Source organism: Hyalella azteca, unplaced genomic scaffold (assembly GCF_000764305.2).
Source record: "Hyalella azteca isolate HAZT.00-mixed unplaced genomic scaffold, Hazt_2.0.2 contig12860, whole genome shotgun sequence".
Lineage (NCBI taxonomy): Eukaryota > Metazoa > Arthropoda > Malacostraca > Amphipoda > Hyalellidae > Hyalella > Hyalella azteca.
In genome coordinates this window covers 253,379-370,662 of record NW_025942804.1, presented here as the reverse complement: position 1 = coordinate 370,662, position 117,284 = coordinate 253,379, and the positions used below count along the sequence as shown (strand labels likewise).

Here is a 117,284-nt window from a genome sequence, read left to right as displayed (position 1 = left end):
CAATCTATATTCTATCAACTACAGGGTTAGTCTTGATCAACTTAGCTTATTGTCCATCAATCAATCTATATTCTATCTGCTACAGTGTTAGTCTTGATCAACGTAGCTTATGTCCATCAATCAATCTAGAATCTATCAATTACAAAGTTAGTCTTGATCAACTTAGCTTATTGTTCATCAATCAATCTAGAAACTATCAACTACAGGGTTAGTCTTGATCAATTTAGCTTATTAGCTTACAGTACGTATTGACCATCAATAAATCCAGAATCTATCAACTACAGGGTTAGTCTTGATCAACTTAGCTTATTGTCCATCAATCAATCTATATTCTATCTATATAGAATTCTATATTATACTATCTATATAGAATTCTATATTCTATTTCTATAGATATATCTATATCTTGAAGGTTTATGTGCTTGGTGCAATTAGAAACATGTGTATGGTGCTTCTACTGTGATGTTACTCCTCATTCCTTGCCACGCTCAAGACAAACAATTGCACCAGCTCAAAAAATATTTCTAGCGCGGATTATAAGTCGAGATGCTGTCTCGACTGCCAAGTCTTAGTATTCCTGTACTGTGTAGTCTGGAGGATGGCTTTGTGGTAAGCGGTTGGCCGAACAACCGACCGTGAAAAACCGACGGAGGAAAAACCGACGGTGCAACAAATGTTCGACTCTCACTGGCAGGTCTTCTTCTCCCGGATAACGAGAGATTTGTCAATGAATAGATTCGTTGGAGGATTCAGCCCTAAGTAAAATAACCAAAATATGCATTCTAACGCAATGCAATTACACTTCTAGGAACAGGTCGATTGCTTAGTATAGTTACTTAATTTCTACGTCGTGCTATAACGTCGTATCTACGGCAGGCGTTTCCTTTAACTTTATTTTGCTTCAGAGACGTCGTCTGTTATACTCATTTACTTTACTTAGTTTTGTTTAAGACCTACTTGCTCTTTCGTGCTGAGTGTATATATAGATATAGGAATTAGGAATTATGTTGCACAACATTCTGGATCTCATGATGATTTTGTGGCAGGGCGTACGAGCAGATGGAGGTGACCTGCAACCCTAACCTGCGCGAGGCCGACAACACCTGGAACATCGAGGACAACGTCTACCCTAAACGTGAGGAAATATATTCCTTACTTCTTAGTTGTTAGTTCTTCTGACCCTATATTATGCATATATTTATTAAATTCCCATGGTCCGTGATTATTCTCTGTGAGTCCACTTTCTGTGTACCGAATATTTTTATTACGTCTACCCTAAGCGTGAGGGCCTCTAGTGCTGCCACAACCTTCACTTGTGTTGCCACCACTCGTTGCCATACACGTATTTGTGCTGTTGTTTGCTGTACTAACTATTTAGAGTTCATGTACTACATTCGTTGCTTCTTTGTTAGTTATTCTTTGTTATATTCTGATATTGTATGTATATTATATTCTCGTCTGTGATTATTCACTGCGAGTTCACTTTTTGTATAGTATACCGTTTACCATATTTTTTTAATTTCACTGTTCTCTGTGTTTTTCTGCCTAAAATGATTATTGGTATTGTGGCTGCTGTCTAATTATCGGTGAGGAAAACGATAACTAAAGACTTCACTCCAATTTTCACGAGTATTTTTTTCAGTGCCGAACAGCTCGTTCGAAATCTATGCGCCGTCGTTCCTGTCGAAGTTCCTGGAGGCCCACACGGTGATGTTCCAGGGCAACGCTGGACTCAAGCCCAAGGAGGGCGAGGTCACGTCACAACCCTGGCAGTGGCCCATCAACTACAGGGTTAGTCAGAGTATTGAGTCAGTCTCTCAGTCTGACTAGAGAGTATAGAGTCAGTCTCTCGGTCTGACTAGAGAGTATAGGGTACATCTTGCAGTCTGACTAGAGAGTGTAGAGTTTATTTTGCAGCCTGATTACAGAGTATTTAGTATGTCTCCATGCCTGATTTTTGGGTGTTTGTAACACAGGGGCTTCACCACCACGTAACTCTCTTGAGGATCGTTATTGTCGAGCTGGTTTCTGGTACGGTCAAACTTGTTTGTCACCTTTACTACTAACATTTGGGTCAGTTGAGTTGAGATAAAGCCACTTCTACCATGACTAGCTTACATCTATTCAGTGTATAGTTTTCATTCTTTGTAAACTTGCTGTCAATTAACGGCTAGTACGCAGTACATTTCTCGCTACCCATGGTCTTTGCTCGTCTGGTTCAACCATTCAACCAATGTACGAACTTAGATACCAATACCACTATTGTAGTTTTTACCGCATGAATTTATTAGCACGAGCATCTTTAGTATGGAATCTTTGGTGCTTAAATACAAGTGGTATCTACCCTCATATCTCGTAGTTCCTTATTTCCAGACGGCACCTAGTTATTTTTTATCTATAATTTAATCAGTAGCTGGTTGTAACTTATTTAAAAGTTAGTTCTAATCTTTTACTGAAAAGGTTATATCTCCTGCTGTTATTGTCACCGTTTCATATTATATACCTAAGTTCTGAATGTGAATATATTCGAAATCGTAACCTAGCATGATTACTGTTGAGCTCAACATTTCCTTGATTTCTTTTCCGCAAATGGAGTTTTTCCCTGCAGTTACCAAGTTATTTTTTTTCTCCTAAGTAATTTCTCTGCGTCTAACTTGTCCTTCGATCATACGTTGCTGCTAATAAAAGTAAAACCTTGCGTTTATTGAGAGTCGAGTTGGTGTTTATGTCACGACAGGGCCAGGCGTTCAGCAGAGATCCCGTGACGGTTTACCTGCTAAGCAACCCTGTCATTACCCTCCTTAACTTGCTGGCTCTGGCTCTGATGCTGCCAACCTGCCTAGTGAAGGCTTTTCTAGTAAAGCGAGGGCGCGCTCCTCTGTACGCATCAGGTTTGTGTGGCCACCACATTTGTTATCTGCCTCTTGTGTGTGCTTACATGCCGGCATTTCTTTTTGGGGCAATCCACGCTGGGTGGACTTGACGCAACAGGTCCACCGTGCAAACAATGATCGTTGGGCCTGAGAACTTGTGTAGTCTATTCGGCACGCTAAAAATTGTTAAGTGTTGTGTGGCTGGCAAAACTGTGTGGGTTGAGATGAGTTCTGTGTCCCCGACATTCAATATGACTTGAATTATTTACTTGCCAAACGAAAGCGTGCTGTTTGGTGCCTCCGGCAGTCCGGCTTGTTTATTATTTTCGTCCATACTTCTTTTCCACAGTTTCACAGAAAATTTTTGAGCGATTTGGTTAAGAATTTTCTTGAGAATTGTGCTTTTGTGACGTAATTGAGTTATAGACTGTTGTGATAATTGCATGATGTTGGCTCACAGTTCCTATTTCACTTGTGATGAAATTGCACTTTCTTCTCTCTTAGCTTCTGTTCAATATTAAATTCTAATATTTTCAGATATGCTCTGATTGTTCTTTTCATTTGGGATTTTCATGCGCTTTTTCTTGCACCTGATCTCACATAGTGTTATAAGATTCTTGTTTATGTGCACGAATATGTTTTGTGTGGTACAGTCTATGTGTCAAGGTTTGTTTTCATACTAGGGTGCATTGTTATGTTTTGTATGCCGACAAATAAAACTTTTTATTTTTCTTTATTTGTGAGATTTACTGAAACATTATTTAATTTTCTCACTATCCCCTTATATGAATATTCCTCCTCAGTATTATTTTGCAGCATTTTTGTCCCAGAAATTTTCACATTTATCGAGTATTTATGATTTGATCGTAATTGCTTTTGCTGCAATCTAGATTATCCCGCTTTATGATTTGGTGCGTGAAACTGTCCGTGTCTCAGTGGGTGATTTGTCTTAGTGTGCACGCTGTTGTACAGGGCCAGTGGTTCTCAGCCATCGATGGCTACAAGGTCTACTTGCTGGGTAACCCCGTCATCTGGTGGGGCAACATCGTCATCATGGCCGCCTTCATCGGCGTCTATGGCATCAACAAATTCCTCGAGAAGAGAGGAAAACTTAGTCTCAGCCAGCAGGGTATCAGTCTTCTGAAAAAATTATTATTATTGTTTGTGCATCATTCAGCCCTGAAACTGGCTCACTTTTACCAAAGCAGAAGCTTGCCATCAGAAGTTCTTATTGGAAAGCCTTTAAGCTTAAATTCAGATTGCTATGCTCTCCTAGCCGCAAACCTTATATTGAGATTTGTTTTCAATTAATATAAAATAGTTTAATATCGGCCACATAGTCCACGTAGAATATCTCTAGAATAGAATAGATCTACAGTGAGACGTTCATGAAGTATCGAAGCGGGAAAGTGAGCCCACGAAACCTCATTCTTAGTAGTTCGTTTTTCGTATTCCTGTGTTTGCTTCAAGTATTTTTTTCGATTTCAAGTGTAACGTCTTTTTTACAAGTTTTGTTTATGTTTTTCTGCCTGGTGCATATATGTTTTTTCCTTCATTGGATTTGAATTGACACGTGATTTTATATTGGAATTGCTAACCACCCATATGAACTTTGAATGCGTCATGAACGTTCAGCACTACATACAATGAAATTAGTTGCGTTGTTTTCTACTGCAATAGTACGGTGGTTTCATCTAAGCGTACGACTTTTTGTCTTTTTGGTTTTCGTAACGCTATTCTCCTCCTATGTCTATGTACTTGAAACATAAATTTCACATCGTAAGTCTTGCGCCTTCGTGCATCTTTCATACGAGTGCGCATATATGATCTGTCAGCTTATAGACTTCAGCCTTTAGCAATAACAGTCTTTGTCAGTACTACACTAAATAGATCATCATTAAATAGTATAATTATGATGGTACTGAAATTGAGTTATTGTTGACAGACCGTCGGACCGTAGCTCTGCAATCGTGTTGCTGGCTGCTGCTGGCGTGGGCCCTACACTACCTACCCTTCTACTTCATGGGGCGCATCCTTTACTACCATCACTACTTCCCGGCACTGCTCTTCTCCTCCATGCTAACTGGTAAGACTACTTCATGCATCCTCTACTACCACCACTACTTCCCAGCACTGCTTTTTTTATGAAATAACTGAATGTAACATGTTTTTCGTTGGTAATCATTGATTCATTCACGCATTTCGTATCAAACCCTTGAGGAAATCCAAATAAAAAAAATTGACTTATGTAGGAGTATTGTGAGTTATTTGGATTCTTCTACTACGCTTGTTTTTGTTATTGTGCACACCTCAAACAAAGGAACAAGCATACTTCCGCTCACAGCGGTCTTAGCCTGCTTGTACTATCGCTTCACCTCCAACTACTTCCAGCCTAATCTGTGCCGTCAGTTTCCTTTTCGAGTATTTCTGTCGATAATAACAAATTTCTATCTTACTGCTTGATTTTTTTTCTAACTCACAATCTTGAAATTTTTCTTAACGCATAATCAAGGGTAATAGATTAGGTTATATTCTTTGAATTTACTTGCAGTCAAGGGCGTAAATAAGAAGATAAGGCTAAATGGTCTTATTGCATTCAAGTCTCGTTTTCTTCGCGATCAATAAATTAAAAATAAAAAACAATTTATTTTATGACTGATGTATTTATTTTCACTTTCAGCTTCTACTTGTTCGCGCCGCTGAGCTACGGCATGCACGAGGTCAACGTGGATCGTAGCAACTCCAGCCTCCAGCACCTCCGTTGGGTCAACTCCTGGGAGTTCTAAGCCAGCGAACGTTCTTAGTTTCTAATTAAATTGATATGCTTATTTGCTTCGTATGGACGAATTTTCTTGCTCCTGTATCAGGCATGTGGTAGGGAAAATCACTGAATAGCGCTGCCACTTACATAGCATGTGCTAACATTCTACGTGAGTCAAGAGTAAAGCCGAACACATATCGTTGTTTCAGACCAAGAAAGCATCCACAATGACGCCCAATATATTATCCAGGTTTTGATGGCTCATTCAGTGTTTCTTCGTTCTCGCGACGAGATTGACGAGCGCTGCGAACAAAACGTTTTGTGTAGAAAGACTGCATCCGACCACTCCTGTCTTGCATCTGTTACATAATTCCAATAACAATTAACTATGAAGAAGGTCGAGGAATTATTGAGTCGCAATCGAGAAGATAAATCGTCGCAGTTTCATTCGTCGTTGCTGATGGATCCTCTTTGAATATATTACTTGAGCTTGACAACCATTGGCCCTTTGTCTCGAGTATTTGTCCTGGCCCAGGCAGTGCGATGTATGCTAACCATCAAGGAAATATTCTTGTGAGTCATGCCAGTAATTGACGCCATTCTGTGGAGACCCGAATGAAGATAAGATATATTCTGTTGTGTCACGAACATAGGCTGCGGCTGGAGTGCCTGGGCTCATGTTACGTTACGAGCTCATGTAGATTTCATAGAGTGATCTCTTTGTTACTTCGGACTACTGTTCTCATTTTAAGTTGGTCACTATCATAATGTATGTTGTCAATACATTCAGTAGAATACGTACTACTGCAATGAAATGTTGCTGACGTGTCTAAAATGCGTATTATTCGCCTCACTTGAGCCTCTGACGTCCATCTTCTTAGCACCGGAATTCATGTTCATGCATCTCCTGAATTACCCCTCTCGCTACATCTCTGTTTTTCTCAATCATTGCGTATTCTTGTTTGTATTGCCTGCACTTTTGTTGAATTGATTGACACTGCGATTTATTTATTTGTAAGGAACAGCTCTGCTGAACACTTGCACTGTAGATCTTAGTTGCAAGGGGCCCACATCGATGATGTTAGCCCACACATAATCGATCGCATCTGTCCTTGCTTGCAATTCCTGACCTATTGGCCTATCAATGCTGAGGCAATCACCGATTATTTGAAACCTTGAATCTCGATGCTCGTTTAGTTTTAATGTTTCGCGCTTCTTGTTTGTGCACTTAACTTCAAGTATGAAAAAAATTCTTTATGTATTATCATTGAATGTGATATGTATGCCCGAGTGATATGGCAGCGATTACAACTGTATTCGGGCTACGTTAGTGGCTTAATATTTATGAAACTGCCCGGGTGAAGGAGAGTGTGTGTTATTTACTCTGATGTTCTTGTTACGCAGCATTTGTGGCTGTCGGTTGACATGTGTGTTGTTCCTAGTGGTCTTCCTCTGTATAATTCAGCTGCTTACTATGACCTAAACTTTGATAATCTATTTTTTGAGAAGTTATTTATAATAAAATGTTTTCCCATAATTTGTTGGTATGTTCTTTAAACCCATTGATTGTATTTCGTCCGAATAAGGGTGTCTTGGAAAACAATTATATTTCGAATTCAACCTTTCGGCATCAGAATTGCGATTTATATTGGCCATGAACCTCAATAGAAAACTAGTGAAAAGTTATGTCAATTAAGTCTTTCACACGTGTTGCTTATGTTTTGAAAAAAAAAACTTATTGACGATTTACTGCCAATTATGACATTAATAGTGGATCTGGTTACGTGATTGGGTTGCCACCTAGGAATTATTCAAAGTGTAGCCCCAATCGCGCTCACGGGAAAAATCTGTTTTGATGGGACCGGAACAATGAAAGAATTCGTTGCGTAATCGACTAAATGAAAAGGAATTCGAGTAATCGGTTCCGTGCGACAAGTCTTGCAGAGATCAGCTTGTGCACGAAGCTACCCGAGCATTTAGTTGATTTTTCCGACATCTTCACCAGCCACGATCGAATTAGTAGACGATTATCCAATGTGATCTACTGCACATTGGTGAATATCGAGAAAGACCGTCATCGGCACATCATCGCCGGCCGGTAAGGAGTTTTCAAGTACTAAAACAATCGTTCAAGTACAGCTACCTATCCATTCGGCCATAAAAGGTGCCGTAAGCCCTCACCGGAGAGAGACTTCTTATGACATCGACTAGACTAGACGGTTACATCAGTAACTCGACTAAGAAATTCGAATTCCTATATCTAGAAGCATAGACAACAAGCCAGACCCCAGGCTACCGGTGTGTTAAGTATTTGTGAATGAATTATCGAGCGTTTATTCCATTCGAAAGTGGATTTCATTAGCCTTCATGGCATCAGGGTTGTGTCATCTAAATAAACTTCATCAATGCGTCATATTTTCGATCACCTTCAACCTATGCTACCAGTTAGCGATTAATTGAAGTGCAGGCTGAAGTAGAGGATTGATAATCAGGAAAGTTAAGCATAAAAGCTGTTTACATGTCATATATTCAATATTTACTAAAAATAAAGAAACTTACTAATGTTTTCAATGCATGGCATCCAAAACTGTAGTGGGCGTACCACTAATGATACACAAGAGCCTACCAAGTGGTACGTGAACACTTTCAGGGTCATGGTTGATTTATAGTTACGTATTTTTTACTTCGTAAAATTGTTTACTAGACTAACACTCGATAATCAGGCAAGGACTTTTAACTGTTGACACACGGCACCCACCATGCATGTCCCAGCAGTCCGCCATTAAATTAAGACAATAAACTTTACTCAGAGTGATTATTATAATTTGCTCATTTAATATGATAAAAGGTTACTGATGTTACATATTAATGGAGATATTACAGTTTACTGATGTTACATATCACAAATATCAATGTTATGTTGTGGACCGTGGTTCCTGCACGCAGTTTCCGAAATCGTAGAAAATCAGGACGTAATCGTTGAAAATCAAGACGTAATCGTTGAAAATCAAGACTTAATCGTAGAAAATCAAGACGTAATCGTTGAAAATCAAGACGTAATCGTAGAAAATCAAGACGTAATCGTTGAAAATCAAGACGTAATCGTTGAAAATCAAGAAAGCTCATCTTGGACTTGCTTCTCTGAACCGTCGTCCGATAAATTTAATTGATGCCTGATGACGCTAAGGCTACGACATCGAGCGTCTGTCACTCATACTCAAGATAATAGCACTTTAAAATCAACAAGATTTTGTTATACAGCTCAACATGAAACAATTGCTTCATTCGCTCATTACACTGGACAACAAATTTTAAGTTAATGTTCGTGCTTGAACAGAAATAATAATTTTCTTGTGCAGTTTTTCACACTAAATTTAAATATCATTTAAAATTGCTGTACCTATTACGCTATATGCTCTAGTTTTATACAGCCCACTGATGTAGCTTGTTAAATACGAGTTTTTGATATCCATCTATTATTCATAGCTTGTACTTACATGATCTGAGCAAGGTACTATGCTGATATACCATTTGGTAACATAATCAGTTGGTTCCCTCGAAATAATGGTTCACAGCGAATGGCACGGCTTGTCTGTTGACATGTTAATGGTCAGAAAGCTTTTCATTACCAGAATTAATAAAATAAGAGGATTGCAAGGATGTATTTAATCTCCAAATTCACAACCATAACACATACATTGAGCTTTCTCAATCACTGCTTGTGATAGTGCATACGTTCATACGAAACAAATTGACTGACTTTTATGACATGCTTGATTAGAATTGATGTATCCGCATTTATTGATACAAATTTAAGACAAACAGACAATAAAGTTAAAAAGAATTAAAGCCATATTAAATTAACAACTAGATTGCAGAAGAAATCAATACATTATCTGCAAAAATTTTCATTAAATGAAAGTTACATCAAGCGAAAAAAACCTCTAACAACACGTCTCGGACAAATTTGCGGCCAGACTCGCGGCCGGTCTCCAATATCAAATTGGGATTCAGCGCTCTAGAACCAGTATACTTACGCTAATTTCGTATTAGACAAAACTTCTCTGATGTCGAGTGCTATAATTACATTGCTACCTACGGTGTAAATAGGTTAGGCGATACATTTCAACTTTTGTTGAAGAAAGACAACAGCCACCATTCTGCTGCAAACTTGTGAGTTGCGCTCTTTGTGTCCATAATAACAGACTACCGCACCGCTCAAATTTAGCTGTCATTCTGTAAGTAATTTCTATCGATGAATATGGGGTTTTACGTCATATCCTGTGCCCTACTTGAATACATGCATAATATCAGAAAAAACAGGGACAGTATTTCTCATTTACAGGCTTCCAAAATATTAATGGAAGTGTTATGCACCTTCTAGCTATATACTGGGAAAAGTATACCCGTCACTGAGCACTTGAATTTTTGCGAATACATTCAAATTAGCGAGTTGTTTTGTTCACGTTGGGTGGTTATTTAGCACACAGGGTGAAATAAGTCGGCTTTAATGAAGTTATTCTTAATTCACAAATCGAACGCCTGTCTCAATTTACAGTGTTAGATCTTACGCCCACTTCGTGTTCATTCGCAGACTAAATTCTTTCTGACAAGGCCAAGACATTTATTTGATTTCACTCTAATTTATGTTGTTGAAACTCGTGCCTTTAACATCAGAAAGTTCGTCTTTCGTATATACGCGTTTTGATTTTATTATTTGTCTGGGTTTACTAAGTTCATTATATTTGGTGGAGCTTGGTTTTCAAAATCTGCAATTTGTATCCTTTGCATGTAAGAAATATAACACTCAAGTCTCGAAGTTTTGAAGGCACTCCAGTTGATTACTTGGAACAATCGATTGCCTCAAACAAATTAAAGGAGCTCTTGTTCCTTTGTTGGTATAAAGTTCGCATGCAAGAGACCCTCCAGGATATTGACTGTTGAGAAACGGTGACTTAAGCATCTAAAGTCAGCTTTCTGTTGGATTATAATGAAAGATCTTTAGTTTAATCGGTTTGGTAGAATACAGCGTTCGAATTGACAACTACTCTACATATAACAGCGATTAAGATTCAAATTAAATTAGCGATTAACGTAACAAGAATCACTGGACTTGTGTTTTTCGGAAGTTTAAGAAGCCATCGAAGTGGTTGCTGATCGGTCACAGACTGGATTTTTCCTGAGAATCAAGAACGGCCATTTTAATTTCACACAGTACGAAAAGACGTGAATTATAACCACACAGAGAGGTCAATAGACAGAAATTTGAGGATCCAGCCATACTAAACATGAAATATTTTTAAACAGTAGAATGATTGCCGCGTAATGTGACTCGTTATGTTTTTTTATTAACAGAATTTTACTTCCATCATTATTGACCGGAAACAAGATATCGAAGGAATTAATATTACTAAAACTCAGATTCTTTGAGTGAATTAATCCCAATATTCCTTTCTTAAATTTTCTTTGAATGTTTTAAGTCTTTTTGATAAATCCATCTTGCCTATCAAGATGTTTTCCCTTTCACTACTCTTCCTCTTCTTCATCAATTCAGGTGAGTCGAAAGTCAATCTCAATGAACAAACAACCTCGATCTAATATTGTTTTTTATTATTCCTTGTTCCTTATTATTCCTTATTGGTAGTCGTGTGAAATAACTCTTGGTTGCACAATGCATGGCAGTTAATGGATTTCGAACAATTTTGTTTACTGGTAGAGCATATCGAAACATTTGTGAATGGCTCCGGCTTCATATATCCGAAATACCAGCAAATTATTTTTCACATGTAAAATTAATTAATAATTAAGAAATAATTGCAAATAAACTCGCTAATATTTGGATCTCAAGAACCAAAAATAGTAAAATTAAAGTCACTCATTTCTATAGTCACTGAGTATTAATAGTTGTAATTAAAATGTCGGATTTCTAAAATTTTATGTTGATTTATGTCGTTCCGATGGAACAGCAGCAAATGCCTCGCCCGTCTCTTTCGACATCAGCCGCGCGGGAACGGTTGACAACTGCACCTACCTAATCTATTGGGATCTTCAAACTGCTCTCGACGAAAAAATCCTGCTTGCTTCTAATAGCCAGTAATTCATGTAGTAGTTCTTTATTTCACTGATAATTTCAACTAAAATTATTGACGCAATATAACTGTAATCCTAAAATATCTTTCGATGATTTTATCCCGTGATTTTTAGCATTATAAATAATGCTATTGAATTCACTTTTTAAGTGTCGCAGAGGAAATCCAAACCATGTTATGTATTTTTTACTTAATTTTCTAATCAGGCTGCAAGACTTTGGGCTCACCCGAACTGCTTCTCATGTATTATTGGAATTTTACTGAGGGGAATTAAATAACATCGGTCCCGTCTTACTGCATAAACCTTTATTAACTTAGAACCACGTTCAAAAAATTATGTTGCTCGATCAATGAGTAGTTTCCACTCTTACTTGATCTTTTTTCCATCATCATCCTACACAGTTTTTTATCTGACAGTTGTTATTCAGTTTCCTTTACTTTATAACCTTTTATCATGCAGGTGTTGAGGATGGTGGCCTGTTCTTTGCTTTCCACGAACGTGAAGCAAGAGTGCAAAGACCGATGGAGCCAGCTCGGTGGTACCATGTCTGCCTCAGCCAACGCGATAGCAACTTCAGCGTCATACTCGACGGTGAAATAGTTTACTCTGTCCGCTGGGCGATGCCTTCTTCAGTGCCCCTGAACGGATCACTCGTCATTGGTCAAGATCAAGACGTTATGGGTGGTCGCTTCAACCCTCTACAAGCGTTTGTCGGCAAGATTTACGGCCTCAATATTTGGACCACCAATGAATCGCTTTCTCCCAGTGAGATGGCTGATTGTACCAACATATCAACTGTTGGAAATGCCATCATTAAGTACGAGACAATCAAATTTCAAAAGTTTGGTAAAATTAGCAACGATACAGATGTTCCTTGCCTGGGCTATGATGAGCCCGTACACATAATATGGCCCGTGAAAATGACTTACAGTGAATCAGTAGGTCTATGCAAATTTCTCTCTTTGAAGGTGCCTAAAGTATTAAGCAGTGAAACAAATGAGAAACTCGTGCATAAGCTTGAGGGTACCTCAGCCATGTGTTTTGGCTTTCTATCAAGCGTGAAGTACGCCTGGATTTCCAATATTGTGGCTGAAGTCCATGATGCGGAGGAAGATGTTCATTCTTCAGGGATGATTGATCCTGTATTTGATACAGTCGATTTAAGCTCGAACAGAAACAATTCCTTTAGTAACGTAATGATGATATCGTCAGGAAAATGGCTATTGTCGGACCCAAGCGAGAAGGCGTGTGCTATTTGCGAAGGAAAAGCTTTCGTTGGCTTTTATTTCTTGCATGGAATTTGCCCGGGTGTTGAAACTATCAAATTTTACCCTCGTGAGAAAGCTACTACGATTTACTTTCATGGAAATTTAAATTTCATGATGCTGTTAGAGGGGCAGAATTGGGTCATTAGAACCACTGAAGATGAGCTCATCGCAAAGCTCATCGAGGATACCAACCCATTTGGCAAACGATCTTGGTATTTAACGCATAGCCTCAGCAGTTGCCTGTACGTATCAAATATTTCTCATTTGAAGAAACTCGAAACGCCGGTAGAAATGCCGTTAATGTTTAGCGTGTGCGACCATACGAAATTTTCATGCAGTGATGGATCTTGTCAACCAAGGGAAGCGCGGTGTTCGCAGCTGAAAGAGTGCACCGATGGCTCGGACGAAGTCAACTGCCGATTCATTAGGCTTCCACCAGGATACGCCCAAAACATCGCACCACCTCAGAATCCTATTGATCTCAACGTATCTCTCTCCCTATCTCAGGTTTGTGCTTTAGTTTCTAGCACACATTAGAAAAGCGTGAAGCTCTCTGTAAAGACATACATAGTTCTGTAGTGTAGGTGTTGAAGAATATGCCTGGTTTGGCCTGTCAGGCTGTCACCGATTCTTGCACTTTTCGTAAATAGTTCACAGATCATGTAAATTATTTTAGTGAGCAATCAATCTTCAATATTTGTTTTTTTTTCTCTCTCTCGAGGTTACGTCGATAAACATTCTAAAGCAACTGGCACGAATGAAGATGAAAATGGTCGTCATTTGGAAAGACACTCGTTTGGAATTTCTGAACCTTCGTCCTCGCCTAAACGGAAACTTGGTCACCAACGCTACCGATCTCATTTGGCTGCCCATCGTGCAGGTTCGAATGACCCTGAGCTATAAAAAACACGCTGTACCGTTCTCAAAATTTTCTGTTTATTTACAAAAATTTTTGTTCTAGTTAAAATATTTTTTTTCTAGGTTGACAATGAGGATCGTTTGGAAGGAACTGTACCTTCAAGAGATTCTATTCACCTCTTTGCCGACGGCTTCTCTACATTCGACGGTGAAGGTAGGGCTACTTGTAATTTTCAGAGAACGATGAAACTGTCAAACTGGATAATTTAAAATGATTCATACGTCATTCGGTTGTTGGTTAATCTACATATAATAATTCTCCTGCTATACTTTTAAGCTCAATGGCCCGGATGATAAAAAGGGCACTAGCACTACGAAGTAGCACTACGCACTACATGCCGTATAGTGCGACATCTAACACCACGGTTGGCATGCTAAATAGGGCACTAGCACTATGAAGTAGCACTACGCGCTACAAGCCATAGTGCGGCATGGAACACTACGGTTGGTATGCTAAATAGGGCCAAAAGCATAACGCGCACTACAAAAATCTGAAGTGTCCTACACACCGCACTTCACGACGACACTACTGTATATTTCACGGATTTTCACCTTGTTTACTTCGTCAGCTATGGATCTGTTTGGCTTACAGCAGAGGCACCATCGCGTAAAAACCTCAGGAACTACATGCCATGAATATAAAAAAGTATACCGCTTCAGTGAACAACATGTTATTCTTATGGCTAACATTTTCCTCGGCGGTTTGTTACCTGTAACGGAAGTAGAAAATACTTTTCTTGTTTTTGATACCATGTTTTGAATCTTCTTTTTTTTTCTGGAGTCATTTTGAATTCTTCTGCAAGAACTTTCCATGCTTCTCTCTTTTCTTCGATGTCTTTGGGAAGTGTGGAATTTGAATATATGATGGGAAAGGTGCGCAAACGCATTGCGAATTTCAGCTCACCATCACAATTGTCACTAGTACCAATACCATCACAATTAGACATTTTACATCAATCGTCTGCAAAGAATGAGAATTACTTAGGGAATAATTAAATATTTGAGCACTTAACTACCATTCTTCAATATACTCATAGCGTAGTGCTGCACTATAAAGGACTCTGACAGCGAAGCAGCACTTCAAAGTCTTTCTGTATACGAATCAGTAGTGCGACACTAATCATTGTAGAGCTACTTCGAAGTGCTTAGTGTCTGTGACGTATTTAGCAATACCAACAGGACACTTCGTAGTGCATAGTGCTACCTCGTAGTGCTAGTGCCCTGTTTAGCATACGGGCCTATGTTTTGTATTTGATTTTTAAAGACGTCAAACGTACATGTGTTCTTGCTTTCAAATACTCTTAGCTCTTCCATTTTTTCCAGAAAATGTCTTCAAAGGATCGGATGTATACATTGCCTACACACTGGAGTTATCAAAGAATATAAATTGCTTCTTTTTATTTCACTATTATCCGTTCGACACCCAGCAATGTGAAGTTATATTTTCATTTGTAAATATTCCTGAAACTTCTTTGAATCCAATTTTGCACGACGTCTCCGAAAACATCAAGACCCCTGAACAACTTCCATCAGAGTACGTTTTGGTAAAGTACTGCACCAATTTTGAGGAAGGGCGTCTCGTCTACTCATTCTGGATGAGGAGGAACATACATTATCCTGTATTCTCAATTTATTTTCCCACGGCTTTGATGCACCTGATAAGTTACGGTACTCTTTGGATACCCGTGATGGACTTCCCAGATCGTGGAACGATGAGCCTAACCACTCTGTTGGTTCTAATAGCCCTCTACAGCGACATCTTGAGTCAACTTCCAGTAACATCCTACCTAAAGTTCCTGGACGTGTGGTTCATATTTAGCATCACCTACATTTCGGTCATTATATTCGTGCATCTATTAACAAGCAACACAGGACGTGTAGAAAAAATCAATCAACGTTTTCGATGGTTTTCGAACTCGGTGGTTTTGAACCACGCCCGGAAATGGATGGGGGTGGGATATCTTGCTTTTCACTGTGCGTACTGGGGCTTCTTGTACCACGCTTCCCAGTTTCTCCCAAAGTGAAAAAAGTTTGCAAACCATTAAACAGTTTCGAAGAGCTAAAATTACCACATAGATACAGAAAAAATGTTTGAAATTTTTGAGCCCTGTTAATGCTGAGTGCCCTTGAGGTGCGCAATTCGCTTCATTTGGACTAGGCGGATCTCTACACGCCTCAGACGATAGTTGCTAACGCTGAAAATCTTGAGGTACATCAAGGATTTTCAAGTAAAATAGGACTAAATATATAATGCATAATTGACAAATTGTCGCAGCGATAGAATAGAAGTGTCAGCACTGAAAAAATAGGCCCATGACCTGTTGCCGAGCATGTAGTTATATCTAACTTCGTATACATACGTTTGAATAAGTTTGTAAGGTACAAATAGCATGCAGAGAATACAGTCACATATATGACTTGATTATTTTCCATGATAAACATTAGATGTAGATGTCAGAAGAAAAACGTCAGATTTCTATCGCTGCCCACAAGGGATCATTAAATTTACCTTGCTCGGCAAGAGTCTTGGGTCATCATCCAGAGAATCTTCATTCACACGCTAGTCAGAACGAATACTTCACATAGAAAGTAAATAAAATGATTATTCTAAGATTGACTCGTTCAAAGGAACTTGAATGATGAACTTGTAGTTATCTAGTAGATTATCTTTAAAAAAATCATGCATACACTTCTAGGTGAGGTTTCAATAAAATATTGTATCGAAAGACATCTAGAATACTTGAACAAGATAATATTATTAGGCTGCTCTTTTTGAGTTATTATTTTGTAGGTGCCCCTTTGCTATTGTTACCTGTACGCAGGTAAAGGCGCATTCACCATCGTCGTCAGCAGCACCTCTCACTCAATGACTCGACACGCGACCCCAACTCAGTTTCAAACATGAAGTGGCTCCGTGTGGGTGCGTACAGCTCTGCCCAGATCATTTTGTGAAATAGCTCGTCTTGTTAGATATACACGCCTCACCACTTTGTCTTAAGCTTATTGTGTAATGAAAGTGTCTTTATAGTCATTATGCTACGATTCTTTAGTAAACGTGTAGGGCGCAATGCCCAGAAATACAAAAATGTTGCCGTTGATGGGAAGACTACGAGTACGAACACCTCTGTTCCTGCCCGACCAGTTGGGAAGCCTAACAAGAACATTTTACCTTGCACTGTTACACTCCTTGACTCTACGGATGTCTCTTTCGAATTGCCCGTGAGTAATTTTGTTTATTATTTCCTGTTATTTCTAGTACATGGGAATTATCATTTGGCAGGTCAGCCTTGTTTTTATCATTTTATGCGGCATAGCTATAAAAGCTCCACACAATTTTAATCTATAGTAGGTATAGCCATCTCCGATAATTATGACGATATATCATTGTTATTGTATGTACAATGGAACGTACAATGAGTTAGTATGGCGAACTAATTGAAGTTCAATTGTGTTCTACGCTTATTTTTTTATGCATTGTTGTGTAGTTAGGCTATATCTTGCTGTACTACGTATCAGATGTACTAGATGAAGACTTCTATCAGAAGACATCCTCAGAACTCAGAGCTACCAAATTGGAACTTCGCTTCAAAAATTAAGTGTTTTCTACTAAAATCAATGAGGTTTCTTGAAAATCTTGTTCAAATTTTTATGCTTTTTTCTAGCCAAGTGGTAATGTTCATAAAAAATATAGGTAACATTAGTCTTGACTTCAAAGTTATTCGAGTCTACAGGTAACAGGCGACTAGTATCTTTTTATTCGGCCAATAAATAAACAATGTTTCCCATGGTCTTATTTACTTTAGCTAGCCGTCTGACACCAATTCATGAAGCTAATATTTACATCGACGTCAAAAACGTGGCCGTTGTGCAATGGCTGCTAACGAAAGAAAAAAAGTCGACACATTTTACTTTCGAAACGTAGTTGTGTCAGTGTTCTGTAAATGCGATGATGTGCACTCGAATAGTTTATATACCTATAACCTTTTTCTCGATAACAGAATGTTCCTAACGTGAATATGTACCTACCTATCTTTGTCCTTTATCTTTAGTCTGCTTAAATAGCAAGTTTTCTGAGAATATAATACTGCAAAGAAAACGTCAATTAAATTCACCCTATCTTCATTGAGGACTCTTGAAATATGATGGGGCTGATCCCCGAAACTTTTTAACTAAATGTGAATATGGTGAATTTACTTAGCGTTGTCCTTGCTTTAAAATTCTTGTTAGCCCTGTTTGCAATCCCAGTTTTCTATTACTCATTCTAGTCTAACTCAGCTTATTCACACGATTTGTTTATATATTAATTATTAGTACGAAATGAATTTGTCAAACCAATTGTTCTGTTTTGTTAATCGTTTTGTGCGGCACACAAGCGGTTCGCTGATATCTCAGAATCGAGCGCAATTGTTCACGCTGTTTAATGACTAACGAAATAATATAGAATAATCAAAAGCTTACTTAATAACTTTTATTTATTCACTTCGCAAAGTTCTTATCGCGGCTATTATACGGTAATACCATCGATGGTATCAAAGTATTGGGGAGAATTGAATTTCTTGCATATTCTTGCCGCATTTAATGATGGAACTGTCTAACGGAACATGGCAATGTTAAAGCCTCGAAACCATTTTGAGACGAAACGATTAGGTAAACCAAGGTTGTGTTTCCCATAATTTTAGTTTAGTATTTTCAAAATTCTACAGCGAGTCTTCTCAACAAATAATTTTGGTGACATATATAAGTGTCCAAATGCACGGTAAATTTGCTAATAACAGCTGCTTGGGATATTTACTGACATCTGCGTGCATCTGCGCTACGAGCCACACCGCAGCTGTAGGTGCACTCAAAGATATGCGAGATTTTGTCCAAATATTGATGGATATTTTGCGATTATATGGGTTATCCTAACGCAATTTGGCGCGGCAAAGGGGTATTCATGAACTCGAGGAGTGCAGACATGAGCCGTAATTTGGGAGTGTGGTGCAGACATGAACTCGAGGAGTGCAGACATGAGCCGTAATTTGGGAGTGCGGTGCAGATGTGAACTCGAGGAGTGCAGACATGAGCCGTAATTTGGGAGTGTGGTGCAGACATGAACTCGAGGAGTGCAGAAATGAGCCGTAATTTGGGAGCGCGGTGCAGACATGAGCCGTAATTTGGGAGTGTGGTGCAGACATGAACTCGAGGAGTGCAGAAATGAGCCGTAATTTGGGAGCGCGGTGCAGACATAAGCCGTAATTTGGGTGTGCGGTACAGACACGAACTCGAGGAGTGCAGACACGAAATTGAGGAGTGGTGCTTTAAGGGATTTTGAGGAAGAAGGAAAAAGAAAACAGAATTGCGATGGACGAAGTAAGGAAGTGAGGTGGATGTAACAGATGGACAGATAGAAGTTACGATGCCAGGATGAGGTAAAGTAGGAAAAAAGTGATGAAGTATGATAATGACGACTTTAATTGTAAGTACGATAAAAATGTTGATCATTTGGTTTTTTGGAGACGGGATTGCGAACGACTCCGATGGGCCGGGAATTTAACTCGCCGCAAAACATTCGAGTATTTCAAGATTAGCCTTAATTTTTCTAAAAAGCCGTACATAACTAAAACATATTAAGTTGAGATAGTTCACGTTTTGTTTTTAATGTTCAATTCTACTTTACATCCCATGGAAAGCCTTTTTGCAGTATAAATTTGAGAACCGTTTTTTGCGATGCTGTTGTGAACCGTTCGAGCTAATGGCTTTGATAACCGTTCAACAAATAAAAGTTCGATGTTATTGAGTTGCCGAGACATGCACATACGGAGCTCGGCTCTGCAGCGCCGAAGTTGTTGACCAAAGCTCACCGTTAGTCGCCCTCCGGCTGCTCCGTCGGACCTGCTTCACGATCATTGGCCGTGACCGTCCGTCTTCTGGTACTCCAATGTTCAGTTTATATCATACGTGTATAAATGCTATTTAATCGATGGCCAGCGTCTTNGAGCGACATGTGCGCCGTGCCGGGGTGAGCGACATGTGCGCCGTGCCGGGGTGAGCGACATGTGCGCCGTGCCGGGGTGAGCGACATGTGCGCCGTGCCGGGGTGAGCGACATGTGCGCCGTGCCGGGGTGAGCGACATGTGCGCCGTGCCGGGGTGAGCGACATGTGCGCCGTGCCGGGGTGAGCGACATGTGCGCCGTGCCGGGGTGAGCGACATGTGCGCCGTGCCGGGGTGAGCGACATGTGCGCCGTGCCGGGGTGAGCGACATGTGCGCCGTGCCGGGGTGAGCGACATGTGCGCCGTGCCGGGGTGAGCGACATGTGCGCCGTGCCGGGGTGAGCGACATGTGCGCCGTGCCGGGGTGAGCGACATGTGCGCCGTGCCGGGGTGAGCGACATGTGCGCCGTGCCGGGGTGAGCGACATGTGCGCCGTGCCGGGGTGAGCGACATGTGCGCCGTGCCGGGGTGAGCGACATGTGCGCCGTGCCGGGGTGAGCGACATGTGCGCCGTGCCGGGGTGAGCGACATGTGCGCCGTGCCGGGGTGAGCGACATGTGCGCCGTGCCGGGGTGAGCGACATGTGCGCCGTGCCGGGGTGAGCGACATGTGCGCCGTGCCGGGGTGAGCGACATGTGCGCCGTGCCGGGGTGAGCGACATGTGCGCCGTGCCGGGGTGAGCGACATGTGCGCCGTGCCGGGGTGAGCGACATGTGCGCCGTGCCGGGGTGAGCGACATGTGCGCCGTGCCGGGGTGAGCGACATGTGCGCCGTGCCGGGGTGAGCGACATGTGCGCCGTGCCGGGGTGAGCGACATGTGCGCCGTGCCGGGGTGAGCGACATGTGCGCCGTGCCGGGGTGAGCGACATGTGCGCCGTGCCGGGGTGAGCGACATGTGCGCCGTGCCGGGGTGAGCGACATGTGCGCCGTGCCGGGGTGAGCGACATGTGCGCCGTGCCGGGGTGAGCGACATGTGCGCCGTGCCGGGGTGAGCGACATGTGCGTCGTGCCGGGGTGAGCGACATGTGCGTCGTGCCGGGGTGAGCGACATGTGCGTCGTGCCGGGGTGAGCGACATGTGCGTCGCACTAAAAACTTCTTCTGTTGACTGCCTTGACTGTCACCACGAGACGCGTCCCGTGGTTTAAATTAACTCCGTTTGCCAGTATATTTTGATGATGATAATAGTTCGTTCGATATGTGATTGGCTGGTGCTGATGCGGTCTTGATTTTATAGAAATTTATCATATAAATGTCATTGAAATCTAATTATGATGTGCATAGTTGGCGCGCCTGGTATGGGTTAAAATTTAAGGCGAAATTTTGAGTCGAGCTACAATAATCGATGTTATGAGATTGTATCATTTACATTGGCATTTGCTTTGTCTCATGGTATTGACTTTAGCGTAATCGAGGTCTCGATATTTTATTGCTTTCTTTCACTTACAATTGTCTTGAATATTTGATCAAAAATTCAAGACAAAATAAAATTATTTAACCATATTTTACTATCAATCAATACATATTTTACAATCATCTTATTTACGAGGCAAGAACACAGAACGTCGCCCAGCGCTAACCCAAATAGCATAATTTTTTCTTTCGAACTTTGTTCGTTTATTTAGTAGGTATTTCTTATCTGCATAAGTTGCTACAAATTAGAGGACTTTTTGGGGGTATGATGTGCACTCGAATAGTTTATATACCTATAACCTTTTTCTCGATAACAGAATGTTCCTAACGTGAATATGTACCTACCTATCTTTGTCCTTTATCTTTAGTCTGCTTAAATAGCAAGTTTTCTGAGAATATAATACTGCAAAGAAAACGTCAATTAAATTCACCCTATCTTCATTGAGGACTCTTGAAATATGATGGGGCTGATCCCCGAAACTTTTTAACTAAATGTGAATATGGTGAATTTACTTAGCGTTGTCCTTGCTTTAAAATTCTTGTTAGCCCTGTTTGCAATCCCAGTTTTCTATTACTCATTCTAGTCTAACTCGACTTATTCACACGATTTATTTATATATTAATCATTAGTACGAAATGAATTTGTCAAACCAATTGTTCTGTTTTGTTAATCGTTTTGTGCGGCACACAAGCGGTTCGCTGATATCTCAGGATCGAGCGCAATTGTTCACGCTGTTTAATGACTAACGAAATAATATAGAATAATCAAAAGCTTACTTAATAACTTTTATTTATTCACTTCGCAAAGTTCTTATCGCGGCTATTATACGGTAATACCATCGATGGTATCAAAGTATTGGGGAGAATTGAATTTCTTGCATATTCTTGCCGCATTTAATGATGGAACTGTCTAACGGAACATGGCAATGTTAAAGCCTCGAAACCATTTTGAGACGAAACGATTAGGTAAACCAAGGTTGTGTTTCCCATAATTTTAGTTTAGTATTTTCAAAATTCTACAGCGAGTCTTCTCAACAAATAATTTTGGTGACATATATAAGTGTCCAAATGCACGGTAAATTTGCTAATAACAGCTGCTTGGGATATTTACTGACATCTGCGTGCATCTGCGCTACGAGCCACACCGCAGCTGTAGGTGCACTCAAAGATATGCGAGATTTTGTCCAAATATTGATGGATATTTTGCGATTATATGGGTTATCCTAACGCAATTTGGCGCGGCAAAGGGGTATATATGTGTGCTATGTCCGCTGTATGCTTGTACTGCGTGTCTGAAAGTACGTCACTAATTAGACAATATTACCTATCAAATTTTGTGAGTAGGTATAGGATCACAGCTGGCGCGGAAGTCCCGAAACGATCAATAGAGAGAGACTGGTCTGGCAGATTACAGTAAGATCGCGTGAGCCAGAAAGAAAAGTTTTGCTTGCCGTTGTTGTTACGTTAATGTAAGACCAGAACGAATTAATTACTTTGTCCTGGCGTTGAGTCCAGTGCAGAAATTCAACCGCTTGGACGTTTCTACGAAAGTTTCAACGGAATAGTTTCTAATCTGATAATACATTTTCATGGAAGTAATTATTCTTGAAATAATCTAACTGTGGACTGATAAGTATTTATGTTCCTAGAAGGTATACTCATAGTATGCTGACATTTTTGCCCCCAACATCAACTGTTTATTATGGAATTCTGCCAAGTTGTCAGCCCCGGCATTGAGGAGGTAACCCTTCCATTGACGCAGAAAAAGCATGCATTTACCCTCCGGGGAATCCATTCAGCCGTCTTAATGGAATGCTGAACACATTATTTGAGCAAAAATACTGTGATGAAAAATTTGTAACCTACGCCAGCATGGGCAACTTCTGCACTAGTTTTCCTGGGCATGCACTTTTTCGACATTCCAGTATGAGTTCCATCGTTTATCATTGTGTTCTTTTTTTGGTGTAAACCAATTAGTGAAGTATTATCGACATATTTCTATTGAATAAATTGGTGCATTTTGTATGATCGAGATTTTTCCGGAGTTTCAGTAGAGAAATTCAATGGTCGCTAAGTTGCTTCTCCTGGAAGTTGACGTTAATCCGTTATGAGGACTGTTGGTAACGTGGATTCCGAAACGATAGACTTCAGAGCCACGATTTTCCCAAAATCTGTATGGATTTCGTGGATGTTGACTACCGCGGTTATCCTGCAATTTGTTCTAATCCGATCAAGACGCAAGTGAATATCGTTGTATAGAGTATACATACTAACTAAGGTCTAAGGTACAATTAAAGTTTATGTGTCCAAGTGTGTTTTTTCGAACTTCAAGCATAATAAAGTTACATCGGTTCTGACATTCATTATTCGACTCAAAACAGGCGCACGACTCATCTATTTGACTTTCGTTACCAGGGACTATTGGCCAACCTCCTCATGCGGATCAATGACAGGCGTCATGTCACTCATGGGTCATTACGTCGCTCACATTTGTATCCAATGAAGCGGAATTTTTCCCGGTCTTGAATTCGTGGCTTCTCGTCAAGATTTCATTGCATCGTATAACTTCGTCACGCTGCTTGAAGTTCTCAGTAGCACGGAGGGCGTCGCCAACGGAAGTCCCGTCGTGTTTTTCGTATAATTATTCAACTTTGTGGACGGTTTTCTGCGACCGACGTGGAGGACCGAATCAAATGAAGTGTAATTGCTTAGAAATATTGCTCNTCCGCCTCATTCATCCTTCAAATCTCTAGCATGTATAAACGTCACACTCCCGTCTATAGATATTATGAATAGATTATATCAGTCATACTTCACAGTAATATCAATAATGTAACAGCAATTCCCTTCTTCCACCTATGGATCCACGATAAAAAGTACAACAACGTCATGCGTCGTTTGATTCTTCCGAGACGCGACAAGCGATTTGTCTGTTCGAACTGCCGGTATCATTTCAAATGTCAAACATAATTCTCATAAGAGAGTAAACTCTCCCTAATTCTATATTGTGTCTGACTACAAGCATAAATGATTTTACAACGTTATCATCGTACCGAGTTGAGGTACAGTTGAACATTAGCAGGCCCATTAGCATAAAAGATCACTGTAGAACTGACAACCGTCGAATGACGTTTTGAGAAGCCTGAAATAGACGGTAGAATTGTATTGTACATAAAAGTAACGCCCCTAGGCTAAAAGTGTTTTGACAAATCACATGTGGGCAATTACCCATCATCTTCTAATTTTAATCACTGTAACCATTATTATGATGAGCACGTGGGTGTGTCTTCGCTCCTCACCAGCGTGCTGAGTTTCGGAGGTAAACGACCGTCGCGGTTACGTGGCGAGGCACCTGAACATGCAGCCGTAATTTGGGAGTGCGGTGCAGACATGAGCCGTAATTTGGGAGTGCGGTGCAGACATGAGCCGTAATTTGGGAGTGCGGTGCAGACATGAGCCGTAATTTGGGAGTGCGGTGCAGACCTGGGTCCATACCTTCAAAACTCGCTAAGTGAACGTAAGTACTTACGCTCTATTTTCTTGTCTATGATTGGTGGATTTTGCTTGAAAGGCCGTCAATGATTGGCTGATGAACTTACGATCTCTTGACTTTTTTTGAAAGTATAGGCCCCGAGCCGTAATTTAGAAGTGCGGTGCAGGCATGAACTCGAGGAGTGCAGTCATGAGCCGTAATTTGGGAGTGCGGTGTAGACACGAAATTGAGGAGTGAGGCTATAAGTGATTGTGAGGAAGAAGGAAAAAACCAAAATTACAATAGACGAAGGAAGGAAGGGAGGTGGATGTAACAGAGGGACAGATAGAAGCTACGATGCCAGGTTGCGATAAAGTGGGAAAGAAGTGATGAGGTATGATAATGATGATTATAATTGTAAGTACGATACAAATGTTGATCATTTTGTTGTTTGGAGACGGGATTGCGAACGGCCCGATGGGCCAGGAATTTAACTCGCCGCAAAATTTTCGAGTATTTCAAGATTAGCCCTAATTTTGTAAAAAAGTGGTACCTAACTAAAACCTATTAAGTTGAGATAGTTCACGCTTTGTTTTTAATCTTCAATTCTACTTTACATAGGTACCATATAAAACGTTTTTGCAGTGTAAATTTTAGAACCGTTTTTTGCGATGCTGTTGTGAACCGTTCGAGCTAATGGCTTTGATAACCGTTCAACAAATAAAAGTTCGATGTTATTGAGTTGCCGAGACATGCACATACGGCGCTCGGCTCTGCAGCGCCGAAGTTGTTGACCAAAGCTCACCGTTAGTCGCCCTCCGGCTGCTCGGTCGGACCTGCTTCACGATCATTGGCCGTGACCGTCCGTCTTCTGGTACTCCAATGTTCAGTTTATATCATACGTGTATAAATGCTATATAATCGATGGCCAGCGTCTTTTTCAAAATACAGGATAAGCCGGTAGACCTATCCCTCGATGCTAGCTTGAGCAATCTATCTGAAATTGTCGGTAAAAATGCCTGTAACTACTTATCTTGAAAAGTAAAATTGTGGTATCCTGTTGTTTATTAATTGACTATCTTGTATTCTATCTAGGATTTCATATGCAAAAAATTTTGACTTGAAAAGTTTTTTGTCGCCTCAGGCATATTTTTTCAACTGTCTCAATGAAACTTCCACTGGTGGGTGTGTAATGTATGTATGTATGAATATTATTTTAGTACTCGAATTCTAATTTAAATAATGTACCTACACAATTGACATAATGCTCATGGAAATATCTTGATTTTAGCGTTTACAGCAGAATATATATTCATGCGTCGCTCACTGACGCGAAATAGACAGGAAGCCGCAACTGTGGGAAGCGAATCTGACTGGCCTCTTATGAGAGGCACGGGAGGAACGTGGGAGAAGGAAGCGAATTTAACTGGCCTCTTATGAGGGGCGCGGGAGGAACGTGGGAGAAGGAAGCGAATTTAACTGGCCTCTTATGAGAGGCACGGGAGGAACGTGGGAGAAGGAAGCGAATTTAACTGGCCTCTTATGAGAGGCACGGGAGGAACGTGGGAGAAGGAAGCGAATTTAACTGGCCTCTTATGAGAGGCGCGGGAGGAACGTGGGAGAAGGAAGCGAATATGACTGGCCTCTTATGAGAGGCGCGGGAGGAACGTGGGAAAATCTATAAGCAGTGGTGGTCTGGTATCGCACCACTCAGTGGTGGTCTCCAGCACAACTCTTAACTTTTCTGTCATAATAAGAGAATTGAGAAGTCGGTGCAGGCCGTTTCTTATGTAGTTTGTGTTGATTTTAGCACACCTGATTACTGGTGACGAGTTAAGATCATCTCTTTATTTGGCTGTTGACAAATATTTAAAGGTGAAGTTTTTATAGCATGAAAGATATCTGTTAAGATTTTGTCAAATTAGTTAGAATTGATATTCAGCCAACATGTATATATTGTATAATCAACTTATTATATGTAGTATATGTAGTATATAAACTTTCCGCAATTAATAATGTTGAACAATCACTATACCGTACTTATTAGAATCTGTGATGACCAAATAGACTTGTGGACGTTTACTATATTTTGTTTCCTTTTCTCGTCATCTTCAAGTTACTTCCTGGATGCACATATGGAAAGTCTTTCTTTCCAGAGCCTAAATTCCTAGTTCCAGTGAACGGTTCTGTACAAAAATCCCGCTCTTAACTAGTTAGGTACATGTCTGCTAATTTCAAATTTGTTGTTAGCGAATTTTGTAGAAGATCTTGAAAGTGAGCATCTTCGTGCTAGCGTGCTAGAATAGTGAAAAAGCAACGAGTGTTGTAGAATTTTTTTTGTTGTGGCTTGAGCCAAGATCAGAATTTTCTGCTTCGATTTGCTCGACTTGTTCCAGGGTTTAATTACAGGAGAAAGTTTTTTGATTTCGTTAATTTTTTTCTCATCGACGAATTTGCTGAGGACCGGCGAGGTTGTTCCGTCAGCGATTGCCTGTCACCGTCTCAGTTATTTTTTCCTTTGCATTAGTTAAATACTTTTTTTTATGTTTTGGCGTCGTCTAGTCCTGCAGTTTACGTTTAAAGTTAGGTAACCGACAAACATTGATACTCATGAGCGATATTTGCATTTTTGCATAATTTATATAAAAACTTGTTCTACCAGATAATTTTAATCAAAAAACCATTTCAGCCCATCCTGCAGACCATATATAAGTAAATTGTACAGTAACCGGGGCGGACACTACAGAATACATTGTGCCTCAAGTCCTCAACTAATACAAAATAAAGATATTGTACCTGACTTGAACAATATGAGACACATTGTACCTCGCATAAATTGTACCAGACTTAGAATAATATGAAATACGAGCGCCGATTGTACTGACAGTTTTGTATAGTACCTCACAAAAATACGAGTACACCGGAAATGTGTAATCTTTTCTGCTTGACTCGCAGCTCTTGCCGGCACGCAAGAGACGGTCTCTCTGCCGCCATAAGCACGCGCTTCTTCGGGTGACTTGAATGCGCCGTGCCGGGGTGAGCGACATGTGCGTCGTGCCTCATGTGCGCCGTGCCGGGGTGAGCGACATGTGCGCCGTGCCGGGGTGAGCGACATGTGCGCCGTGCCGGGGTGAGCGACATGTGCGACTGCCTTGACCGTCACCATGAGACGCGTAAATAAAATAATCATAGAAATGTCATTGAAATCATTGATATTATGGTATACATAGTTGGCGTGCCTAGTATGGGTTAAAGTTTAAAACGAAATTCTGAGTCGAGCTACAATAATCGCTGTTATGAGATTATTTTTTAATGAATAATAATAGCGTGATCACTAATATTTACTAATGAGTGGAATCATTTCCACTAGCATTTGCTTTGCCTTCATCATGTCTTTGTCTTCACTTGAGCATGATCGAGGTTTTAATATTTTATTTCTTTCTTTCACTTACAATTATCATGAATATTCGATCAAAATTTCAAGACAATCTAGACTGTTAATGAAATTATATAGCCATATTTTACTATCAATCGGCGTACAATCATCTTATTTACGAGGCTAGAACACAGAACGTCGTCCAGCACTAACCAAAATAGCATAATTTTTTCTTTCGAACTTTGTTCGTTTATTTAGTAGGTATTTCTTATCTGCATAAGTTGCTACAAATTAGAGGACTTTTTGGGGGCCGTTGTCGATGTTTAATCGAAAAACGAGATACCTTTAATCTGAAAAATCTGGGATTTGCTAATTTCTACTAGGACAGTTTTTCTTCTATAAAGTTGGCTGCAATCTAGTTATGGTATTGGTGTATGTCTCTCCAATTAAGCACCCTGGTGAAACAAAGCTGGCATTTTCAGTTTAAATTATTTCCGAAATTTTCCGAAAAAATCATGAATCTTCCCGAATTTTTTGTGAGAAGTAAAGGATTTAAGTCCCTAATGTCTCTCGAATACTTCGTAAGTTCAACATTCAACATGCAATATTTAACAAAACATTATTTATTTAACCGCCTCGTTTTTCGTACATTTGTTGGCCCACCAAAGCATAAAGTTCCCAAAATTTTGAACCCAACATGTTTTTGTATTATTTTGTGTTTCTTAGTTTCTCGGTGCATTCGACCAGGAGAAAGCCCAAGTGTTGTACACGCAATTGCCGCGTCTCTCGATGTGTGCTTTCCCTGTACACTTCTCGGTTTGTTCGACACCAGCACGCGATAATGCGCTCCTCTCGCGATGCCTTCCTTGCATGACACTTTCTCTCTGGCTGTTCTTACTTGCTAGTTCAACAAGACACATGAAGGGTGTCAAATCACAAGATATTGGTGCATTGGTTTCGCACACTCATAAAGGGGTGAAATATATTTTTTTAGGGTTCTGAATATTGTTGGATTGGTACCGCACATTCGTGGAGTGGAGAAATATATTGCATTATATGGCGCTAAACAATTTCGCATTTGTGCCGCACACTCTTGTATGTAGCGCTGAAATATACCTATTGTATTAATGACAGCGAATATTGTTGCATAGGTGCTTTCATTCATCCTGATGGTGCCACAGATTCAACATGTGCGTAAATCTTTTAACCGTTGGTCGCCACATACATTGTAGGTATCGTACAGCTGGCTCAATATGTTGTGTTAATGACAGAGAATATTGTTGCATAGGTGCTTTTATCCATCCTGATGGTGCCACAAATTCGACATGTGCGTAAATCTTTTAACCGTTGGTCGCCACATACATCGGAGGTATCGTACAGCTGGCTCACACAGTAACGGGCGCCTGTAGGTTATGGGTCAACTCCATGACCTGTACCTGCCCTGCGACCGCTCATGACAGCCATTCCCTCCTTGCACCTGCACGCTTCGACCCCTCATTTTCTCAAAACTTCCTTTGTTGCTGAAGTTTCTGTTCGTTTCCTCCATCAATTCTTGCAATTAATGAGCACAATCGCTCAATTAAACGTACCTCTGTACTAACGCAATTGATTTCTCTAACCAGTACCTACCTATTTCACTCACCGTCGCCATTTGTCTAACCTATTTGCGCACTTACCTAATTACATCCCCTAAAACTGATTATATAAATTATAATTATAGGTAGCTTAACGTTAGGAGCAATTGACAGTTCGATAAAGTAAAATTTACAAAAACTGATTTTTAAAATGCGAAAACTGATTTTAATCTTGCAGTTAATTAGTTTTTGAGCATCGCTGCTTTCAGAGAACCACAGGATGAAAATACCACAAATAAATTTTTTAAACGTGGCAAGCGAGTAATGGTAATCTCGCAGCATGGTCGTCAGGAGGCTGAGGTAGCACAGTGCTGCTATACGCTGAGCCCGCTCTCTGTGGCTCGGTCCGCCTGGACCAGTTTTTGACCTGGTGGGTGTTCACTTTCTTGTCCTCTTCCTTCTTTATCAGATCATTCGCCTCTGTAACTAAACTGAGAACAATCGAATTCTCCGAACAATTCTCCAAGCATTTTAGTGGTAAATTTTGATATTGGATTTGATTAACGTAATTACGAGTACCGTAATCTGGTTAACGAAAGTTGCCGTTGCCAAGTTATCACCATCTTTCCATGCAAATGATTTTGGAGGAAAAATTTCGGTGAGCTATTTGATCATATGTTGAATCGATTTCATTGTTTAATTTTCAGTAAGTGTACGACGGCCGGTTACTGTTGATTCACATTATAGCTTTAACTTGGTTTGTATACGCTAGTTCACACCTCTATTCCAAAATGTTTAACAGCTCGTATTCATGGCCGCGTGTTAACCGCTTAGTGTAAGTACAATGGCATGCCTGGAGGAGGTGGTCGCATGTCATGGTTGACTCGTGTCACGGTCCTGTCACATCGCTTGACACTTCATTGTCTCGAGCTTTTGTCCGTCGCTAGCACGACCTTGCACGCAAAAAGTTTACATCTATGTCGCCGTTTATTGCTGGACGACTGTACGTCTTTGCTGGACGTACTGTCGCTGCATTCGTGACTGGCAGGCAGCAATGCGGACCTAAGCCGCGACTGCAGTAGAATAACCATTTACCATATGGGTAAAGCTCAATTCCTTGTGTATTATTCGGCTTGCACAAATACCTAGTCGATGTAATTATCTTCGAGTCTGCAGCATCTGTTGAAACTAATCATGAGTCATATTATACTCTTTCAAATTCGCATGTTAAATCAAATCGTCTTCACTCATCATCATGTAATAAGCGCGCGCTGTAAGAACAACCAAAATTGTTCCACGCGCGGTCATGACATCAGCCGGACCTGACATTCCGACGCCTCCACTGCTCTGTCCCTTACAAATATTGGTAACGACGAGTCCCCGCCTGTCCACACTAACCTCATTGTTTACCAACTGTTGCTCCTCACACGTAATTTCACCAAGTGTAGACCTGTCGTGACGGTGGCTGTCATACTTTTGCAGCCTGAACAAATTCTCGGTGGTAATCCGGCAACCGTTTGTCAACTTTCTCGACATGTTCCTTTTCACTCCTCGTCACGTTTCTGTCGAAAATTGAAGCGGGTTTTTCCCTGGAATGCTAAACGGGGGTAACAATGATGAAGTAATATTAAAATTTAAAAAGTTATTGAAATTATAGTTAATCGGCCGTATGAACATTCGCCATTAACAAATAGCATTTGTTAAACACTTTTGTATTCAAGATCATTTCAACATTTTATTAGTGCCTCTGACGAATTTATAAGAATAAAATTCAAATAGACTTTCTAATCCTACTTTGGTTTCAGTCCTGATAAAATCGGTTCATAATTGGTATTTTATTTTTAGTGTAGGTAACTTTCTCGTTCTTTGAGGGCATGGCAGCTAAAATGCGAATGCCAAAGGGCGTTTGTCTGGCATACCCGCGACGTTTATGTGGCCCAGCCAGCCAGCCAGGCAAGCCAGCCAGCCAGGCAAGCCAGCCAGCCAGGCAAGCCAGTTTGCCGACTTCGTCTGAATTTTTGCCGACATTTGGCACGAGGGGCAAAGTGCCATGCGTCTGGCCGCCACTTGAACGCCCCTTTCTCCTTGAAAATGTGGCTATTAGCTCATTGTGGACTCATATTAACTTAACTTTCAACCCTTATGTGTAGAGTTCAGATGACAGCCTTTCAGATGCGCTATTTCTTTCACCTTGCATTCGTTGAAAAGTTCAACTATTTGTCATAAAATTTACCAATAAACGTTCATTTCTCCCCTGATCTGAGTTGTTTGTTACCTATATGTACATATGTATTTACCTTACCTGTGAATAATGGCTCAAGCCGCGTGCCGTATTTGGCGCGTGGAGTAGAGTGTGGCATATGGGTCATTTTGTTTATTAATTATATCTTACTGCCAATCTGTTTAATGCTCTACCGTCCATAAAACGTATAAATTCGCCTAGCAATTGGATCTGATGTTTAAAAATATTATCCGAAAGGGTTCCGTTGCGAAGTTATCGTGGCATCTTGTAATGCGACCTGTAAAGTAATTCATTAATAGTAATATACTAATAAATAATTAAATTTGTATTGATTGGTTCTGAAATCTGAATACCTAATTAGTTATTTACGGGGCTTCATGCAAATATTCATACGTAACACGATTTTATTAAAATGTTTCTGAATTGTATACTGGGTACTTACATACTACATGTCTCCAATGCTTCTTATGATAATGTTATTATGTTTTTTATTTGGAGCAAAAAGTATAAAATCCTGCGAAAATTTGATTTTTTCTAAAAATTCTACCATTACAGAGTTTTTATGTAATAGCAGATTCTGCTTATTGGATCAATATATATAGATTGTGCATCAATATATTTATTTATAGCATACATGAATACCACTTTAAAAAGTGGTATACGTGTGAATATATGCATGTAAGTTATTATGAATGTGTACGAGCAATATGCATTAGTAAGGTGAAACGGCCACTACGTACGCTCGATCCTACCGCATTTGGTTTGCCTCCCCTCCCCTCCTGTACGACAGATACATCAGCACACACGACCATGTTAGGTCACCAGACACCCCGACCTGCATGCACAGCAATTGTGTGTGTACAAGCGGCTCGCTTAATATGTCGCTACGAATTAAAAAATATAACTCAGTACTCACTGCAGTAAGTGACAGAGAGCGCATTTTCTCGTCGACGAAAATTTGAGGTCACGGACGGACAGACAGACAGACGGACATGGCGAGCAGAATAGTGCATTTTTCCATAAATGAGAAAATGCGCAAAAAATACACTCGCATTTCCGAGTGAACTCATGCTGCTCATAGTTTTTCTAGAGCTACCATAATCGTTTCTCTAGAGTTATCTTACTGTTTAGATAGCGCTTTGCTCTGCTTGGTCCGTAGGGGCAAGCAGAGCTCTTCAGCTCATTTTCTCATCGTCTTCCCCGCTTTATCTCTCTGCCGTAGTATAGCGGTTTTCTGAAGTCTCTACGAACTTTCACCATCTTATCGGACCCAACTTCTACTTATGCTTCCTTCCCTTGATTTGTTTCATTTGACGTAGGCGCATGCATCTATATATAAATCAAATCCCAATAACCGTCATTTACTTGAATCAAGTTCAGGCTTGTTCATACCAAGTAATTTGTGGTCAGTCGTGCATGTTGAAAATTCAATATTTCATAAGTAATTATTGACAATATTTAATTTAATAAATTTCTACACTAAGTACTCGTATCGCTTACAGCTCTGGTGGTAGTGGTGGTGGTGGTGAGGTCTCGGCATGAACGAAGGTCTCACGTTACGTTGCTGCTCTGTTTTTTATCGGACCGCTCTTCGTACTTCTTTATCACTCTTTTCTCACTCGTATTGTTTTTCATCGCTTTGCTTTTATATAAAAAATATATAAAAGAAAGTTATATATAAAAAAGTTATATATAAAGTTATAAATATAGGAAGTTATTTTAAATTTAATTTAAAGTTATATATAAAATATACCGTATAACTTTAAACAAATTTAGTCTTCCTCTCCTACGCCGATCTGTTCCAACTTCCGTTGTTCATGATCGGATGCTACTGTGCATGGTTAATTCTTGTTTGTTCAAATAGATCTTGATTTGTGTGATTACACAAAATTATGTTCCATTTCTGTGTAGAATCGGAAAGAAATTCCATAAGAAAACCGAGGTTATTTTTGTTTGTTCTGTAGCTCGTGTGGTGTCAAAGTTGAAACGTTAACACAAAGCTCTTGTTCGATGTAAACAAAACGAGTCGGGATACGGCACAGCTTTGTCTGGCCATGCAGTCGCATAGCTTTTGTGTTCGAAAAGTCTTTGTTGTTTTTGGTGTCGCAACATTGGTTTGTTATCGCCTTATAATGTCGGTGTCGTTCTGCGAACGTGTATCCTTTATACTTTCTGTCGATATTAGTTATTGCGTGTTCCGCTTAATATATTATATATCCGCTTACGTATTCGTAAGACCCACGAGAACGTTAGCAATTTGTTAGCCTTCTAAATGTTACCTATTTGCTACCTATATAATGTTACCTATTTGCTACCTATACATGGCTAAATATATTCTGCCGGTGCTAAGCCCTTACCTATGTACAATTTGCACATAGCGCATTTATATCCCGACTATCGGTAAATTATATTGACAATATTTTTTTGGTCTTAGCCATTGCCATTGAAAAAAGTAAAATGGCTTATGAGATGCTTCTAGGTAATAGAAATCAAATTTTTATATCATTGTAATAAACATTATCATGCAAAATCACCCAGATGTTCATCTTTTTATTAACGTATATTTGGGGCAGAGCCGTCCATTTTATACATCATTTATATCATATGCGCCTGTAAATATTATCTGCCAAGTATTTCATTGAACGTACGTCGCCTTAAATATATCGTGGCAGGATTGCGGTGGTTGTTCTCTAGCTCACGATAAGCGTTCCTATAAGAGTTCCTTGTGACCTACTTGGCCAAGTGACCCTTGACTTCCCGACCTTCGACCTCCCGTCGTGGTGCAGGAACCCCAGTCTCTTATAAAACTCCTTTATCGCCCATTGCTCTTCTCGAGGTTTTAAAAGTGGAAAACACACTTGCCATTCAACTCATCGTATCGCAATTAACACAATAAAAAAAAAATATCTTCGAAATATATTCGTGCCTTTGGCGTAATGACTTAATTTGGGTATGAATGCCTTGGATATCCGTGGCTTTAGATTTGTAGTGAGAAAGCGGACAGGAAGTAGTTATCTTCCGTAAAAGTGTTCGTTTCTTGCATGCACGTGTTGTTTTGTATATTCGTGTGCACATGAACCCCCTGTATTAATATTCAAATTGTATTTATTGAGACTTGCTCTGGAAAATCAGATGTAGTGTGTGTGGTTCCAGAGCTGCTGGTCACGTAAGAGTCAGGCGGCATGACTCAGCGCTTGCCTGGCCCTTTGAAACCATCACGTCTTCAAGGCGGCATTCGTGGCAGCGCCGTGTGCGCTCTATAGGGATGGGGACCTCAGTTCTACCTTCATCTAGTTTAGGCCCCAGCTATTGCCTTTGTACATATAGATAAATACTTCACTAGTTATTTATAATTATAATATTTAAACTTAAGTTGATGACCTTGATTCGTTAAAACGCTTAGCTGAGACCTATCAGAATTTATATACAAGTTCAGTTGTTAAACGTGAGAAGAACAAATCATTAACTGCACGAACTACCTGAGAACAATGTGTACTCGAGTGATAATGTGTGATTAGCGTGCTGGTACCGCTGAAACGTGTGCTTGAACTGATCAAGTCTCACTTCCTATAATTGAGGCCGTTGTACATGCAGACGTATGGATCGAATGCTAGTTCGTTCTGACGACCAAAACCACATGTAAAATTATGAAATTATAACTTGGCATGCTCACCAAGATACATTCAACTCCTCATATTCTTCATTTTATTTTTTACTTAGGCTTTAATCTAGAATGGCGACAAGTAAACTTGCTTCCGCCTTTCATCATTATTTGCAATTGACGTACTAAGTGCGACATTTTAAAAATCATCTTGTATACTTATTTCTCAACTGCACATCCGTCGAATTGTTCATTAGTGCTTTTAGTATATCATGTAGGTATGAATATTACATAGAATCTCTGCTGACCTCATCATGTCCATCTGTTCTTTGATCGATATATCTCGATCAAAGCTTGTGGAAACAACCAGCTTGTGGAAAGCAGTTTTTTTTTGCAATTAGTCATTTTCCCGTGGCCCCAATTTCAACCATTTAATCAAAGAATAACCGAATTTTGGGGGATCAAGATCATTTATCTACTTAAGATAACTCAAGTTGGTGGGTCTTTTGATACAAGTAGCGTTGAAAACAATTAATATATCCTTAAGAAAATGAATTAAATGCTGACACGACGCGAGCTAGAGACCTCTTGCTCGCTCTTCGGCATTTCCTTCGGTGTCGAGACAAGCTGTAATTCCAGGCTGCTTTCTGGGCTTCCTGTGTGTCTTCCTGCCGACAAATTCCGATGACCTAAAAGTCGAATTGTGTGGCAGCTTTTTGGAGTTCTCGCCAGCTTGTTGCTACCATAGTACAGAACATATAATTGAATATAAATTTATTGATATTTTGAAGCCTCCTTGAATTCCAGTAAATTATTTCGGTCGGTTAATAACTTATCGGGTTGTGTTGAAAACGTATGCATGTGTGTGTGGCGGATTATTATATAAAAATGCGTAGAGTTTATAATGTATTTATTTTTTTATTTTACTGCACACAAAAGGTCCAAATCTCCGCATCACAGTGCTACAATTTATTCCTTATATGACAGGACTTCATATTTATTACAGGGCTTTAGATTAAGTGTTGGATAAAAATCTTCATTTCGACAGACTTGAGTTCAATATTTTGTATAGGTAAGTACACAGCTCATGTGTCGAGCTATTCAATGCTTCATACATAGCTTTTAGGCTTTTACACAACTCCCGAACGTGCTCAGAGTACGTAATTGATCCTCAGGTTATAATTTGTTACTTTTTATGATTTCATACGAATCTGTGCATTGTCCTTCGTTTACACACTATTTTACCCGCTTAATTTTTACTATAAATTCTTCACGACTCATCGGTGATTTTAGACCAAGATGTCCAATGGTGGCGTGTGGTATATGCGGCCTGACGAGTTTTTGCGTTCTATTCCGATAGCTCAAAATAATCTACTAGTACAAAATAGTCTGATTAATGTAGAGCAGACATTTCACATCCTATGTGTTCAACGTTATATCACGAAGTAATTATTTTGACTATTATATATTGGTTGAATTCGCATTGTGCCAGTGTGCTGTCGTTAGATCGTTGTTCATGTCGTATGATATCTATTCTAGTTATCTTATCTTCAGTATATTGTTCTTGGGCAGTGCCTTATCAGCGCGAACATTAAACTCATCAAATGCTGTGGATTCTGCCAGATAAGGTCCAAAATGCGCTCTGATTCATGATTTTGGAATTCAAACTCCTCTCATATTTTGATCCATCGTATGTTCAAACATTCTTATATTTTTTATTTCTTTAAAGTTACTGTATATAGCATGTTAAGCCTTCGAAAAATGCTTGAAATAACTTGACAAATTATCGATATATTCTCCCTAATTGAATCTAACATTTTATTACTAAAACATAATGTGTGGGTATAAATTAGAAAGGGAGAAGGGAGAAGTTTAGCATAGCGCCGAAAATCTTGCGGTTCCTAGACACTCTAGTGTTGGGGCGCTGGTAACCTGCCACTGCGGTGCAGGTTTTTGTGTGTCATCGCAGCGGTTGAGCTGGCTCGGTATATACCTGATTCCAAGCAGGCACATCTCGCTTGCGCAAGCTCAGCCCGGCCTGTATAAAGTGTGTGTATATATAAGAGCTGACGTTACGTCGCGCGATGATTGTTGAGGCCCTGCGGTAGTACATAAAAACATTGCAACACTGTACGATCACTCGAAACTAGAGGAAGACGATCAGTATAGACATCAACGGTGTTAAGAAAATTAGTTCTTACCTCGTATAATTCTCGTCAGATAGCCTTACTTAACAACGTTGTAGTCACACATATAGTGCAGGTACATTCGTACCTATGCAGTTCAAGAAGGTTAAAGTCATGGCCTGTAATTCGTCCACTAATTGACGGCTAAATTACCTGCTGTATTCTTGAGAATTTTTCTTGATTTTCGTTCAAATCCAACAACAAATTAAAGTAAAAATAACAACTCTTGGGTTGATGGATGGTTACTTGTGATCATCATTTTCTGATTACAAAGAAGCGAAACTGAGATAAGCGAATGATAGAAGTTAAGAGTTACGTCATTTCTCAAAAGCTATTAGCGGCCTTGTTTGTGTAATACCTGCAAATTACCGGCAAACTCGTCACATTAATCGCACACTTAAAACCTAAGCGTGACGTCAGTGCCGTACGTCACGCTAAATAAACTCTTGTCGTCACAGCACAGGTTCTCCTCGCGTAAGGACCTAATTGCCTCTATTCTTCTTGCCTGTTACTATGTATGTCTTCCGCTCTCGGCGCGGTGCCTCACTATATACATAATAAGGTCCTGTCGCTACAGCGCACGGCGGAGAGCGCAATTATCGGGGTGCCGTGTCGTGGTGGAGGCAGCATCCTGCCTTCCCTTATATTGTCTCTACTTAGCTTTAGTTCTGAATTGGAAAAAATATATTTAAAGAAGTTATTATATTATGAGTTATAGTTGCATATATTGACATTCAAACTTGTTGATGCATTTTGAGATCGGGTTGCATATATTTTGAATTCAAACATGATATTTCATTATGAGCTGGACTTGCATGTGTTGACTTTCATATATGTATTCATAACATTAGTCATGTACTGTATTCATAACATTAATTGCGGTTTAATGACGATTGTTACGAATTGTCTTATCAATCTGATTAGTAAATGAGCTTCAAGGATATATATCTGCTTGGCCCTTTTGAGAAATTCGGGCGTTATGCTAACAACTAAACAACAGAAATAACTGAAATTAGCGTTCCAGCAATGATCTCTGAGAAAGGTACAAGAAGTAATTCATTGACGTTTTCTGTCACTTGTAATCTATTTTGCACAATAAAACCGTTCACCTTTCGCTGGATTTTCTCTTTCACTGAGACATTGACTTTATTTTATCTGTGTTTATCTAAGCGGAGCTATATACTCCAAATTATTTTATATGCTCAAAGCTGAGCTATGCTTTTGTATATGAAAGATTTGTTTTCTTTACAGAGAAAAGCGCTGGGACAGGAGCTGTGCGAGCGCGTCTTCTGCGAGCTTGATATTATAGAAAAAGATTATTTTGGTCTCCAGTACACTGATCACAATAACGTTTCGGTGAGTCCGCTTCTTCAATGCTCTTATTTACAATTATTCCTATTATTAGTATTACTTTAAATGTAAATATTGCATCATTAGTGATTGAAAACTGTCGTCAAACTTTCATCGTTAATTAAGATATTGAATTAAAGTATACCGTATAAAAGTATATATATATATCAAAATATATAAAAAGTATTGAATCATAACAAACATAAATGTATTCGTATGCAATCGCTTGTTAAATGTAATTTTAGAATATTTTTTGGCATCTGATCCAACAATTTTTGCATGGAGTATCAAACTCACCAATTAATTATGTTTTATTATCTTACATGAAAAAATTATTTGGCACTCATCAGTGTCTTTCCATCAAGAAATTTGATGTAATATTCTGTCCATTTCTTCATCCACAGCACTGGTTGGATCCATCAAAACCCATCAAGAAGCAAGTCAAAAGTAAGTTTATCCATCGAGTCTTCATGAGTTTGTATTGACGCTTCTATCGGAATTAACACATGTTTAGTTAGAGCTGAGTTCTGTAATCGATGGATGCCTCCTCTCGCTGCTATAATCGTCTTTTATTTGCGTTTAATATCTATAATGCTCTAACGATTCACTTCCAAAACAACGTGAATATTTAAGCCGTAAAAACATTGCATTCTTCAAATCTCTTTTTTTATATTAGTCGAGGTTGCATTACCTCTGCACAAGAGATAGTTATATTATTATGGAATGTGCATGATGGAGTCTGGATTTCGAGATTCATTGTTATTTCTTTTTGCCTTATTTGCTACATTTTCACTCAATACTACAATTTCCATTTACTTCATTTTCACATTTTAACGATTAACTTGTTCGTTTTGCATATTATTGATTTACGATTATAAATGGACCGTCGAACCCGAATTTATATACTATATGGTACAGTCTTGTTTCCATCAACTCATGTCATTCAGGGAAACTACGATTATAAATGGACCGTCGAACCAGAATCTAAATACTATAGGTACACAGTCTTGTTTCCATCAACTCGTGTCACTCAGGGAAACTCGCACCGGAATAGAACAACTGCCATACAGAGTAACGACGCTGGGAAAGCGTCTCGTGTTCGTCGTGACTATTATCTTTATCATTGTTTGTTATCGTTGTGACGACTGACTTGGCTGCCGATTGAAGAGCTATAATAACGATCATTCTTCTATGAATATCTCAAGAGTAATCTAGATTTTTATGCTTTGTGACGACTAGCGTTTGTCACATGACCTCTACACGTGTGTCTTGTGCTGATCTCATCGTAGGACCGCCACTTAAAAAATGTTCTTAGACGTTTGAATATATCTTTGTTACTCAAGACCTCAAATAGAATAGCACAGCCAAACTGCAAAGAATATCACGAGTTTGAATAGCACAACCATGCAAAGATTATCACGAGTGCCGTGGCGAAGATGTGTGCATGGTATAGCCACTGCATTTCAGTATCGTGTACGAAAGACACTTCATATAGACAGTGTAAGAGTTCACTATATAGTGGCGTTATGCTAACTGTGTAGTACAGTTCCTTAGTGTACGGGAGCCTGAATGTTAACAGTGTAGTACAGTTCCTTAGTGCACGGGAGCCTGAATGTTAACAGTGTAGTACAGTTCCTTAGTGCACGGGAGCCTGAATGCTAACAGTGTAGTACAGTTCCTTAGTGCACGGGAGCCTGAATGCTAACAGTGTAGTACAGTTCCTTAGTGCACGGGAGCCTGAATGCTAACAGAGTAGTACGGTTCCTTGGTGTACGGGAGCCTGAATGTCCTGGTCGGGTGCTGAGAAAGTTCTATGTATTTAGGCTATAGCTTGGCCGCTGGAGATGAGATGAGGAAGAAAGAGTTCAGACAAGCTCTCCCGCTGCAGCGCAATGAGCAGCACGTGCAAGCAATAATTCGCTCCATAGTACAAGAGCGAAACTCCATCGCAAGCCTAAAAGATAAATAATTGATTTTTTTTAATAGAGCATTCCTCTGTTGAAAACTAATTCAATGAGTTTTTTTTCTCACGCCTTTAACGTTTATGATACTTTTGGCTATAGGTTCAATCGACGCTAAACCAAATACTTGTTAGATTTATATTCCAGGAAAGTTTAAATAACGGATGTATCTGTTAGCATGAATCTTATCTACGATAACAAGGTAGGATTTTCTCACGAATTCTTCGGATGCCAGAAATCGCTTAAAAATTCCTTTGCTTTCTGTTAACTGTCAAGGTATCACTTGATGGTAAAAGTTATGATCTCAATCCCGTTTTGACATTTTTTATTGAAAACATTAATCCTTTTTCGTAATTTTTCGCATAGGTACTCTTTTTGAACTTGCTTCATTGATATTTTAGCCAATAATTTTCGTTTTTAATCCAAATATTCAATGATTATTTTAGATTCTTATAATGCATGAAACTATGCTTGAATTTGATTTGTTTGTTTATCTACATTAATATGTGATTGCTATTTATATTCTCATCATTACTTCTCTCGTGTTCTGCCTTATTGCTTTGAGCATGCAGTATAATACCTACCTAGTCTTGATGCGATGCCTTGAGCATGCAGTGCAGTAGTCCCTATATGTGATGCATACATTATAGCCGCATGTATTTTCTATATTTCTCTGCTCGTCCCCACCGCTGCAGGCTACGACGACGATCATGCCTCCCCAGAAGATGAGGATGAGGGTAGGCTTGAATGTTTTCGCTGGTTGCGGGTAACACTATTCACCAACTCAATTCAAGTATATTCATCAACTCTATTCACGTTTATTCACCGCGAGGGCTTAATTCTCAACTTTCTTCCCGTGTTGAGGGGGCTGCCTGCCGGATAAAGATGCACGAATAATTTAATTTAAAGTATCAATTTTGTGGGAACTTTTGTCGCACCGAGACTTCTTCACCCTTGCTCAACCGGGATGTCGAAGGTCCAGAATATTGACTCTTGTGTTTCAATCACGACACTTTCTGGCACAAACTGCGTGTGAACTTCTTTCCGTTGTGTTAATTGCACGTATGTGTATGTATAATTCTGCACTTCCATATGTTGCTTCTATCCATGTTTCATGGCTTCTTCTCATCCGTTTCCAGTTGGTTTTGTAATGAAGAATCGTACTTGAGGGAGGGCACACTCGTGAAAATCAGTTATGAAATTAAAAAAATTTTCTTCGATATCGAGAAATTGAACACGCCGTGTCAGTATTCCACAAGCAAATGATCATAGTTAGCACAAAGTCATAGGGCCACTTTGCACAAATGGAATTGTTCCATTTTTTAATGCATGTATGCACCCACTGCACACTTCTTGGAAGTCATAACCAGGTTTGAACTCCGCACGAACACCCGACACTTCATATTTACAGAGTTGCTACTTTCAATTATAACTCATCCTTGACACTAAATCGTGAATATGGTAGAATTTCATTAGGATGTACCGTGCTATATAATACTGCTGATGTGTTTGTGATTACTTTAGCCTTCCGTGGTACAGCACCATCTTCATTTGCATTGGAACCTTGTATTATTGCATCAATCAGATGCGCTCGTGGCACTTCTTTTGGCCTGGCAGGGCTGTCATTTTGTAAATAGTTTCATATGCTGCAATTTTGAACGTCACAGGGAATGTGTGCTGCAGTAAAAGCTAACTACACTACCAATTTTTTACTATATGTCACATCCTAGCTGTTGTGTCAGTGCATGAAACCTGCGTTGCGTTACCAGGTATTATTTTTCAAGCCCATTGATTTTAAGTGGGTTTTTGGCGTGTTTCACAGTTAATTTTTTGCGTAAATTTTTTATATAACTGTGGTTTGTTTCGTGTGCATTAAATGTGTTTCTCCTCGAATCAATTTAATATAATTTTTCTGGAAAAAAGGCTATGCATTCAGTCAGATGATCTGTATTTTGTTCTACGCAATATTAATGGCTCTATTTATTCATAAATTCATTCTCTGGATATGTGAATTAAAAAAGTACTGCATGTTAGCTTTCACTTGTTCCTCTAATAAATATTATGATAAAGCCTTATTATTCACTAGCATTTATTATTTCGTAATTATTACACCTTAATTTTTCATCCGTCAAATAAAAAATTCATATATTTCATTTTTTGTTGAGCTTGCGTTATCTTGTTGCACATGGAGCTACTATTTGTCTTCATAAAACAAATTTCTCTCACTACTTTGCACTCTGTGAAAAATCTTTTCAGTGGCTTTCAATTTCGAGTCATTAAAAATTTTCAATTTTGTGTCACTGACATAGATAAAGTCCAAAATATCTCTTATTATGTTAACCAAATATTTTTGTAGAAAATAGTATTTCTCATAGCCGAATGGCTTGCTATTCTGCCCCACTTTCTGTTGAGGATAACGGCCGTGTCTCTGATTGCTCCCACAGTTGGCTTTCCGTACTGCTTCAAGTTCCGTGTCAAGTTTTACTCGTCCGAGCCTAACAGCCTACGGGAGGAGCTAACGAGGTGAGCAACGAACTAATTACTACATACCTATCTATGATGTATTTAATCAATGTATAGTTTTTCTTTCTATACCTACTTTTACTTCCTTGCATCCTTACCTTATCATGTTAACTATTCTTCTATTTATTATTTGAGGCGTATCGTGAAGTATTTCATTTTAATCATAGTGAAGCGTTGATATGCAATAGTTAAAAAAAATTGATTTCTATTAAACTAATTTTTATCGTCGGGTTTTACTTGCAGGTATCAATTTTTCCTGCAACTGAAGCACGACATTTTCAGCGGTAAGCTCGAGTGTCCATACGAGACGGCCGTCGAGCTTTTCGCCCTCACCCTCCAATGTAAGTTTCTGGACATTACAACCTATGCAATACAACATCTTACCTCTGATATATTTTTTAGTGCAAATAATGCTGTTCTGTATATGCCAACTTCCAATATTTTTTTTTGGTGTGATGCACAAAATATACAGTTGAATTTTTTTGTTGTAACCACAGCGTAAAGATGTAAGTTATAAAATAATCTACGCGAATACTTTCTGCTTTGTATTTGACCATATGCCATTAGTGGGAAAAGATGTTAGTTAAAAAATTATCTACGCGAATACTTTCTGCGTTGTATTTGACCATATGCCATTAGTGGGAACAGGTAGAATAATTTGTCCAACTCATAATTACTGCCCATGCTTGGATAAAATTTGTGCGTTATTCACAGCGGAATTGGGCGACTTCGACCCCGAGGAACACACTCCAGGCTTCGTTTCGGAGTTCCGCTTTTACCCTTACCAGACCGAGGAGATGGAGGAGCACACGCTCGAGAAGTTCAAGGAGCTCAAGTGAGTTGCTTATTCTTTCATGTCTCATTTCGATTCAATTTATTATCAGAAATAAGTAGGGGTTCGTCTTTCGTTGTATCTGATAAGCTTTTCTGTTCGTCTGACTAGTTTTTTTTATTGCTCTGTTGTATAAACGTGACAATTTCTAGCGTTTGAATGCTTAGCGTCGTTTCGTATCAATTTTTGATGTTGAATAAACGGATTATTTTTTTTTAAATCCTGGTACATGGACTCGCGTTAGCCACTGCATTCGCTCGAACTGTAATGCATGCAATCATCTGGTTCATTAATTTTCATACTGAAACCAAAACTCACAACTCAGATGCTACTGAACAAAAATCTTTACTCCGCCATTGCTCCGTGGTTCGCAATAGGTAATTTTATTTGCGATATTCTCCCAGTATCTGAACGTAAAATGCACCGTAAACTATTGCAAGACATACATTAAAAATATTTTTAGTGAGGCAGTCTATCATAAGTTAGGAATAATCCAGCGCTTGCTAATTTGATGTGCCTGTCATCAATTTCAGGGGCTTGACACCGGCACAAGCTGAGAGCAACTTCCTAAACAAGGCCAAAGGCTTGGAGATGTATGGCGTGGACATGCATATTGTGCTGGTGAGAACATTTATGCTGTTGATCAATTCTAATTCATACCTGCCCAGCTGTATAGTATTTTTCGTTAACTTCCTTCGTTGCCTTCATAAGTCATGGGGGAACAACAGTTCCCCCGCAGACATGGGGAACAACTTTCGATAATTACGTTCTGTATGTACCAATTTGATAAATAAGGTGACGACGAAGCGATACCAGTTATCACGTGCCTCTTGTCAATATCCTTCTTTAGTAGACAAGCGAGAAAACGCTTCTTCCCTTCTCAGTTGCTTAGTAAACCTCTAATTTTAGATTTTGAGCGGCAAAAATATCTACCTTCTAAGATCAGTCGTAACCTGGTATTAATTGGGTTAATTAATTTAAAATTTTCCCTGGACAGGGCAAGGACGCATGCGAGTATCGACTTGGTCTCACCCCTACCGGTATCCTGGTGTTCGAGGACGATCAAAAGATCGGCCTCTTCTTCTGGCCTAAGATCACTCGGCTCGACTTCAAGAAGAAGAAGTTGACGCTCGTTGTGGTCGAGGATGACGATGACCAGAGAGAGCAAGGCTTCACCTTCGTCTTTAGGTAAGCAGTCAACGCGACGTACACTCGCAGTAGAATATGGTCGGAAATTCCTCAAATATTTTCCTAAAATCTCTCACGATAAACCCTTATTCCATGTAAATGCCGCTAAAGAGGTAAAAAAACTCGCGGGTATTTTCCTCCCAAAAAATAACATGACATTCACAATGAAGAACATGATAATATTGTTGTTTGGTAATATCAAATTGCTAGCTCTCCGTTCTCAACTTTTCGTTTTCCCGCCAGATTACATAACGAGAAGGCATGCAAGCACTTATGGAAGTGTGCAGTGGAGCATCACTCCTTCTTCCGTCTTAAGGTCAACACTAAAAACCCCTCCAGCAGGCAAAACTTCTTCAGGATGGGGTCCAGGTTCAGATACAGGTAAGTGTGCGGCAAAGAGATGATCACCGTAAATCTCTGAGTCGTGATATCGAAAGTGTCATACAATGCATCTCATCTGGAGAGTCTACGGATGTTAAGTATTCAAATTAAAGGTAATCAGTACGCTGGTGCATAATAGGCTTGTGAAAAAAGTAGGGACTGAATCATTTATGTACTCTGCTGCTACAGACAAAGCTTACTTGCTCAAGCCTCTGATTTGGTTACTATACTATGAAAGACTTGTGCAACGTCACGAGCTCATAGTCTGCGTGCCTTGATTGTCGTGTTGACTCGGAATCATTTGAACTTCTGCAAATACCAAATTATACGTTTATAACTAGTACTATTCGATACTGAATTTCTACTGAAAATTCATTGTGTAATCGACATTTTACCTGAACCTTTTAAATTGATCTCAACTGTTGAGTACCGTCTACCATAGGACAAATTACAATTCAAGTAAGATACACAGCCCAGTATACGATTATGTTTGCACACATATTCGATTTGTTAGGTCAATTCCCGTATTCGATTCCTGCTCCTGCCTTCATGATTGCCGTTAATTTATTGTAATGTGTGTGGTGCTTTGGCATTTATTGTGTAGTTGAAGCATGTGTGTAACAGAAACAAATTGGAACATGTTGCAAATGAACTGGGTTCTGAAACTTTAACGCTTGCAGCGGACGCACGGAGTTCCAGAACACGTTGACGCAGCGCGCTCGCCGCACTTGTCAGTTCGAACGTCGTCCGAGTCAGAGATTCGCGCGCCGCCAGAGTCACGTACTACGGGAGAAGCATCGACTCAGGAGAGCTGACTCTGAAGCTGGTACTGAAGGTCAGATTCGTGACTATGATCTGGTTTGCGAGTCAACGGTTCTTAATCGACATAATTTTTTTAAGTTAAAGTTGGAGATCCTGCAACTTCCGCTTGGTGTTGGGGAATTGATGTTAGATTCAAAGTTCATCTTAATTCATAATTTTGCGCTGTTTTTGACTGATTTTTGTCCATGGCTACTATGAACACATAAATTTGAAAAGTGTAAACAAAGTATCGTGTTCTGTACCTTCATAAAATGTGACTGCTTTTGCTATATTTTATACGTGAACAATACATGGGACTCTGCTTTCTTGTACTGTCTTTTTGTTAACTGGGGAAACAATAAAAAAGCTACATAATTTTAAATGCGACTTTCAGTCACATTGCTCATTTTCCTGTTTTATTTCATTTTTAATCTGTATAATACGGCTGATGAAAGTCGCTTTCTTCAAACTCGTTGAATTTTTAAAATGAGAATCTCTCTCGATATCCATGATTTTGTATTTTATATTATGATTTTCAGCCATATCGCCACATTACATTTGTTTGCTTTTGACTTTGCTTTCATCTTTGAAGTTGTCATTCTCTGTGGGATTTATTCAGTTTACTGCAGCGTTAATCTTATTCAATCTCATTTGCACGCCGCTGTTTTCTATTAATTGTTTCCGTCTTTTTAATGGTGCAAGATTTCTGTTGACCGTTACAGGCACGGCTGCCATGCCACCTTCAGACGAAACTGTGGACGTGACCGCGACCACGGAAGTCCCCACAACCGTAACCACAGACCCCTCATTGGTGGACAACCTAACGCCTGCCACCACCACAAACAACAACATCAACATCAAATCCTCAAACTTGGCGCAACCTACGCTGTCTCCCACACCACCCACTACTACAAACATTTCCTCTCCATCTCTTGCCACAAAGAAAAATGGCACGGCCTCTGGTGCCATCAATAAAGTGGCCACTCCCTCTCACTCCCCTACAGGGAACTGTACCTCCTCACAGCAGCTGCTCACGCCAGGGGGCAGCAGCAGCAGCACGCTTGCCTTGCCGCACGCTGCACAGGGCGGTAAGGGAACGCACTCTAAGACAGGCCGTTTGCGGTATGACTTCCTTCCATCTTCTACATCAACTCTTTCTAAGTCTTCTTCTATTCATATTGCTACATCTCGACTTTCTGAATCTTCGTTCTGTTCTCCGCTATCCAATGCTCCTGCTGAAATGTATTCTAAAATAATTTCTTCGTCTTCAGGCATGCCATTTATCTCTTATCCTGCTACTTCTAATGTTACTTCTTCATCTTGTCTTCAGCCTATCATGACCTCTTCCGTCTTTCCTTCTTCTCATGCTCCATTCAGCCCAAAGTTTATTTCAAATGTTATACCTGAATATATTCCTATATCATCCTCTACTACTTTTCTCTATACTTCTTGCGTTTCTTCAACTGCTACTGCGACTTCTTCAGCTGACGCTGAGAGAAAAATTCCTCAGCCTTCAGTGTCAACAAACCTTGTTGAGTCCTATATGAATAATAATCCTATGGTTTCAGGTCTCCCAAACTCAAATGGAACGTCAAATTATTCTGATCATTCATGTATTCCCTTGTGCACCCCTTCAGTTACGTCGAATAGCTTGAAGCTTTTGACTTCTCATTCTAAACCGGTTGCAAGCATGACAAGTGTACCTTATGTGTCTTCTCCCTCGCTACATCCTGGGCTAGTCGCTAGCCAGACTGGGTTAGAATTTAGAACTAACGCTTCTCCCTCGTCTAACTATTCGTCAGTAGTCGACGTTCTTATTCCTCATCTAACCACCCCTGCCGACGTTGTCCGCTCTAGATCTTCCAAATCAACTTCGGCTTTTTCTACTCCTATATGTGGACCTTCAAGTAGTATCCCTTCTTCCTCGTTTAGTATAACAACTGATGGAACTGTTCCAGCGCATGAACTAAATCCCGAGGCGCTCTATTCATCGCATGGTAAAAGTGCAGTACTGTTTAATTCTAATTCTCATGAGAAACTGAATAATTCTACTACGCTTTCTCATTCTCATGGAATTTCTAGTGGTATTTCTCAAGGTGTACGTGATAAACCTCTGGGGAGCAGTATGTTGCAAGAATCATCTCAAAACCAGCATGTGTTGAGGCCTTCCTCTTCCACATATGCTTCAAATTCGACGCCAGTTCCTCATTCTGCATCGCAATCGTTAATTAAACCCATCGTGTCAGTCTCTTCATCGCATCTTATGTCTAGCACATCTTATGTACCAAACCATGGTACAAAATTTGCTCCTAGGTCGTCGCCGTTATTATCGCCATCGTCGTTCGCTACCTCGTTCGTTATCCCTCCTTCAATACACGACGTTAGTCTGACGTCCTGCCACCAAACTGTCTCGACCGTAACCCTGCCCCCGCCTCCACTTTCTTGCTCAACTTGCGTCGTCCCCTCGACTACCTGCGCGCCTACAGTAGACACTAAGTCTGTACACTCCCTAAATTCGTCTGGTTCCCCAGCGCACGTTCTAGAGACCATCACCTCGGGCACAGTCACTCCAGCAAGTTCTGCAGGGAGAACGATCAGATCGACGAGTACCAACTCTAACTCACCGAGTCACCATCGAATCAGCCGAAACCGAACTGAGTCGACGAAATTACACGGGGGAAGCGATATTCCCAGTGTTCCTGATTCTTCAACAAAAGTTTCGCACAAAGCAAGCAACTTGACATCAACGCCGTGCATTGTATCGCTATCCAATAATTCTTCGATACTTTCCCGTCGACCGTCTACTCGTTTAACTGCTCCTGAGGTGACAATCATCCTGCCATCTAAGTTCAACCCCTGCATTGTAACCTCGTCTTCATCACGCAGAACCGCAGTTACTTCTTCGAAACTTAACTCGCCTCAATCGCCGTTCTCTGCCCCATTTGTTGACGTAGTTTCAACGCAAGCGGTTTCATCTACTGGTAAAACCTCCAACATGGATTCTCAGTGCAACAATTTGAATAAGGAAGGTGTCTCGCTATCGAGGTTTGCATCAGTTGTCCGGCCTGTGTCCTCCGCCATTCGCTCCATCTCGAAACACAACGCTCCATTATTTCTTGAGGTTCATCCAAACGCGTCCAATAATATCGACGACGTATCATCGTTTTATACCTACTCAGACTCGCTGGTTTTACCTCTGCCGGCTGCGACGTCCATTTCGGTGGATGTTAGCCGTCTTGCTGTTTCTAAAAACAGGGATTCTACAAACGGCAATTTTATTATAAATAATGGTGTGAAGAATGAAAATTACTTTAACAACGTCAACCAGCTGAGGATGTTAGAAAGGAAGCAGAATAATTTTACTAATTTTGATGAAATGTCCTCTACTGAAGCAAGAAAGGAGATGAGAAATAATCGTGAACTATTGAAACGCTCCTCATCTTATTACGAGGACGTGCTCATGATTGATAAAACTCCAAGGGGTTCGGTGCACTCTGGCGAAATCATCAAGAAACCTGCTCTGAGAAACCTCCATTCATTCTCTACGTTTCGCTCAAGTACCGACCTGTGAATGTTGTATTATGTACATATTTGTATTTTGTAATAAATTATTTGTACAGTAACTTAAGCTCTTCAACGACTACAACTTTAGACGTCTAGTTATCTTTCTTGTTGAATATTGACTCACTATCGAATACTGCCTTACTATCAAAACTCGCTTGATAGGTACACGGAGCGGCTTATATACGCGTAGCGGCCTATATAAACGTATAGCGGCCGATTTCTCGTATGTGATTGGTGGGTTTCGCTTGAAAAGCCGCAAGTAATTGGGTAACTGAGAAACAAAATTGCAACTTTTTGCAGAAAGTACGACCTCGGTTCATTGGAAAAATAATTTAGCGCCGCTAGTTTTTCAGTTGTTTTGCTCGTAAGTCGGGTATTGTGTCGCCCAGTTATGACTTTCTATTATCTTCAAGAAGCTAGTGATGTTTGGTCTGAGAGCCTGAACTCCTGTAGACTTGGTTTACTGCGATGTTTCAGCTACAATACGCACGTGTAGAGCTGTCTTCCAAGCTACGCTTTGCGTAGCTCTTGTTGAAGACAGATCACAAGGATCGAAAACGGTTTCCATGCAATTTTCAAATTACAAAAATATAGATTTATAGTGCTGACAATTTTAATATTAAAATTTTCTTCTTCTCCTCGATCTTTTTTTCTAGCACACAACTTTCTAAATTCCCTGTAAGCATGATTAACGTCTATTCTGTTCAGAGCACAATGCACCCAATCCCTCAACTTGCTCTCTATTTCGTATTTAATGGCGAGAACAAATTATACTTGAATTTCCATCAGCTGTACGGCGCAGGTCGTTTTCTATGGCTTCTTGCAGTGTTCATATTCATGAGTCTGCGTTTTACTTCCTATTCTGTTCTACTTTTATACGACCCACCCAATCATCGTTCAATTTTCCTAAACTTGTCTTGTTGGAGACTACATATCTGACTGTCCTTGTACCGTACACAGTCACACAAATGACGCAATGACCACGTCTACCACTGGTCAGTACTTATAAAGACTGCTGGGACTTATTCTATTTAAACTTTGGAGTATTGCAACTTTTACTTTCGTCTACCCCAGGACAAGTTATAACTAAAGTTCAATGCCAGTTTGTTTGATTTGCAGTCATCTTCGACTTTTTAGTATGATTCGCTAATTATAATTTTGCTCTTGCCTATATGATTGTGGTTAACTCATTGTAATGTGTGTGGTCTAAATTAAAGCATGCTTGATTGGCGTTCAAATTTAAATAGTCTTGTTAAAGTTACTGTTCCCTACAAAGCTCACTCAATAAGGCATTGGTTGATACTACGGTTGGGCCACGTTTTCATTTCATCCCTCATATTTATGTGTCTTTATCATCCTAATATGAACTCTATTTCCTCGTCCATCCTCCCTGACCTGCGGCAAACCTTTGGACGCCAACCTTGCGTCTTTGATGTCATTCCTGCTCATCTCTGCGGTGCTATGACCTACGGCAATCACATTCCCTGCTCGGCATCCGGGAAAAATCTTTGAACGTGCTTCCGAAATACCTGACATTCATCGCGGTGTCGTTTGAACGCACCTTGTCTGATTGTTTCTTGAAACGCATTCTGATCTGTGAACAGCTTCGGGAACAGCGCAAGACCGGCTCGACTCGCTGCTCAAGAGTCTACATAAAGACTCGTCTGTCCCGCATTACCTGGACCCATCCGTCAATGATCTATCGAGTGGCAAGCACCCTGACAAGGCTGCGACCGTCGCTGCAGCCTCTCAAGGAGCTCTAGGTGAGAACTATGGCCATCATCACACTGCGTTTACATCATGCACTACTTTCAAAAGCGCTCCTGTGAAGCACACTCTTTCTATGCATTCGAATGAGCTGCCTGGAATTATCCATTATACGGTTATTTCGTGTTATAGAAACATAAGTGTTTGGAGCATTTTTTGCTATTTTTTTTTGTAATGCTCCTCTCTCCAGTACCTCGGGAAGTAGATACATAAGTGCTCCCATATCCGCTCCGGCATCAGCTGTAGGATGAGGGTTGTTTTCTAGACAACGTTAAAATTTCTATTTGCAGCGAGCTCGGGCCTCTCGCTCACATCGAGACCGTGCTTGTGCTCGGCTGAGGTTCCCTCTTATTTGCAGTCATTACCTGTCTGCTCGTAATCGTTTCAGCCAGTTTTTTATAGTCACTGATTGCACTTCACCTCCCTTCGGATCTGAGTAAACGTCACTCAGTGATGCAAATTTGAACATACTGCTTGTGCTCTGTGCAGCTGGTGCATTGGTTTTTTCCAAAATAGCCAGTGGCGATTTTCTCTGATATATAATTTTTTCATACTTCTCAATTGACAAATTGTGCTTTTCTATTTCTGATTTTTACATCTAGTTTTGTTTGATATTTTCGGACTCATTAACTCGTGTAATTCTTTATATTTTCAAATGGCCGATTGCTTTGACCGCAAACGTAGTTTGTTGATGTAATCATTGCTTCTGTAAATGTGTTTTCTGAACAGTAGAAGTAACATAAGTTTCTTGGTATTTCTTCTTGACCGACGTTCTGTGTGTAATGCTAGCATTACTTATGCTTTGTATTATTTGCTTCTATTCGCCTCCCAAAATCAATAGAAGTTTGTTTTGGTAAAAATTTTGTGTAATTGATCTGCTTGTATTTGTTGGGGTAGTTCTGATTGATTGATGAAACCTGTGCCATGTCATCGTCTTCACTCAGGCTTGTTGAGTCTCTCTCGCTCGCGTGATGATCGTCTGAAAAATATTTAAGTGTGCCTTTTCAAAAATCTTCAATTAGTGACTAGTTTCATCTCCACTCTTGCCACTGTAAATGTCCCAGATGGGATGATTGGTAATTGACTGTGGTATTTTGTATACAAATTCGATTGCCAAAGACAGTAATTGCACTTATTTTTATCAAAACTGTTGCTACTCAAAATCAAATTTTCGGTTATGTCATTGCTCCGCTGCTAACTAATCGTTTAATATCAAGCAAAGCAGCAACAAACCGCTCACGAGGTACGCTCAGACGGTCAAAACTTGATTAATTATTGAACATTTGTCCGAATTTTTTCTTGTTGTTTTGTTTAAAGATGTAATTCAAACCTCGCAATACATGGGCTGGAGCTTGGATTGTTGAATAAGTTGTATCATTAATAGCATGATTTTCAATGGGTACCTCGCTCAACATGTGCTGGAGCTGGAATTGTTGAATAAGTTGTATCATTAATAGCATGATTTTTCAATGGGTACCCCGCAGAAGCGGACGCGCTGGCTAACAAACTCAAGGGCCTCGAGAGCAGCTGTAGCTCCGGATATTCTTCAACGGCGGTGCCCAGTGGTGGAGTTTCCGCTGGTGAGTTACGTGTCATGAACCTGGCATGAAACAATTAGTTTATGATATTTTATTGCAACTGCATGAATTGTTGGGTTTATCTCTATGCGAGTTTAATGAGATAATGTGTCCAATGCAACTGTTGGAATTTTTTTTGTTTTATTTTTTGCAAGTTTTATAAGATGCAGTGTACAATTTACTCTGTGTAAAATGGATCACAAAGCATTTTTTCACTGTTTTACAATTTAAAAAAATTTTATAAAATGATTCAAATGAAAATGACAATATGGTACATTTTCGTTATCCTGGAGATAGAGCAAAAAACACAAAATAAACTTTGGAACGTTTTCTGTTCAACTGGCTGACCTCACCGGTGGCATATCGCATTAAATGCAGCATCACAACTCACCAATTGTACGATGTCAAAGTCTAAAGAAAACTTGATCGCTATGTGCTGCAAATAACTAATCATTGGTACAGTTTATTCTCTCTTTCATCTGTACTGTGTTTTTCATTTCCCACCGATTTATACTCAGTCATTTCTTTACAGTGTTATTCATTTACCCCTGGGTTCATTCTCAGTTATGTTTTAAGTGTATTTCTCATTCTCCCCCCGGGTTTATACACAGCAATTAACTGTATTTTTATCACCACTCCAGGTGGTTTTTCGCTCTTGGGCCGAAGTTCGAAGCGCAGTCCGAAAGACGGTAACGTGGCTACGATGCTTGTGCCTGGTCCGGCTCCTCTCAACAACAACCATAACTCCTTGCCACGTAATAAAGCTGCTGCTGCTGCTGCCCGACCCATCCCTCCTGAGAACTTCAAGTCTAACATTCTTAAAGGTAAACACGATTTAAACTTGAAATACTTTTGATGCTGAAATGCATGAAGTCACTCTCTTCGAAAGAAGAGAGTGACGCGTTTCTTAGCAATCGTGATGCATGAAATTCCGTATACACTTGGAAAAAAGTGTGAGACTTCGTCCAAACAGTGAAGCACGTTTTGCCCTTGTGTGGTATTGATCTGGTTTGGCCCGGTAAATGGACGTATGTGTTTCATGCAGAAAGTGTGTCACTATTTGTTTAATAACACCCATTAATTTTGTGAGTGTACTTGAAGCACCAAAGAGAGTGAAGCTTTATATATATTATTTATAACGCGTATGTTATATATAATTCTCACGAAATGTACACGACGACGAAACTGATAACGGCCCTTCTGCGTGACACGTAAAGAATACTTGTACCTTTTTATCTCGTTTACGTTATATTTTTGTAATTGCTTATCGAAATCTTGCGCCACAGTTGTCCGTTTCACTTAGTTTGAGTTACATATTTTCGAATTCACTATATTATTGTTTTTGCAGCAAAAGTACTGGAGGAGCAACTGAAGACGGAATCTGAACTATCGTCGTCCATTCTCCACAACGGGTGAGTAGCATTAAGCATGGTTTAAGTTCAATCTGTGGCTCAATTATCAAGTTTAATCCAAGTTTTACGACAGTGTTTGGAAGTGTGCAAGATCGAAACTATTGTGTGATTTAACGAGGCCTTTCTCGTGATTTGTGACGCACGCGATGCTTATTAAGAGTTGGTTAGCTTACTGTGAATATCTAAAACGCCTAGATTGCTCGTTGATGATTTTTTAACATAGAGATTTGCTTTCACTTCGTCTTCTTATGTGAATCATTTGATTTTTTTCGGATTTGTTCCTTGATTGAATAAGAGAAATAAGTGTTTGGTTATTTTCTTAATAATTCCAACTGTATACGTTTTTTGTCGATGTACGTTCATTGTACGGATTAGAAGTTATACGTCTTTGAGTTCATACGAAGGTTTCTGATTTTATCGCAACCCGTATAGCGGGCGACGGAGAAGTCAGTCAATGATCGCACTGCCAAAGGCTCGCGGCAGGTAGAGATTTATACTTTCTTATTATAGTCAATTGTTCCCGGCAACTTAGTTTATGGCTTCCTAAGATGCATTATGTGCGGCTAATTTTGTATTCTATGATCTCATCCTCCCGATAATTATCACCTAACATAGGATTCTTATAATCAAGCTAAAATGATTACATATCAGTGCGCGTGTAATGTTTTTACCTGGCAATACATATGCTCAGAGTTCTTGTCGAGCTTCTTTTGTTTTTTACTGAAGAAGAATTTGTGTGTGTTTAGCGGCTGCATCATATTAGCGCATCCATTCAGTTAACGCATTCGTTCAATTAAGCTTATCCCTCATTTTGGCTTTTAAATTTTTATGTTGGGATAATGTTGTGCCTAAATTTTTCGTACTGCCAACTTCCTCTCGTTCTGAAATCGGCATCCAGAATTAACCTTTTGTCTATTGACTGTAGCTCGTGTTTCTTGGTCATCAGAAATCCGTTGCTCTATATATTTTAATATGATATTCTCTAATAATTTAATTATAGTAGACAAAAGGTTAATGAATGCAGCATTTCCATCGTTTTCGCCGTAAATCATTTTTGTTGTAATTTTAGTATTGATTTGATCAGCCTTCATCGTCTTGGGTACCTGATGTGTTATGACGATGATTTGTTGACGTGTTGGTTGTGCCGTATCATAGGTCACTCCCTCGTCTGAAGAAGACGGGCAACACGTCCATGGCTTCCACTGTGAACACGTCAGACTCGGGGGCCACGTTCGTGGCTGTGGTGAGTGTGATGTCTAGTAAATCTTCCTTCCTGGACGTTCGCATTCTACACAGTCTTTGTTTCATTTGATCATTGTTGCGTTTATTTATATTGTCTGCTTTTTAAAACTTATTTTGATTGATATAATTTGATTTTTATATTCCCTTTTGAAATCGCGTTGGTATTTTGTTCAATCCTTAATGATTTTGTTCAATCATGTTTCATTTTTGTGGCTGATTTTACGTTTGGTTCACCTCACGCTAGGGTGGGGACAAGCTCACCTTACATTTAGGTGGACAGGAGCTCCCTCGCCTCCCGTCCAATCCACCTCAACATTCAGTGCCCCAGGTCAGCGACCCTCTCCCCGTTTCTCCCGACACTCCCTTGCTCGACCAATCCTACGAACTTCCACCCAGTGTCAGCCCCTTGTTGCCAACCTTGACCTTTGTCCCCACGGTCACCGCCACGTCTGTGTCCGTAACAACGCCTATTGCCAACGTCGTGGTCACCTCTCCTGCGGTAGATGACGCTTCCGACACCAACGTCTTCCCAGCCAGTTCTTCGCCTCCTCCACCCTCTGCTGCGGTTGCCATGCCTTCGTTCGCGTCGAACCCCTTCAACCCCTTCTCGTCGAGTATCTTTGCCGTCGAGAATCCGTTCGCAAAGGCCGAGGAGGCGGCCAATGCGGCGTCCGAAGAAGCTGCTGAGCAGTCCTTGTACCCAACGACCTCGACATCTCCGTTTTCTCGGTCAAACCCTTTCTTCAGCACGTCTCCTGGATACCTGCCTGCCACCACCGTATCTGCCACAACGGCTTTCCCATTCGGTGTCACAACGCTGTCGTCTTCTGGCACCTCTGGGATGTCATTGCCATCCAACGGCATCCACAGCAACGACAACGCATTGGACCCCATCGCGCAAATAGCCACGACTGTGATGTCGTCGTTTAAACCTCAACAACCCGCCCAAATGCAGCACCATGCCGTTCACACCATCAACGACAACAACTCCAAAGTTTCCTTTGTTCCTAAATCCCCTGCTCCCACAGCTCCCAGGTCCCTCTTCCTCCCCGCCACCACCATTGCTTTGTCCAACTCCTCCCACAATCCCAGTCTCAAAACCAACGGGACTTCTCCCATCGTGAAACCTCGCGCCGCAATAACCGGCATTCTCAAAAATAAAGCCGTGACTGAAATTCATAATGAAAAAGTCAGTCCAAGCATTGACTTCCTTCTCGATGCCAAGGTAAGGTGGATGAATACCTAGTGTGTCCTGCATCTGAATCGTAACGTGAATGATTGCTAAATCCATCATTGCCGGTACATCCAAATCTTGAATTGAATTTTGTCTTGTATTAAATCAGTTTATCTCCTTTTTTAGAAGAGTGACATTTTATTTTTTCAAAATGAATATTTCTCGTTTATCTAGATTTGTTGTTGTGTTGTCATCACGTACATCCATTTCTTCCAATAATTTAAAATGCTATTTTGTCAGTGTGAAGCTATTGAAACGTGTGGTGTGTTGTAGCAGATTGCTTTTTGTATTTGATTAAATTGTTTACATACCTTTCTGTTGTGGAAGCTATTTATCTTGATTTTATTTATTTGAATGCTAGAACGCGATTTCTCGTTTTTTCTCTGTAGGCTTATTGTTTTATTACACATTAACGTTACCATGGCATTTTTACTATCTTATTGGTACGATTCTTTGTGAGTGTTCTTATTTGCTGTGTTTTTCAATTAGAGCAAATTTCGTCGTGTTATGCATTATTACCTTAATTTTTTAGACTTCTTTATTGAAGAATTAATAATCTGCTGTGTCTTGGTCATCTAAAGTCAGTATTTCAGCCTTTTTATCGTACTATTCAGATAATTCATGCTCTCTTCCCTCAGTTGGGGTCAGGAGACGACCGTCTAAACCTGCCATCAGAGCAGCCCAAGCTGAGCACCTTCACTGGCGGAGAGCCTTCCCCCAACTCCCCCCTATCCTCCTTCTCTTCCCCCAGTCTTTCTTCACAGGACGAACTGTCTTCCACTTCTGTCTCCGCCACGAACAGCGTACGCATCGTTTCTTCCACCAATTCCACCGTCTCGTCCGCTAGCGCTTCATCGGTCCATTCTCCCCCATCCACCGTCCCTAGCAGTATGTCCCCATGGCTAGTGGGCGACCCGTCCCCTCCCACCCAGTCCTACAAGTCCTTGAGCAGCTCCACAGGACCTACGCCCCTCAAGATGCGATCCGTCATCACTACGGAGCTCTGAATCCGTTGAATCTGAATCCTTTCCTTTTTATTTGCACGCATCCGTTGCTTTTTTTATATCAAGTTTGTTCCAGAAATTGTCAAATGTCCAAACGGAAATCATGGGGCTTCTTATATTTCCCTGGCAATCAAATGCGTATTAATAGTTTCATGCAATTACAAAAATTTGCTTAAATTATTTTGGAGACTCAAACAAATTTACCTTACTGTCCTTCCAATCAAGAATACGCATACTATTTCGTTGTTGGTATTTCGATTTGTGATTAATCAACAGACGAAATTGCGCGTGCCTTAACACAGTGTCTTGTATATATACGTGATCATCAGATACTTTAATGGTGCTTGCGTATTTTCAATATTTAAATTAAAATGTAACTTATTTCCTGACAAGTGACTTTACCGTCCCAAGGTTTTTAAAGTAAATTCATTGTGAAGTCTCATGTTTTACTGCAGCGATCATTGTTTTAGACGTGTATTTAGAGATATGAAGCAATATATTTTTTATAAAATCCGTGGTTAAGGTCATTGAGCTTCAGATGTAATTCATGAACAGATAAAGGATTTCCTCAAAATGTAAAATTGCAAACTAAGTTATAAATTATGTAAAATTTGCGCATAACTAATGAAGTTATGCGCAACACTCACATGTTTTATATCGTGCAGATTTTTTTGAGCTTTTCAAGGTTTACTATTCTCATCATTAGTTCGTACTTGACTTGTGAAACATTGTGAACTGTTATTTTTTTCATTGCATTATCTTGTTTTCGAGCGATATTGGAAGCTGTTTCTAGATTTTTGCTCTTGCCAGCGAGTTCAAACGTAATCAAACCTCCTATTTTATACGCTGCCATTATTATGCTCATTTTCGTTTTTATTTCTGGCCTCGCATAATCTCATTAGTTATCCTAACAATATTCTTCCTAGCAGTCTTCACTACTGTGATTGCTACTGATTATGTTTAGTGACCGCCTATATCTTACCTTTATCTGTGCTTATGAAAATCCTGCTTTACCGTCCCTCTTATAGGACTGGTATTTCTTTAGCTTCCCACCATCGTTCAAGAACAATTTTCCTGGCTTCTTTTTTGGAGTATCCTAACATATTTTGCATTCCGTTGGTTCGAGATCCTTAGTAAGTCACGTAGAATTTATTCTTTAGGCAGATCCAGATCTATCGTGTTTTTATTAATTTAGTTATGCTAATTTCATGTCCGTTGCTATCCTAATTGTTGTTGTGTACATTTCATGATACATTCCAAGTTATAGCATTTAATTAAGTGCTTTTGGCTATCGTTATTGATGGTATAAACTTTGTTAGGGCTCTTGTTTAATTTTTAAGCTATGTCATCAGTCAAAACCGTTTTTACATGACCTAGGTATATCCTGGACACAAATGTCTTAAGTCGCTCGTGGTTATTATAAAGCATAAAACTCTTTTTTCTAATCTGTTTTTTTCACTAGGCTCTGAATTTAGTTTCATTTCTTTTTGAATCAAAATCATTTAATATAAGCATCATCAGTGCAACATTTTACCTGACGATTCGACAGTTGAAGTATAATTACAAGCAGTTGCCGTGCTTGCAAACGCAGGTGCTGAGACTTAAATTTCGCCCGTGTGCTTTTCGCAACAACAGAAGAAATACTGTCGTTATGCAAAAGATAGAAATGTGCAATATAACCTGCACGAGTTAAAATTTATGGGACATGAAGGTACTTACATGGAAAGAGTCCCAAATGCGGAGGTAGATTCCTTAAGGTTTGATATTTCTGTATCGCCCAGTCCCATAACACTGCTGTCTTTGTAAGTACATACTCAGATGCCGTTAATGAATTGTTTTAGTTACCTTTCGTCGCTGTGGGAGGAGATCTGCTTGTAAGGGAGCGGCATAGCTCTTGTCGTTTTTAATGCCATTGAATTTCACAAGATTGTCGAGCACATAGAGGCGGGATTTGTAAATTAAAAAATTCTGCTTTCCTTAAAATGTTGAATGTTCGGTATAGTGGATAAAACATGCAAGGTGTTGTTCCATCAGTGGCATTAGAGCGACACATCTGCTTTAGTTACACCATGTTTTATTATTGTAATGCCTCTTACAAGATTTGCAAATGGGGCTTCGTTTACGTCATAAAAAAGACTGATTGTTCGTCATCTATCGACAGATTATTCGTCATTTTTAGCGCATTTTCTCATTTATGGAAAAAATCCACTATTGTGCTCGCCATGTCCGTCTGTCTGTCCGTCCGTCTGTCCGTGACCTCAAGTTTTCGTCGACGAGAAAATGCGCTCTCTGTCACTCACTGCAGTGAGTACTGAGTTATATCTTTTTATTATTTGTCAAAAAGGGACAGATTATTCGTCCAGTGTGGAGAGTCGCAGACATATCTATGTACTATTACATAAATTGATAAAGATCTAACCTATCCTAGCATAACCTAACCTAAGTTTTAGAAAAGTTTCGTTCTAATCAAGAAAGAAATGTCGCAAAAATCTGTAATAATTTTATGTATTGCTTATAATTATGTTCAGAATACCATGCGGATCCGTTCAAATTTGTGGGAATTATGAGCTGTTGAGTTCTGCAAGAGCAAGATGCAACTCATTTTTATAACAAGATGCAACTTTAGCTTTTGAGTCCACTGGCGTATGCGTTGGTAAGTTCTTCAAAGGTCGACTACCTCGTCTGCGGCGACGATGTAGTCGACGCAGTACCATGACGTTTATACGTATAGTGACTAAAACGCCGCTAAAACCGCATAATTATTGCAGCGACAAAGGCCTAGTGCTTCCGACGCGCGTCTCCGCTTCGCTGGTATATTAAGTATTTCACTTGAAAGTTCGTTTGACGATTGTTAAAAAGGAACGTATGTTGCATGGAAATATCCGAAGCAAATTAACATCCCTATTTTGTTGAATGAACATCATAGACAAAGCAACTAGCAAATGTGGGGATGTGCGGCTACACCCTTACACCCTTGCTCACTTGGGAAATGAGGGGCACACGAGGATGAATGCAGGCACGGTCCGCGCAACATAGAGCTTATGCAACACGCACAGTTAATGCAACACATGCAGTTCATGCAACGCACTATTCTCGCAGCAAACAGATCATGCAACACACTGTTCTTCCAACACACAGTTCATGCAATACACAGTTCATGCCGCCGATAAAAATTCTACCACCGTTCTCAGCATCGTTTTTGTGACGTCATACCAGTCGGAAAAGGAAAACATATTCGAGAAACATGTTGTTCAGGTTTCATCTTTTGAAGAATGTGAAGAATTTGCTCCTCAAAAATGCTCAAAAACATCATCAACACTCATGCTTAGCGCTGTTCCTGCTATCGTTTTAAGATTTTTTTGTCTGAATAATTTTTTACTTTGCCCTTCAGACTCAAAGTTAGAAATGCAAGCCTTTTGTGCTAAAACTTGGTATTCGGCGAAAAAAAACAAGCGGAGTGAAAAATTCTGACAGAGCTTGTAGGAGCGAAATTTGAGTAAAAAGCTTCATTGCTAATTCAATAACTAGGTCAATATTTTATTTCACTTGATAAAGTAAAATGTTGCAAGGGTGCTGCATGATTAGTACCATAAAACTTGTCCTAAAAACTCGTCCCAAAAATTCCTTTCAAAAGTGTCGGAGTGCTTTTATTGTGTTCAAATAGTGGCTTTAGTTCCCGGCCAAACATTTCATTGAACGTTAGAAAAATTAGCGGTAATATATTGCGCTTGAATGTCAAGTTTTTCTTGAACTATCATCCATTATCTACGTAAGTGCGGACACGTTCAATGGACTAAAACAGCTGATTTCTTATCGACACTGCGGCTTATCGGTAGTTAGCCTTGAGAAAAAATTGTTGCTCTCGTTTGCCTCTATCGTCGACGCAAGGCGTAAACTTGGCCATTATTTCCATCTCTATAACTATGATAATACTAAGTATAAATTAATACTATATCAAATGGCTCTTTCTAGTGCTGATACTAGTCCTCTGTATGAGGAAAGAAAACGGGCTTCATTTGATTCCGAAGAACTCAAGACATTTTTGGATCCTTCCGAAATTATTGAATTTAAGGTATGTCATAATGTCACACACTATGACAGAGGTCAGAGTATGACTATAGATTTTGCAAATTAACTGTTTATCATAGATATTTTGTTGATTCTTTTGGTTTTTGTTCCATCAGTAACGTAGTACTATGCAGTGACATCACTGACAAGTGAGGGATTAAAAAATGTTGAGATTAAAATTACAATTCTTTAAACTATGCTTATTTCTGCTAAACAATAAGTTTGGTTTATATATATGCATAAATTTTCAAATTGTTGCACCAATAGAATCTAAAAATAGATTTTATATCTGTTTAAGTAATTTTAATATGTAAAATCATAGTAATTATGTTTAATTCTTCAGATTTGATCCAGGTAGTTGTAGTGACTAGTGAGTTAGCTAGTCTAATTACACCATTTTCCATCACAGTTGTATATGATTCTAGCAATGCTATTTGTGCACTCTAAAAGGAGGCACTGAAAACTGAAATCAGTACAGTGTTTCACTTAAGAAATCTGTATAACATTTTGGGTTTTTTCCTCTAACCCTTAGGCTTAACAAAACAAAGCTGCCATGGCCCAAGTAAACAATGAAAAACTGGAGACCTCTCATTGAACAGGATGACTTTGGTATAAGGAATTTAAAAGCAAAGAAAATGCCAAACAAATTCACCATATCAATATTGAAAACATTTTGGAGTGCACTGCAGCTCCATCATCAGTTTGACTTTGGTATAATTTGAGATTTCATTATTCATTTTACAATAAAAGTTCCTGAATATAGCTGTTAGCTGAATTAAGCAGTCAGTTAAGAGACAAGCAGAAAAGAAAAAATATAACTTGAAACTCACTGCAGTGAGTGACAGAGCACGCGTTTTCTTGTCAAAGAAAATGTGAAGTCACGGACAGATGGAAAGATGGACATGACAAGCAAAATAGCGCCTTTTTTCATAAATGTGAAAATACGACAAAAGGGTTAAAAAATATATAATTAAAAAATTTGAAAAAATGCAAGACCCAGAAGTCATTATGACCCTGTTGCTACTAGTATGAAATTTGTGACAATTGACCCTCTTAGTCACATACTCAGCTATAGGAATGACTCCTCTCTTTTTGTAAAAATTATAATCTTTTGGCTATGTTAAAATGTAAAAATTCTGTATTTTTATTCAAATATAGGAAAATGTTGTTATAACTAGAACTTTATAATTTGGCATGAAGGGTGCCAGAGTGGCAAGTCAAGTCACTCAACTGACTCAAGTGCTGCAACTTGTGTACTGTATCATTGACCATCTCACCTACCTGTCATTTTGAAGGAAATTCCATGCTAGATTTCAGTAGTTTATATTTGATCATCAGTTTGATTCAATCCTCTAAGACACCATTTTTAACTATGACTATATTTTTGGATTTGTTCTCAAATTTATTTTTGCCTAATAGTCCTTATGAATATTTTATTTAGTCTTAAAATGATATGAAATTACCAATAATATATAATGGAAATATTTTTCAGGAGCGGTTGTATAAATTCATGCAAGAAGAGCCCAGCTTTGCTCACCTATCACCTGAAGCCTCTCATGCAGAGCAGAAGCTGGCCACATACCACCGTACTGTAGCTCTTCTTAATGCCAGATTCAGTGCTCTTGAAGATTACCTACTTGACCCTAGAAAGGTAAAAAACATTCATGTTATGATATTATTCTGGATGTTTGAATGTGCTGAATTCATGCATGTAAAGCAGTGCATAAGTTTATTCACTAAGTTTTATCATTTATTTATTATTTGTAAGTTACCATATGTGTATATACAGTACATATTCGCAGTCAAAACCTGTTTTCATGACTTAATATAATAGTTTTGAATTAATATTTTTTGTGTGCTCTGAAATTAAGATTCATGTTTCCTTATTCGTGTTTGTATTTCAGCCAGCCGTGGCTGTTATGTGCTTGGGTGAGTATGACTGGTCTTTGATAGCGCGCTCTGGTCTTCTGGTGCGCTTCATACAGTCTGGCATACTGGGATTGGGCACTGAGAGGCACAGGCATCTTGTTAGCAAGCTAGAGAATCTAGAGGTGAGAAATGGAAGCAAATGCATTTGTTGCAAATGCTTTATTCTTTGTTGTAAATGCTTCATTCTTTGTTGTGGGAGGAAATGTTTTATAGTTTGGCCTGTTAACAAAATTTAAACAAGCATCAGGAACAGGGCAGTTTAAACCATCAAATTCTGTTCCTATAAGCTAATTTTCTTAAATGCAGCCATATTTTCTGTCAGTTTGTAAGGAACTTCTTCTTCATCTAAATAAATCTAAATTTTAGTTTCCTGTTTTTTACACAAGTAATTGTATAACTATTTAGCAATTTTTAGGACTTAAGATAGCATTAATCTTGCTTTTAATTTCACTTTACAAAATTATTCTTGAGAACTGTCCATCCTGATCCTAGATAGGAGGAGCGTTTTGCCTCACTGAGATCGGCCATGGAACCAACACTAAAGGCATGAGGACGGAGGCTCGCTACGACCCTGCCACTGAAAGCTTCGTGCTGCACACACCTGACTTTGAGGCTGCCAAGTGCTGGGCTGGCAATCTGGGTATGCTGAGCATTCTGAACTCTTCCAATATTGTTGGACATTCAAGGTGCCATAAACATTTGAAATTACCGTTACATGCATTGTCTTCATTGAAACGACTTCTCCTTGCCTTTAACATTCTTATTAAATATTACCATGTATAATTTTATTTGGCAAATCAACTTGTATAATAGTAACATAATAATGATTTTTTTTGTCCAGGTGAGACGTGCACCCACGGGCTTGTGTTTGCTCAGCTATACACAGCAGACGGTGCATGCCACGGGCTGCATTGCTTTGTTGTTCCATTGCGTGACCCGGCCACACTCAAGACCTTCCCGGGCGTCACCATAGCAAACATGGGGCGCAAGCATGGTCTCAATGGAGTTGATAATGGGTTTGTTTTTGCAGAAATATAAGTTGAAATATAATGCAAGTAATCCAAGAAAAATAGAATCATAATATAGGTAATGAAATACATTTGAGATGCTTAGGCAAGTTGAAGATCTTATGAAGTCCATATTCGAGTGTACAGAAATCATACAAGCGAGATATCCAAGAGACCATCCTGTGAATGGTTTGCCTCAGCACTGCTATTTATGTCCACTCCTTTATCGAAATTATTGCTGTTTATCGTTCATAGTCTCATTTGGCATTCTTCTATATTGTTCAAACATCAAGTAGCGTTCAATTGTACGCCTGTTCTTCCACTTATTATTTTTTTTGAACGTCGCGCTCAAGTAAGAGGCGTTCTAATAAACGTTTCCTTGCTTGCAGAGTGATGCTTCTGGACCACTACAGAATACCTCGAGAAAACCTCCTCAACAGAACTGGCGACGTCACTCCCAGCGGCCAGTATGTTTCTCCTTTCAAGGATCCATCAAAACGATTCGGTACACAGATTTTCTCGTAATTGTTTTCCAGTCCATAAATTTTTTTTAATATTTCAGGCGTTGAATTTTGATGCAAGTTCTTATTGATGACCTTAAATTAAAGTTTTAATGATTTGTGATACGCACTTGTTTTATATTTACACGAGACAGTTAGTTGTCACTATTGACTTTTTCGTTGTACTTTTAACTGAAGAATTTTTATTTGATCTCGTCTTTATCGCATCTCTGGCATTTAGAAAATAAACAAATGAATGTTGCGGTAGGGGCGTCGCTGGGCAACTTGTCAGCTGGCCGCGTGAGCATCATCAGCTTCGGCGTGGTGAACATGAGGAAGGCGCTCACGATCGCCGTGAGGTACTCCGCCGTCAGGAGGCAGTTTGGCCCGCCGTCTGCTGACGAAGAGATACCTGTGCTTGACTACCCTCTACATGCACGTATCTTCTATAGCTTTAACTTTAGAATATTGTATTTGAGTGTGCAGTATCACAACGGGCAAATGAATATAAGTTGAATGTTATTTAATAAGTGTTGAGTATATGATATGAGAAATTGAGATTTAATAAAGAAAGTCAATAAAATTCATCATCTTTTGAATCAGAATGATTCTCAATAAAACAGCTTTCTTTCTTATCCATTGCTAAAAATTCTTAGCCTAATTTTTTATTTAACCAATCCAGTGAACTTCCAATCATTTCCAAAGAGCTTACTAGGCAATAATCTATTCAACTTCTGTGCAGCAATGGAGGCTGTTCCCGTACCTGGCCTGCGCCTACCTGCTGGACCACTTCTCTAAGACCTTCTCCGACCACTACGCCAACTTCACCATGACAATGATGGGTCGAGAAGATCCTGACTTAATGGTGTGTCCAGTCCATGAAATTAATCCAGTCGTGAAAGTTTGGGTGTATAATTAGTTTTTGTATCTTTAATAGACAGTAACTGAGATGATATTAATGTGCATCTTTTGAAGGAATTATCGATTAAATGTAAGCTTTCACGTAACCGTTGTTATTCGATTCCACTTTTGCACTCTTTATACTGTTATCCGAATTTCTTTGAGTGTTGGTGCTCTCAAATAAACAATAATAATGAATCGTGACTGACATCACAAATGCTTCACCCGAAGCGCGTTTGTTGACGATCTAGTCGACCGTCCGTCATTTATTATTTGTTCATTATTGTTTTTGTAATTGTTCGTTATTGTATATGTTCATTATTGTTATTTTATTTATTATTTGTTCATTATTGTTATTGTTATTTAACATTTGCTCATTATTGTTGTTGTTGTTGTTATCGGGACAGGCTGAGTTTGGTCAGGAGATCCACGCGCTGTCGAGCTGCGGCAAGCCCCTGTCTGGATGGCTGGCCCGGGACTGCATCCAGGAGTGCCGGGAGGCTTGCGGGGGCCATGGCTACCTCAGTGGTGGGTTATGAGGGCCTCCTTGACGCTACTTTGTTCTCTTCAGTGCAGCGAAATAACATGTTATGTTAATAACTTACCTATGAAAGCGACGCTTTGCTGAAAAATTAAACATAAATAAATGTTATTCTGCTTCATATGGTATGTTTTCACGACTTAACAATATTATCTAATATTTTGAACCGAGATGAGGATGTTTCATTCTACAACTAACTAATTACATCAGCATAATTTAGTAGTAGAGTACCTATTTCATGAAATCATGCCCTAAAGTAAAATTAAGACAGTAAATTAGCTTTGTCAGGGAATTATGTGCAGCGGATGGAAATGAAATAATTTTAACTGAAGTTTTATTTATACTCTACTCATTAACTTATGCCTCAGGTTAATTTGGTAATTCCAGTTAGTGTGGAATTCTAGAAATGATGGTTTATTTATTTGTGTTCGATCCAGCTTATTATCTTGATCAGTTGCAAAATATCAGTTGAATTCAAAAAAATAAATATTATTCTTAATTTTCAGATCATAGATGAAATGTTCACTCGTTCTTATAATGCCCATCGCTATTTCACCTGTATTGTATTCCACACGTGGTCATTACCCCCTCCTGGATTCCTGATCGGTCAATTAATTAGGATTCTTGATCAGAACCCTGATCCATCAGGTCCTGAGACTCCTTTCATGTGAACCTACCACAGGCGTGGGTGTGACGTGCAAACGCCTGCTGGAGTGCCTAGCTCGGGAGCTGTGCGCCCTCACGGCTCAGGACGCGGTCGCTCTCACCTCCACCGACGCCTTCACTGTCCGCAACAACACGCAGGTCTTCCGCGCACACCCCCTCGCCGTCGTCCACTTCCACGTCAGTCGTATGCATATCCTGTGTATTTTTAGCGCATTTTCTCATTTATGGAAAAAATGCACTATTGTGCTCGCCATGTCCGTCTGTTCGTCTGTCCGTCTGTCTGTCCGTCCGTGACTTCACGTTTTCGTCGACGAGAAAATGCGCTTTCTGTCACTCACTGCAGTGAGTACTGAGTTATATTTTTTCCTAATACTTTCCTTCACTAATACAGAGTATTTGAAGTGATAACCTTGTCCACTTCCACCTCAGTCGTGCGCGCGACACGGTTTATCTAAATATTTCTTTCACTTCTACGTCATGGATGCATGAAATTTTGTTTTACCATTAATTAATGTCTCATTAATGGAACTGCACTATAAACTTGAAATTTTTATTTCTAGAACACCTATACCAAGGTGCTGTGATTTACCGCTCAAGCTTTATGTTATTTACGAGTATATCGTCTGGGCGTTAGTGATGATTAGTAAGCGACTCCAGCCCATGATGCTGATGTTGGTGTGGTGCCTGCAGGTGGTGATGTTGCTGTGGTACGAGCAGCTACTGCAGTCCTGCAACAACCACAAGCTTCTCCTGCCACTGCGTCGCCTCTGGGCGCTCTACGGTGCCACTCAAGTCTTGAACTTGATGCAGTTCTCACATGCCGGTCGGTTTATCCAAATCATTCATTTTTCCATTATTTTGCGTTGGCTTTCACACATATATTCCTTAATTTTCCAGCAATAATACAATTGTGGAAGCTATTCTGGAAAATTGATTTTCATCTCTTGAATTGAAAATTTTAAACATTCCGGCACTCATTGAGTAGTAAGTTAGTTGATCGCTGCATCGACGACTGCAACAAAGTGAATGGAAGTTCATGTATATGTGGCTCTCATTACACTTACAGGTTAATATCCTTGCTATGATCGGTTACGTATTGTAATTTTATTTTTCCAAATCAATTGTTTTTACAGTAGCAATTTCTGATAAGAAGACCTTAGGTAATGACATTTTACAACTAACCCTTCGATGTATTAGTATATGTTCAATTCTATTGTTAATAGCGATCGGCAGCTTTTGTGGAGTTGGTTAAGAAAATATTGATTGTTAGTTATTGTCAAGTTTTGATCGGTTGTAAATGCTCATGCACGTTAAAAGTACTTGTTAAAGCTGATAGTTGAGCTGGACACGTATTGTTAGATTGTGTTAACTATACTACTCCGCTGTTAAAAAATATCTTGTTAAGGTGGTTAAACTTTACAGAGAGTAGCAAGTTAACAATTTTTCTGGCCAGTTTAAACTATAAATTTTTTTATAAACTATAAACGCTATAAAAATATCTTGTTAAGGTGATTAAACTCTACAGAGAGTAGCAAATTAATAATTTTTTGGCCAGTTTAAACTATAAATTGTTTTTTATAAACTATAAATTATTTAAAATATAATTGTATTATTTAGTTTAATATAGGTACTTTACTTCACCTCCACAACACCCACGCAGGTGTGCCGCCGCTCACCGTGCGCTGCCTGCAGGCGCACGTGACGCGCCTCTGTGCCGCCTTGCGCCCTGACGCCGTCCCTCTCGTGGACGCCGTCGCCCCGCCCGACTTCTGCCTCAACTCCGTCCTGGGACGACATGATGGACGCGTGAGATGCTAATACTTCTTGTGATATATTTATTTCTTTATGATGGACGCGTGAGATGCCAATACTTCTTGTGATATATTTATTTCTTTATGATGGACGCGTGAGATGCTAATACTTCCTCTGATATATTTCTTTATGTTGACATGTGCAGGAAATGTAGATTTATTTTCCCGATTTTAAGAATTTTCTTGTGATTTCTCATTTTAGTGACGTGCTAATACGACATTAATTTTATAATATCTTAGCTTCGATCTTTGTGCTAATATGATTGTTGCCCTGGAAGTTGTAGTCCAATACTTGACTTTGATCAAACTAATAATGCACGTAGCGACTTCAAAGTTAAAATTTTAATTTCAGAGATGTTCATTGAATGTTTACAGCGTTTAATTACACCGAAGTTCATTAAATGCCCGCTTATTCACTTTGTTATGTTTGTGTTGCTCAGGTATACGAGCACCTGAAGGAAGCAATGCTCGGGCCACCAGGCGCCACGGAGCGCCCCGAATACTGGCAGCAAATGACGTATCCTCCTCGTAACCTAGTCCCTCTCGCCAAACTCTGAACCAAACTCTGGTGAAAATGATCAGTTCTGTACGCTAGTAAGATGCTAGTGACTTGTACTGAACCCCAGACATCCAGTCATATACTGCAAATGATGAACTTTGATCCTTTGTGAAGTGAAGATGACCAAGTTTGTATCGTAGTAATGGTAAGTGATGAGCGTGATGAATGTGATGAATGGGTAAGTGATAAACCCCGTCAAGGTGCAAATGATGAAGTTCCAAGCCAAGTTGCAAAAAGTTTCCTTTTAACCCCGACGAGCTGCAAAAAGTTCCCTGTGAACCCCGACAAGTTACAAAAAGTTTCCTTTGAACCCCGACAAGTTTCAGATGATGAACTCTGAACTCTGGTGAGATGTTAACTTTTGCATCAGGAAAATGTTCATTTCTGAACCCTAGCGTCGTGGAACCTCATCCTCATCGTGGACCCAAGCATCCGCCACACAGCGCCGCTCCAGGTCAGGCGTTGCCTTCATGCTGAAGCTGTTCTAGTAGATTCCTGTCTATTAGAGAATTTGTGTCAGTTATGAATGATTTTTTTATTTAAGAAACTTTCAATAATTGAGACCTTCCATTCTGTTGGTGATGTTCATCTTCAATTTCGGTGCGAGAAAGCTCAGTAGCTGTAGCGCTAGTAAACATGTGGCAAGCAACTTATGTCAGTGGGTACTATTGTTTGATTGTTTTTTTTTATTGGTCAATTTAAACCTTTCCATCTATTACCTTGAACTCCAGCATTCGTTCATCATTGATTTAGAAAGTATAGACCCAATTTCAAACATTTTTGAGAAGTTCTTCACTGAGGTAAATTGTAAGAATTTTTATCGCGAGCTCAAATAATTTTTTTTTCGTTCTCTAAAGTTTACGTCGGACTTACGCAGAATGAATCTAACCTCGCTGATATATTGCATCTTCAAAGCAGAATTCAGTAGGAAACATCGAGCTTGCGTGCCGCTCTCCGATGGCCAGTTTGTGATAGGAAGAGTGGGTCGTTATTATGTGCTAGTCTTTATTTTGCTATGTAGACAATTCGTTGCTGTTGTGGGACTGTTGTCGTATTCTAATCCATATTAGTTTTTTACCTGGACAGTTTTTATCCTGTTATTTTAAATGTTTTTTTGGTCCTAAACTACGTAACACGTTTCATAAAAGTGGAAAACACTTTCAATTATTATTCTAGATGCTAGTAATAATTGCCGATAATAATTTGATTGTTAACGAACGTTCCTCTAATGACCAGTTGTGTTTCATGTAAATTATACGGTGCAATCATTTTTAGTTTCTTGTGTCTCCAGAATTGTTTTAAGACATTTCTTGTAGGTATTATTTTTTACTTTGCGACTGTTTCTTCTTTGGCGGCTGTTGAAAGTATATTGGATACGTTTCCTGCATTGTTTTAATTGCTTTATGCATTGCATTTTCATTTGCATGACAAACTTCCATGTTTTTTCTGTATTTTACTTCCCAGTAAAATACTATTTAACCTTGAGTTTACTGAAGGCTAATTAGTGAACGCGTAGCGTGGCCGTAACAATAGGTTGCGCTCAGCAGTGCATTTTCTGCAGGCTGCACGAGAGCTGTTGCTCAGAAACGATATTTTAATCTATTTTTATTCCATTCGAAAAAATTTATTTTCCCCCAAATATATTGTGATCAAAAGTCCTTTAAAAAATAGTTAGGTATTGTGTACCATAACAAATATCTGTGCGCTGCTATCACATTAGTTTAATATGGATATCCATCCGCTCAGGCCATCAACATGCAATTGGCTTGGATTTTTTCTCGCATGTCATTCTTGTTCCAATTGAAGCTGATCCCCGTTGTTATTGGCTTCGCATATTCAGTGATAGCATCAATATCGTCGCACACCGAGAGCTTGTTTTGATGTTCTGCAACTTACATTAATGATACTAAGCCGTTCGCAGCAAGTGCCCGTCGCCGACAGTTTTCTGCCGCATCGGCTGTCCCTTCATCACTTATGTGCCATATATTTACTATCGGTGGTCACATCTAACTTTCCCTCGAAATACAGCATATTCCTACCTATGTCTTTTATCCCAGCCTTAGGGACTCAAATGATACCCTTTGTCCTTGGGATTAAGCCTTAAGAAAAATTGCTTCATTAATGGTTTCGGATAATGAATGATTTTCAAAGGTGATAGGTTAGAACATTTGCGAGGCATCTTGTGATAGATGGTAGGATGCATTCAATTGTGACGCTTCATTACGCGAATTGATGATGCGTATAGATGAGTACCGGCTACTGATAGCTTGATGAACTTAAATGAACATAACTATCGGTACGGCATAAACATGACACAAGATCAACATTACATGAATACAAAAGTCTGTGTGTTTTGGGGGCGTTTGTTGTCTATCAAACTTGAATTACGCGTGCCTTTTTGTGGGAACTTGACTGCAATTGTTTTAATGTAGCAATTGAGCTGTATTGGGAGGTATTGAGATTTTATTATATTTTTAATGTTGCGCTGTTATTCATAGATCTAAGCTCAAAGTTTTTAAAACTTCAAGAAGTGGTTATAGACTTATCTGCATGTTTTGGCTATTGAAAATTTAATTTTTATATTAAATATAATATTTCTCGTACTAAATTTACATTTATTATCCTTTAAATGCAGTTTATTATTCCCCTTGCGTGCGGCGTAGAAATACCTACCGGGTAATTGATTTTTTTCTATCCCTAGTGATAAATAATGCTACACACTCCAAGACTTTTATCCTAAGCATTCTTCATAATTCTTTGTGTTACGTCATGTTTGTAGCAATTTCTTTGCAGGAAACAGAACTTGTTTGGATCAGACGCCTTGTCTGTCCATCATTACTCGGAATTGTTTCAGTTTGATACCGTAAGTTGAGCTTGTAATCGTATTCCGTATAAGTTACGATACGACGTAGCTGGAACTTTACTCTATCGCCGTAAAAGTGAAAGGAATGTGTCATGTAGTATTGTATTCATGCGATAAATCCGATGTAATGTTCGTCATTTCAGGGAATTGAGGTGTTTGATGTATTTAACGGTTATCCTGTAGAGTGTACCACTTTTTTTCAGAGCGGGACATTTTAAGATGCGTTGTCTCATAGGCTGGAGCTTGACAAGATCTGTCTGATCCAAGCTACCCATATTATTATACTTTCAAACTGTGCGTACTTGAAATTTATAAAATATATAATTAAAAAGTTTGCCCCGCATTTAGATTATTTGATCAATAATATTTCACGATCTGGAAAACAGTTTGGCGCAGCCTAAAGACTTTCTCCGTAGAGCGCTTCACATTTTCCTGCTGCTGTGACTGGCAGATTTTCGCCGCGTTTCATGAGGCTTATGTTGGATTTGTTTGCGTGTCGTGATGCCGCGTGCAAATAATGAATTACTTACACAGCCACTGAATCAACTCTTGAATATTCGTCAGTGCCAGAAAAATATCAAGCCATCCATTGTAGAAACCCTTGGCAAGGACTTAGCGCAATGGGAAGTGATTCTTAAAGCAGGTTGTGGGCCTTCAATGGACGTTTCTTTCAGACTAACGAGGTAATTTTTGTTTAATTAGGAAGATTTGAGCGCTTCCGTACGGTCATGATGACCTTTGAGGTGGGCCAAAGACTGATGAGTTTGATTGTGTTTGTTTCTCTGATTTATGAGACAATCATATTTGATCACGAGGATTTTTGCCCATCCGAAGAGACTGATTTTTTCTACCATTCACTTAATTTTACTTTTTAAGTATCCCTTTTTTTTCTTAGAGATTCTCCCCTTCTAGTTTTTATTCACTCGATTAAAAATGATTCAGTTTGTTGCTTGGCTCAGAACCGTTTGCTCTGATGACTTTGGTTCGGGTCCCTTTCTGCTACGAGGGAGCGCGACGCAAGACGCCTTCTCAAGCTCGACCCCTCATGCGGCGTGTCGGTTCTCAGATTCGGAGGCATAGCATCGGCCATGACTTGAGATTACAATCCGGAAATATCACTGGAAAACAACGTCTGTTTGCGTCGGAACACAAAGCTTAAGATGTCTCATTAGGTTGCTGCTTTGTCAGTCATTTGTTCGGCTCGATCTTTTTAAGCTCTGTGAATGGAGCCAATAATGAGCAGCCTAAAGTAATGTTGTATTGCTGATGCGCTCGTTTGTAAGTGTTCTGACATTGGAGAATTTTAGTCCGCATTAATAAAAATGAGCGACAAATGTTTGTGTCGTTATGCGGATGATGGCGACAAATGTTTGAGCAACTAGAGTAAAAGCAAATGCCGAGCGGTTAAAAGCTTATGCAAAGCATCAGTGAGCAGTCGTCGGAAGAAAATAGTTCTGTTTATCTTGCCTATATGTAGGCTGTACCAGTATGCATGGATTACTTTTGCGTGAATGATAACCATGGACGAAAAAAACTTTTCGTCAGTGTACTTGAAAACTTATGGGCTTGAGATGTCGGAGACTTTTTTTCTTTTAAATGGAAAAGAACCGATTCGAAAGGGAAAGGAATGCGACTGAAAAATTAGTTTTAGTAGAGGTCATAATGAAATGATGGGGTGGCTTAGGGCCAGCTTGGGCCTTGAAAATATACAAGAAGAAATTTTCTGAGCTTCTATATTTTTTCTCTTGGTCCAAGCCAAAGTGCGTAAATACGGTACGCTAATTATTTATACCACTATTTTATTTAATCAGAAGGTATCGCACTCTTCAAAAATCCAAACATTTAAAAGTTTCTTTTTTAATGTTGAATCGTTGATTTTTTCTCGAAATATGGTGTGGTAGACAATAATCTATTCTTGCAAGCATTTCATTTGAAAATCATTAAGGAATTAAAGGTTAATAGTTTTAGGTTTCATTGGAAGGTTTGCAGCTTTCGCCGCGCTACCTCTCCACGACACAAAGGACGCGCTTGTTAGGAGACGCGGTAGCTTCGCTAACTTGTCGTCTAAACCCGAAGTGCTCTCGTCCTCGAGTGTCGTCCGCGCTGACAAGAGGCGCTCTAAGCTTCCACAAAACTGAAAAGCCTTTCATTTTTGACGGACAGCCTTCATTTACGAGGACGTTTGATGTTTTTCTTGAGCAAGAATTTGTATTGCAAAGCCGCATTAGTCACTAGGGCCGCTTGTGAGATGTTTTGATGTAAAAGTTATTTCAAATTCACACTTTTGATAAGGAATGAATCCACAAAATTCGAATTTATAATCAATGAAAGTTTGCTTTTAGATTGAATTTCATGTGATATTACAAAGAAAACACGAAGCATTCATTCTTTTTCTGCCAACGAGGTTCTTTGGTACTTCGAGACTCACAAATTCATTCATCAATGGTTTCGATTCTGAACGCAGTTCAATGCATTAGCACATTTTGGTTCTTTTGATTGTCCGACTAAATATAGAGACCTCTGCTAGCTTTTAGTAATGGCTCTGGTATAGGTCGTTTTTTGCAGCTTGAAATCAAATGTGCCTGAGTTTTTCTTTGATCGCTGAAACGCAAAATGATTTTTAATGCACTATGCAAGGATTAAGCAATATCGAAAGCCTTTTAAGTCCTTTAGTGTGTGACGCGTCACTCTTGCAAACCACTTCCCGCCTTTCAATTGACTGAAATTTGAATGTTTTGCCGATGAATTTGTATTTGCTTGCTGATGCCCCCGCTGACGAGTGTTTGTTTGGAATCGAACGCTAGCCAAAAGCGTTGACGTAGGAAAATCGATGGGTCTCACGGTGCACATCCGCGCTTGTGTTCATTGTGCCATGTATGGCTGTATCACCATACACTGCGAGTCTGCAACTCAATTACAGCGAAAACACATCTGAATTCACTGCAGATGCTGCAATCAAGTTGACTTGCTGTTTTAAGCAGTTTTTGGAGCTCGTGAAAGATGTTAAACGCCTCAGCTTTAGATTACGTCCATGATTGTATAGAGAGGTTGGACTGCTCAGTGCTCACTTACCTAGCGAGGTCTTGCTTCCCATCACGGAAATGACCACCGAAATGTCGCCTAGTGTTGAAGTCATTTGATTCTCGCGGCTCAAATGCCTTTTTCGGTCAAGGTTAACTTGAGAGAAAAAAGTTTTCAGCGTCATAATTGCATTTGCTTGCCACTGATTCAACACCACAATTCTTCTCTGTGTCTAAATGCTAGGTATGAATTTTCACTTTAATATGGTAATCATTTCGCCATACTTAAACTCCAGCTGGTAAGTCCTTAGACTCTACGAAATGCGTAACTTAATAATACAATTTAATCATGATTGGTTTAATAAACTTGCAGATGAAACAGTGTGCAGTGAGCTTGTAGCTACTACCTATTGTGTGGAATAGCTGATTATCCCAACACGACGGTAGTTTTAACGCAAGAAATAAAAAAATAAGATAGCGTAACTTGGTGCTGCATTAAATGAAATAATTTTCAAGTGTCGCGTACCTTGAGATTTTCTTATGGAACTATTTTATTTTTATGCATGCTCTAAATTTTTTGAATAAAATCCACTGCCAATTATTAGGCGTTGGACGAAGAGGTTAACAAAAACTGGCCGCTCGCCATTTTGTCTTTTGTTTTGGTGTTCGTCATTTTAATTTCGTGAATAATTTATGATTAATATCAAGTTAATATCAACAAAACTGAAGGTCTATTTGGAAACTTCTTCTGTCTATAGAATATTTTTTAGATTTAATGATGGAAATGTGACCGGCTATTAAATGTCCAAACATCGTTACGTATCGTGTGAATACCCAGAACGTCTATTTGATTTAAATACCTTAAACGCCTATTGGATTTAAACACCTTAAAGGCAAATGGGATTTTCATTCACTGCATTTGCCTGTGCAGATTCTGTTTCAGTAATGGCTTGACTCCAAGGAAGTCTCTCCTTGTAGGGAATGGTAGACCATCTGCAGGAGTCGTAATTTGCGAGTGGTTTCGAGTGCGCTTAGTCATGTCTGCTGAGTGGTGAGCGAAAATACGCCAGATAACAAGATCTTCCGCCCTCTCTATTGCGCCACTGATGTCCGTATTATTCTTAGTGCGAGTACAATTACGAAGGTTACTGAAGAAACACTCTTTTGGAATGTTGGATTTATTTTAGTTTAACTGATTGAAATTAAATAAGGCAAAAAGGAAAAAGTGAAGTATAATATAAAGCTGAATAAAAAAACGGAATTAAACTGAAAAACATTGCATTAATGTTTAATTGAATGGAAATAACAATTTATAAGAATTCCCACGTTTATTACCACTCGTCGAATTGAAGTACAATGAAGATAGGGTATAAGTAATGAATAAGAAAATCTGTCATGAAAAGTATTGTCATTGACCAACCTTGTCAGTACGGATTGCTCAACTTTTTCTCTTGATGTACTTTTGTCGTAGCCTCGAGGCTGGGATAAATTGCTCCATAAAAAATTAATCAAAAGTATTGAGTCGAATTTCTACAACTAATTACTTTAATTCCTCCTACTAATGACCTGAGCGGATGTGAAGGTAAACATAGAAAGGCCTTATGCGTACAGAAGCACTTTCTCAGCTGGACGACGAGGTCTGGTAACGATCGAGCCTTGAGGGAAACTGCTTGCCTTTTCTGGCTATTCGCTACTTTTCATAACATAGCCAGCTTTGTGCTTTCATTTACTATCGCATCTTCTAACTGAAAACTAGAAGCTGCCATCAGAAAAACAGTGTCTGTAACAGTCTCTTCTCCTTCGCTTATTATCATCGGCCTGTTGATGAATATCTTGTTGATCATCTATTGTTACTAAATTAGCATCTCTCAAAATCTGTAATTTTTACCATTGTTCTGTTCTAGCACATGACTTGTAAAACAGACTTCAGCTGAAATTTAAAGACTGGCGTGCCGGAGACTGCTATAGTGAACGGCATGGCAAGTCGGCAAAGTGTCGACGCTTTTGCTATATTAAGAAAAATAAACTTCTGTTATACAGCTGACACATTTATCTGGTATCATCATCGACACTATTTTATTCCTTGCGTATAATTTCGCAGCCACGTGCCATAAGTGAAAGGATTGGATGCTCCGAGATGCGAGGCAGCCTTGCGCCTATTTTTTCGGTGTCGCATGGCACTATTTTTTATAATACTGCAATTTAATCAAGTTTTGTGTTGTATTTTTTGCCACGATGTCACACTTTATTCGTACTTCTTCTAAAATTTATCGTGACGAGACAGGACAAACATTGGCCGAATCGATACATACCTTAAATCCAAGTTGGAAATACGCTAAAGAAAATATCATTCGCGCAGCTCCAAGAAACCATTTATGTACGTTTATGCTCTATTGATATTCTGATCTATAGTTACATTTTCTGTGATAAAGTAATTATTTAGTTGCCGTAATTTGCATTTAAAAGTTTTAGTCCTTGCATGTTGGAGTGCATTATGTTTACTAGTGCAGTACCAGTGTATTCTTTAACTAGTGTTTTCTCGAATTGCATCAAATTAAACTCTTATAATTCTTCCAGATGACAGTGCGTTCTTTCAGCTAAAAATTTTTCTATTTCATATCAGTTCAGGAAGAATCATTAGCAGGACTAATAGACAATCGACGTTTTCTTATAGGTGCCGTTTATGCTTCAATATATTATTTTCAGCGAATACTTTGCACTTGAGAACTACTGAGGCAAATGTTCTGCGAACATTAATAGTATCACTTATGAAAGGAACGCTATCGTTTGTTAATCCCTGACTAACATATATTTTATTGTAAAGTCTAGCCATCAAAGTTTTTTTTTATAAAAGCCACATTTTTTCTTTCGTTTGTCATGCTAGCGAGGCTGACTTTTATTATTGAATTAGACAGTCATAAATTCTTGGTCCTTAGAGCTTCTATCGTGAAGCCCTTGAATCCCAAATAATTTTTTTAAGCCCTCCTGTAAGGGCTTTTGACCGACAGATAGATTGGACCGACTCCGCACCAAAAGCACTGCTTGTTTGCGTTGCGGGCTTTGAATCGTGTTGACCGTAGGAGCGATTGAGGCTCAGTAAACAGCGTAGTTTGAGAGACGCTCGCGAGATGATATCGAAAGTGGACGCCTCAAATAGGTGAGAAGACACCGCAGATTTCCTCTTAAGGCAAGCAAGACCTTGCCCTGCTCTGTGCGGTTCTGGCGTGGTCTTCGACGATGAAAGTTTGCTTGACTTTTACAAGAGGAAATTTTTATTGCCCTGTGCACATTAGAAGGCTTAAAATCAGAGCTTATTGAGGACTCTAAGCATTGACTCTAATCAGTCTGTGCTGGCCTGAAAGTGTGAAGTATTTATCATAGCTTAATGCACGATTAGGCTCATTCGGTGACCTGTGTTGAGGGTACCGAAGTGATCACAATCGAGTTGAGCGCACATACTCGCTCACTGCTCGGTATTGTGATTGTAATAAATGCATTCGCGCTCATGACGATGCTCAGAGGAATATTGTTTGCTGTTCGAGCTCTGGTGGTCATCAATATTGGTGTCACCTCACACGTCATCGCTGTAGTTAGTTTGCCTTTCTCTGGTATCGTTTTGCCTGTTAATTAACACAATCTACAGAGGAAACAAAGACAGCCTCTAGAAATGTTTTTCGTTGGCCGTGACATGATGGATCAAGGCTGAAGAGAAATGACCGCTCCTCTCATTAGGGAAAGAGTTAGACTCATAAACTACGCTAATATCGGCGACGTTTGACTTGCATTTTTAGCCAAATTGAGTCTAAGCGAAAGGGAGGGGCATATCTGATCAATACATTTTATCTAGAATAGAATAGAAGTGTCGGCACTGAAGAATTAGGCCCGTGTCCTGCTGCAATTTCCTTTTGCAATTATTATTATTGTAGCGTTGCTATTGGAGAGTAGAGGGGAATAGAGTTATTACAATTTCGGATGAAAAATGTTCATAGATTCGTCTAATTTTATTTCAATTTTAGAATTATGAAATCGTCGTAACTGAGCAATTAAGAAACAACGTCAAGGAAATCGCGTTCACATTAGCGAGGCCTCAAGGCGTGCCCAGGATTTACTTCTGGTCGCGCAGTCGCATCATTCGTGATTTGCACTTTTCGACGGCCTTTCCTTTCCCCATGTCTAGAAAAGTCAAAACTTTTAATTTTCGCTCTCGAGACTCGCCTATTTGTGTTCACGCACGATGCCCATTGCTTAGACACACCTTCCAAATTTGCATTGAAATTAGGCTCATCAACCAGCGGTTCTTACATGCGCGTGTAAACTTACCGAGAATCGTGACGGAAGATTTCGGGGTCAGCAATGCTGACTGAAGGCGGTTGTGTCTGCCTAAATGAACGACGGAGGCCCTCTGTTCGAATTATGCTTGCGCAACGTGACGTGGTAATTACCGTGAATTTTTAGTAACAAGTTCTGTCTAGCCCCATATCTACTGATATGGGGCTAGACATGACTCTCGTCATGCCTCTAGGCACGAATGACATCGACAATATTCATTAATCCGTAGATAATTTGTTAAATATGTATTCTATTCTAAATTTTAGTGATGAATGTTCCCTCCCAGATTTTCATTGAGTTACATGATCCTTAGTTATGTGACCATAAATATTTATATTCAAAATTTCACTGATGAATGATCCCTCACAGATTTCCATTGTGTTACAGGATCTTTATTAGTATGTGGCCATAAAATATTTATCAAGCGATGAATTTAATCTGAAGTATCTTAATCATGAATAAACTATCTTTTGTCGTATCTACTTGCTGGGCAATGATAGATTGGTAAATCCTTCGAGATATCCGCCAGTTTGGATTTACAGAAGTCGATCTTAAGGATTGATGATCGAACATTCTAGCTCATCAGTTGACCTGTCCATGCAAACTCCCACACTTGACGCCCGTGGTCGTTAGCAGGAACAAACCATGTGGCTAAATCAGGGACGAACAGTCTAAGCAAATAGAGATGACAAGCATATTGGTGCTTTCCTCTGGGTATAAGAAGCTCTTTGGTTTGCTGTCTCATCAGTCCGTCGTCAGGCGCCTTCCCTTACCCTTCCCAAGATCTTGTTCTCTTCCGCTGCTCAGAAGCTTCTGTTAGCGCCACATGATCAGGATGAAGATCTTTTTGGTACGTCGGTGAAACGGTATCACAGCTTCTATTTGGGCGCATGGTTCCTTTGAGAGTATCTCAAAGGAACCATGAAACTTTCTAAGAACCATGAAGTTTCTAAGAACTGGCGTTCTTAGAAATTTTACTCGCTAAGGTAGAACTTCGCGAACTTTATTTCTTAGAGAGTGAAAGTCTTACTGTCGCTTGTTAGCACCTCATCACCGTTTACGTAAAAATGTACGGGGAAAGTATATTTTTTGCGGTTTATCTGGAATTGCTGAAAACTTACATGAATGGTGAAGATCCCGCAAGTAGAAGCCTTTGTGATTTTGCAGAAGGATCTCAGATTCCAGGTTGTGTCATTTTAAACTTTCATCCCCATTTTTTTAAATTAAAAATTGTAATAGCGTGTTTTGAATAGGATTTTTTGGTGATCGGGTTAAAAGCATGTAAACTCGGCGATCTGTAATAATAATAATCACTGATGAGAGTCTCTCATCAGTGACTATTTTGGTGCTTATAATTTTATTGGACATTAATTTACCGTACTTAACAGCCAACATCTAACATGATAATTTGTTTCATGCATCGCAACTTAGCTGTACATTTTCAATATTGTTTATTTTAAATAATTGGAATATTTAGTTAGAAATTGATCATTTATTTTCATGAATATACGCAAGCAAAAAATAAATATTTCGTATTACATCTAATTTATACGATGATTGTTAACTATAAACTTAGCAAACCTAAATTATTATTTTTTTCAATTCAATTTGTATATATAACAGCAAACCATTTCAGCGATTATTTTTTTGCAACTTATAATTTGTATTAAAATTATCTAAAAAATATATGATAGTTCAAAATGAACATTTTCTACAGGTGCTTACAACATTGCTCTACGGAGCCCTAGCTGCCGAGTTGAACCACGTGAACGGATTTAAGAACTTCCAGCATCAAGGACCATCCCTTGTCTATCAAAGTCCAGCTCGCCAAAATCAACAAGACTTGAGCGCTCAGTTTGATTCTTTTCAGGCTTTTCAGCCTCAGCAGCCTGATTTTCAGGTAGAACAACAGAGCTTCCAGCTTCAGCAGCAAAATTTTCTTCCGCAACAACAAAATTTCCAACCTCAACAGCAAGCCTTGCAGCCTCAGCAACAACACTTCGAATCGCCGGAGCAACCTCAGCAGATAGTTTCAGAGGACGTTCGTTCGTCTTCATCAGTTGGTGCGGCAATCTCGGTTGATAACATTCAACAATCATCTGTTGATGAGCAGCCTCAGGTTACGAATTTTGACCAGGGTTTTGCACAATCGGGAGACCTGCAGATCATTGGAGTGTCTTCTAACCTGGCATCCATCAGCAATGTCCAAAACTCCGTTCAACTCCAGCCCGTCAGCCCGTCTCAGAGTCTGGACATCGTCCCTGCCAGTCTCATGCTGCACATGAACGATGAAGGGGATCATAGCAGCGTGGCAAATGATGTGCTCAATGTCCAAGAAGTCTCAACTTCTCAATCATTTACTCCCAACCACCAAGAGAATCAAAATCTAGCAAGTCCTCAGGTGCTTCCACGAACCTACAAATCCCCGCAGTTGGTGCTGGTCAACCAGGGTCAACAGCAGCAAATTAACGTTCCCCAGACGCTTCCATTTATATTGAATACCAATAATGTTCCCATTAACAACGTTCAAGAGCCTGCTGTTGAACAGAGACCTGAAGTGTCAGGCGTTTTCTTCGAGCAAACTATTCAGTCCAGCCCCCAGGTTCAGGATGAAATCGTCCCTGATCTTCCACAACCCCAAATCGCTGAACAACCTGTAGAGCAACCCTTTGAAGTCATCGTCAATGATGAGGAGACGACCGATAGTCCCTCCGTAGCCACACATGATACTTTCAGCGAAGATTTAGTTGCCACGAAACCGCTGACGAGACCTGAATTTAAACCTACAAGTGTTGCTCGCGTTCGTAAAATTGAAACAACACGTTGTGGTGATGGCCTACTTGCAGACGCAAGAGGTGACTGTGTCGAACCACAAATCGTTCGCAACGTGTACTTATATGCCGCTCCTAAGCAGGAACGCAAATTCAAAACTTTGAAGTCCGTTCCTAAGCCTAAGATCGAGTACAACATCGTGTTCGTGCGCAGCCCAGATAAGGACGCCCTGTTCAAACCACTGGTTGCACCAGCTCCTCAGCAGAAGACTTTAGTATACGTTCTTAACAAGAAACTTGCAGCAGAAGATCAAGATCTCATCGAAGTCCCGGTGCATCCTAAACTTGAACCTGAAGTTTACTTCGTCAATTACGGGGAAGATGAAAATCCTCAGCTTCCAGGCGGCATTGATCTGCGTACTGCTCTTAGCGAAGTGGCACTGGAAGGAACTGTGATCGGAGATGCGTCGGGTTCGCTCACCCACTTTGTCGAATCAGTCGATGCCCCTGAAAGTTTCGCTGTCGAAAATTTAGAAGTTGTAAGGCAAGAAGATGATGCGTCTGCCGACAGTTTTTTCGTGGCCACGGCTGATGATGACATCGATGTACAGACTGAAGCATCTGAGGAAGGATACAAATATCCTGAGTCCTCTGGCTTTGAAGTGAGATCTTCTATCAACAATGGGAATGAACAATAAAATTTCGCCATTGTGCATCCTAAATCCTTAAAATAGCTTCAATAGAGATATTTATTTTGTCTATGATTTAATGGTAATTTCTTCTCCTCTGTTCTTAACTGGAATTTAATAATGCAAATTTTTATTTTAATCTATGGTAGAAAGTAGAATAAATAGATAGTACCTGTATACGTGCTTGTAAAACCTAAAATGTTTCAGAACAAATTTCAACAGAAGCCATTGACTGTATTCCAGCAAACTCTTAGGAATAAAATAATAATGGTTTTACGCCAGATCCATTGTAATTTTGAAATTTTATTTTTTAGTGATCAATGAGGATTCTTCTGTATAAGTTACCACAAGATCAATTTTTCTAGCCTCCGGAGACATTGGCGTTTTGAAAGTAAGATTTTGATAGTAAATTTTACATGTAGTTTTTTATTATGATTTGCGCCATATCATTTCGATTTATTTTATTTATGCTTTATATTCAGCTTTCGTTAAGGCACGAAAAGTTCTTTTATGTTCATTAAGCTCAATAGTTTTTAATCTCATGGCAAAAGGAATCGCAGCTTAAATACAATTTACATCTTAATTACATCGTGTATCAATTATCCTTTCGTGGTGGTCATGAAATGTGAAATAATTCTGACCATGCTTTTTGTGTACTTTTTGTTGACAAAATGATCAAAATCTTCTTTCTTATGATATCTCTACCCAATTGATGGATGGTCAAAAAATGCATTGTTCCCATGCGCAAATGCGCTTTCTCAAAATTTCACGGCCTAAATTCCAATGAAAATCTCACTGAGTGAATTGCTTGAGCAATATTCAATATCATGCGCATTAAAGCAGTTATTCCTCCAACATAAGTTTTCTTCTGTGCAACGAAAAAGGCAACGTTCTCTTCTCTCGGTGCATATCAGAAAATGATGAGATCCAACTTTACCTTTCATTGGTATCAGTATGCTAACAGGAGATCTTTTATTGGTTTATGCATATTTTTGTTCGATAAAAGCAATGAATTTTTTCACAGTTGAATCATTGCTAAGCATTTCTTGAAATTGTATATAAGGTTTATATATTTTCGCTTACTTGATCTTCGTCCTCACTTTATCGCCTATTTCAGGTTGCGTAAACATGTGACGGTTGAGGGGCATGACTTTATACTGCAAAGTATATATCAATCGTCACCTGAAATAAAATGACTCGCCAATCTTTGACGTAAGTTTAAGGTATATTTACTATAAGAATATAATGTCTGTCATCAGATCATCATAAGTTTTTCACATAGTACTATATTCAACGTTCGGATTCATTTTCACTTTCCAGTTATTTGTTCTGTACCCTTATTTTTCAAAGATTGGCAGCTAGCTCCCAATACCCTACTTGGGTCACAATTCAAGTTTGACATGGCTATGAATTTTTTAAAAGTAATTTCTATGACCATTTAATAGACATGACTCGGCCAATGTCTAAAACTATTTTTATTCATGGTCGCCTAGAGCTCCTTCACTTCAATCCTAAGATGATACCTTCTAAACGAATTGAATATAACATTTCATATCAAGACCTAGTTCTTTTATTAATCAACTATGTTATAAGAGTTAACTTATAATACATATTTTTTATTCAAGAATAAAACTGCACTAAATGTAATTCATGTGAAATGAAAAATCAGTTACAAAATATCTAAATATGCAACAATTATTTATTAAATTGTTATTAGCTTATCTCGCGTTTTACAGAAATTTCACATTTTATTTTTGTTCGTTTGAAGTTTGCCATTTCAAGCTGCTTAATTCGGATTTAAAATCTAAGGTGCGGTAATGATTTATGATCCTGTAGCCTTGCTTGGTCATTAGCAATAATTTAAAGTACCTCTGTATTTATCAGGTTCTAAACAAAAATCGTACCTCTTCTATTATCTTATCAACATTATTTCCTGGATACGCTTAACCGTTCTTTGCTGCTCAATAATTTTTACGATTTTCCTGATATGGAAATAACGACAGTCAGGCGTATTATTCAGTCAGACTGATGACTGATGCTTTTTTTGTGTCAGTCTCTGCCAGCAAATTCAATACCATATGAATTAAGGTGATCCTATTCAACATAAATTCAATGAATTCCAGAATTGTCGTTTCCGCTCTAGGTTTTTCATGTAGGTTTTTATCTTGGGGCCTTATAATCTCGTTCTGGGATGTGACCCACATCAATGACGGTGATACCCGTTCTAACTGGGCACGTGTACCGCCGTGTCAAGGTGAACGCTGGGTGCCTGTAAAGCCGCACACTCTGGCATTCACTGCTCAAAGTCCCCTAAAAACGCAAGTTCTGGAGTCTTCGTATTCTGCAGTATGTCTTAGTTCATCAAAATGTTTATGTAACAATATTTACATCGAAAGGTAAGATTCCCAACAATTGTTATACGTAAAATCCAATCCCCATCCCCAATAGATGGTCCAATATAGAAGCCTCAAATGTGTAGCGCTAATGGCTATGCTGGTAATATATTCCGTTGTAGATTTATTGAGTCATTTAGACTTCCATGTGGAGGAAGCATAAGGCCACCCATTACCCGTAATTAATTCTCACTGCAAATGTCAAGTTCAGTATACTGGTCTTTTTCATGCCAGCTTATCGTCGAGTCAGCTTCCTAATATGCGCCTTATTTATCGGAGTTGTCTAAGGACACTGGAGACGCAGTATGGTACTATATAGTCTTTATATTTTCTTGTAAAATATACGTATCTGATGCGTTGCTGATGATTGTACCTATTCTGTTCTTTATACATATTTGACTGTTTTAGGTATATTGTTCGTATACACCGATTTTAAAAGCGGGAGGATCAAGCTGAAACTCAAGAGGCTAATTCTTCAAACAATGGCTTCAGTTAATGATGTGCGTTTCAGCATATACGTATATTTCAGCGTCTCAACTTCGACTTCTCGACTCCGTTTCTTGCAACTTTACAAATCGATGTCGGGTCAATTGTACACTGGAATTAAAATAGTTGCTTGCTAACATTTCTAACCATTGAATGCAATTTTTACCTCAACTTGTATCTCCAGTAAAAAAATTTAGGCTCCTTAATTGCTGGCAAGAGAAAGTGAGCCGCGCTGCGCAACTCGCATCAACTGCAAAAAATGTCACCTCACGCCTCGTTGTAGCTAGTAACTGCCAAACGCGATTATATTGTATATGTTTGCATTAGATACTGTAAATTCTTATCGTGAATTCATCATGAGTATATGCCTCCAAGATATGATAACGAATTTTCGGAAAGCGTCTTTATAGAACATTACTTTAAAGAGACAATAATGGCTACTTCCAATAATGGCTGATCTTCATTAATTGTAAGATGGCAATAATTTTTACTGAACAATATTCTTGTGTAAATTATGCCAGACTTTTCTAGACGGAGCAGAAAAATGAATCGGAAATAAATCCGCATTTTCGTGACCCATCGCTTTGGCAAGCTGAACATAAATGATCCTTTTGATGATTGGGCGTTCGGAAATAATCGCGAAGATCAAATGTCGCCGCATGAGCTCGAAGTTCACACTCCATGCAGATGGTCATGCCGGTCTATTTGTGCGTGACGGGGTCTGCTCAAGTTATTATTTGGTCGTGTTTCGTGACAGGATTTATCCGACGTTAGGAGTTCACACCTGGGAGGTTTAGCGCTCTTTTTAGCGCATTTTCTCATTTATGGAAAAATGCACTATTGTGCTCGTCATGTCCGGCTGTCCGTCCGTCCGTTTGTTTGTCTGTCCGTCCGTCTGTCTGTCTGTCCGTTCGTCCGTGATTCACGTTTTCGTCGACGAGAAAATGCGCTCTCTGTCACTAACTGCAGTGAGTACTGAGTAATATTTTTTCATCATACACGAGACTTTAAAGTGCGACTCAATTAGTGTTTTTAAAATCAATTCGGTTATTTGAGTTGAAAATTGCATAAAATTACATAAAAACAATACTTAGTAGAAGAAAGACATGTAATAGATTTTCCTGCTTCAGCATCACACCATCGATCGAGCACACCAACGTATTTTTCACCCTATGCTTCAAGAAGCGGATGTAATTCTTGCCCATAATATATGATCAGGTGAATTTGTCAGCAGTTTTTCGAATTTGGTATTGTAAGCCCACTTCGCCATCATTCAGCCTGATGCGGCTATTTTGACTGCATATTATTTCAACAAGCCAGTGGCTTTAGACGTAGCGAGAGCTTCTTTACTCCATAAAAGCCAAAACAAACATGAATGTCACCGCTTCCTTCTGCCCATGAGCTGAGAGATGCTGACTTCAAATGCCACTTGAAAACATCACGGCGCACCTGTTTTCAAATAAAAAAACCTGAAGTAAAAATAATGTGGAATAATATGAGAAAAACGGACATGATTTCGAGTAAAAAAACTGGATATGATTCGGACCAAAGAGTAGCGATATAGATGTATTTTTCATATTTTTGTGTGTCTCGTTGCGTTCAAAAATTAATCAATTCAGATTTAGTCTCATAAGTTAAAAAATTCAATACACTATTAATGAGTTCAAATTCAAAATTAAACTAGAATAATGTACCAAGATTGAACTCTTATGAATTTAATTGGAGCTCAGAGTTAATTAGTTTTGTAATTAATATTCATTTTATGCCCGAATGATGCAGTTTATCCTGAAGTTCATTATCCATGAAGTCATTATCCTGAAGTTCCGATGCCTTGAACTCCATTTAATTTCGTCAGATAACCTGAGAATGGCCAGCGCCGCTCAGAAATCAGTTTATATCTCACGCAACTTTCACTTGCTGTGAAAGGCTTCTAAGGTTCGATCTTGGCATGATAATATGAATGCGACTGCAGGAGATTTTTCGGTATAAAATATTGAGAGAAGGACGAGGTGCGAGGTGACATTTCACGTCTCCCCGAGACAAATTCTTCTGCTGGAACATTTATTTTGCATATTTTTCAGCTGTGTGGATGACATGATATATTATCACATTATTTGCTAACATTTTATTTAATTAACTTGATGAAAATTTATACCTATTGCCTCATGTGTTACTATTTAAATTCCTTTCACTTGATGGTGCATTATGATTTTTGCAAAATTAGACATTTAGTTGAGAAGTTCAACATTTTTTTGCAGCTTGTTAGGATTTTAGTCCAGTTTTTAGAAAGCAACTCTTCATTGGAATATAAATTTGTAATTGAGACGGGTATACTTTCTTCACGTTTCGAATTAGAACAAAAGTGAAACAAGACTTGTTATTCTCTATTTTATTTTTAAACTAGCTGTCGGTTTTAAGTGCAGTTCTAGTTGAGATGCCATACCCTGGAAGTTGACTGGGCAGGCAGAGAGAGAAAGGCTGGACTTTCCTGCCTGCGTGTGCCATCTTGCCGGGCACGCTTGTTGTGCCCCTTATTGTTGTGCCCCTCCCAACGTCTGACCAATTGTGCCTTACCAAACGGCAAAACATATATGATTCACCTGATCGTTTTATATCGACCAACAATAACCCTGAAATGGTGATGAGCCGTTACAGGTAGTTTTGCTATGACAAAGTGTTGTTCAGTGACACGCTATTGTGTCATGACAGGTTGTTGTGTCATGACAGGTTGTTGTGTCATGATGCTGTTGTTGCTGTTTGTTTAAGAAGTAAATGTTCACAGAAGTATCAAGTTTTTTCCTGGACCTTTACGGATTGCCATCGTTAGGTGTTTAGACCGCTTCCATTTTCTGGAGACCCGGGCCAAACGCGATAGTTTGGCCCGATAGTTTGGGCAGGGTGGCCCAGTGGTTACAGTTCAGAGTACCAAGATTGGCGCAGAGAGGCGTGGGTTCGATCCCAGCTCTGTGCGCCAGTTTCTGGTCAGAATCGGCAAGGAGGCCGGGCGGTTAAGCGAAGAAAATTGGAAGCAGTGAGGAGTTGCGAATGTGAATTCACAAAACGAGTTCAAGCCCGCAACATGCTGTGGATGTTCTGCACTGTTAAGAATCGGCGACAGGCCTACGGCCTAATAAACGCTGAAACCGCTATTTTTATTATGTTGTTGTGTCATGACAGGTTGTTGTGGTGTGACATGTTGTTGTGTCATAACAGGTTGTTGTGCCGTAAAATTTTGTTGCACCGTGACAGGTTGTGACATTACTGGTTGTTGTGTCATGACATGTTGTTGTGGTGTGACATGTTGTTGTGTCATGACAGGTTGTTGTGCCGTGGCAGGTTGTTGTGCCGTGACAGGTTGTTGTGTCGTGACAGGTTGTTGTGCCGTGAAATTTTATAGTGCCGTGACAGGTTGTGACATTACAGGTTGTTGTGTCATGACAGGTTGTTGCGTCATGACAGGTTGTTGTGTCATGACAGGTTGTTGTGTCATGACAGGTTGTTGTGTCATGACAGGTTGTTGCGTCATAACAGGTTGTTGCGTTATGACAGGTTGTTGTGCCGTGACAGGTTGTTGTGTCGTGACAGGTTGTGACATTACAGGTTGTTGTGTCATGACAGGTTGTTGTGTCATGACAGGTTGTTGCGTCATGACAGGTTGTTGCGTCATGACAGGTTGTTGTGCCGTGACAGGTTGTAACATTACATGTTGTTGTGTCATGACAGGTTGTTGTGCTGTGATATGCTGCCGTGATATATTTAGGAAATTGTGAAGTAGTGTCACGGGTGCCGACAAGTTGGCCCCTTTAGCTAAGTGCTTGTTTAACTACGTCCAATTCTCATTTCACGAATCCTAATGAAATTCGTCGCGCTATAATTCCAGTTCAGATGCAGTATAGGGTTATCCTAATTGAGTTCACCGATAAATAATCTCAGACTTGCCCTAAAGAAAGCGAGACACTGCACGGAGGAACTACTCTCCAATTAAGTCTACGGAACCTGACCGTATCAAGTCGTTTTAAAGAACCATTCACTTTCACTGAGCTGTTGCTGATCGCTAAACTCTTAGCTGATATTACATAAGTTTGTTCGAGTTGCTCGAACGCCCTTGAAATTAAATATATATTGTGTCACTGTCTGTTATCTACTTGGAATTTTTCTCGTTAGGGTGGCAAAAACCATGTTCAAGCGCGTTACGCGAAATTTGAATCCATTTACTTGAATTCATTCAAATTAACTACGTACTTCAGTTTGCGTAATCATATACTTAATATTCATCCTTAATATCTGCATTCTGCACTCAAGAGATTTAGATTGTTTAACATCGCACTTTGCAGGTGCGCTTCTCATTTGAAGGAATTTAGTGAAGAGTGAAAACCTAAACTATTTAAAATTTTCTTCTTCAGCTTAGGCGCAATTTTTCTCTTATTACTTTCACTTCTCAAAGGGTAGCGCTCGTGTTTTCTGAGTTACGCCGTGCAAGACCTCAATTACATGTTAGTTGAGCGAAGGGACCACAGCTGACGACGATACTTTCTATTTCTCAGTTACAGGGTCAATATTGAAGTGTATTTATTACGCAGCTATCCTCTAAGCCTTGTTATCTTACTATAATGAGAATCAAAAACTTCTGCATGCCAATGTTGTGAGGTCATATTTGTGTGCTGCACACATAATAAAAGTGCAGTATTTTCATTACTCGACCTTAATAAATCAGAAATAAGGCAATGAGAATCAAACGTTTTGCATCGTTATTTCACTTCTCGAGCAGGTCTTGGATCCTCGGTGGCTTTAACGCCCCTTCGACAGACCACACATTAAGACTGAATTACACTTAGTAGCTGCGCTGTTCGTCGCCCACCTGGCTAGCCAAGTGAACGGGCGTTGCTACGCCACGTCCTAGGGATGCGGGCATCAAAGAGCCGAGTGAATGCACCCAGCCATCAGACACTGCCACGCCTCGGCATCGAGGTGCGGGCATCAAAGAGCCGAGTGAATGCACCCAGCCATCAGACACTGCCACGCCTCGGCATCGAGGTGCGGGCATCAAAGAGCCGAGTGAATGCACCCAGCCATCAGACACTGCCACGCCTCGGCATCGGGGTGCAGGCATCAAATACTCAAGATTCTGCACCCAGCAATCAATTTGCAAAATTAACATACGCTAATTAAATCGATATTCAATTAAATGTTTCTTTGAACGTATTTTCCACACACTGGTGGACGTGCATGTGGTTTCCTGCGATTGCAAATTTCTGCATGTCCTCACTTTCGTATCTAACTTGTGTGATTTCAAATTATGAATATACATTAATTATCACTACTTGTTATTCATCGCAGTTAGCTATTGATTGTTAGTTGCTCTCGACTTTTTCATGCGGTAAATTTTATCGGGGTTGAGAATTTGGCTCATGGAATGATACAAGATGTTTTCTTGCTCAAGGCAGATTATATGAAATTTAATTAGAATCAAATTCGCTACAGCTCTTGAACGCATGGAAGATGCTGTTTTTTTAGTTTTATTTTTAGACTTGTAAATATAAATGGTAATTTGTTCGGTGTCTGTGGAAACTATTTATGGGTGTCTTTTCGCAACTCTTTATCACTGAAGGTCGATTTCCATATTTGTATTCATTACTCGTCCCAAAGTGACATAAATGTTAGCAAGATTTGTACAAATGTTAGCAAGATTGTATAATACAACAAGATGTCTGCCTATTCAATGTAATGAATATTTCATGGAACTGAAGCTTTAGGTCACAACGAAATTCTCGAGTCATCAACAAGCATGGCGCACGTGTCTTGCACCACGCAAGCGTCTCGCGCTCCTCATCAAGTATTTTTTGCTGCTGGCATGAGCATCATACAGACACGTTGAGAGGTGTGCGCTGTGCATACCTCGAGCCTTGACACAGGCTGGACACCGCCCCTCTATGTAGTTCAGATTCGACTGATATGTGCGAAATGTACATGTCCCTCATTTCATTTCAATGGCAGCAATACGATATTCATTTTTATATTCAATCCCATGTAGAGGTCGACGGTAACAATTTTTATATATATAGTATCTAGTAATTAGTAATTTCGGCTCATAGTATCTGATAAAGATTAGATCTTATCCCAAAAGGAGTTGTATAGCCTATTTTGTATGAATGAGTTAATAAAACGAGCTGTTTCATTCGTGAACGATATAAAAATTTAAAATGAATGAAAAGACAAAGACTACCTAACAAAGTTGGAAAATAATATTTCAGAGACCATATCAATGGGCAGTTTGAAGAAGATTTCAGTTTTCAGTATTATTTAAAATAAAAATTTACGAGAATTTATTAATTAAAAGATTCTACAGTCGCTTGAACCGGAAGTTAAGGTGCAAAAATCTGTCTGTCTCCGAGAATCGCACTGCTCCGCGTGAATGCGCTTGCCTGAATGAGGTGGATGCGCGAGTAGATGGCGAGTGCGGTGACTCACGTGCGTCTCGTGGCTTATAAGTGCAGTGTTGAATAAGTAGTGTGACGTCAGACGTACTTACGACGATGCGCACTCGGCACAATCGTATTTAGAAACTGGAGTGGAAACTTGGAGTCTCTGTACTACCTAAAGAACGAATAGATCAGGAAATAATTTTATTACTATATTATAGCGAAATGGATGGAACTACGAATTATCCGCAAATAATATTGGTTATCCTGTAATTTTTCTTGAAACGCAAATTTTCCATTGATTTTTAAGCAAAGGAAATTTATCATGTTTCCGTTGAAAAAGTTTTGGGAACCAGCTCAATCATTAGTTAAAATTTTAAAGAAAACATGTATAATCGATAGCGTGTCCAACTTCACAAGAAAGATACAAATTTTCATATGCACGAGTAATATACCGTAAAATACTACCGATTAAAAATATCATAAGTATAAGAACTTCAAGCTCTGATACAAGATCAGACCTTATTTTAAAACGTCTTGCGATTCAAAAAAATCGTTAAACCTAAGATTACCTAATAATTGTGTCTGGGAGCAATTTAAAAATTTTACGAGTAGGTTCCACTTCTGGTGCCCCAGATTTAAGGATCTTGAAATCGAATGATATTTTCAACGCAAACCTTGTCTTAACAACCCTTGTGGGATTTATGCGCTAAAAATTGTTAACTGAGGGATTTTTTATGCGTCACTTGGCCCGTTTATATCTGGCTAATTTGGTATTTACTTTTTCCATGCCCATTTCTTCCTTTCATTGATTATTATACTTGTATTCCTGAAGTTCTGACCTGCAAGATGCGGCTGTTATCCAAGGCGTTTTCAATGAAGATGTTGTGAATTTACTTGGTATTTTCTTTGATTTCGAATTCGCGATTTATAAAAGTTTATTTCTTCTGAAAGTTTTTGAGGTATACTCCACACTGCCCAAATAAGGTAGTGAACACGGAAGTTTTTATGCGAGTTTACGTTCAGGAATTCGATTAGCCAATTTCGCTTCCGCGTTCATTCTCATATTTTCTTACAAGAACTGAAGAAGGAGCTTGTCTCCGAAACATGTTTTATTAATATCTGCTAACTTTCTCCGCAGCTGCAAACGTAATTCATTGCATACATGCATTGCATACATTTAGAGTGAACGCTTTAAACAGGCATCACAGGCCTTAAATGCTTTTAACAACATTATTGAGCTCGATTCTTGTAAGTAATCTATCAATATCACAGTTATCATGATAAGAGGTGGCTGCGTATTGTATAATTTAGAAGTGAAGGATGATTAAACTCATGGCGATATGTGGTCCACGCATACACGCTGTTTGTGCAGGCACTGTAGGGTGATGCATATTTTCGATCATTTTATGTAGCTATTAGGCAGTGAGGCACCTGCTCAATAGGTTCCTCTTTATGAAGAAAAAATCGGTAAAAATTTTACACTGATCGTGTTATAATATTTTGAGCTTGAAGCCTAGCTTTAAACAATTAAATTTAGATCGTAACTTGCACGAAATGGGCTGGTGAGTTTGGGCTTAGTAACATCTAAAAACATAAATTATGATTATGTTCTGCCTGTACAGTATGTGTATTCAAATAATGTGCTGCATATAGTATATAATATATGCCAAGGGCACGATGTAATTGAAAAAAAAATCCGTGAGTTTATTTTACAGTTTTAATCGTCATTCACGTTATAATTTGCTTCCATATCTACCTGTACAAGTATTAAGACGATACTATGACACTATGAATCATGACAACGCATTAGTCTAAGGTCAGATCGAATATCAATCACAGTTTGGATAAAATTAAGGTCCGGTATCTTATTGGCTTTACTTTTAACTCGGAACTTTGTTCATACTACAGAGATCTCATCCTTTAGTGGAGATCAAAACAATTCTAAATTTTGGATTGCGATCTATTTTGCCAATTTCCATTCATACAAACGATATAATCGTTTTGATTTACATGATATATTAGATTGGCTTTCGTTACCACCATTTGCTGGCTGACGTATACGAGAGATGCAAGGCTATCCGCCCATAACGACAGGGTTCGGTCATCCACGAATTGTCGAGACCTTGACTCAGTTTTCAGTATTGCCTTGGTCTCAAATGCATTACACAATTGAGTGATTTCAGTAAACGCTATTCACGACCATATGTATGCTTTTTGCAAACAATTACCGCAAAGTGGATGAACTTTGTCATTGGTGGCATTTTGAACAACGGCTTCTGTAATGCGCGCCTCGCCAGACTCAGTGATTGGCGTCAATAATCATTATTAATTATTAATCGTATCTGCATGTGGAGATTCCATACCACTAAATTTCAGGCGTCTATTCATATACCTCTGACATCACACGTTAATTGTGCTGTTCTATCACTCAGGATGTGTGCGCAAAGGCGCTTATTACGATGCCCGTATTGCATTGCTTTTTTTGATGCCGGCTGAAATGACATGAATAGTTCATGGGACAATTACGGCTGATTTATCAACGGTCAAGCTATTCACTAAGAGAGGACAGATTGAATAAAACTTTGTGTGCATTGGGTTTAGTGAGAACACCACATCACAAATTAATGAAGTGATATCACCAAAATTAAATTTAATAGAGAGTCCATGACCCAACTATGGACTGTGTAGTTTCCGCTATTACAGTCCTTTCATCAGGCATTACAATTGGGAGGCATGTAATATGTGCAAAGATATTGCAACATGAAGTATTGCCATAGTTTTCTGGGATGAAATCATACATATTTTATCATTTATCCGAGCATGTTCACTTCTCTGCAATGTGTACAGTCTGTGCACGATTATAAGAATGCTTCAAGTGTTCCCAACTACCGTAGTCTGGTGTATGATCATATTAGTGGGAATGGGCAATGACGAAAAACATCCCTAATTCTGTCAAGCTCACCATGGTTATTTTTGCATAACTCTCATATATTTTATATATCTCGCTATAACATTGATAGTTAATCCTGTTACTAGCATGTAGACTTATGTGTCTAGCTGTCGTTGGTATATAATGGCCGTGTTTTTCTATATACAAGCTGGTTCAGCGGAAGAACATCATTTATTCCCCCTTGCGCCATATAGAGCGGATGATACTTTAGGAGAGTGGATAATGGCTACTTTCCCAACTCGACGATGAAACATGTTGAGAAAGTTGAGAATTCTTTCAATGTATTTGGACAAAACTTTATAAAAACATAGAGAGCCCTGGTCATGCGTTCAGACGAACTGCAGCAGAAAGAAAATGATTGGAAAGGAAAATTTTCCGACCCGTTGACATTGGTCATGCAACTGCATGACCAATGTCATAATAATGAAGCTCAAAAGCTGGCTATATCCCAACAGATATTCTCATATTACTCCGGATGAAACTTTAATATTGGATATTATTAGAAAATAATCTGTAGACTCGCTTCAAATTCTTGTATCTTGCAACTGAGTTGATTAACTATTTTTCATTCCAAAGATATCAAAGACCAGTATTATCGCAGTGTCGACTGTTAATGAAGTTCTTGGGACACGAGGGATATGTGACCGAATCAAGAGAATGGGATTTGATGAAACAGCAACAGATAGTTTCAGGTTGCATAGAACATGCACACGTCTACAACAACAATTTCAGAGAGATGAAATGGCTTACATGCCGACACCGCATGTGCTGGAAATCATCACGGAGTTATTTTACTTGCTCTTGTTCCTGCTTAAAGGGTCCAGAAATTACGATATTCAAGCGCTTCAATAAAAATTGTACATAAAAATTAAAATAGAAATATGGATCAGACAATGTATAAGAACATACTGTCGAAAGCAAAGCCAGACAATTGCAAATTATGCAATTGTCTTATGCAATGCAATTTAAAAATTGCAAATAGGATCGAAATAAATGCTTTTATTCAGGATCAGCTTCATCATTCATCAGCCACTTTCAGTCATTATAACATTTTTAGGTGCAGCTCCTGTTGGTGGAATATTGGCACGCTATAGAGCTGCTGTTCATCGCTTAAAAGTCTTCAGTAAAATTGCAGCAAGAGGCGCTGCACAGACGGGAGAATAAAACAAAATGCGTACGAACAATGGAGAATAAAATAAAATTCTGCTGATTATTGTAAAGAACTACGGATAGATCATTGGAACAGAAACAAGTCATTGATTATGCATTAACACCCAAGGAAATGACTACTGACTCAAATTATTTGCTAATGACGCACGATATTACAGCAACATTTCCTTTTTTGACTTCACATTCCTTAATTTTGGCAACCTGTATAATATTTTTTTTTAATTTAAAATTGATTGAATTTATTTTCTACATTTGAGCGCATGCATGCTCCACTAAAATTTAGAGAAATGTTTTTCATATTGGATGCGCTAGACCTCCTTAGGCTACAGCATGCTTTTGTTATGCGTGAATTTTTACATTTCTTTTCATTTTAGTGCATGTCTATGTTTGTAAAAGATTTTAGTAGGTCAAAACGATGACCATCAGGACTGTTAGGGTCATTCATGCGATGAAGCGCCGATGAGGCAAAAGCAATATTGACTTTCACTCGAGCAGAAAGAAAGTGAGAAACGTAGCGTTTTTGCTTTGGATCATGAAGGTGGAGCTGCTTGTCGGTAACTCTTACTTAATTACTTATAACTATGAGGCTAAGAATAAGGCGTTGGTTGAGAACAAGCTTTCATTAGTTGCTTGCAAAGCCTGGTATGATTCCTCACCTTCAATATACCTATAACCTCCCGTACAGTTGTTTCGATTTTATTTCCATTGGATTCCGTAAACGGATATGGTGGAATAATAAAGAAGTAAATTGACATACATATACTAATATATCTCATAGAATATAACGAGTTGATAATCCACACATCGGCGTAAATTAACGAATCAGTTCCTCCACTCATCACAAAATCTTGGTGGCTCAATCAATTTTGCATGAATAGTTCTGTGCACAGTAATACGGCTATTTGAAAACGTTGTGTTGACCTGCACTGGCGAATTCGTTTCTGCAATTGTTGTTATGAAAGTTAATTGCTCGAGAACTAGTTTATTTGTATATGCACTAAAAAAGCTTATTATTATAAATGTAACTGTAAATCCGTCGAGGCATCAACCCAATCAAAACATGCCCTGATCGATAGATGAGATGGGTGGTGCTTGCAGCATAGTCTTAGGTTGATGCCCCTAACCTATCGCTGGTACGTGTTACCTGAGATGATTTTAAGGCATTAAGGCATGAGATTGATGAGAACAATCTCCGAATTTTCGGCACTGACTAGCTAGGACTTGATAGGGGGAAACCTTAGCAGTTGCCACACAACTTTTATCACTGGCGGCTAAACTAACGCTAAACATATTTTGAATCAATCGCTAAGCTTCTGCTTATTTTCTTTAATGTGGATTCACTCCAAGAAGCTTGTTTTCAGAGTTCTGTACTAATCTGAACAAACCCACACGAATCTACATTACTCGCCACATCGTCGTTGGAATGCGGAATATAATGACTTCATTTCCGTTGACTTGGTAGCTGCTAAAAGACAAAAAAAAAATACGGATCGCAAGCAAATACTTTGCAGAAAAAAATATATAGCTAGAGTGGTTATCAGTGCAGTCATTGGAAAAGTTTGAGAGTTATTATTAAAGTTCAAATTTTCTTTCTTTTTTGTTCTCCATGCAATCACACGTGCGCTAGACTGCTTACCGTAAACATTTGCTAGTATGCGGATAACGCAATTTTTCCTCACATGACTTTTTATCTATCAATCACCTCCAATGATGTTTAAAAGTTGTGCTCATGTGCTGGGTTGTTGGGAAATAAATGTTGCAAACTCGAATGATTATTGATTTATATCTTTTTGGAGGTGCCGTGGATGACCTCGACCTCGTAAACAGGTCAGGTGTCACACCTGGACATCCAGGACAATTATTGTAGGCAGGCGTCTCGAGTTCACGCTTGAAGGATCTTCAGCAATCACGAATTGTTTTTAAATAATTTTCGGTTAATTATTCTTAATTTTAATTTTTAATTTTCCGGAAATGTATTTAAGGAGAGATTGTGAAGTTCTAGGATTTTTATTATCCGTTAAATATTATTCTAAATTGAAAAACTCAACGATCGTTCCAATTTATTTTGAACATTGTGTTTTATTCTGATAGAATGAGTGCATGAATTAGAATTTACCTTTATGGCACTCACTGCTCTTGAAAGTTACCATGTTAATTTGCCCTTAATATTCCAAAGTGGCACATAAGGCGAGAATTGAACAGGACGGAGGCCACGGTGCCTGTTTAACACGATGACCTTTAGCGCCGCTTTCTAGTGGCCAATGTTATTCCCTCTGACCGAAATGCTGCATCCATGCAAGGCACGATTGTGAATCATCTACATGAGAGTAAACAAAGTTTTTCTTCCGAATCTGCATCGCCGAAATGGAAATTCTTACTATGGTGCGTTAGGACTAACCATGTATTGATAATAACTATCTTTGCTGTGGTATCGTTCCGATTCATGGAGTGAATGAATTTAAATGATACCAACTGACAGTAATTGTACTTTGCTCTCGAGGCCCTTGTATAACTTAAGGCGCGATTGTGGCCTTTTTATAAGCTGTTAACTGATATTCAGGCAATCGCTGAAGTTTGCGATTGATAATTGGGTAGGTCAAACAAAAACAAACAATAAATACGAATGTATTCTACTCTGAGACAAACACAAATCCAAAGCTTCATTTTAAAACATGAAGCTATGATATAATCACGTTCATTTCCTGTTGTGAAAGCTGACTAGCTGCATTTTTTTCTGCTGTGATGAATTTTAGTCGTAAAAATTTTTATATTCGTTGAAATTATTTAATAAATTTGAAAGAGAATTTCGCAAGGGAGATCGACTTTTAACAGGCGTAAAATGAAACTGTACATTTAAATAAACTTACAATTAATGTCAAGTTATTGTGTTCTTAATTACCCGAGTTGCGGAACGGCGTATCTGAGCGCCGGTCTCACGGCCTCTTCGCTTTTGGCTTCAATTTCCACGCGTCCATCATCGACCTCAACCTCGAAGTTACGTGAACCTGCGGCGAAACGCGTGCCGCGTGAACTAAACGTGCTCCTGCCTTGAGCTCCTCCGTTGGCAAAGTCAGCATTGCCTTGGAATGAAGGCAAAGGAACTCCGACAGCGCCAAAGCCGTTGGCAGTAGCCTCTGGCTGTGCTGCATCAAAACCTGCGGCGCCGTTGAAATTGGATTGTGACTGTGCCGCATCAAAACCGCCCGCGCCGTTGAAATTGGATTGTGACTGTCCAGCATCAAAACCACCCGCACCGTTGAAATTAGATTGTGACTGTCCAGCATCAAAACCTGCGGCGCCATTGAAATTTGACTGTGACTGTCCAGCATCAAAACCGGCGGCGCCGTTGAAGGTTGCCTGAGGTTGTGTAGCTGACAAGGGCACTCCAACGTTGCCGGCTCCATGAGCAGGACCTAGAGTAAGCTCAACGGATGATTCGAAAGAGTCGTCTCCTTTAAGAGGGCGAATGGCTTGGCTGTAAGCAGTTTCAAGATCGAGACCTCCAGGAAGCTGTGGGTTTTCGCCTTCCTTGACCTTGACGTAGTAGACCTCAGGATCAGCGTCTGGGAAGACTGGAGCTGAGATCACACCACTTTCAGCGCTCTCATCTTCAAGAACATAGACAACCGTCTTCTTTTGTGGCGGGGGAACGATGTGGGGGCGTTGGGCCTTGGCAGGGCGTGAGCGAACAAAGATGATGTTGTAGTCGAGTTGTGGCTCAGGAATAATAGCGGGATCGATCGACTTGGGTTCGGGCTCTTCATCATTTCGGCCGAAGACGAAGATGTTGCGGTTAATTTTGGGAATCACGCATCTGGTTCCGTGACGAAGTTGACCAGCAGGGCATGGGGCAGTTGTCAGTAAAATTTCATCAGATTCGTGGCTATCGAAGCCATCATCATCGACCTGTACCCTGAATTGGGCGTTTCCTCCTACGCTCACATGTTGGACAGTAGGCTGTTGAGCGGTTCTGGCAGCTGTAGAAGCAACTCCAGCTTGTGAGGTAGCAAAGTTACCAACTCCTTGCAAACTGAGGACATTTTCTCGGCTGTCAAAGTTGTCATCGTCCAATTTGACTGTGAAAGTTTGTCCAGCGTTGCTGCTGAGCTGACGAGCGGCACTGTGGAGGTTAACGCTGTTCTGTGGACGGCGGATGATGTACCGATTTTGTGGGACGGGGACGGCAAGAGTCACCGCCGTTAGACATAATACAATCTGAGGGAAGAAAAAGACATATGTTAAATTCTAAAAATAGTTTACTTATAATGATTTAATATTCAGCGTAATATGTGTCAGTTGCAACGTGTTCTCGATGTTATAAGTTAAACAAAATTTCATTTTTGCCTACATTTAATATTTTGACCCTATATTCCATTCATTTCAATACAGAAGTAATTTTTAAATACGTTCTTTATATCTGTTACTATCGAATTTCTGTCATGCTATAATTGCCGCACAGCCTGCAAGTGTTATGGCATTAAATTATTTCAAGTCGTGTATTCATCTCTGTTCTCATTGATACTCGCTGAAACGAGTAAAGCTGATGAAAATTTGTGCTTTCATTCTTGGCAAGCTATTTGTATACTGTTGGTCTTCTTATGCAAATCACTATTACCACTGTCGATCGTCAAAGGTGGACCAGTTTTTACTTCCTTCTGCTAGGTTAAGCAATAAAAAAGTCGGGCTAGCGACCGAAAGTAAAAGTTTGCCCTTAATGGCCGCGATGTGGCTGGGAGCAAGGGAGTCGCCTCTCAGTGCAGCTAGAATTGGTGTGGCCTTATAACGCAGGAAAATTTATCAATTTCCAACCTTTCAAGAATTATTGGAACTCAATTAATTCATAAAAAAAATTATCATTATTTAATGACTTCAAATTTAATGACTTCAACGAATATCAGTAAAATTAAATGATCCAAAATTTAGCAATCCCTGACATAACTGAAATTACATACCATCCTAAGAATTTTAATGAAAGATTCATAAATTAATTGAACAGTAAAAGCTCAAGCTGCCTTGATATTACAGTGCATAGTCTACGTAGTCTGAAAACTCGAGCAAAAACATAACTTTTACTGTGAGGTCAGCGCGGCGATATGGGCGTGGAGTGTTCAAGTGAACCATGACCGCCTGCCTATGACCATCACTTCATTTCACTCAGAGATATTAATGGGGTCAAATTGTCCAGAAAATGATACACTTTCTTCGCGTAGCACTGATACGCCTTTTTTGTGAGTGTATCAGGATGACTCACACAAAAGCCGAATGTGCATCGCCATTTGAGCAATTTCATTAATTTCTCTCAGTGTTCCTCGCTCATCACTTCGAGTGCAACAGTTTCTTTCTCTGTCGCTCCAGCAAATTCTGAAGCTTCTTCAGAGGTTATTTCGAATACATCAGTTAAGCCAAGCAGCATGTGGTTGGAAGAGCTTGGATCACTGAAATTTTGCTTCAAATAACCTTTTGAATCTCTCTAAGTATTATTGAATCAATTATTAGATTTTAAAATTGCAGAAAATAATAAGAAATCCAATAACATCCTAACTATCAGCAAAAACACATCTATTTTCATTTGTTGGATGAGGTACTAAGATTTTAATATAAATTGACAGTTGATTTATTGTGTGGTTTATGAAACTCGAATTAAATATAAAAAATATAGGGTCCGTCTCGTCGCAGAACATATGTAGCTTTTCAAAACAAGAAATAAGTATGGAATTCGAAAAGCAAATAATGCAGTTTATATTTTCATTTCCATGCCATACAATGCTGGATATGAATTTTCAATAGCAATCTACCTTGGTTTATATGAGCTTATAGTGTTGAATTTATCATGAGCTGAAAATATCTTGCTTCTCCAAATTGTGTCTTAACGTAATGCTCGCAATAGAATAATTTCGCTGCGTATTGCGTTTAAACATAACAAATTGCAGCACATTGGAGTTGAATCATCAATAATATTTTATCTAATTATCAGCAAGTCATTTGAGGAACAGTAAATTCCTAATGTAATCTTGAAATCACCACTCAAGCTCTTAGTTCTACATTTATTCTCTTACTTATTTCTGATACAGACCATCCGGTTGAACCTTTTGTACTTCCATTAAACCACTTGCACTCACGCCTCATCTACAACACTGGTAGATACTTATTTCAGATTCACTAAATATTTTTGCCTAACCCAAACGATATCACTTCTCTGGATCACTGGTGAAATATATTACATAGATGTATCGATTTAATCGATCGCCACTCACCAGAGCCGTCAATTTCATGTTGACAGTGCCGAGGGTGTCCGACGAATGAGGGTAGAGCCCGCGTACCCTTCTTTATATATGGCCTCTCTCTTCTGCATGACGCGACTACAGCACCGGGCAAATCTTGCTGGTCGATTTTCTTTGGTGGTTGTGCCCTTCCTATATCCTTCTCATTAGCCTATGCTTTATTTTCAGCTGTTACTTTTTTCTCAGTCAATGATGACTTCGGAAGAGATTTCTCTTAAGTTTGCCGCTGACTCTTTCTAAAGGCCCGTTTTTCAATCCTTGATAGCAATAGCTTTCAGACCTAGTCATACTTATTTGTGTGATAAATGACTTGATAAACGAAGAAAAATGTGCTCGTTCTTCCCTAAACTCTGAGATCTTGAAAAGCGATGGGTTATTTTCATCAACCATAATGTCCTACAACATTTACATATGTTGAACGAATCGAAATTTCTAATTCGCTATTTAGCGATTCTAATGTGGAACGGTGATTCCCTTATAAATTTTATTTAGCAACATCAGCAGCCAAAGATTATGTTGAAGCCCACCTCTCAGAGGTTATAATTTTTATTAACTACGTTAGTGTTTTTAGTATTTAAATTCTTCGTATTATGTACCTATACTAATTTGATGGAATCTGAATTTTTGAGGAACTCAACTCAGAATTATTGACAAAATCGCACTGCCTTGCAGCGTAGGGCTCTTATTAAACTCGATATTTATTTAACTTATTGTTCTTATTAAACTCGATATTTATGCTGCGGGCAGAACTTGAGACGCCAGAAAGTTTTTCAAACTTCAAAGAATTGCTGGCATTCACGCATAAGACACGGTTCGGCTCACTGCATAATAATATTGAACTTCAAACTTATTTTTCTCGTGACTTTCGTTCACGGATTTATGTACTCATTTAATTTGTGATTGGATTAAAGAAATATAGCGATTATTATGGAAGTAGCCCAAAAATTGTACGTTGGAGCCTGCAGTTATCTGAACTATTTTGTCACGGGCGTTATCGACAACTCAGCGCATGGAATGTCTTGGTCCAGATCGATTATTTGTCGTTGTTCCGCTTCGTTGGGATAAGCTAGGTTGGCTATTTGAAAAGCTGCATTTTTGTAGAGGTCGATCGGTTCTAGTGCGGAGTAGAAAGGCTGGGCTGCGGTCTGTCTTTTCGTCAGTACCGCGTTTTTACGGAGCATAAATTTGCGCTTACGTGCTTTGCGGCATCAGTTATGGGACTGGCTAACTCCCATCATTTTTTGTCAGTATCTGAGAGACACAAGATCTTTTTGATTGTCTTCTTCATTGTCCGATGCTTCGGTTATTATTTCTTTTTATTTTTCATACTAATCATTTACTGATGCAAGTGATGTAAGCATTTCAAGTTCATAAGATCTTGCATTTTACCGCCAATTTTCGAACAGTACTAAAAATAAGAAGTTTCTGGCAGGATCTCCATTAGGTCTGGTATTTCAATTTGCCGCGGCAACTTGCGTCACTGGAAACTCATAATTAATCAAAATCTAATAAGGAATTTGCGATCACTAATATATAAAAATATTTTTTTAATTCATTCACCCAGAAGTATTCGCGCTAATACTTCTATTCTCAGAAGTATTAAGTGGAAGCCATGTCGTGTATAAGATTCGATACGATAAGCCATGTCGTGTATATTCAAAGTCGTTGATATTTGACATTATTTGAATTTATGCACTCTTTTATTTTTTCCGTTTATTTCACTTCCTGATGTATTTTTGCAGAAATTTAGAGGAAAAATGTTCTAGACGTTCCAGCATATTGTTCTCTTGTCTGTAATTCGCTAGCATGAATATTTTTCGACTACAACTCAGAGGCAATTGTTGAAGCTTGTTTAGGTCTGACCGGTCTCGATGCTGCGAGTTCAGACCAACACCCATGATTAGGTGGCTCACTGACCCTCAGAATTAAACCTCATGGCTTGCTGCAAATATCATGCGTTCATAACTTCGGTGAATGTTTGTGCACAAAAACATGCTTTGTAACTGGTGTTATATAATAATAATTAAATCAATTAGCCAGTTATCGGTCGAGTATCGGTTTTTGATCATTTAATTTACGTAATCATTGCTTCTCGTCCGTCTTAAAAGATTAAACGTACTTTGTATAATTTAACGTTTACTGCTAGGCTAATTTTTATTTTTAATTTCATCGCGTGTTCTAAAAACTAAAAAATGTAATAGTTACTTTCAAATAAGTTTTCAGTAAACTGTTTTGCTAGGTTAAATTTCAATTGTCCTGCTACGATTTATTTCAGTGGTACAGTGTTAACTAGTGCGAATTCAGACAATATTTTCTAAATGATTTTTTTTTCTCTAAGGATGGAAGTCGGACACTGATTTTAAATTTTTGTTACATTTTTTATCATTCGAACTTGACCTCCATAAATCGGAGCTTTCACTATTTTTTACGTTATGTCGTTTTTTTTTCTTTCTTTTTGTTCAAGTTTTTGTTAATGTTTCATTTCTAATCCATTCAAAGTTGCATCTTTTAATTTGAATTTTGTGTTACGTCCTTGCGGTGGTGAATTTCTCTCCTTAGTGGAGATTCAAATGGGCCAAATGATTACTCTGGGCATGACAAAGCGTTTACAAATGAGTTCAGCTGAAGCTGGTTCACTCCACTTCAGTTTTGCCAACCTATGACGTTTACGAATACCGATCAATTATTTCGTGTGGATTATAAATTTGTATTTCACGTCTCTCTTATGAATTATTTCGTGCATATTACTCACCAAGAACCTCGCTAATGAGCGCATCTCAACTTCAGCGTGTGGGAATTCCCAACTTCAGGATTGGTAGCTAAAAAGCGTTGAGGTCTCCTTAATTGAATGGCTTCCGTCTATTTGGAACTTAACTTTCATGCGAATGCTTGTCACTGTTAGTGAAGATTTAAATATTTTAGCCCTCAAGCATTGCTGCTCGAAATTGCATGTCATATTTTTAGTACAAAAATTTTCATTGCCAAACCAATTAACTTGGACGTAGGAAAGTTCGGAATTTAATCGCTTCTCTTTAAAAAAAATCGCGAGTTTATGCCTGATCTTTCACATGTTAGTAAAATTTTTTTTTATTTCTCGTAGATTGCATTCTAAGCTTTATTAATTGACTTCTCCTTTTCCGATTTTCGTTAATCTGACACTGGATTTATTAGTAAAACATGAATCGAAAACGACGGATTGTAACGATCTTCTGCTGTGTTTCAACCATGACATCTACAATGGCCAAGCAAACATTCTTAAAAAATGTTCCTAAATTTGATTCTGGCATCCATAAATCTTGGCGACTATCCTTGGTACATCTGCGAGACGTAAGCTTCGGTAACCATGAATTAATGGCTGTCGTATGGAAATAGTTTTTGTCATGACTTGCTAACACTAGTGTTCAGTGAGTAATTACTTCCACTAGTTTCAAACAGAACACTATCTCTTCAAGTCTTGTTGGAAAGTGGTCGAATTCTAACGAGGTGTTATGATAAATCAGTCTAGAATGACGCATAAAAATGAAGGCTTCAGTTTTTCTCACCCATGTGAAAAATAATGGTCTGACCCAAGACTAAAATTGCAAGTGGGGTGGTAGGTGCATGACTAGCATTTTTTAAAGCTCGAGAGTGAGAATATTTCAATATATATAATTTTCTGAGATTGAACCCATGTAGACACACTAACACGATGTACTTCTGTTTACCTATGAGCTAAGTTTTTAGTACCAGAGATTGAACCCATGTAGACACATATGCAATGGACTTTTGTTTACCTATCAGCTAAGTCTTTAGTAATAGATTGAACCCATGTAGACACACTAACACGATGGGCTTCTGTTTAACTATGAGTTAAGTCTTTAGTTCCTGAGATTGAACCCATGTAGACACTATATAATATACGATGTATTCCTGTTATTTGCATAATTTGGGCTACGGAAAGTTTCAGGCCATTTGAAGAATTTCGCTCAAATCATGATTTTCAGTACTTTATCTTATCGTTTCAGTGCCTTATCTTATCGAGGCAAATTTCTCGTGCTTATTTTCGTGTCAAAATGAAATACTCTGTATATTGCAATTAAATTGCAAATTATTAATTTCCACATACATATATGAAATGAGAAAATTAAATGCAATTTCACGCCCGTATTCTCTTCCCGTGGCTCGAGGCAATCAGCAGATTTAGTTCGGCAGATAAATTAAAGTTTTAATGCAGCAATAAATTTCATAATTTGGATTTTATTGACGCTGCGAGTAACTAACCGTTTTCAAGATGCTTATTGAATCGGCCAACGTCATGCAGAAAGGAAATTTTTCCTGTGTTTACTTCAGCTTTCCTACAATCTTTTTTATTTGTAGCGAGGCTTGCGCTCTGTAAGTACAAGTATCTCGAGTCGTAAGTCAAACGCTTCTTAATCTCGAGTTCATGGTAAATATCCTGCGTCGGCGTATTTCATCTGCAATGACAGCAATCTACTCCGCAATGGACTTCCCGAGGTGAAAGCAACGATCGCGTCAGACTTTTAGTTCATCTCTCAATTGTTTAAATGTTTTCTCATATGAGAGCTTCCATCAATTATTGTAAGATGATGATATAATCCAAAGTTCATACTCGTTGCTCAATTTCGATTTGTGCAGTCAAGTTTTATTCAAAAATGTTTACCTCCAACACGTCAACAATAACAACAATATTGAAACAAAATTAATTTTGCGTGTGAGAGGTATGAATGCTAAATTCATTGTTTAATGTTAAGTGCAATGTTAAGTTAATGCTTGAGCGCAGGAAATGTATTCACTTTATGAATATTATTAATTTACATGCATGCCCACCTCCCTAAAACATGGCCTTGGTTTGGAGGACCTTCCGATAACTGGGTCATGATCATACACGTGTGAAAAAGCTTAGCTGGCGACTTTTTAAATGAAAAAATTCATCACCGAAAAAACTCATGCTGTGATCAAGAAAAAACTCCACCATTACGCCCATGAAATGATATGTTAAATTCTCGTGCATACCTTTTATTGCATGAATATGCTTCCTGCAGTAGTTTCGTTTGTCATTTTGGTAGATTTATGACATACGGCGAAAGGGCATCTGTCGCTCAACGAAAAAAATTTTTTGCCGAACATTGCAACGGAAAAACTGTAAGCATTAGTAAATTTAATCTTTTATGAAGCGTAGGGTTACTGCTTCATGGAAATTACTAATATGATTCAAGCAGTGTCAAAAATACTTGCGATATGCGCGTGACTGCTTGGCATGAACTTAATCGTATATACATATATGCTCATTGCGCAACTGAAAGTTCTGCACAAAAACTTATTTTATTCATAAACTATTATTACCATAACATTAATCCGTCTGCTCAATTCTTTCAAGTTTTTAGCTTGAAGGGATTTGCTTCCATTTTGTGCGGGATGTCGCAAGCCCTAGTTTAGAGTTAAATGAATAATCAATCCAGAATTATATTAACGATAGGTATGTAAGATGTATCGAGGGTTCTTAGATGATCGCCTGTTTTTAACTCTGACCAATTGAAGATTTAGACTCATTAATCAATGATAAGTTTACTCTCAAAATATTACTCATTAATTTTAGTCAAATCCATACAGAATGTTAATACTTTATAGTAAACTATATGAAATGACTATAGATCAAAACAAACCAAGGCTTTGTCATAGGGTGTGTTCGCTTCATCAGCCGGCGTCTGTTAAGCGCCACCATACCTGTATGGTGTAGATTCCACTACCTTTTCTCCGCAGGCAGAGGAGCTAGTGCGTTTTTTGGTAAGTTTGAACTTTTACTTGGCGGATTGTGAATATTTCTTGTGTGGGAAGGCGTTCAGCTCCGGTTGCTTTGGGACCGCGCGACTGTCGTTTGGACTTCTTCTGCCGAGAGCTTTTCAAATTTCATTAAAATTGTAAAAGCGTCCATTTGGCTGAATATTGATTTACATCTAAAAAATATTTAGTTTATTTTTCACGTTCATCTCACCAGTTTTTCCACTTTCCAGTTATTATTACGCGAAAACTAATAATGCTATCAGAGGAACTTTAATTTGCCATTGGTTGAAAAAACGTGTTATGAGGCAAATTTTCATTTAAGAAGTCAAGTTTGAGTGTGATGAAACAAACAAAAAAATCCAATTGACAAATTTTCTTCTAATGTAATTCTTATTAGTCTAGTCCCAGGCTTCCTCGTGCGCCTAAGCGCTTCAACAACTTCCACCCACTTCAAATCTCTGGCTGCTATGGGACCAGTTAACGTTAAATGTATAAAGCAGGAAATTCCCTTCATATTCCTGTTTATATGCAACCTATACAAAATAACCAGCTTAAAATACCAGAGATGCTTCATATATACTTTCTACGGGTGAAGAAAGGAAGTTAGGTATTTCGTAGGCAGAGCGATAGACGTTTTTGCCCCCACGCATGTATAGGCTTCTGTTTCGCCATTCTGCTCCACAACGAACTGTCAGTTGTGTAGTTTACTAAAGCCAAGTTTAATGATGCTGAATTTTATTGCAGTTAATGAAAATTTTAAACTTATATATTGTTTGTCGAATTAATTAACCGATTGGGTGAAAATATTCTTTTTCCTTTCTATTGGCCAATTATTTATTTATGTCGCGGTTCGTTGATCCAGATGGAGACTTTTCTATCAAGCAATTCTACTAGTAAGTGAAAAGTAGACTTTTCACCCGAGCCAACAGTGCTTATAAATACTATTCAAAGACTCGTATGTATATGCAGTTCCAGTTCCAATCGTCAATAGCCGATTACCGCCTTAGATTTATTATAATAAACATTATACTGGGTGGTTTTGATTGGAAGACTGCACAAATGTGATGATGTGTACTAAAAAATCATTTATAAATATAATTAAAAAGAGAATGTGGGAAACATCAAACTTTTTTTTGCATGAATGAAAATTTGAAATTTTGGCCCATACAAATTACAAGAACAGTTCTATTTAATTGCAATTCTGAAATTGCTGCTTTTTAAATAATAAGGGTTCCCTCTCTTAAAACAGTTATTTTTATTTTATTTATTGTTGAAAAGAGTATAAAATGATAATGAATATTGCAAGCAACATGAAAACGTTTTCAACGATATGAAGTGTAACTTTCACTAAATTGTTTACGTAGACTATTTTATTTTCAGGAGGATAGATAGAGAATGAAGTACAACCTTTCCTCCAATATTCTTGGGCTCGCTCTAAAGCTGCTAATTAATTTGTTCCATTTCAGCAGAGTTGCTAATGGATATGTTATATTACATTCAAATGCATCTTCAAGGAATAGTCTTGACTGAACAATATTTTTTTTAGCCATCGATTTTAGGATGATTTGTAAATGGTAATAAAATTTTTACAAGGATTTATTGCCTGTCAGATTCTAAGATGGCAATAACTGTACCACCTTTCCCTTTTGTTATCTAACACCCGTTGTACAGGAGGGAAGGCTCTAAATCTAGAGACCCACACAACTAAACGAACTCGGAGTCAGTTTGTTGGACTCGTTTTTATCACTAAAGTTGACATTTGTGGCCTTTTGAAGGACCGGGCAGGTCGTTTACATCGAGTAGATCTTTCCAGACACATCTTTGCACGTGTAAAATATTTTCTCGGTATCTTGGATTGCATGAATTTCATTATTCATATATTATGGAGTGCACCACTATATATGAACGATTAGTTTTTATAAAATGTATCTAAAACTGACCGTCCTCGACCAAGTAGACGCAAGTAGATGATGCTTGCTGAAAATAACTCGTAAACCTTGCCTTGAAATATGTGTAGTAGTTAGGTAATAGGCAAATGAACGTAAATAATTTTTGTAATCTTTTTTTGCATAACTATTTGGCCTGCATATTTATTTTCATAGAATATTACATTCATATTTGGCCTGCATTTCATTTTCAGGCCAATATTTGGCATGCATTTTTGGCCTGAAAACAATTTTTGAAAAATGCGTCGCAGACCAGCAGGTATTCATAGATGAAAAGCAGACCTGGTCAACTATCTTTATTAATAACTTTCCTCTCATTTTGGTGCAAATTAACTCTCATCGAGTTGTGTGAAGACTATCTTCTATTGAGTAACGTACCGGTCCGTCAAACAGGAATTTTTTTACTCTACCGTTGTTTACCGGATACTTTCACTGGTTACCGGCAACTTGCTATAGACTCCTGTTTTTTTCCAAGCTACCGCCTGGATTCTATTTAAAAAGTAGCCCAGCTCCTTTCGTTTACGGCTCCTTCACCTATAACTGTGGAGCTCCTAGCATACAGACTTGGCTGCACTCAGCGTGTGAATATGAAGACATTACTCATATTTTATGTCGAGTTGTTTTTAAACGATATAGGAATCAGAAATATATATAAATAGAAATAATATAATAATAATATAATTCTATCTGCAGAATTATTTATGTAGCATCAATATTATTCTACTGATTCGTAGAATAATAATATGAATAGTAATATCATAAATAAAATTATATCGGTTATAAATAATATTAATGACTTTCCGTTATACATTTGTGCCAATCAAATTGTATGCATTAGTTTATACCTCACTTTAAAAAAAACATCGGTTACAGCTTATGTTTATTTATATTTTGACAATCGAATAAAATTGATTTTTGCCTACTGGATTCTTATTATTAAAGTTTAGAACATTTTTATAATCTTTTGGGTTATTTGCTAGTTCATATCATAATAGCTTAGCTTTACTGTAATGCATCTAGTATGGCGCGGTGATATAAGCATGATGATGGCTGAGGTCGATGAGATCGTTTTAGACCTTAAAGTAAACTGAAGATCATGTTGCACTTGCTGCCTCGCCCCATCTTCATAATGAGTTGGTCTTGCATAACGAGAATAAGGAAATATTGGTTTATTCCCCATTATTCATTTAGGCGGCACATTTTTGTGGCTGTGTTTTTATATCATTTATAGAGCCCACATTTTATACAGCGTCATGACGCCAATAATTTTGATTTCGCAAATCGGCTTGACAATGTCGAGGCGGCGTAGTTCCTAATATCAATTTAAGAATTTAGTTTTATCATTGATTGGTCAAATCTATTTAATTTGGACCCAAACATATTCCTGTTGGTTTTCAGCTATAAGGTCCTGTGCGTGAGATTTTCCTTTTTAATTATTTGGAATAAAGTTTAATTTTATTCCTAATTTTAATTATTTATCTCCAATGTACATGGGCAAGGTTGTTTGTGGATCGATCAGAGTTAAAGGTCGTCTCATAAATTCAAGTCTTCGCAAGGTTAATTGACAAACTTATAATTTCTTTGATGATTTTTCCCAAGCTTTACGGATTGACCTCGGTCAGGTCACAGCCTATTTACCTTCTATTAACTAGCTAACCTTCTTTGCGTAAGTTTCTGTTTTTTACTCAGGTTGCCGTAAAAACTCGTACCTACATCAGAGACAGCTTAATTCTGCCACCTCATTAACCTTCTGAGTAAAATTCAATTGGAGTTTTCAGAAATGTTGATTATCCAACACCAACTCAACGAATTCTTCTGCTTCCTACATTTCAGTTTCATCGGTTTGGAGTACGAATGTACTCTGGAAATTTCCTATCTAATCCTTTTAGGTCGAAAAGTGACGCAATATACTGTTCGTTTAAGAGTCTTTCCTCGATACCATGGAATATCGGAGGCGTGACTTATGTATATATGCTTTTGATGTGAGTGCAACGCAATGATTTATTTCACCCCAAATCCTGATAATTGTTTGAATAAATTAAAGAACCATCGCATTCCTCCTTCGGATTGACCCTGAATTCATTGATTGATTAATCGATGTCTACATGAACGGCAAGGTTTAACACGAAGACATTGATTTGAATACTAGCCAAAATTTTACTGATGCTGCAAACCTCTCCTTTAAGTAATCAGAACAAGACACGTGCCGCCTCATATTTGAGTCTTTCATATGCAGACAAGCCTTGAGGTCTCCTTTCACTGAGGTTATTTATAGGCCTATGAGTAATGTATAATATTAATGATTTTATGAATAATGATGTTATGATATCGCCACAGTAGGCTGTGAGATATTAGAGAACGATGCTTATGGAAACTTGTATCAATCTTAATTCAGTACTACTATAAATAATGCGGATAACTCAACTGATTAAGGTATAAAATATGGTGTTACTTAAGAAATATTACTACAAATTGTGAGCCGCGATGGCATAATAAATCATTTCCAGCGATTCTGTTCATATGAGTTGCTAGTTGAACGTTAAGAAGCCGTTTGTCTGCTCGATTTCGTCACACGTTCTCCGAAAAAGTACGACGGTTCCTTCAATTCGCACCAGCTGCTACGCTTTCATCACTGAGCAGGCGCTCTAACCGATGGATTCTCCACTATATAGAACACCAGAATCGACCAAGCTAAGCTGCCGATCCAAATAATTTTTTACAACGAATTTGATTGGCTTCCATTATGTTTAAATATCGCAATTCTTGTAACCAGTTAATCCAATTCATAATTGTTTCCAAATTGGCATGTTTTTATTCATTCTTACACGAGGTTGTGTTATTCCCAGTTAGAAACGCTTGCAGCATATACTTGTTATACAAAGGATGCAACGTTCTGTCGACAATTTTGTAATTGAGAGTTTTATTCAAAAATTATTTTTGTTTCTTCTTACACGGAACATTCAAGACAGTTTATGACGTCAACGTTTTTGTCAATTCTATCTGGATAATTATTAATGTATCATCTATATTTGTGAACTGCAATTCCAAATTTATGAAATTCGCGGAAAATTCTGCCATCGTCTTGTAATCGCGACACTAGAGTAATCTATTCTTGTAGGCCTTAGGGCTTCTTTCTTGATGTGCCCCTATAATCCACGTTAAGGCTTAGAATAAGCAGCCTTATGAACTTAGTTTACACGAACGTTCTTCAATGATTGTTATAAAAAATTACGTTCAATTTCACCTTCTGACTGATTAAAGCCTCTGAAGGGAAAAAAATCATAAAAGAACCTTTAGTCTGGAAGAAGTTGAAGTCTGGTAAAGAGTTCAAGGTTGATTTCGTAGTTTTTTCATACGAGTTTCGGCGCGTGTTCGTTATAGCTCGCATGGCGGTGACTGCGTACATGCGTCACCGAAATGAAGGTGTTCTCTCATGAACGTCTCAGCACATCGCATGTCAATTAAGACATAGCACAATAAAACTAATGCGTTAGTGACCTAAATCACTCTCATATTAATGACCTAAAAGACTGTCTAAACGTCAGGTGGAAAAGTAAATTGACTGCGTTCTTTTGCACTTTAACTATATTGTGTTTCCTGATTTTTACTCATTTTAAGTGTATTTTTATGCGACTGTAACTTTGTGACACCTCTTTTTAACGTCGATTCTATCTTATTTTCAGTACGAGATTTCGAGGTGCGAGGTCATTTCCCATTTCGGATTGACTTATGCAGGCCTATCAACCATCTATTTCAAAAGAAAAAAACTGATGGCATAAACTTAACCCCTCAGCTTATGACAATGCAATGTTTAGGTATTTTGTATTTAATGCTACTCGGTTATTTTTTTTTTTTGTAAAAAAACACCTTTCTCATTCAGTGCCCGTATAGCCACGTAGTTTCATCAAAATCTATTCATTAGTTTGGGCGAGTATTAAAGGGAAGAGCCAGCTGATGTAAAATTGAGGCGTTCTGATTTCAGGGCGAGAGCTAGGCAGTGGCCTTCCATCAATGGCTTATCCTTGGGTACCAGCACTGCTCGCCATATAATTACTAATCTATTTCCTCGTGTGATATTTGTGAAATAGCGTTGGATTGGGACGACCGTGGAGTTGAGTGCAAGACCTGCGGGAGGTGACCTTATGTCTTTATGACGAGTTTAGGACTTTTTAGTCCGCGGTCACACTGATGCGCCGGGTTCGTCGTCCTCCGTCTACAAGTCGTCGATAGGCAGGCCGCCCGTCATCGGGTCCCGGATGTGGAGTTGATCGCGTTACGTGTATCTCCCTCCTTTGCGCCAGCTGATGCAAGATACTGTTGCTTGTCATTTGCTGAGGGTAGTTTTCCATTAACGGGCAATCCGGGATCTTTCTCAAAAACTTGTCCAGTCGCAAGAATGAACTCCCTCCCTCCTAACAGCACCTTTGACAAGGCATTAAATAGCCTTGCTCCTGCCACAGACAGTGATCCCTCACGAAGAGTCTGTACTCCTGACTGCGGCTCTGTTATTCAACGAGGAAATCCTACACAGTCTTCCTTTCCTTTTGTTGTAATATATCCCTTTGTAGGTCTCACTTTCAAAGTTGGGAGCCAGTCCCGTTATCATTTTCCAAGTGTACAATATGATACCCTTCTCACTTCTCTCCAGTGAATACAGGTCCTAGGTGTTTCAACCTTCCACAGTAGTCCAGCTTTAGATCCCTCTTACCGTATCAGCTCCCTCATACCGGTGATTTCACGCATCCTATTAGAATAGAATAGAAGTGTCGGCATTGAAGAAATAGGCCCATGGCCTGTTGCCGATTCTTGAACTTTTCGTGACTTGATTCACAGTGAACCCGGCCATTGGAACCCGATCATTCCATAACTGACGATTGATTAAGATAGCTGCTGGACTTATTGCCTGGTCCGTAATTTGCTAGGCATTTTAAGACTGAACTGTCTGAACATATGCTCCGGAGTTCTGTTCTAACCGTTGAGGCAAGAGGTTCTTTGTGCTAAGCTCCCGTGACAGTAGCCGGCTTCGACCGGCTGCTACGTCATCTTTCTGGAACTATCTTTCTCGAACTTTGAAAATGCCGTGCTGTCCCGCTCCGAGGCGTTGAGCCGGCGAATGGTATCTATCTGCCCTGGAGTGGGACTATCTGCCCTGGAGTGGGGTTTTCTGCCCTGGAGTGGTGCTCTCCGCCCCGGTGTGATCTCCACTTTGGTGGCCCCGTTCTGTAGCCCTTCAGCCATTGAGAAATCTTGAGGTTTTTTCCGAGACACCCTTTTTTGTGCCTAAAAACAGAATTCAGTCAAATTCCTTGAACTGTTCTGACATGGGGCCGCATTGAACCAGTTTTCAGAGGCTCCCGTAAATTCCAATTAAAGAAAAAAAAGAACATATGCTCCTGCATAGCTTCGTCTAATCTGTTTTTGAAGATGTTCATACTCGAAGCGTCAACGATGCTATCAGGGAGGCTGTTCCACATGCCGGTGACTCGAAGCGAGAAGAAATGTTGTCGCATGGATGTGTTCCAACGCTGTTTTATTAGTTTATAGCCGTGGCCCCTGGTGTTGGTTCTTGTTTCAAATTCTAGTAATCCTTCTGGAACCTTGTATAAGCCATGAGTATA

The 117,284-nt window shown here is 39.1% G+C and overlaps 5 protein-coding genes across 8 annotated transcripts; 4 read left to right on the top strand and 1 right to left on the bottom strand.

Moving 5' to 3' along the window:
• The first annotated feature begins 1,033 nt into the window (after positions 1–1,033).
• On the top strand, positions 1,034–5,659 carry LOC125178795 (protein O-mannosyl-transferase 2-like). The gene is made up of 5 exons (XM_047883426.1): positions 1,034–1,135; positions 1,643–1,791; positions 3,846–4,002; positions 4,819–5,008; positions 5,554–5,659. The coding sequence occupies exons 1-5, from the start codon at positions 1,060–1,062 to the stop codon at positions 5,657–5,659; spliced, it is 678 nt and encodes a 225-aa protein (XP_047739382.1). The 5' UTR covers positions 1,034–1,059.
• Positions 5,660–16,796: 11,137 nt separating this feature from the next.
• LOC108671543 (band 4.1-like protein 5) lies at positions 16,797–60,412 on the top strand. Of its 4 annotated transcripts, XM_018159099.2 has the most exons (18): positions 16,797–17,129; positions 39,000–39,104; positions 39,503–39,545; positions 43,504–43,582; positions 43,826–43,923; positions 44,297–44,417; positions 44,948–45,035; positions 45,412–45,602; positions 45,846–45,983; positions 46,664–46,818; positions 47,507–47,872; positions 51,953–52,111; positions 53,600–53,695; positions 54,334–54,516; positions 55,041–55,104; positions 56,260–56,347; positions 56,591–57,571; positions 58,219–60,412. In XM_018159099.2, the coding sequence occupies exons 1-18, from the start codon at positions 16,944–16,946 to the stop codon at positions 58,585–58,587; spliced, it is 3,510 nt and encodes a 1,169-aa protein (XP_018014588.1). In that variant the 5' UTR covers positions 16,797–16,943; the 3' UTR covers positions 58,588–60,412. The 4 variants fall into 4 exon arrangements, with proteins under 4 accessions (XP_018014588.1, XP_047739384.1, XP_047739383.1 ...); XM_047883428.1 differs by lacking the exon at positions 47,507–47,872 and having other exon boundaries at positions 16,798–17,129; XM_047883427.1 differs by lacking the exon at positions 51,953–52,111 and having other exon boundaries at positions 16,798–17,129.
• Positions 60,413–62,383: 1,971 nt separating this feature from the next.
• LOC108671540 (peroxisomal acyl-coenzyme A oxidase 3) lies at positions 62,384–71,939 on the top strand. Its single transcript, XM_018159095.2, has 13 exons — positions 62,384–62,656; positions 64,145–64,303; positions 64,557–64,703; positions 65,074–65,221; positions 65,423–65,597; positions 65,978–66,093; positions 66,357–66,523; positions 66,831–66,953; positions 67,396–67,516; positions 68,212–68,372; positions 68,886–69,018; positions 69,856–70,001; positions 70,447–71,939. The coding sequence occupies exons 1-13, from the start codon at positions 62,543–62,545 to the stop codon at positions 70,561–70,563; spliced, it is 1,827 nt and encodes a 608-aa protein (XP_018014584.1). The 5' UTR covers positions 62,384–62,542; the 3' UTR covers positions 70,564–71,939.
• Positions 71,940–81,511: 9,572 nt separating this feature from the next.
• LOC108671546 lies at positions 81,512–84,823 on the top strand. Its single transcript, XM_018159103.2, has 2 exons — positions 81,512–81,627; positions 82,495–84,823. The coding sequence occupies exons 1-2, from the start codon at positions 81,604–81,606 to the stop codon at positions 84,244–84,246; spliced, it is 1,776 nt and encodes a 591-aa protein (XP_018014592.1). The 5' UTR covers positions 81,512–81,603; the 3' UTR covers positions 84,247–84,823.
• Positions 84,824–100,270: 15,447 nt separating this feature from the next.
• Positions 100,271–103,983, bottom strand: LOC108671545. Its single transcript, XM_018159102.2, has 2 exons — positions 103,913–103,983; positions 100,271–101,873 (listed from the first exon to the last, which is right to left on the bottom strand). Exons 1-2 carry the CDS (start codon positions 103,928–103,930, stop codon positions 100,554–100,556), a joined length of 1,338 nt encoding a protein of 445 aa, XP_018014591.1. The 5' UTR covers positions 103,931–103,983; the 3' UTR covers positions 100,271–100,553.
• Positions 103,984–117,284: the final 13,301 nt, after the last annotated feature.

Bases quoted from the DNA above. Each gene is read 5' to 3' on its own strand.
- LOC125178795 (XM_047883426.1), top strand. From the start codon at position 1,060: ATGGAGGTGACCTGCAACCCTAACCTGCGCGAGGCCGACAACACCTGG. The intron at 1,792-3,845 runs GTTAGTCAGAGT...GCTGTTGTACAG, and splicing joins AGTGGCCCATCAACTACAGG to GGCCAGTGGTTCTCAGCCAT. The intron at 4,003-4,818 runs GTATCAGTCTTC...TATTGTTGACAG, and splicing joins ACTTAGTCTCAGCCAGCAGG to ACCGTCGGACCGTAGCTCTG.
- LOC108671543 (XM_018159099.2), top strand. From the start codon at position 16,944: ATGCTACGATTCTTTAGTAAACGTGTAGGGCGCAATGCCCAGAAATAC. The intron at 43,924-44,296 runs GTAAGTTTCTGG...CGTTATTCACAG, and splicing joins TTTCGCCCTCACCCTCCAAT to CGGAATTGGGCGACTTCGAC. The intron at 53,696-54,333 runs GTGAGTTACGTG...TCACCACTCCAG, and splicing joins CAGTGGTGGAGTTTCCGCTG to GTGGTTTTTCGCTCTTGGGC.
- LOC108671540 (XM_018159095.2), top strand. From the start codon at position 62,543: ATGGCTCTTTCTAGTGCTGATACTAGTCCTCTGTATGAGGAAAGAAAA. The intron at 64,304-64,556 runs GTAAAAAACATT...TTTGTATTTCAG, and splicing joins ACCTACTTGACCCTAGAAAG to CCAGCCGTGGCTGTTATGTG. The intron at 70,002-70,446 runs GTGAGATGCTAA...TGTGTTGCTCAG, and splicing joins TGGGACGACATGATGGACGC to GTATACGAGCACCTGAAGGA.
- LOC108671546 (XM_018159103.2), top strand. From the start codon at position 81,604: ATGATCAGGATGAAGATCTTTTTG. The intron at 81,628-82,494 runs GTACGTCGGTGA...CATTTTCTACAG, and splicing joins TCAGGATGAAGATCTTTTTG to GTGCTTACAACATTGCTCTA.